General features: G+C 42.5%; 3 protein-coding genes across 5 annotated transcripts; 1 reads left to right on the top strand and 2 right to left on the bottom strand.

Moving 5' to 3' along the window:
• Positions 1-54,977: 54,977 nt before the first annotated feature.
• tfap2c (transcription factor AP-2 gamma (activating enhancer binding protein 2 gamma)) lies at positions 54,978-71,128 on the bottom strand. Of its 2 annotated transcripts, none has more exons than XM_039015277.1 (7): positions 71,093-71,128; positions 66,744-67,202; positions 66,478-66,529; positions 63,509-63,731; positions 59,532-59,650; positions 55,616-55,757; positions 54,978-55,272 (listed from the first exon to the last, which is right to left on the bottom strand). In XM_039015277.1, exons 1-7 carry the CDS (start codon positions 71,126-71,128, stop codon positions 54,978-54,980), a joined length of 1,326 nt encoding a protein of 441 aa, XP_038871205.1. The 2 variants fall into 2 exon arrangements, with proteins under 2 accessions (XP_038871205.1, XP_038871204.1); XM_039015276.1 differs by lacking the exon at positions 71,093-71,128 and adding an exon at positions 68,341-68,388.
• Positions 71,129-72,756: 1,628 nt separating this feature from the next.
• On the bottom strand, positions 72,757-125,676 carry LOC120065454 (replication termination factor 2-like). Of its 2 annotated transcripts, none has more exons than XM_039016480.1 (9): positions 125,484-125,676; positions 124,882-124,976; positions 118,800-118,893; positions 118,165-118,304; positions 117,492-117,570; positions 86,936-87,049; positions 82,314-82,368; positions 74,231-74,308; positions 72,757-73,739 (listed from the first exon to the last, which is right to left on the bottom strand). In XM_039016480.1, the coding sequence occupies exons 1-9, from the start codon at positions 125,658-125,660 to the stop codon at positions 73,528-73,530; spliced, it is 1,044 nt and encodes a 347-aa protein (XP_038872408.1). In that variant the 5' UTR covers positions 125,661-125,676; the 3' UTR covers positions 72,757-73,527. The 2 variants fall into 2 exon arrangements, with proteins under 2 accessions (XP_038872408.1, XP_038872407.1); XM_039016479.1 differs by having other exon boundaries at positions 72,758-73,742; positions 125,484-125,674.
• On the top strand, positions 89,332-98,460 carry gcnt7 (glucosaminyl (N-acetyl) transferase family member 7). Its single transcript, XM_039016478.1, has 4 exons — positions 89,332-90,026; positions 95,636-96,629; positions 97,366-97,461; positions 97,662-98,460. The coding sequence occupies exons 2-4, from the start codon at positions 95,663-95,665 to the stop codon at positions 97,898-97,900; spliced, it is 1,302 nt and encodes a 433-aa protein (XP_038872406.1). The 5' UTR covers positions 89,332-90,026; positions 95,636-95,662; the 3' UTR covers positions 97,901-98,460.
• Positions 125,677-144,179: the final 18,503 nt, after the last annotated feature.

Below are 144,179 nucleotides of genomic sequence, written 5' to 3'. Positions count from 1 at the left end.
GGATCAAAAGGAGTTCGAGATAGCACTGAAAAACAACGTTTTGCTCGTGTCTTGCGAAGCATTAAACAACTGGTCTGAGCATGTAGCTTAGTTCCTTTCACTTCACAATGTGTGTAACATTTCTCCTGTGGTTTCTAAGAATAACTAACCGGCCTAATACGGTCAGTGACATTTTCACCACTCACTGAATACAATTAATTTATCGCTGGCGTAGGGCAATAAAATGGCAAGCACATGAGATATTTTTACATAACAGGAGTCAGATCACCTTGATTAAATTCTGGATTATTTTCCTCCTCAAAAGTTGTTTTAAATATGATCAGCATCACACCAAGTAATTCGATTGGTAATACAATTGTACAATATTAGTTGGGTATTAGGCCTAATATTTGTCATTAGCCAATAATGCTATAAAACACTGAATGCTTGATTTTACTTCAGCCTTGACGTTTTGGGGGTCGCCCTCATCTTGGCAATTGCTGAAAACAATTGGGTTACATTTATGTCCTTGTTATATTTTCGTTATTATAATATTTTGGTCAATAAGAGTAGCCATATGACGTGGCATTTGGTTTGTCTAATAATCAAAGCATTTCACAGTTGAGTCTATAGACGCATGTATGTCTGTCAAGCACACACTCTTCTTTCCGGACATGTCAAAGCTTCGATATCCAACTGCTAGAGAAGAGAAAGAGCATTACGAATTAGGTTAATTTGCATTAATAATCAATGTATATTTATCGACTTAATGAGGTTGGTGATGAAGTCCTCGGTTCAAATTCAAACCAAGTGTTCTTTGTCTCAATCTAATTAGCGCCATAGGCCCATGTCTGTAGTCTATTTCTGGGAAGAAGAAAATCAAAGCAACAACGGAAATATTTAGGACAGAGGTGAATAGTTATATGAGGAAGTGCTGTCTTATTAAAACATTTTAATAAATGCATACATTATGCATACATAATAATTTTGTAAACGATACTATTTCATAGCCTATTGCAGAAGTCGTTTACAGCACTCAAATTGCGTGCCCTCCTTAATGCACTCTTCAACTGTAGGACGCTCAAGGAGGACATTTGCATTTATGCAGATGAAATGAATCGTCTGATCTCCGTGTCTCTCGTAATGAAGGCAGCGTCGTCCTGTGTGTGAATGACTGTGCGCATGAACAGGACGGGTTAATTAGTAATAGTGTGCCTGGGATTCCCTAAAAAAAAGGTCATACTTAGCCGAAGGCTTGAATACATTTCCTTTTCTTGACATGCTATAATGTGACAAGTGCAATGACCGTTTTTTTTTTTATATACATGAGAATCTCGATCTCAATCTTTCTCTTATCAGAAACGGTACGTTTTGATTGTTTGTAGGCGGCTTTGGATCAGCATCTTTCTTTCCTGCACGGTTATGTAGATGCCATTGTAGAATTGTCTGAATTGCGGTCATGTATTATTGCTAAGCCTGTGGATTATTACATTTTAAGACATTGATAGCCTACTCTGTATATTTTCATGTATTTTCATGACAAATATAATCTATCAATCAATAAACCAATGAGAATGCATGCTTCCATATTGTTGATTGGGATTGTTGTGTTAGATGGTGTTCTGCATGTTGTTCTACGTGCCCCCCCCCCCCCCCCCCCCACGTCTCAAATAACATTATCAGGAATACATCCCATTTTAGGCCTTTTATGTCACATTGCATTTTCTTCCTGACCCATACACGTTAAAGTTCAAATGTAGTTATAAGCTTTATAACTTTTCTTATTCATATCTGTTATTGACAGATATAACTTTTCTTATTAATTGACAATAAGATATTTTTTATTATTTTACTAGACAAGTCAGTTAAGAACAAATTCTTATTTACAATGACAGCCTACACCGGCCAAACACGGACGACGCTGGGCCAATTGTGCACCGCTCTATGGGACTCCCAATCACAGCCAGTTGTGATACAGCCTGGAATTGAACCAGGGTGTCTGTAGTGACACCTCAAACACTGAAATGCAGTGCCTTAGACCGCTGCGTCACTCAGGAGCCATGGGAAACATACTTCACCATTTGCATACTGATTAAGGGCTCCATTCAACCTGTAGCGCTGAAATACAGTTTATGATTGAAATTGAAAGGATTTTTTTTTTTATCACGCTTTAGTGCGCATCTTCAGCGCTACAGATTTCGTGGAGCCCTAAGTAATTATCTCAGATATGTAAGTCCCTCTCTCTCATTCTCTCTCTCATTCTCTCTCTCATGAACATGGACACACGTTTCCATCGTTTCCATGTCCTCAGAGGACCTCTCCTTTGCAGACAACACAGTTGGCCCGTGACTCTGCTAGTCGGCGACTGTCAGCCCACAAAGATAGTTTATGAACCCTCCTGACCATGTTGTTCTTACTAAGCAGGGATGATGTCACCGCCATCCTCCAACAGAGCCCTTGGTTGCTGTTTGGTCCCTGTAATACATCTTTCATTGTCTCCATTTTTATGGCCACATGACTGCTGCTAGAGACCTGTGATGGACATAAAACTTCCAAAATAAAATGTTCCAGTCTTGCTGAAATCATTTTTCTGTGCTAAAAGGTCACGTATGCTCCAGAGAATGGTTTTGTGTCATAAGAGGACATGGTATTTGGTCAGATAAGCCCTTTGCAATAGATACAGTAGAGCATTTTTCTCCATAACAACATATTTATTTATTACTTAATGTCATCCTTGCACATCCATTTCTTTGAAATATGTATGCAGCTTATTACCATTAAACATAGCAAGATAATGTAATCACTCAACAAGGTAACTCTAAGTATGGTGTCCATATGAGGTCACATATGGACGCCGTATACGAAATGATGCAATTGTACAGAGATCATGGTGACAGAACACCCATGTGACAACATACACAAAGATACCCAACCACGGCTCCAGCGCCGATGCGCAGTCATGTGTAGGCTCGTGTGAGTGATCCGAAGAGAACAGGGCTATGTTTCAGCCATGCGGGTTACAAGAGTACAATTGACAGTTTTGACAGCTGAATACTGCTGGTGGCATAAGATTAGAGTGTCACTGGGACGTTGTGGAACGGGGCAGAGGAGGGGACTGGAAGGGCTGGGGGCGTACATTAAGCTCGCTTCATTAGAACCAGATGAAGGTGACTGCATGGCAGGCATACCAGTCCTAATAGGTTTGGGGTTTGTAACGGTTTGTTTTGCTGGAATACTCACATTTAATCACGATAACAATATATCTCCTCAGGAAATGACCATCAATTTGTGTATGTGATATGTTTTGCATCAGTCAGTCCTTGGCCAATTCTTATTTTTTTTCAAATGAACAACAACGCCGTCTTCATACATAACAATAACAACTGATATGAGTTTATGAAAAAGACAGTCTGCTACTGTATGTCAGTTTGCATACTGAGTGGCATAGAGTACCATGCTTATGACAGCAGCAATTTGGCTACATCGGAGTTGAATTCAATCAATGCTATGACATTGTCTTTGGGGAAAACAATGACAATTCATCCCTTTGAGAATGTTTTCCTTCCCTGACAGCCCATCAGGAATACTAGTTACTAATCACAACACAATAGGGACATCAGTGTGCACCAAAATATGTCCAGCTAAAAAAACGACTTCAATTGTTTATCTGACAGTGAATCACCCATAGTTTATGTTTGGCAAATTGTAAAAGATTGTTTTCCTGGTCATTTTAAAGGATGCTAAAAACAGTCATTGAAAGGCTCATAATGTTAGTCTTAACAGTGCATAGCTAAGCACTTTGATCAAGTTTTATTTTGATTAGGCAGCTGCACAAAACATAAGCTGTCAACTTCACTTTCTCTTCTTTTCATTATACTTGAACATCTTTCACAAGCCAGATTTCTTCAAACGTCTATTTTAACCAGTATCTTGTGCAACTAATAATACTTGTATTTTTTCATCTTAAATCGAAAAACAAAGAGATCCTAATCATTTATTTGATGTATTTCTAGGATGAAAAACATAAACAGAGCAAAAAGATGGTTTGAGAGATAAATCAGTCTAATTGACCCTTGAGCGTAAACAGTCCACGTTAAAAGGAATGGAAGGGGGAGACATTCAAAGAGAAAAAGCCAAGTTCAACTGTAATTGATGGAAAAAGTCGAACTGATAGACAAGAAGATTAGTTACAGTAAAAATAAACCAGCTAATTTTTCTCATGTTGGTGCTGCTTCCCGAGAAGCGCTTCCCACTGGCCACAGACGTCAATTCACTGAAATGGCAACAACGTTGATTCAACCAGTGTGTGCCCAATAGGTTCATTCATTCAAGAAAACTGAATAGACTGTAATTTAAACTGTTTTTATAGTTAATATTTGAGATATTCACCTTTTAATCATGTAGAGTAATTAGCTGGTTTATTGACAACGGCTCATCGAATGACAACCCAGAACCTGGTATTAGGGGATGTAATGACGCGGACGAAGGCTGTTGCCGAAACACGGCTGTTTCCTCTGACCTCTACCGCTTCTAAAAAAAAATACATTACAACTTCAAGAATATTTCAGTGAGTGCAGGTTTTTCCTTTTCTCAAATGTATGCCCTTTGAACCCGGCACCAAAATACTTTTTAATACTACAAAAGTTTGAGTTGAGCACGCCAATTCCTCTTTCTATGCTATTGTGGTTCACCTTCATTTGGCCCAGAATCTAGTGGAAAACCGGAATACCATACTTAACCACTGGCCTTCACTTCCGCCCTCAAAAATGTTTCTGTTCACAAATCAAGAAAAGACAAAGCAAACAATGTCAATGACAAGTAGGATCCAAATGCAAACACATATGACTCAGTAAGTGGATTACATGTTCTTCTCAACAAAGCAGCTTTCCGCACATCGGGGATTTCAGTTTGCCAAGTGACGACTGCCACACCCGGCTTAGACGGATTGAGTCTCTGAAAAGGCAACGGAGCAACGGGTTATCAAACCAAATCCAATCAAATCAAATTGTATTTGTCACATGCGCCGAATACAACAGGTGTAGTAGACCTTACAGTGAAATGCTTACTTGCAAGCCCTTAACCAACACTGCAGTTTTAAGAAAATACCCACCAAAAAGTAAGAGATAAGAATAACAAATAATTAAAGAGCAGCAGTAAAATAACAGAAGAGAGCCTATATACAGGAGGTACCGATACAGAGTCAATGTGCGGGGATACAGGTTAGTTGAGGTCATACATACATGTAGGTAGAGTTAAAGTGACTATGCATAGATAATAAGCAGAGAGTAGCAGAGTAGCAGCAGTGTAAAAGAGGGGGGGGGGGGGTAGAAGCTGTTATGAAGCTTTTTGAACCTAGACTTGGCGCTCCGGTACCGCTTGCCGTGTGGTAGCAGAGAGAACAGTCTATGACAAGGATGGCTGGAGTCTGTGACAATTTTTAGGGCCTTCCTCTGACATCACCTGGTATATAGGTCCTGGTATATATGTCACGAAGCTTGGCCCCAGTGATGTACTGGGCCGTACGCACTACCCTCTGTAGTGCCTTGCGGTTGGAGGCCAAGCAGTTGCCATACCAGGCAGTGATGCAACCAGTCAGGATGCCCTCGATGGTGCAGCTGTAGAACTTTTTGAGGATCTGAGGACCCATGCAAAATCTTGTCAGTCTCCTGAGGGAGAACAGGCTTTGTCGTGCCCTCTTCACGACTGTCTTGGTGTGTTTGGACCATGATAGTTTGTTGGTGAAGTGGACACTCTCAACCTGCTCCACTACAGTCCCGTCGATGAGAATGGGGGCGTGCTCGGTCCTCCTTTTCCTGTAGTCCACAATCATCTCCTTTGTCTTGATCATGTTGAGGGAGAGGTTGTTGTCCTTGCACCACACGGTCAGGTCTCTGACCTCCTCCCTATAGGCTGTCTCCTCGTTGTCAGTGATCAGGCTTACCACTGTTGTGTCATCAACAAACTTAAGGATGGTGTTGGAGTCGTGCCTGGCCATGCTGTCATGAGTGAACAGGGAGTACAGGAGGGGACTGAGCACACACCCCAGAGTGGCCCCCATGTTGAGGATCAGCCCCTCAGGGGTGTGTGCTCAGTCCTCTGGCGTGATACCTCAAGACTTCATGTACACGTCAACTCAGCTGCTTCTATTCCTGTAGTAGCCATCAGGGGCATACTGGGACCAGAAATCGACTCTGGCATTTCTATCACACCGGACCATTATTTTCCTTGAGGCCCCCATTATTAGCCAGATTATAATAATTTTACCAAACAAAAACAAGGTTAGTCAGGTCCACTGGGCAAAAAATGGACCAGCCCATTTGGCATTTCCCCGAAATGTCAGATGGCCAGTTCACCCGTTGTAGCCATGCCAGACACTGCTTGCTGGAAATTGTAGTTGCATGGGACTTTTTGCTATCTAACCGATGTGGATGGAGATGATATCTGGGCGTGCTATGGCATGCCCCTGAGACACATACATTAGGAAGGTCTCCGTGAATTCAACAGTGTCCCATTCAGGCTCAAGGCCTTCTCCGCTTTTCCAACTGGACTCAAATGTCAACTTTGTGTAACAAATAGATTGAATCTCAGCAAAACGGATGTCTCGTTTGTCAGAGCATAAAGTTTGGTGGTGATATTTAAAAATTTGACCTGAACCTGTCACCAAAATGGAAAACTGTGTGAAGCTATTCCTTTACCATGACGACATACCTCAAACACCATATTCTCCTCATATTCTCCAACTGTTAACTGCAGTCCTTATCGTGTCTCTTTCTACACTGAACCCTCCCTCCCATCCCCTGGCCAACTTCAACCACTATCCTTTGATGTCAGGACCGGCCAGTAAATTCCTTGGGTCTTTTATACTGGCTCCCCTTTTCTATTAGCAGGGTTAACAAGCTGCTGCAATCGGATCTAATGAGACTGTACCATGTAGAGGGTACCAACCAGCCAGAGATAATGACACTGTACCATGTAGAGGGTACCAACCAGCCAGAGATAATGAGACTGTACCATGTAGAGGGTACCAACCAGCCAGAGGTAATGAGACTGTACCATGTAGATGGTACCAACCAGCCAGAGATAATGAGACTGTACCATGTAGAGGGTACCAACCAGCCAGAGATAATGAGACTGTACCATGTAGAGGGTACCAACCAGCCAGAGGTAATGAGACTGTACCATGTAGATGGTACCAACCAGCCAGAGATAATGTGACTGTACCATGTAGAGGGTACCAACCAGCCAGAGATAATGAGACTGTACCATGTAGAGGGTACCAACCAGCCAGAGATAATGAGACTGTACCATGTAGATGGTACCAACCAGCCAGAGATAATGAGACTGTATCATGTAGATGGTACCAACCAGCCAGAGATAATGAGACTGTACCATGTAGATGGTACCAACCAGCCAGAGATAATGAGACTGTACCATGTAGATGGTACCAACCAGCCAGAGATAATGAGACTGTACCATGTAGATGGTACCAACCAGCCAGAGATAATGAGACTGTACCATGTAGATGGTACCAACCAGCCAGAGATAAATGAGACTGTACCATGTAGAGGGTACCAACCAGCCAGAGATAATGAGACTGTACCATGTAGAGGGTACCAACCAGCCAGAGATAATGAGACTGTACCATGTAGAGGGTACCAACCAGCCAGAGATAATGAGACTGTACCATGTAGAGGGTACCAACCAGCCAGAGATAATGAGACTGTACCATGTAGATGGTACCAACCAGCCAGAGATAATGAGACTGTATCATGTAGAGGGTACCAACCAGCCAGAGATAATGAGACTGTATCATGTAGAGGGTACCAACCAGCCAGAGATAATGAGACTGTACCATGTAGAGGGTACCAACCAGCCAGAGATAATGAGACTGTATCATGTAGAGGGTACCAACCAGCCAGAGATAATGAGACTGTACCATGTAGAGGGTACCAACCAGCCAGAGATAATGAGACTGTACCATGTAGATGGTACCAACCAGCCAGAGATAATGAGACTGTACCATGTAGATGGTACCAACCAGCCAGAGATAATGAGACTGTACCATGTAGATGGTACCAACCAGCCAGAGATAATGAGACTGTATCATGTAGAGGGTACCAACCAGCCAGAGATAATGAGACTGTACCATGTAGAGGGTACCAACCAGCCAGAGATAATGAGACTGTACCATGTAGATGGTACCAACCAGCCAGAGATAATGAGACTGTACCATGTCGATGGTACCAACCAGCCAGAGATAATGACACTGTACCATGTAGAGGGTACCAACCAGCCAGAGATAATGAGACTGTACCATGTAGATGGTACCAACCAGCCAGAGATAATGAGACTGTACCATGTAGAGGGGGTCACCAGCCAGAGGGTGGTGCATGGGGCTATCTCAGGGGCCCCAGGAATGGATATCATACCGGCTCCTAATAATGGGCCCCAGGAATGGATATCATACCGGCTCCTAATAATGGGCCCCTGAAACCCCCTCCACCCCCCCCCCCCCCCCCCCCCCCCCCACCCCACCCAGCCAGGGATGTGCGGGCCCCGTGCGGCCCTGGTACCGCCTGTCCCGCTGGGGACAGATGGGTCAAGGGAAGAGGGGGGCCTCATTAGGGCAGGATATGCAAGGATGCAGTAAAAACTCTGTTTTCCTTTTTCTCTTTTTTTAAGACGTTTCCCAGAGTGCTCCAGGAGATCACTTGCAGATGTAACGAGATGCTGCTGCTGCTCTGTCGTTGCAACACTGTAGAGAGGAAGGAGGAATAAAGAGGAAGGAGGAATAAAGAGGAAGGAGGAATAAAGAGGAAGGAGGAGCAGAGAGAAGCGAGGAGCAGAGAGGGAGGAGAAGTAGAGAGGAGCGAGGAGCAGAGAGGAGCAGAGAGGGAGGAGAAGTAGAGAGGAGCGAGGAGCAGAGAGGAGAGAAGAGTAGAGAGGAGCATAGAGGAAGGAGGAATAGAGAGGAAGGAGGAGCAGAGAGTGAGGAGAAGTAGAGAGGGAGGAGAAGTAGAGAGGAGCGAGGAGCAGAGAGGAGCAGAGAGGGAGGAGAAGTAGAGAGGAGCAGAGAGGAGCAGAGAGGAGCAGAGAGGGAGGAGAAGTAGAGAGGAGCAGAGAGGAGGGAAGAGTAGAGAGGAGCAGAGAGGAAGGAGAAATAGAGAGGAAGGAGGAGCAGAGAGGGAGGAGGAGTAAAGAGGAGGGAAGAGTAGAGAGGGAGGAGAAGTAGAGAGGAGCAGAGAGGGAGGAGAAGCAGAGAGGAGCGAGGAGCAGAGAGGAGCAGAGAGGGAGGAGAAGTAGACAGGAGCGAGGAGCAGAGAGGAGCAGAGAGGGAGGAGAAGCAGAGAAGAGCGAGGAGCAGAGAGGAGCAAGGAGGAGAGAGAGGGAAGAGTAGATATGGAGGAGGAGTAGAGAGGAGCAAGGAGCAGAGAGGAGCAAGAGGAGAGAGGAGGGAAGAGTAGAGAGGAGTAGAGATGAAGGAGGAGCAAAGAGGAAGGAGGATCAGAGAGGGAGGAGGAGCATAGAGGAAGGAGAAGCAGAGAGGAAGGAGGAGCAGAGAGGAAGGAGGAGCAGAGAGGAAGGAGAAGCAGAGAGGAAGAAGGAGCAGAGAGGGAGGAGGAGCAGAGAGGAGCAAGGAGGAGAGAGGAGGGAAGAGTAGAGATGAAGGAGGAGCATAGAGGAGGAATAGAGAGGAGCGAGGAGCAGAGAAGAGCAAGGAGGAGAGAGGAGGGAAGAGTAGAGATGAAGGAGGAGCAGAGAGGAAGAGGAGTAGACAGGAGCTAGGAGCAGAGACGAGCAAGGAGCAGAGAGGAGCGAGGAGCAGAGAAGAGGGAAGAGTAGAGAGGAGTAGAGATGAAGGAGGAGCAGAGAGGAAGGAGGAGCGGAGAGGAGGAGGAGTAGAGAGGAGCAAGGAGCAGACAGGAAGGAGGAGTAGAGATGAAGGAGGAGCAGAGATGAAGGAAGAGCAGAGAGTAGAGAGGAGCAGAGAGGAAGGAGGAGCAGAGAGGGGGAGGAGTAGAGAGGAACGAGGAGCAGAGAGGAGGAGGAGTAGAGAGTAAGGAGTAGCAGAGAGGAAGGAGGAGCAGAGAGGAAGGAGGAGCAGAGAGGGAGGAGGAGCAGAGAGGAGCGAGGAGCAGAGAGGAGGGAAGAGTAGAGAGGAAGGAGGAGCAGAGAGGAAGGAGGAGCAGAGAGGAAGGAGGAGCAGAGAGGGGGAGGAGCAGAGAGGAGCGAGGAGCAGAGAGGAGGGAAATGCAGAGAGGAAGGAGGAGCAGAGAGGAAGGAGGAGCAGAGAGGGAGGAGGAGCAGAGAGTGAGGAGGAGCAGAGAGGAAGGAGGAGCAGAGAGGGAGGAGGAGCAGAGAGGAGCGAGGAGCAGAGAGGAGCGAGGAGCAGAGAGGAGCGAGGAGCAGAGAGGAGGGAAAAGCAGAGAGGAAGGAGGAGCAGAGAGGAGCGAGGAGCAGAGAGGAAGGAGGAGCAGAGAGGAAGGAGGAGCAGAGAGGAAGGAGGAGCAGAGAGGGAGGAGGAGCAGAGAGGAGCGAGGAGCAGAGAGGAGCGAGGAGCAGAGAGATGGGTTTATTCGTATTCCTGATCTGGAAGATGGAAGTTGTGTTCAGGCCCCCGTGGTCAGACTAATCCTTTGAGATATATGTTTTAGTGTGTTCATCTTAAAAAGGGATATTTTATGACTCATAACAACATTGTGAAGGTTATATGATGCAGACGACATTGTTGTTTTAAACAACTTCCCCCTGGGTGAAGTAGAAGGCTAGCCCACCAGTAGAGTTTCACTAATACCACTTAGTTTGTGCCCATTTTTGTCCCAGACAACTATTGCCTTCTCAGATTTGCTGTCTCAAACATTTGAACTGTTTTACTGAAATCATTTTTTTTCTCATGTTAAGAGGAGCGTCACGTTAATGTTGGCTTGAGGTACAGGCATGATAACCTAACTCGACATCAGTTAACGCCTTCATTCAGTTTTAGAAATTGTTTTTTTTGTAACAATTTCTGTGTATTTGGCAAGCTTTTGTCAGTACTAACATTCAAATGTATAATATTTTAATGTAGATCACAATTGTATAAAAAAAAGTAGCATTTTTTGACCAACATTAAGCTAATGCTAAAATCTTGCTAACTGTATAATATACTGTAAATACATACTTTACTGTAATATTGTACAACACTAGTGAAATCAAACCAAAACTAAAGAGCACTACAATAACCACACACTGCCAATACGAGTGATGACCAGATCTACATATGCATAAAACACAACACCATTCCCCTCAGTTCTCCTGGAATCAGGCTTATCGCTAAGCGCACAGCGGGGGCCCACTCTCGCACACTCAGAGGCTAAGTGGGTTCGGCCCCCAGAGGTCAGGCCCCATCATTTAGAGTGGTTATACATCTCAGCCTGCCTGCTCATAATGCACGGCCATGCAGATCAGTGATGTCACAAGTTGGCCATGCGAGCAGGGGCGACAGTGTGTGTGTGGACTCATCTTGTCTTTCTCTCCCTCTCTCCAGTCCCCCCTGCTGTCTACGGACAGTCAAAACTGACACAGAGCATACATGCCACAGTAGGCCAGAATCGCAACACCCGTCAATCTCAAGTGACTGACTGACTGGCTGGCTGGCTGGCTGGCTGGCTGGTTGGCTGGCTGGCTGACTGGCTGGCTGGCTGGTTTGCTGACTGACTGGCTGGCTGGCTGGCGGACTGGCTGGCTGACTGGCTGGCTGGCTGCCTGTCTGGTTTGCTGACTGACTGGCTGGCTGGCTGGCTGACTGGCTGACTGGCTGGCTGATTGGCTGGCTGATTGGCTGGCGGGTTGATTCAGTAAGTTCAGTGGGCGTATTAGGGCATGTCCACTGTAATGTACAGGAATATGATTATGGACCAATGTGATTATAAACTGGGGCAAAAACAAATTAATAATATCATAAACATGGAATTCTTTCAATCGCCTCTCTGTCTATATTTCTCTCTCTCTCTCTCTCTCTCTCTCTCTCTCTCCCTCTTGCTCTCTCTCTTTCTTGCTCTCTCTCTCTCCTTATCTCTCTACTATGCTTCTCTCTCTACCTCTCTCCCACCTCCACTTGACTTCTCTCTCTCCCTCTCTCTCTCCATCTCCTCTTCTTCCTGTCAGTCTGTCTCTTTTTGTCTCATGCTCTACTGTATTTCGGTTGTTTCTTTCTCTCTCTTTCCCCTGAACACACACACACGCCCAAACACCCCGCCACACACACACACACACACTCACCCTTACCCTAAAGTATCTCCTCCAAAAGAAAATGAGGTCTCCTCCCAAGGACAGATGCTGCCTATAGGTATGTAGACAGACAGTCAATCAGAGCCACCTGCAGTATGAACTATAAGCAGTGATTAAAGAAAAGAGAGAAGAAGGGAGGGGGGGTCTGCTTCCCATTTATCAGCATCACCAAGCAGCGCCGAGAGAGCTGGTGTTTCGTCTTGCCAGCATACAGGGCTAAGAGGGGGCTGCAAGACTCTGAGACAGCGATTGACATCAGGACTAATGATAATTCAATTAAAAAGGTTGCTCAAGTTCTTCCCCTTTCTCTTTCTATCTCTCTCTCTTTCTACCACATACGAAAACACACTCCCTTACTCTCTCCTCTCGCTCTCTCTCTTTTTTTCTCTCTCCCTCTATCTCCTGGGGACCCCAGCATGGCCTAATTGAGGGGCGCCCCTCAGTGTCGGGGTGATGACGAGAGGGGCACCCCTCAGTGTCGGGGTGATGACGAGAGGCTTGCCCCTCAGTGTCGGGGTGATGACGAGAGGCTTGCCCCTCAGTGTCGGGGTGATGACGAGAGGCTTGCCCCTCAGTGTCGGGGTGATGACGAGAGGGGCGCCCCTCGGTGTCGGGGTGATGACGAGAGGCTTGCCCCTCAGTGGCGGGGTGATGACGAGAGGCTTGCCCCTCAGTGTCGGGGTGATGACGAGAGGGGCGCCCCTCGGTGTCGGGGTGATGACGAGAGGCTTGCCCCTCAGTGTCGGGGTGATGACGAGAGGGGCGCCCCTCGGTGTCGGGGTGATGACGAGAGGCTTGCCCCTCAGTGTCGGGGTGATGACGAGAGGCTTGCCCCTCGGTGTCGGGGTGATGACGAGAGGCTTGCCCCTCAGTGTCAGGGTGATGACGAGAGGGGCGCCCCTCGGTGTCGGGGTGATGACGAGAGGGGCGCCCCTCGGTGTCGGGGTGATGACGAGAGGCTTGCCCCATGACGAGAGGGGTGCCCCTCGGTGTCGGGGTGATGACGAGAGGCTTGCCCCTCAGTGTCGGGGTGATGACGAGAGGCTTGCCCCTCAGTGTCGGGGTGATGACGAGAGGGGCGCCCCTCGGTGTCGGGGTGATGACGAGAGGGGCGCCCCCGCAACGTGTCCCAGAGGCAGCTCTCCTAATTGGTTAATTAATCCTCACAAAGGCTTGTCTGCAGTGCCAGAGGCGTGAGTGCTGAGAGAGGAAGTGGGCAGGTAGGAAGGGGTGTGTGATGGAGGGGAGGAGGGGGTGGCGGGGAGTGAGTACAGAGTTTGACAATGACATCAACGTTCGCCCAAGGGATAGAAGCTGGACATCTGAACGTGTAGCACAAAGTCGTATCCGATCTCCTGCAATGGGTTTTTCGTCTCTCTCGGCTGTTTTTCTAAATTCCCGTAAGGGTAGCTCACTGAGGTTGCAAGCGTACAGCTTTTTAAATGTAACAATGTTCAAACAAGGGCCTCCTGAGTGGCGCAGCGGTCTAAGTCACTGCAACGCAGTGCTAGAGGCGTCACTACTGACCCTGGTCCAGCGGTCTAAGTCACTACATCGCAGTGCTAGAGGCGTCACTACTGACCCTGGTCCAGCGGTCTAAGTCACTACATCGCAGTGCTAGAGCCGTCACTACTGACCCTGGTCCAGCGGTCTAAGTCACTACATCGCAGTGCTAGAGGCGTCACTACTGACCCTGGTCCAGCGGTCTAAGTCACTGCATCGCAGTGCTAGAGGCGTCACTACTGACCCTGGTCCAGCGGTCTAAGTCACTGCATCGCAGTGCTAGAGGCGTCACTACTGACCCTGGTCCAGCGGTCTAAGTCACTGCATCGCAGTGCTAGAGGCGTCACTACTGACCCTGGTCCAGCGGTCTAAGTCACTGCAACGCAGTGCTAGAGGCGTCACTACTGACCCTGGTCCAGCGGTCTAAGTCACTGCATCGCAGTGCTAGAGGCGTCACTACTGACCCTGGTCCAGCGGTCTAAGTCACTGCATCGCAGTGCTAGAGGCGTCACTACTGACCCTGGTCCAGCGGTCTAAGTCACTGCAACGCAGTGCTAGAGGCGTCACTACTGACCCTGGTCCAGCGGTCTAAGTCACTGCAACGCAGTGCTAGAGGCGTCACTACTGACCCTGGTCCAGCGGTCTAAGTCACTGCATCGCAGTGCTAGAGGCGTCACTACTGACCCTGGTCCAGCGGTCTAAGTCACTACATCGCAGTGCTAGAGGCGTCACTACTGACCCTGGTTCAGCGGTCTCAGTCACTGCATCGCAGTGCTAGAGGCGTCACTACTGACCCTGGTTCAGCGGTCTCAGTCACTGCATCGCAGTGCTAGAGGCGTCACTACTGACCCTGGTCCAGCGGTCTAAGTCACTACATCGCAGTGCTAGAGGCGTCACTACTGACCCTGGTTCAGCGGTCTAAGTCACTGCATCTCAGTGCTAGAGGTGTCACTACAGATCAGAGTTCGATCCCGCGGTGTGTCGCAGCCGGCTGTGCCTGGGAAACCCATAAGGCGTTGCCTAATTGGCCGACCGTCGTCCGGGTTAGGGGAGTGTTTTGCCGGCCGGGATGTCCTTGTCCCATCGTGCTCTAGCGACTCCTGTGGTGGTCTGGGCGCATGCAGGCTGACGCTGTCACCAGTTGGACGGTGTTTCTTCCGACACATTGGTGCGGCTGGCTTCCAGGTTAAGTGAGCAGTGTGTCAAGAGCAGTGGGGCTTGGCAGGGTCATGTTTCGGAGGACGCATGGATCTCGACCTTCACCTCTCCCGAGTCCATATGGGAGTTGCAGCGATGGGACAAGACCGTAAATACCAATTGGGGGGGAGGAGTAACACGTTGAAATAATAATAATAATTTAAAAAAATGTACCTCCAAAGATATTTCACTACTATATTAGCCCAAACAGCTACAAGGATGTACTTTCATGCTAGGTTTAGGACATCATATTGAAGCTTATAAAGGTAAAGGAGGTAAAGCTCCGCCTTATCTCAGCTCACTTGTCACCATAGCAACAGCCACCCGTAGCACGCGCTCCAGCAGGTATATCTCACTGGTCATCCCCAAAGCCAACACCTCCTTTGGTCGCCTTTCCTTCCAGTTCTCTGCTGCTAATGAATGGAACAAATTGCAAAAATCACTGAAGTTGGAGAATTATATCTCCCTCACTAACTTTAAGCGTCAGCTGTCAGAGCAGCTTACCGATCACTGCAGCTGTACACAGCCCATCTGTAAATAGCCCATCCAAACAACTACCTATCTCATCCCCATATTTGTTTTTGTTTTTCTGCTCTTTTGCACACCAGTATTTCTACTTGCACATCCTCATCTGAAAAATATATCACTCCAGTGTAAATTGCTCAAATATAATTACTTTGCCACTATTGGCCTATTTATTACCTTACCTCCTTACCTAATTTGCACACACTGTATACAGATTTTCTATTGTGTTATTGACTGTACGTTTGTTTATCCCATGTGTAACTCTGTGTTAATGTTTTTGTCGCACTGCTTTGCTTTATCTTTACCAGGTCGCAGTTGTAAATGAGAACTTGTTCTCAACTTGTAACGGCTTTCTTCCTGGGATGAAGGAGAGGACCAAAAGGCAGCGCAGTTAGTGTTCAACATGTTTAATCAGACGATAAACGGTGAACATTAACAAATAACAAAATAACAAAACGTGAAAGCCGAGACAGTCCTATCTGGTGCAGAACACAAACACAGAGACAGGAAACAACCACCCACAATCCCCAACACAAAACAAGCCACCTATATATGATTCTCAATCAGGGACAACGATTGACAGCTGTCTCTGATTGAGAACCATATTAGGCTGGACACAGAAACAGACGAACTAGACACACAACATAGAATTCCCACCCAGCTCACGTCCTGACCAACACTAAACAAGCAAAACACATAAGAACTCTGGTCAGGACGTTACAGTACCCCCCTCCTGAGGTGCGGACTCCGAACGCACCCCTAAAACTCAAGAGGAGGGTCTGGGTGGGCATCTGTCCGCGGTGGCGGCTCCGGCGCAGGACGAGGACACCACTCCACCACTGTCTTTGTCCCCCTCCTTAGCGTCCTTTGAGTGGCGACCCTCGCCCACGACCTTGGCCTAAGAATCCTCCCCAAGGCCCCCACATGATTTAGGAGGTAGCTCAGGACAGAGAGGTAGCTCAGGACAGAGGGGCAACTCCGGACAGAGAGGCAGCTCCGGACTAATGGCAGCTCCGGACTGAGTGGCAGCTCATGACTGTAGGGCAGCTCATGACTGTAGGGCAGCTCATGACTGTAGGGCAGCTCATGACTGTAGGGCAGCTCATGACTGTAGGGCAGCTCATGGCTGGACGGCTCTGGCGGGTCCTGGCTGGACGGCTCTGGCGGGTCCTGGCTGGACGGCTCTGGCTGGTCCTGGCTGGACGGCTCTGGCTGGTCCTGGCTGGACGGCTCTGGCTGGTCCTGGCTGGACGGCTCTGGCTGGTCCTGGCCGGACGGCTCTGGGCAGACGGATGGCTCAGATGGCGCTGGACAGACAGATGGCTCAGATGGCGCTGGGCAGACGGATGGCTCAGACGGCGCTGGGCAGACGGATGGCTCAGATGGTGCTGGGCAGGCAGGCAGCTCAGACGGCGCTGGGCAGACGAGCAGTGCAGGCGGCGTTGGGCAGACGGCCGACTCTGACCTGCTGAGGCGCACAGTAGGCCTGGTGCGTGGTGCCGGAACTGGTGGTACCGGACTGGAGACACGCACCTCAAGGCTAGTGCGGGGAGCAGGAACAGGGCACACTGGACTCTCGATGCGCACTATAGGCCTGGTGCGTGGTATAGGCACTGATGGTACTGGGCTGGGGCGGGAAGGTGGCGCCGGATATACCGGACCGTGCAGGCGTACTGGCTCCCTTGAGCACCGAGCCTGCCCAACCTTACCTGGTTGAATGGTCCCCGTAGCCCTGCCAGTGCGGCGAGGTGGAATAGCCCGCACTGGGCTATGCTGGCGAACCGGGGACACCATTTGTAAGGCTGGTGCCATGTACACCGGCCTGAGGAGACGTACTGGAGGCCAGATATGTTGAGCCGGCTTCATGGCACTTGGCTCAATGCTCACTCTAGCCCGGCTAGTGCGGGGAGGTGGAATAACCCGCACCGGGCTAAGCACACGTACAGGAGACTCCGTGCGCTCTTCCGCACAACACGGTGTCTGCCCGTACTCTCGCTCTCCACGGTAAGCCCGGGAAGTTGGCGCAGGTCTCCTACCTGACTTCGCCACACTCCCCTTTAGCCCCCCCCACCCCAAGAAATTTTTGGGTGAGCCTCTCGGGCTTCCAGCCGCTCTGCCTTGCTAGCGCCTCATAATGCCGCCTCTCCGCTTTTGATGCCTCCAGCTCCGCTTTGGGGCGGCGACACTCCTCTGGCTCTGCCCAGGGTCCTTCTCCGTCTAGAATCTCCTCCCATGTCCATTCCTCCTTGTACCACTGCTGCTGTCGCTGCTGCCCGTTTCCACGCTGCTTGGTCCGGGTTTGGTGGGTGGTTCTGTAACAGCTTTCTTCCTGGGATGAAGGAGAGGACCAAAAGGCAGCGCAGTTAGTGTTCAACATGTTTAATCAGACGATAAACGGTGAACATTAACAAATAACAAATTAACAAAACGTGAAAGCCGATACAGTCCTATCTGGTGCAGAACACAAACACAGAGACAGGAAACAACCACCCACAATCCCCAACACAAAACAAGCCACCTATATATGATTCTCAATCAGGGACAACGATTGACACCTGTCTCTGATTGAGAACCATATTAGGCTGGACACAGAAACAGACGAACTAGACACACAACATAGAATTCCCACCCAGCTCACGTCCTGACCAACACTAAACAAGCAAAACACATAAGAACTCTGGTCAGGACGTTACACAACTGGCCTACCTGGTTAAATAATGGTGAAATAAAAATTAAAAATACAAAAAATAGAGACCCCAACTGATATATAAAACAATCTTAAAATGATCTACTTAAGTTTAGATACAAGCATCATGAAACCTCTAACACAATAAATTAATTTGACTTGGTGAAAAACTTGCTTACCACTTTTTCCATGTGGTTTCTTCCTTCACAGACTCCATTAAATTATGATCTCTTCCTAAATATTTGGTCAAATTATATGTTTTGTGTATGGTTTCCTAGAAACAAGGGTGGCTCAACTTACCACTTTGGCTCAACATACCCCACTCTCCCATATAGCCATCTAGCGGAAATTGCACAGTTCTGCCTCCAGGACAAGACTCATGAAAATAAACATCAACCTGCACCAAGATGGCCGATGTCAAACAAAATGCTTGTCTTGGACACATTGGGCCTGAGGCCAAGACAAACGCAGCCACAAACAGGGACAAGGACAAACACAACCACACAACAGGAAACAGGACAAACACAGCCACACAACAGGGACGAGGACAAACACAGCCACAAACAGGGACGAGGACAAACACAGCCACAAACAGGGACGAGGACAAACACAGCCACAAACAGGGACGAGGACAAACGAAGCCACAAACAGGAAACAGGACAAACACAGCCACACAACAGGGACAAGGACAAACACAGCCACACAACAGGAAACAGGACAAACACAGCCACACAACAGGGACGAGGACAAACACAGCCACAAACAGGGACAAGGACAAACACAACCACACAACAGGAAACAGGACAAACACAGCCACACAACAGGAAACAGGACAAACACAGCCACACAACAGGGACGAGGACAAACACAGCCACAAACAGGGACGAGGACAAACACAGCCACAAACAGGGACGAGGACAAACACAGCCACAAACAGGGACAAGGACAAACGAAGCCACAAACAGGGACAAGGACAAACACAGCCACAAACAGGGACGAGGACAAACACAGCCACACAACAGGAAACAGGACAAACAGAGCCATACAACAGGAAACAGGACAAACACAGCCACACAACAGGGACAAGGACAAACACAGCCACACAACAGGAAACAGGACAAACACAGCCACACAACAGGGACAAGGACAAACACAGCCACACAACAGGGACGAGGACAAACACAGCCACACAACAGGAAACAGGACAAACACAGCCATACAACAGGAAACAGGACAAACACAGCCACACAACAGGGACAAGGACAAACACAGCCACACAACAGGAAACAGGACAAACACAGCCACACAACAGGAAACAGGACAAACACAGCCACACAACAGGAAACAGGACAAACACAGCCACATAACAGGAAATAGGACAAACACAGCCACACAACAGGAAACAGGACAAACACAGCCACACAACAGGAAACAGGACAAACACAGCCACACAACAGGAAACAGGACAAACACAGCCACACAACAGGAAACAGGACAAACACAGCCACACAACAGGAAACAGGACAAACACAGCCACACAACAGGGACAAGGACAAACACAGCCACACAACAGGAAATAGGACAAACACAGCCACACAACAGGGACGAGGACAAACACAGCCACAAACAGGGACGAGGACAAACACAGCCACAAACAGGGACAAGGACAAACACAGCCACAAACAGGGACGAGGACAAACACAGCCACAAACAGGGACGAGGACAAACACAGCCACACAACAGGGACAAGGACAAACACAGCCACACAACAGGAAACAGGACAAACACAGCCATACAACAGGAAACAGGACAAACACAGCCACACAACAGGAAACAGGACAAACACAGCCACACAACAGGAAACAGGACAAACACAGCCACACAACAGGAAATAGGACAAACACAGCCATACAACAGGAAACAGGACAAACACAGCCATACAACAGGGACAAGGACAAACACAGCCACACAACAGGAAACAGGACAAACACAGCCATACAACAGGAAACAGGACAAACACAGCCACACAACAGGGACAAGGACAAACACAGCCACACAACAGGAAACAGGACAAACACAGCCACACAACAGGAAACAGGACAAACACAGCCATACAACAGGAAACAGGACAAACACAGCCATACAACAGGAAACAGGACAAACACAGCCATACAACAGGGACAAGGACAAACACAGCCACAAACAGGGACGAGGACAAACACAGCCATACAACAGGGACAAGGACAAACACAGCCACACAACAGGAAACAGGACAAACACAGCCATACAACAGGAAACAGGACAAACACAGCCACACAACAGGAAACAGGACAAACACAGCCACACAACAGGAAACAGGACAAACACAGCCACAAATAGGGACGAGGACAAACACAGCCATACAACAGGAAACAGGACAAACACAGCCACACAACAGGAAACAGGACAAACACAGCCACAAATAGGGACGAGGACAAACACAGCCACACAACAGGGACAAGGACAAACACAGCCACACAACAGGAAACAGGACAAACACAGCCACACAACAGGAAACAGGACAAACACAGCCACAAATAGGGACGAGGACAAACACAGCCACACAACAGGGACAAGGACAAACACAGCCACACAACAGGAAACAGGACAAACACAGCCACAAACAGGGACGAGGACAAACACAGCCACACAACAGAAAACAGGACAAACACAGCCACACAACAGGAAACAGGACAAACACAGCCACACAACAGGAAACAGGACAAACACAGCCACACAACAGGGACAAGGACAAACACAGCCACACAACAGGGACAAGGACAAACACAGCGTGTGCGTGTGTGTACCTCCCCCTCAGGCCTTCTTAGTTTAGGATGAATGAAACATTAATGAAACAAACACTATGTTTCCACACACACACACACACAGACACACACACACACACACACACACACACACACACACACACACACACACACACACACACACACACACACACACACACACACACACACACACACACACACACACACACACACACACACACACACAACATGCACTAGGATGACATGAGGACTTGGTCATAAAACAGCAGGACTCTGTCCCCCATCCCCCTTGTCATAGGACCTGTATCCAGCTCTGTGCCACGCTAAAGAATATGCCCCCAAATACAGAGGGGAACTCAACTGTGCTCAACTGAAAACATGTCCCCTCTGTAACGTAACGAGTGTCACAGTGAATATAGTGATGAGAATCAAACACATTTACACTGTCATAAAACGGAGTTGAGGGGGCAAGTGTAACCCTGAAATGACTATAGATCTAGCAAGACAGAATGGAAGTAGAGAAGAAATGTAGTGGTAAATCTTGGGATCTAAAAACAATGACAAGGACTTCTAAGTGTATGTCAGTGCTCCCCAATCAAAATCATTCAAGCTTATTGCAGCCTTGTTTAGTGTGTCCAGTGACCACCGTAAATTGATTATAAACCAGTCCAGATTAAAATCCAAAGCAGTTTATTTACAAGGAGCTGTCAGAAGTGATGTAGAAGTCCGCTTCAGGTCCAAGTCACCACAGATACTGTCGTTCGTGTCCGTGTGGACGTGTGTGAAAGGGAAAGCATGTGGCATGTCATGGATGTACACCACTGAAATGCTGGCCTGTGCATCTGCCGGTGTGTGTGTACGTGTGTTTTCTACAGAGTGTTTGAGTGAGAGTGTCAGTGCCTGCTCTGTTGTGTGTCCCTATTCCCTGCCGCAAAGACATCTAAGAGAAGGCGAAGAGTGTCAAAAGGGATTTGGCCGGGATGGGGCCGCACGGCACGCTGCCATTCACATCGAATCAGACGCACGGCAAGCCCCACTCAGCCTCCGGGAACACCCAGCGCCCTCTTTACCGGTAGAAGCCCCTCCCCCACTCCCTGCACCACAACCCCCCCACCCCGGACCACATCCGTCCCCCCAAGACCACATCCGCCCCCCTTTTCCCGCCTGAGAGCCCCATCTCCACCACGCCTCAGCGCCCAGCCCCCAGTCAACCCCCTTGCTCAATCTGCACACACACACACACACACACACACACACACACACACACACACACACACACACACACACACACACACACACACACACACACACACACACACACACACACACACACACACACACACACCATGCCAGTGCTGCTGTCCACTTCCATTTATCGCCCTTTCATCCCTGGCACCCACCACTCTCTCTTTCTCTATCTTTTTCCCTGGATTTCAGAGGAAATAGCTAAGGGCCAGATTAGGGTTTGGCTGCCTCTTTGAGTTACCAGCTAAAATAAATATTCCCAGGATGACTCCTATTGCCTGGAGGACGTTTACGCTTGTACATGCTGCTGGACACACACACACACACACCACACTGCTGCGTTTCCTACATACAATGTGAGACAGTAGACGAGGCAAAGGGAGATCCCCTCCACTCATCCTGTCCCCTAAACCCTTAACCTCATCATGACCTCCCCCCATCCCCTAAACCCTTAACCTCATCATCACCTCCCCCCATCCCCTAAACCCTTAACCTCATCATCACCTCCACTCATCATGTCCCCCTAAACCCTTAACCTCATCATCACCTCCACTCATCATGTCCCCCTAAACCCTTAACCTCATCATCACCTCCACTCATCCCCTAAACCCTTTACATCACCTCCACTCATCGCCTAAACCCTTTACATCACCTCCACTCATCCCCTAAACCCTTTATCTCATCATCACCTCCACTCATCCCCTAAACCCTTTATCTCATCATCACCTCCACTCATCCCCTAAACCCTTAACCTCGTCATCACTTCCACTCATCCCCTAAACCCTTAACCTCATCATCACTTCCACTCATCATGTCCCCTAAACCCTTTACCTCATCATCACATCCCCTCATCCCCCAAACCCTTCACCTCATCATCACCTCCTCTCATCCTGTCCCCCTAAACCCTTTGCCTTGTCATCACCTCCACTCATCCCCTAAACATTTACCTCATCATCACCTCCACTCATCCCCTAAACCCTTTACTTCATCATCACCTCCACTCATCACGTCCCCCTAAACCCTTTGCCTTGTCATCACCTCCACTCATCCCTTTAACATTTACCTCATCATCACCTCCACTCATCCCCTAAACCCTTTACCTCATCATCACCTCCACTCATCACGTCCCCCTAAACCCTTTGTCTTGTCATCACCTCCACTCATCCCTTTAACATTTACCTCATTATCACCTCCACTCATCCTGTCCCCCTAAACCCTTTACATCATCATCACCTCCACTCATCCCCTAACCCTTAACCTCATTATCACCTCCACTCATCCCCTAAACCCTTAACCTTATCATCACCTCCCCTCATCCTCTAAACCCTTAACCTCATCATCACCTCCACTCATCCCCTAAACCCTTAACCTCATCATCACCTTCACTCATCATGTCCCCCTAAACCCTTAACACCATCATTACCCCCACTCATCCCCTAAAACCTTTACCTCATCATCACTTCCACTCATCCCCAAAACCCTTAACCTCATTATCACCTCCACTCATCCCCTAAACCCTTTACCTCATCATCACTTCCACTCATCCTGTCCCCCTAAACCCTTAACCTCATCATCACCTCCACTCATCCCCTAACCCTTAACCTCATCATCACCTCCACTCATCCCCTAAACCCTTAACCTCATCATCACCTCCCCGCATCCCCTAAACCCTTAACATCATCATCACCTTCACTCATCATGTCCCCTAAACCCTTAACCTCATCATCACCTTCACTCATCCCCTAAACACTTAACCTCATCATCACCTTCACTCATCATGTCCCCCTAAACCCTTAACCTCATCATCACCTCCACTCATCACGTCCCCCTAAACCCTTTGCCTTGTCATCACCTCCACTCATCCCTTTAACATTTACCTCATCATCACCTCCACTCATCATGTCCCCCTAAACTCTTAACCTCATTATCACCTCCACTCATTCCCTAAACCCTGTACCTCATCATCACCTCCACGCATCCCCTAACCCTTAACCTCATTATCACCTCCACTCATCCCCTAAACCCTTAACCTCATCATCACCCCCCCTCATCCCAAAAAACCCTTAACCTCATCATCACCTCCACTCATCCCCTAACCCTTAACCTCATCATCACCTCCACTCATCCCCTAAACTCTTAACCTCATCATCACCTCCACTCATCCCCTAACCCTTAACCTCATCATCACCTCCACTCATCCCCTAAACCCTTAACCTCATCATCACCTCCCCGCATCCCCTAAACCCTTAACCTCATCATCATCTCCACTCATCCCCTAAACCCTTAACCTCATCATCACCTTCACTCATCATGTCCCCTAAACCCTTAACCTCATCATCACCTTCACTCATCCCCTAAACCCTGAACCTCATCATCACCTTCACTCATCATGTCCCCCTAAACCCTTAACCTCATCATCACCTTCACTCATCCCCTAAACTCTTAACCTCATCATCACCTTCACTCATCATGTCCCCCTAAACCCTTAACCTCATCATCACCTTCACTCATCCTGTCCCCCTAAACCCTTTACCTCATCATCACTTCCACTCATCCCCTAAACCCTTAACCTCATTATCACCTCCACTCATCCCCTAAACCCTTTACCTCATCATCACTTCCACTCATCCTGTCCCCTAAACCCTTAACCTCATCATAACCTCCACTCATCCCCTAAACCCTTAACCTCATCATCACCTCCACTCATCCCCTAAACCCTTAACCTCATCAACACCTCCCCGCATCCCCTAAACCCTTAACCTCATCATCACCTCCACTCATCCCCTAAACCCTTAACCTCATCATCACCTTCACTCATCATGTCCCCTAAACCCTTAACCTCATCATCACCTTCACTCATCCCCTAAACCCTTAACCTCATCATCACCTTCACTCATCATGTCCCCCTAAACCCTTAATCTCATCATCACCTTCACTCATCCCCTAAACTCTTAACCTCATCATCACCTTCACTCATCATGTCCACCTTAACCCTTAACCTCATCATCACCTTCACTCATCCTGTCCCCCTAAACCCTTTACCTCATCATCACTTCCACTCATCCCCTAAACCCTTAACCTCATTATCACCTCCACTCATCCCCTAATCCCTTTACCTCATCATCACTTCCACTCATCCTGTCCCCCTAAACCCTTAACCTCATCATCACCTCCACTCATCCCCTAACCCTTAACCTCATCATCACCTCCACTCATCCACTAAACCCTTAACCTCATCATCACCTCCCCGCATCCCCTAAACCCTTAACCTCATCATCACCTCCACTCATCCCCTAAACTCTTAACCTCATCATCACCTTCACTCATCATGTCCCCCTAAACCCTTAACCTCATCATCACCTTCACTCATCCTGTCCCCCTAAACCCTTTACCTCATCATCACTTCCACTCATCCCCTAAACCCTCAACCTCGTTATCACCTCCACTCATCCCCTAATCCATTTACCTCATCATCCCTTCCACTCATCCTGCCCCCCTAAACCCTTAACCTCATCATCACCTCCACTCATCCCCCAAACCCTTCACCTCATCATCACATCCTCTCATCCTGTCCCCCTAAACCCTTAACCTCATCATCACCTCCCCTCATCCCCTAAACCCTTAACCTCATCATCACCTCCACTCATCCCCTAAACCCTTAGCCTCATCATCACCTTCACTCATCATGTCCCCTAAACCCTTAACCTCATCATCACCTTCACTCATCCCCTAAACCCTTAACCTCATCATCACCTTCACTCATCATGTCCCCCTAAACCCTTAACCTCATCATCACCTTCACTCATCCCCTAAACTCTTAACCTCATCATCACCTTCACTCATCATGTCCCCCTAAACCCTTAACCTCATCATCACCTTCACTCATCCTGTCCCCCTAAACCCTTTACCTCATCATCACTTCCACTCATCCCCTAAACCCTTAACCTCATTATCACCTCCACTCATCCCCTAATCCCTTTACCTCATCATCACTTCCACTCATCCTGCCCCCCTGAACCCTTAACCTCATCATCACCTCCACTCATCCCCCAAACCCTTCACCTCATCATCACCTCCTTTCATCCTGTCCCCCTAAACCCTTAACCTCATCATCACCTCCCCTCATCCCCTAAACCCTTAACCTCATCATCACCTCCACTCATCCCCTAAACCCTTAACCTCATCATCACCTTCACTCATCATGTCCCCCTAAACCCTTAACCTCATCATCACCTTCACTCATCCCCTAAACCCTTAACCTCATCATCACCTTCACTCATCCTGTCCCCCTAAACCCCTCACCTCATCATCACCTCCACTCATCCTGTCCCCCTAAACCCTTAACCTCATTATCACCTCCACTCATCCCCTAAACCCTTAACCTCATCATCACCTTCACTCATCCTGTCCCCCTAAACCCTTAACCTCATCATCACATTCACTCATCCCCTAAACCCTTAACCTCATCATCACCTTCACTCATCCTGTTCCCCTAAACCCTTAACCTCATCATCACCTTCACTCATCCTGTCCCCCTAAACCCCTCACCTCATCATCACCTTCAATCATCCTGTCCCCCTAAACCCTTAACCTCATCATCACCTTCACTCATCCCCTAAACCCTTAACCTCATCATCACCTCCACTCATCCCCTAACCCTTAACCTCATCATCACCTCCCCTCATCCCCTAAACCCTTAACCTCATCATCACCTTCACTCATCCCCTAAACCCTTAATCTCATCATCACCTTCACTCATCATGTCCCCCTAAACCCTTAACCTCATCATCACCTTCACTCATCCTGTCCCCCTAAACCCTTAACCTCATCATCACCTCCACTCATCCCCTAAACCCTTTACCTCATCATCACTTCCACTCATCCCCTAAACCCTTAACCTCATCATCACCTCCACTCATCCCCCAAACCCTTCACCTCATCATCATCTCCTCTCATCCTGTCCCCCTAAACCCTTAACCTCATCATCACCTTCACTCATCCTGTCCCCCTAAACCCTTAACCTCATCATCACATTCACTCATCCCCTAAACCCTTAACCTCATCATCACCTTCACTCATCCTGTTCCCCTAAACCCTTAACCTCATCATCACCTTCACTCATCCTGTCCCCCTAAACCCCTCACCTCATCATCACCTTCAATCATCCTGTCCCCCTAAACCCTTAACCTCATCATCACCTTCACTCATCCCCTAAACCCTTAATCTCATCATCACCTTCACTCATCATGTCCCCCTAACCCTTAACCTCATCATCACCTCCACTCATCCACTAAACCCTTAACCTCATCATCACCTCCACTCATCCCCCAAACCCTTCACCTCATCATCATCTCCTCTCATCCTGTCCCCCTAAACCCTTAACCTCATCATCACCTCCCCTCATCCCCTAAACCCTTAACCTCATCATCACCTAAACCCTTAACCTCATCATCACCTTCACTCATCATGTCCCCCTAAACCCTTAACCTCATCATCACCTTCACTCATCCCCTAAACCCTTAACCTCATCATCACCTTCACTCATCCTGTTCCCCTAAACCCTTTACCTCATCATCCCTTCCACTCATCCTGTTCCCCTAAGTTTTGTGAGACAAAAATAAGAACACAATAGAAACACATAAAAAAAACAGCAAACCAGCTCCAAGGGATTTAAATTGGAAAAGTCTGTTCCAAAGTTTTCCCACGCATAATAGAGAGATATATGTGATTGTATACAAATATAAGCAAGATTTGAAATGATCATGTTTCATGCAAATATTACATCTGTTTGGGCTACAAATTATAGCATAAAATAAAACTTACTAGTAGCATCACAAAGGTCATAAGGTGATGGATTAAACAGCCCTGTATAATGTAAAATGTTTTCAATTAAACCTAGTGAAATGCCCTCTATAAATGCAAACCATTAAATAAATACGGGGACGGGGGCGAACGGGGGTTAGGGGATGGGGGTTAGGGGACGGGGGCGAACGGGGGTTAGGGGACGGGGGTTAGGGGACGGGGGTTAGGGGACGGGGGCGAACGGGGGTTAGGGAACGGGGGTTAGGGGACGGGGGTTAGGGGACGGGGGCGATCGGGGGTTATACGCATTGCGGATGCATATGTAAACGCTGCATACGTCGAATCAATTTAAATAGCTTTTTAAAGCTGCAATGTTTATAACCTCCAATCAGATTATATCCCGGCCATAATCTAATGAGACCATGTTAGTATAACCTCACAAGGCAGCTGCTGCATATGACAGGAAGAGGAACACCCCTGCTAGGTTATCCACCGTTACAGACACTAAATACAGTATTTCACCTTTAAAAACAAACACTACCAACTCTTGCTTCTGTGACAGCTGTCGACTGTCTGACTTCCGAGCAAACTTACCAAGGCTTGGAAGTCAGATAACATGAGCACCTAATAATCAAGTATTCCTTGTATGTCCATTCAGTTTGTCGGCTAGATTCTAAAGACACGTGTCCCAAATGGCACTCTATTCCCCATGGGCCCTGGTCAAAAGTAGTGCACTAAATAGGGAATAGGGTGCCATTTAGGATGTATGCCATGTTTCCAGTGCATTAGTCAGCTACTGATTTGTGTTTCTTCTCTTTGCTTTGACGTGTTTACTGTATATACCCTTTAGAAGTGAAGAGGAGAGGTTGTAGAGGGAAGCGCTAGGCTGTAGCTCAGAGCACAAATGACCTGTGACCAGCAGATGTGGCATCCTGGTTTTGTGAGGTGAACATTACTAACAGATCTGGGTAAAAAAATAAAATAATAATAATGTCAAATGCTCTAACTGGGCTTGATTGAGTTTGGCTGTTACAGTATAACTAATAGAACAATCCCAGTGCAAACCCTGTCCACCCAGCACAGGCTAAAGCAAACTCTCAACACAATTTAAAGTTCTTCGAATAGTATTTGAACCCAGGTCTGATTCCTAGTGAGCCAATTAAATGTTAACGATTTTGTGAGGTCAGCATTTCTAGGGGAGCTAATTCGTACGTCAACTAAGTATTTCAGACATGGATTTCACCTCTGAAAGTGTGTAAATAAGAACTAGGACGGTCAGGATGTGCAACGCTTCCAAATGTCACTTTACAATTTGGCCTCATCCCATGTTGCTCTAGTGTCTACCTTCTCCAAAGGTTTAGCAGACTTGCTCAATGTGGTTAAAAACGTTTGAACGTGTCCGAACAGGACGATTGTTCACAGGCTGCATATTTTCCCTTCTCAAGGGATTGCTGTTGACTGGCCTGCTATGGGGAGGAGGTGCAGCTGTAAACGTACTTGTATGTACTGTATACGTAAAGTGTGTATTTACAGGGCCTTCAGAAAGTATTCACACCACATTAATTATTCCACATTTTGTTGTTTTACAGCCTGTATTCAAAATGGATTAAACATATGTTTTTCTCTCTCACCCATCTTACACACAATACACCATAATGACAACGTTTAAATGTGTTTTTAGAAATGTTGGCAAATGTATTGAAAATGAAATACAGAAATATCTAATTTACATAATTATTCACACCCCTGAGTCAATACATGTTATTTTTCACTTTTGGCAGTGATTACAGCTGTGAGTCTTTCTGGGTAAGTCTCTAAGAGCTTTGCACTCATGGATTGTACAATGCTTGCACATTATTCTGTTCAATTAAGTTGTTCTGCACATTAAGTTGTTCAAGCTCTCAAGTTGGTTGTTGATCATTGCTAGACAGCCATTTTCAAGTCTTGCCAAAGATATTTAAGCCGATTAAAGTCAAAACTGTAACTAGGCCACTCAGGAACATTCCGTGTTGTCTTGGTAAGCAACTCCAGTGAATATTTGGGCCTTGTGTTTAAGGTTATTGTCCTGCTGAAAGGTAAATTAGTCTCCCAGTGTCTGTTGGAAAGCAGACTGAGCAAGGTTTTCCTCTAGGATTTTGCCTGTGCTTAGCGCTATGCCCTTTCTTTTCATCCTAAAAAACTCCCTAGTCCTTGCCGATGACAAGCATACCCATAATATCATGCAGCCACCACCATGTTTGAAAATATGAAGAGTGTGATGTGTTGTGTTGGATTTTCCCCAAACATAACGCTTTGTATTCAGGACAAACAGTTAATTTCTTTGTCACATTTTTTACAGTTTTACTTTAGTGCCTTTTTGCAAACAGGATCCATGTTTTGGAATATTCTGTACATTTCACTCTGTCATTTAGGTAAGTGTTGCGTAGCAACTACAATGTTGTTGATCAATCAGTTTTCTCCTATCATAGCCTTTAAACTCTGTAACTGGCAACTGAGTTAGGAAGGATGCCAGTATCTTTGTAGTGACTGGGTGTATTGATACACCATCCAAAGTGTCATTAATAACTTCACAATGCTGAAAGGGATATTCAACGTCTGTTTTTTTTTAGGTGCCTTTCTTTGTGAGGCATTGGAAAACCTCCCTGGTCTTTGTGGATGAATCTGTGTTTGAAATTTACTGCTCGATTAAGGGACCTTTCAGACAATTGTATGTGTGGGGTACAGAGATGAGGAAGTCATTCAAAAATAATGTTAATCACTATTACTGCACACAGAGTGAGTCCATGCAACTTATTATGTGACTTGTGAAGCAACTATTTACAACTGAACATATTTAGGCTTGTCATAACAAAGGGGTTGAATACTAATTGACAAGACATTTCAGATTTTAATTTTTAATTGATTTGTAAAAATGTCTAAAAACAGAATTCCACTTTGACATTATGGGGTACTGTGTGTAGGCCAGTGACACAAAATCTTTGTGACACAACAAAATGTGGAAAAAGTCAAGGGGTGTTTATGTGTGCTGTAGGTTTGTATTAGTACAGTAGTTATATGTATAGTACAGTAGCTATATGATTAGTACAGTAGCTATATGTATAGTACAGTACCTGTATGTATAGTACAGTAAATGTACGTACAGTACAGTAGCTATATGTATAGTACAGTACCTGTATGTATAGTACAGTAAATATACGTACAGTACAGTAGTTATATGTATAGTACAGTAGTTAAGTGTATAGCACAGTAGCTATATGTATAGTACTGTAGCTATATGTATAGTACAGTAGCTATATGTATAGTACTGTAGTTAATTGTATAGTACAGTAGTCATATTTATAGTATTATAGTTATATGTATAGTACAGTAGCTATATGTATAGGACATAAGCTGTATCCAAGATGGCGTAGCAGTCTTAGAATCCAAGATGGCTAAAATCCAAGATGGTCAGACGTCTTTGTCTTTGTCCTGTCATGTCCCTTGTATATAGCTTTTTATATATTTTTAAAATATTTTCCTAAACCTCAACTTCTAAATACTCTGCTGCAACCCGCCTCACCCAATGTGGCGTGGATCTGTTTTTTTTCTCAAGTATTTCTATTTCCTTCGGATCTGGAATCCCTCAACTGAAGCTAGCCAGCTAACTACCTACCAGCTATCAGTCAGCAAACCACTGCTAGCGGTCATCAGCTAACCTTTAGCTCGGAAAGCTCTCGTCAGTTCGTACAATGTGACTCAAACCAGAGTATAACGGACCTATTTCTTTCTCTCCATATCCCAGGATTCCTACCGTAAACTCTGAACATTTTCATCTGGATCTTCGCAACTAGCTAACCGCAATCACGGGTGACTACTCCTGGCTAGTGTTTCCATCCCGGAGCAAGCACCAATTAGCCTGAAGCTAGCCCGGCTAGGGCTCCTGGGCTACCACCGAAGTCCACTCCTGGGCTACAATATCCGGACCCCTTCTACTGCCGATACGGGGAACGGAACCCCGCCGACCCTCTACGACTGGAATACCGACATAATCTGCCCGAGGATTCCAACAGGCCCCTCAGGCGCGACGTCCGCTGAAGGCCCATTCTAATAACCGCGGCCTGCTAGCTAGAGCTACTTGGAACCCTACTAATCCACGACTGGTCTATCGACGTCACCGCAAGAAGAGGCAAAAACAGACTTACCTCCATCACGACGTCCCCCAAAGGCCCTTCTGCTAACTTGCTAGCCCCGGTCTACTAACTGCTAGCTTGCTAGCCCCGGTCTGCTAACTGCTAGCTTGCTTGCCCCGGTGGGCTAACTGCTAGCTTGCTTGCCCCGGTCTGCTAACTGCTTGCTTGCTAACCCTGTCTGCTAACTGCTAGCTTGTTAGCCCCGGACTGCTACCTGCTAGCTTGTTAGCACCGGCCTACTAACTGCTAGCTTGTTAGCACCGGCCTGCGAACTGTCTGAATCGCCGTGTCCCCAGCCAGCCCAACCACTCACTGGACCCATATGTTCCCTTGGCTACGCATGCCTCTCTCTAATATCAATATACCTCGTCCATCACTGTCCTGGTTAGTGATTACTGTCTTATTTCACTGTAGAGCCTCTAGCCCTGCTCAATATGCCTTAACCAACCATGTTGTTCCACCTCCTACATATGGATGACATCACCTGGTTTAAACATCTCTAGAGACTATATCTCTCTCATCATTATTCAATGCCTAGGTTTACCTCCAATGTACTCACATCCTACCATACATTAGTCTGTACACTATGCCTTGAATCTATGCTATCGTTCCCAGAAACCTGTTCCTTTTACTATCTGTTCCGAACGTGCTAGACGGCCAGTTGGTATAGCCTTTAGCCGTACCCTTATTCTACTTCTCCTCTGTTCCTCTGGTGATGTAGAGGTTAATCCAGGTCCTGCAGTGCCTAGCTCCACTCCTACTCCCCGGTGCTCTCATTTGTTGGCTTCTGTAACCATAAAAGCCTTGGTTTCATGCATGTTAACATTAGAAGCCTACTCCCTAAGTTTGTTTTACTCACTGCTTTAGCACACTCTGCCAGTTCGGATGTCTTAGCCGTGTCTGAATCCTGGCTTAGGAAAACCACCAAAAACCCTGAAATCTCCATCCCTAACTATAACATTTTCCGCCAAGATAGAACTGCCAAAGGGGGCGGTGTTGCAATCTACTGCAAAGATAGCCTGCAGAGTTCTGTCTTACTATCCAGGTCTTTACCCAAACAATTCGAGCTTCTACTTCTAAAAATGTATCTTTCCAGACAAGTTGCCGCTTGCTATAGAGCACCCTCTGCCCCCAGCTGTGCCCTTGACACCATATGTGAATTGATTGCCCCCCATCTATCTTCTGAGCTCGTGCTACTAGGTGACCTAAACTGGGACATCCTACAATCTAAGCTTGATGCCCTCAATCTCACACAAATTATCAATGACCCTACCAGGTACAACCCCAAATCCGTAAACACGGGCACCCTCATATATATCATCCTAACTAACTCGCCCTCCAAATGCACCTCTGCTGTTTTCAATCAAGATCTCAGCGATCACTGCCTAATTGCCTGCATCCGTAATGGGTCTGCGACCAAACGACCACCCCTCATCACTGTCAAACGCTCCCTAAAACACTTCTGCGAGCAGGCCTTTCTAATCGACCTGGCCGGGGTATCCTGGAATGACATTGACCTCATCCCGTCAGTAGAGGATGCCTGGTTATTCTTTAAAAGTGCCTTCCTCACCATCTTAAATAAGCATGCCCATTCAATTTTTTTAAAACTAGGAATAAATATAGTCCTTGGTTCACTCCAGACCTGTCTGCCCTTGACCAGCACAAAACCCTCCTGTGGCGTTCTGCATTATCATCGAATAGCCCCCATGATATGCAACTTTTCAGGGAAGTTAGGAAAAAATATACACTGGCAGTTAGGAAAGCTAAGGCTAGCTTTTTCAAACAGAAATTTGCATCCTGTAGTACAAACTCAAAAACGTTCTGGGACACTGTAAAGTCCATGGAGAATAAGAGCACCTCCTCCCAGCTGCCCACTGCGCTGAGGCTAGGAAACACTATTACCACCGATAAACCCACTATAATTGAGAATTTCAATAAGCATTTCTCTAGGGCTGGCCATGGTTTCCACCTGGCTACCCCTACCCCGGTCAACTGCCCGGCACCCCCCACAGCAACCCGCCAAAGCCCCCATCATTTCTCCTTCACCCAAATCCAGATAGCTGATGTTCAGAAAGAGCTGCAAAATCTGGACCCCTACAAATCAGCTGGGCTAGACAATCTGGACCCTCTCTTTCTAAAATTATCTGCCGAAATTGTTGCAACCCCTATTACTAGCCTGTTCAACCTCTCTTTCGTATCGTCTGAGATTCCCAAAGATTGGAAAGCTGCCGTGGTCATCCCCCTCTTCAAAGGGGGTGACACTCTAGATCCAAACTGCTACAGACCTATATCTATTCTACCCTGTCTTTCTAAGGTCTTCGAAAGCCAAGTTAACAAACAGATTACCGACCATTTCGAATCCCACCGTACCTTCTCCGCTATGCAATCTGGTTTCAGAACTGGTCATGGGTACACCTCAGCCACGCTCAAGGTCCTAAACAACATCATAACCGCCATCGATAAGAGACAATACTGTGCAGCCGTATTCATCGACCTGGCCAAGGCTTTCGACTCTGTCAATCACCACATTCTCATTGGCAGACTCGACAGCCTTGGCTTCTCAAATGATTGCCTCGCCTGGTTTACCAACTACTTCTCTGATACTATTGTCCGGACCTCTGGCAGTCTCCATGGGGGTGCAACAGGGTTCAATTCTCGGGCCGACTCTCTTCTCTGTATACATCAATGATGTCGCTCTTGCTGCTGGTGATTCTCTGATTCACATCTACGCAGACGACACCATTCTGTATACTTCTGGCCCCTCTTTGGACACTGTGTTAACTAACCTCCAGACAAGCTTCAATGCCATACAACTCTCCTTCCGTGGCCTCCAACTGCTCTTAAATGCAAGTAAAACTAAATGCATGCTATTCAATCGATCACTGCCCGCACCTGCCCGCCCATCCAGCATCACTACTCTGGACGGTTCTGACTTAGAATATGTGGGACAACTACAAATACCTAGCTGTCTGGTTAGACTGTACACTCTCCTTCCAGACTCACATTAAGCATCTCCAATCCAAAATTAAATCTAGAATTGGCTTCCTATATCGCAACAAAGCATCCTTCACTCATGCTGCCAAACATACCCTCATAAAACTGACCATCCTACCGATCCTCGACTTTGGCGATGTCATCTATAAAATAGCCTCCAACACTCTACTCAACAAACTGGATGCATTCTATCACAGTGCCATCCGTTTTGTCACCAAAGCCCCATATACTACCCACCACTGCGACCTGTACGCTCTCGTTGGTTGGCCCTCGCTTCATACTCGTCGCCAAACCTACTGGCTACAGGTTATCTACAAGTCTCTGCTAGGTAAAGCCCCACCTTATCTCAGCTCACTGGTCACCATAGCAGCACCCACTCGTAGCACGCACTCCAGCAGGTATATCTCACTGGTCACCCACAAAGCCAATTCCTCCTTTGGTCGCCTATCCTTCCAGTTCTCTGCTGCCAATGACTGGAACAAACTGCAAAAATCACTGAAGCTGGAGACTCATATCTCACTCACTAGCTTTAAGCACCAGCTGTCAGAGCAGCTCACAGATCACTGCACCTATACATAGCCCATCTGTAAACAGCCCATCTATCTACCTCATCCCCATACTGTATTTATGTATTTATCTTGCTCCTTTGCACCCCAGTATCTCTACTTGCACATTCATCTTCTGCACATCTACCATTCCAGTGTTTAATTGCTATATTGTAATTACTTCGCCACCATGGCCTATTTATTGCCTTAACTCCCTTATCTTACCTCATTTGCGCTCACTGTATATAGGCTTTTTTGTTTTCTTTTCTCTACTGTATTATTGACTGTATGTTTTGTTTATTCCATGTGTTATTCTGTGTTGTTGTATGTGTCGAATTGCTATGCTTTATCTTGGCCAGGTCGCAGTTGCAAATGAGAACTTGTTCTCAACTAGCCTACCTGGTTAAATAAAGGTGAAATAAAAAAAAATAAAAAGTATGTATAGTACAGTAGATCTATGTATAGTACAGTAGCTATATGTATAGTACAGTAGCTATATGTATAGTACTGTAGTTAAATGTATAGGACATTAGCTGTATGTATGGTACAGTCGATATATGTATAGTACAGGAGCTGTATAGTACAAGAGTTACATGTATAGTGCAGTAGTTATACATATAGTACAGTAGATATATGTATAGTACAGTAGTTATGCATAGTACAGTAGTTATGCATAGTACAGTAGTTATGTATAGTACAGTAGTTATGCATAGTACAGTAGTTATGCATAGTACAGTAGTTATGTATAGTACAGTAGTTATGCATAGTACAGTAGTTATGCATAGTACAGTAGTTATGCATAGTACAGTAGCTGTATGTTATTGATTTATTTAACTAGGCAAGTCAGTTAAGGACAAATTCTTATTTACAATGACGGCCTACCTCAGCCACACCCGGATGACGCTCTGCCAATTGTGCGCCGCCCTATGGGAATCCCAATCACGGCCAGGTGTGATAAAGCCTGGATTCAAACCAGGGACTGCAGTGAAGGCTCTTGCACTGAGATGCAGTGACTTAGACTGTTGCGCCACTCGGGAGCACATATAGCATATAGCTAGTACAGCAGTAATATGTATAGTACAGTAGCTAAAGTACATGTACAGTACAGTAGCTATATGTATAGTATAGTAGCTATATGTATAGTACAGTAGCTATATGTATAGTACAGTAGCTACAGTACATGTACAGTAACTATATGTATAGTATAGTAGCTATATGTATAGTACAGTAGCTAAAGTACATGTACAGTAACTATATGTATAGTATAGTAGCTATATGTATAGTATAGTAGCTAAAGTACATGTACAGTAACTATATGTATAGTATAGTAGCTATATGTATAGTATAGTAGCTAAAGTACATGTACAGTACAGTAGCTATATGTATAGTATAGTAGCTATATGTATAGTATAGTAGCTATATGTATAGTACAGTAGCTAAAGTACATGTACAGTAACTATATGTATAGTATAGTAGCTATATGTATAGTATAGTAGCTAAAGTACATGTACAGTAACTATATGTATAGTATAGTAGCTATATGTATAGTATAGTAGCTAAAGTACATGTACAGTAACTACATGTATAGTATAGTAGCTATATGTATAGTATAGTAGCTATATGTATAGTACAGTAGCTAAAGTACATGTACAGTAACTATATGTATAGTATAGTAGCTATATGTATAGTATAGTAGCTAAAGTACATGTACAGTAACTATATGTATAGTATAGTAGCTATATGTATAGTATAGTAGCTAAAGTACATGTACAGTAACTATATGTATAGTATAGTAGCTATATGTATAGTATAGTAGCTATATGTATAGTACAGTAGCTACAGTACATGTACAGTACTGTAGCTATATGTAAAGTATAGTAGCTTTATGTATAGTATAGTAGCTATATGTACATTACAGCAGTTATATGTATAGTATAGTAGCTAAATGTATAGTACAGTAGCTATATGTATAGTACTGTAGTTATATGTATAGTACAGTAGTTATATGTAGATTACAGTAGCCATATGTATAGTACAGTAGTTATATGTAGATTACAGTAGCCATATGTATAGTACAGTAGCTAAAGTACATTTACAGTACAGTAGCTATATGTATAGTATAGTAATTATATGTATAGTACAGTAGCTACATGTATAGTACAGTAGTTATATGTAGATTACAGTAGCCATATGTATAGTATAGTAGCTATATGTATAGTACTGTAGTTATATGTATAGTACAGTAGTTATATGTAGATTACAGTAGCCATATGTATAGTACAGTAGCTAAAGTACATTTACAGTACAGTAGCTATATGTATAGTATAGTAGCTATATGTATAGTACAGTAGTTATATGTAGATTACAGCAGTTATATGTATAGTACAGTAGTTATATGTAGATTACAGTAGCCATATGTATAGTATAGTAGCTATATGTATAGTACTGTAGTTATATGTATAGTACAGTAGTTATATGTATAGTACAGTAGTTATATGTAGATTACAGTAGCCATATGTATAGTACAGTAGCTAGAGTACATTTACAGTACAGTAGCTATATGTATAGTATAGTAGCTATATGTATAGTATAGTAGCTATATGTATAGTATAGTAGCTATATGTACAGTACAGTAGTTATATGTATAGTACAGCAGCTATATGTATAGTACAGTAGCTACATGTACAGTACAGTAGCTACATGTATAGTACAGTAGTTATATGTAGATTACAGTAGCCATATGTATAGTATAGTAGCTATATGTATAGTACTGTAGTTATATGTATAGTACAGTAGTTATATGTAGATTATAGTAGCTGTATGTATAGTATAGTAGCTATATGTACAGTACAGTAGCTATATGTACAGTAGAGTAGCTATATGTATAGTAGCTGTATGTACAGTATAGTAGCTATATGTATAGTACAGTAGCTATATGTACAGTACAGTAGCTATATGTATAGTATAATAGCTGTATGTACAGCTATTATACTATACATATAGCTACTGTACTGTACATATAGCTACTGTACAGTAGCTACATGTATAGTACAGTAGTTATATGTAGATTACAGTAGCCATATGTATAGTATAGTAGCTATATGTATAGTACTGTAGTTATATGTATAGTACAGTAGTTATATGTAGATTATAGTAGCTGTATGTATAGTATAGTAGCTATATGTACAGTACAGTAGCTATATGTACAGTAGAGTAGCTATATGTATAGTAGCTGTATGTACAGTATAGTAGCTATATGTATAGTACAGTAGCTATATGTACAGTACAGTAGCTATATGTATAGTATAATAGCTGTATGTACAGTATAGTAGCTATATGTGTAGTACAGTAGCTATATGTACAGTACAGTAGCCATATGTATAGTATAGTAGCTATATGTATAGTACAGTAGCTATATGTATAGTATAGTAGCTGTATGTATAGTATAGTAGCTATATGTATAGTACAGTAGCTCTATGTACAGTACAGTATCTATATGTACAGTACAGTAGCTGTATGTATAGTATAGTAGCTGTATGTACAGTACAATAATGTTATTTATAGTACAGTAACAATGTGTATAGTACAGCAGTTATATGTATAGGTTTATATTTTAGCTCAGCTAATATGTATGCATATGTATAGGCTTTAGATCAGTGGGCAGTTTTGTGGTGTACCGGAGGCCAGGTTTCGAACCCCATTTAGTCACATATACAGTATGTTACATTAAAATAACAGAGGAATTGCTTAATAAATGTCTGTGCGTGTTGGTACTTGCGTGTGCGTGCGTGTGCCTGTGTGCAGCATGTCAATAAAACTTTCCAACGGCAGGTTAGCTGACAACATCACGAAAATGATGTGGGTGCTTCAAAGGGGCAGAAGGCCCTGTGTTGTTATGGTTCTGGATGTCCAGATAGCTATTAACAATGACAAGAAACTGCCATGTGGTAAATCGTAAGTGGCTTGTTTCAGCTTGTTTGATCTTGTTTTTGATACCATGTCTTGTTTTGAGATGATTTGACTGATGTCACATCTATGCTAGTATGGCTAAAATGTGCTAGCTACTGTAGCTAGCTAACCAACAACTGTAACAATGTATTTGAGAGACAATAGCTCATTGTGCAACTTTATTTATGTTTTCAATGAACATTGGAGACTAAATATAGTTTACATATTGTTAACAGTCTAAGCCAACCCAGTCTATTTTGCCCCATAGCTGCGCATGTGTCGGTTTGGTTGCTAAACAACCAACCAATATATAGGGCGTTGCAATACGCCACAAGACTCATTTGTGTTATGATACACAATGAGGTGGTTGCTAGATTTCCACAATGTCATTTAGTACAAGCTCCCTCGTGCCCAGACAAAAACTTTTGCAATAAACCCAAAGTGATATCATGACGTGGTATCATTCCCAATCTGTATTATTAATGTTATGTCACAATAACCTTTACCCCTCGACACATCTCTATGGTGACAACCGTCCGATACACACCCAACCCTCACACCTGCTGTGACAATACCCCAGCCATCTGATACCACTGCAGATATCAACACAAATACAGACAAGCACAGGGATGCCAAACAAAACAGCCACTAACACACATGCATGAACATACACACAACGTTGAATAGCTGCACTGATGTCTTGTGAGAATGTTTATTAACTGGATACTCTGAAATGAGCTCTGGGCACGCTGTTTATCAATGTTATGAGCCAGTAGTCGAATGATTGATTTATTATTATATATATATATTTTAAAAAAATATATATATTTTTTTTTTTCAGCAACACACAATAATTGGTGCCCAAAGGTTTTGTATGATATCAGCCAGTAGTTTTGAAAGTAGCGCTCAAGAGCCAAAATGGGTTCCCCGAAAATTGTGCCCAATTGTGTACTACAGTACGTCATCCATTTTGTATGATATGTAAAACATATATATATATATGCATTTCGTATGATATGTTACAAATTCCAATTAGTACAATATGCTACGAATTTTCAGTTGCTTAAGATTCCTGACAAGGACTATTTCTTTAAGTAGGTGTGCACAATTTTTTAAATAAATAATAATTTAACAAATGAAATGCATAATTCATAATCAAAACAAAGTACAGCTATCAATCACATTATACAAAAAATACACTTGTCATTTTCCTTGTAATGTAATTGTGTTCAGTTAAAATGCACATGACTCCTATTGTCAGATTGGGTGGTAAGAAACTACTATCAGATAATGCAGACATAAAACCTTTAATCTGTTTGTTTTCTTTGAATACACCTTTGAGATACAATTTTTATATGGAAAATATAGAGTGGAGTGCTTTGATGCTGAATCTTTATTTTGATGCTGATAATGAATATTTATACTGATAGAAAGCTGCAGTTAGACCACAGCGTAATCAGACAATACTGTGTGCAGCATCTCTCATTGTGAAAACATGCTGAGATAAGACGTTTATCAGCCTCACTGTCTCTGCCATCTGGGATCCATCTACTGCTATCTCGCTCTTTATCCTCCGCTAGCCTTTCTCTCTCTCCTTATCTCTCTACTATGCTTCTCTCTCTCTACCTCTCTCCCCCCTCCACTTGACTTCTCTCCCTCTCTCTCTCCATCTCCTCTTCTTCCTGTCAGCCCCTCTCTCTTTCTCTCAGTGCCCTCCCTCTCTTTTTCTCTCATGCTCTACTGTATTTTGGTAGTTTTTTCTCTCTGACATACCCATTTCTCCTGAAGTGGGGACGTCAGCAGAACCGTTGTCTGTGGTAGTCACGCTCATTTAGTCTCTCTTTACCCAGGACAGACAGGTGCATGGGCGGAGTGCTCTCTCTCTCTCTCACACATACACGCACGCACGCATGCACGCATGCACGCACGCACGCACGCATGCACTCACACACACACACACACACACACACACACACACACACACACACACACACACACACACACACACACACACACACACACACACACACACACACACACACACACACACACACACACAGACATATTGCAAGCACAATCACCCGCACACACGCACAGCCCTCAGACACGAGAGAGAGATTTCTGCATTTGTTCTGTGGTTTGACATTTCAGGCCATCTAAGTGTACCCTGCTGTTCATATCTAGCCATTGATGTGAAGTCTCCTCTCCCTCCCTCCCTCCCTCTGTTTCACTTTCTCTCTCACACAAGGTTTAATATTCAAAGGCATTGGAAGCCTACCACTTTAATCCATGAAAGCTGGTCTACCACAATTTGTTGCAGCAAAGTAAGCCAATTTAATGCCGTGCACATTACAACCATATATCTCTTTGAAGTTGGTTAACTTGCCAGTGAAGCGACTCTAAAGCAAATCTAACGTGATAATATTCCTAAGCCATCGAGAGCCAGAGTTTCAAAGTAAACAGTTGTACCAGTTGTACCACCAAAAGTGGAAAAATGTTCACCAAACGCTTTGCGCTATTCTGTGTTATTTCAGAAAATGCATATGTTCTATTAAGTTAAGTCAAGTTTTACCTCAAAGTAACATGATGTTTTTACCTCAAAGTAACATGATGTTTTGTACCTCAAAGTAACATGATGTTTTTACCTCAAAGTAACATGATGTTTTTACATCAAAGTAACATGATGATTTTACCTCAAAGTAACATGATGAAGTTACCTCAAAGTAACATGATGTTTTTACCTCAAAGTAACATGATGTTTTTACCTCAAAGTAACATAAACATTTCACTTAGCTTTACTGAGCTTTAAGAGCTGGGCATGTCGTGTGTGTGAACTAGAATGGACAGCAATACGCTATCATACCATATCAGACCTCTTTACACCTCTCAAGTCTCTTGACTTAATGGAACGATGGGTAGAGAACATCCTGATTCAGGTAGAGAGATCAGCAAGGCTTTTCTTCCTCCCTCCCCTGTTGTTTCAAGATGGGGGAAGCCAATTTGACAGGGCGGCATTGACACTTTTCGTCACCACCTTCCCTCTTTTGGCAGACATCTGTACTCTGGCCGGATGCCAGAGTATACTGTAAGCACTAGTCTCTCTCCAACACATGAATAAGTGGGTGTGGTGGTGAGTATGGAATCTGTTACGAAACAGTATTGTCACCGGTTATAGAATGATGAATAACTCATTTCTTAATCAATGTACAGGGGGGTGCGGAATTATTGGATTCCTTGATAAAGATTAACAAAAAAAGACTGAATAAATCTAATTATACAGATACTGAGCTCAGTATTTGTATTTTATTTTATACAGTCTTTTTTTTAATCAAGAGAATTCCGGACCCCCCTGTACATACTGCATCCAGCACTACTCTACCAGGTTGCTTCCCATAACAATCCAAGAGTCTATCATACATCAATTGTTTACTTGAGACTAAAACATTTTGCTAGCTCAAATCAGCCATTTCTTTGGAGATATCCAATGTCAATCAAATAAGATTTTTTTTAAAAACATCCCTCTCATCGCTCTTAGAAGATGTCCTAACTTTTTCTCTTTTGGTGTTGTCTATCTTGACTAGTCCCTAAACTATTGTCATACGGTACATTTAAAGCACAGCCATGGCCCTACCCTGGATAATATGGTCCTCTCTGTCAGCTAATCTTTTCTCCCTCGATCCTGCACATTGCAAACAAGTCGGGACAGCTTGTATCGCATCTCTGCTGAATAAACACATGCAGGAAATGAATGTGGTTTCCAGTGATTCACTCCATACTGGAAGCATTTATTGTAAGAAAGCCCATTCAACACAGCTTTGGTCTCACATGTTCACTATTGCCTCTTTATCAGATACATATCTCATTTTTTACAAATATATATTGTAAGCTTCTGACTTATTAATAGTTTATAAAGGGAATTTTTTTATTTAATATTGTATTAATCTTTGGTAAATCTTTTATGTAAATGTCTGTTTCTATCTCACTGTAACGATTGACTTCCCTCAATGTTTCAATGTAACCAGAACTGCTTTCTTGGTGAAATTGACAGTGTACTCACATATTATTTTTTGGGGGGGTTCTCCCTTGCTCTCCTCTGCTCTTCTATCTTTATAGTACAGCTGGTTAGGGACTGTCGGAGGGCATGTTACCTTTAGCTGAACCATAAAGGCTGGTGTGTCCCTGTGGGCATTCCCCCCACCTGTATTCTATCCCTGCCTCCCCTTACAGGACAGACATTTTCCACACATCCTACTGTGCCACAGCAACAACGATCAACACAAACAATCAAACAACACAAACACTGAAAACAAACATGAAAGTGGTCAAGTCAAGACGTATCACAGAATAGCACAGAATATCTCATCCAGATTTGTTTTGAATTATTGCTGGTTGTAGTAGTTACATGAACTGTATGGTATTACTGTTCAGAACCTTCAAGAGTTGCTACAATTATCCTGTTGAAGTAAATTCAAATTACAATGATAACAAATGTATTTTATTAAACAACTGTCACGTTCCTGACCTGTTTTCTGTTGTTTTGTATGTGTTTAATTGGTCAGGGCGTGAGTTGGGGTGGGTAGTCTATGTTATGTGTTTTCTATGTTGGGTTAATGGTTTGCCTGGTATGGTTCTCAATTAGAGGCAGGTGTGTGTCGTTTCCTCTGATTGAGAGCCATATTAAGGTAGGTTGTTCTCACTGTTTGTTTGTGGGTGATTGTTCCTGTGTCTGTGTTTACCACATGGGACTGTTTCGTTTGTTCGTTCGTTTTAGGTAGTCTGTTCCTGTTCGTGCGTTCTTCGTCTATATGTAAGTTCGTTTGTTTCAGGTCTGTTGCCTTCGTTTATTGTTTTGTAGTTTGTTCTAGTGTTTTGTCAGTGTTTTCGTCTTTCCTTCAATAAATTAGTATGTATTCCTCACCTGCTGCGCCTTGGTCCGTTCATTCACCACAAGACGAACGTTACAACAACAGTACTGATAAACTTGACTTCCTTACAAGGGTCAACCAGTACACCGTCTACGTGTCATCAAGGCCAAGGTTTCACAGGGAGAAAACAATATTCAGTATGGGTTATCCCTTTAAAGGCATAACTTAAAGATGACAGTTAAGATAATATCCTGTGAAAAGTGTGTATGATGCAATGGCATGCTACACCTAGAAGTATGACAGCGTATAACATAGACAGGACATGAAGCCAAGGGTTGGGTAGGTTACTTTCTAAATGTAATCCGTTACAGTTACTACTTAACTGTCCAAAACTGGAATCAGTAATGTAATTCTTGGATTATGTATCTGATTAATTTTTAATTACTTTCCTCCTAAGAGCCATTAGACAAAGACAAAAAGGATCCATCAAACGCATTTGGTGTGTCATCATAGGGGTCTATGACTTGTGGTCAGACTCACTCAGGTGGAACAAACTTGAATTTGCACCTTTTTTCAATTATGAATGTAATGTCATTGAGAAAACAGAATGGTGTCATAATGTATTTTTTTGGAAACTGAAGTCTGAATTTAAGTAATCGTATAGTTTTTAAAAGTATCTATTGTCTGATTACAATAGTTTTGCTGGTAACGTAACTGATTACATGTCACAGATTTTTTTGTAAACAGATTACATGTAACTGATTACATACTGTGCATTTGGAAAGTATTCAGACTTCTTGACTTTTTACACATCTTGTTACGTTACAACCTTGTTCTAAAATTGATTAAATTGTTTTTTCCCCTTCATCAATCTACACAGAATACCTCATAATGACAATGCAAAAAAACATTTTTTTAAATGTTAGATAATTTACTAAAGAAAAAAAACTGAAATATCACATTTACATATGTAACTATTCAGACCCTTTAATCAGTACTTGTTGAAGCACCTATGGCAGTGATTACAACCTCAAGTCTTCTTAGGTATGACGCTACAAGGTTGACACACCTGTATTTGGGAAGTTTCTCCCATTCTTCTCTGCAGATCTTCTCAAGCTCTGTCAGGTTGGATGGGGTGCGTCACTGCACAGCTTTTTTCATGTCTCTCCAAAGATGTTTGATCGGGTTCAAGTCCGGGCTCTGACTGGGCCAATCAGAGACTTGTCCCGAAGCAACTTCTGCATTGTCTTGGCTGTGTTCTTAGGTTCGTTGTCTTGTTGGAAGGTGAACCGTTGTCCACTCTGAGGTCCTGAGCACTCTGGAGCATATTTTTATCAAGGATCTCTCTGTACTTTGCTCCATTCATCTTTCCCTCGATCCTGACTAGTCTCCCAGTCCCTGCCGCTGAAAAACATCCCCACAGCATGATGCTGCCACCACCATGCTTCACCATAGGGATGGTGCCAGGTTTCCTCCAGATGTGACACTTGGCATTCAGGCCAAAGAATTCAATCTTGGGTTCATCAGACCAGAACATTTTGTTTCTCATTGTTTGAGAGTCCTTTAGGTGCCTTTTTGCAAATTCCATGCAGGCTTTCATGTGCCTTTTACTGAGGAGTGGCTTACTCTACCATAAAGGCCTGATTGGTGGAGTGCTGCAGAGATGGTTGTCCTTCTGGAAGGTTTCCTCATCTCCACAGAGGAACTCTGGAGATCTGTCAGAGTAACAATCAGGAGTCTTGGTGGTTCCAAACATCTTCACTTTTGATAATGGTGTTTTCCCACTAATGGAACATTCGGGCTTATAGCCTACTGTCATGTGCGCACTGCTACGCTTATAATGTGAATAAATAGCCTCATAGTTGATCAACATTTTAAGCTAAACGTTCTGATCTGTTGCGTTCATTTGGGATCTATCGCATCCCACAACTGTCTCAGACTATGTTTGGAGTATGACGGCCACAGCCCTAGAATTGATGCCTTCACAGACCATTCACATTAATTTGAGACAGGATGTGACTCCTTCACAGACCATGCACATTAGTTTGAGACAGGACATGACTCCTTCACAGACCATGCACAATAGTCATGACATTCAATCTATCCTTGGATGTAACATTTATTACTTGAACTAGTCTAACTATCCTTAGAGACAGACTGGTTATAGGGCAGTTCTGGCAAATACAAGACGGGCTGGTCCATCTTTAGCCCAGCGGGCCGGTCTAAATTGGGGGTTTTGCGCAGAATAATCCCAATTTGGCTGATAATAGGTGCCTCGATGGGAAAAAAATTGCCAGTTTAATAGCACCAAATGGGCGCGTGTGTTAGAATTGCCTGGGCCAATTTCTGGTCCCAGTCCATCCCTGAAGATTGTTAATCTCAAGTGTTCACTCTACAGTCACAAACATTACCATACTTTGAAACCAAGGAGGTTAACTCTCTCGAGGTTCATTTGAAGGCATGATTTGTGGTAAACAGACCAGAGAGGTTAATTTGAAGGCGTGATTGATGGTGAACAGACCAGAGAGGTTAATTTGAAGGCGTGATTGATGGTAAACAGACCAGAGATGTTAATTTGAAGGCTGTATCTACTTTGTTTCATGGGACATTTGAATTCTGCTACAGCATACAGTATCCTTCGCCACAACGTGCTCTTGGTTATCTTTACTCTTCCTGAAATCTTTGTTGAGTAAGACATTGCCTGGACTTAATTAGATGGTTCAGTGGTCTGTAAAGAAGTTGAATTACAATATACTAAGAGGTTGAATTACAATATACAGTTGAAGTCGGAAGTTTACATACTCTTAGGTTGGAATCATTAAAACTCATTTTTTAACCACTCCCCAAACTTCGTGTTAACTAACTATAGTTTTGGCAAGTCGGTTAGGACATCTAATTTGTGCATGTCACAAGTAATTTTTCCACCTGGAAAATTTCAGAAAATTATGTCATGGCTTTAGAAGATTCTGATAGGCTAATTGACATCATTTGAGTCAATTGGAGGAGTACCTGTGGATGAATTTCAAGGCCTTCCTTCAAACTCAGTGCCTCTTTGCTTGACATCATGGGAAAATCAAAAGAAAGCAGCCAAGACCTCAGAAAAAAAATTGTAGACCTCCACAAGTCTGGTTCATCCTTGGGAGCAATTTACAAATGTCTGAAGATACCACGTTCATCTGTACAAACAATAGAATGCAAGTATAAACACCATGGGACCATGCATCCGTCATCCCGCTCAGGAAGGAGACGCGTTCTGTCTCCTAGAGATGAACGTACTTTGGTGCGAAAAGTGCAAATCAATCCCAGAACAACAGCAAAGGACCTTGTGAAGATGCTGGAGGAAACAGGTACAAAAGTATCTATATCCACAGTAAAACGAGTCCTATATCGACAAAACCTGATAGGCCACTCAGCAAGGAAGAGGCCACTGCTCCAAAACCGCCATAAAAAAAGCCAGACTACGGTTTGCAACTGCACATGGGGACAAAGAACATACTATTTGGAGAAATGTCCTCTGGTCTGATGAAACAAAAATAGAACTGTTTGGCCATAATGACCATCGTTATGTTTGGAGGAAAAAGGGGGAAGCTTGCAAGCCGAAGAACACCATCCCAACCGTGAAGCACGGGGGTGGCAGCATCATGTTGTGGGGGTGCATTGCTGCAGAAGGGATGTTAAAGCTTGGTCACAAATGGGTCTTCCAAATGGACAATGACCCCACGAATACTTCCAAAGTTGTGGCAAAATGGCTTAAGGACATGAAAGTCAAGGTATTGGAGTGGCCATCACAAAGCCCTGACCTCAATCCTATGGAAAATGTGTTGGCAGAACTGAAAAAGCGTGTGCGAGCAAGGAGGCCTACAAACCTGACTCAGTTACACCAGCTCTGTCAGGAGGAATGGGCCAAAATTCACCCAGCTTATTGTGGGAAGCTTGTGGAAGGCTACCCGAAATGTTTCACCCAAGTTAAACAATTTAAAGGCAATGCTACCAAACACTAATTGAGTGTATGTAAACTTCTGACCCACTGGGAATGTGATGAAAGAAATTAAAGCTGAAATAAATAATTATTTCTACTGTTATTCTGAAATTTCACATTCTTAAAATAAAGTGGTGATCCTAACTGACCTAAGACAGGGCATTTTTACTGTGATTAAATGTCAGGAATTGTGAAAAACTGAGTTTAAATGTATTTGGCTAAGGTGCATGTAAACTTCCAAATTCAACTGTACTTTGTAAAGAGAGAAATCTGAGAAATCTCATCTATAACATTGCTACAAAGTCACAACCAGAATTCCTGCTTCATGATTCACTGCTACAATCTCCACTGTTGGTTTTAAAAGGTTTTTATTCCATTGGAAATAGCAACACTATAACTGAGAAACAATGACGGTATATGCTTTATGTTCTGTGTGTGTCAATAGGCCATCACATAGATCAGGATTTGTCCCAAGTGACTTTTCTGATGCATAGAAATTAGCTGTGTCATGCACCTCAGTAATTTCCCTTCATTTTATTTTATTTTCTGTAATTTTCCGCTTTTGCAATAACAGAATGTACAACAGAATTTCATAAGGTGCTTCGTTTGGCTACATTTGAGTTGTATTCCAGAAAACCTTTGTTTTTTGAAAATATGTGTTTGTAATTCTATCAGCCTAAATTCTTACATTTATAATATGTGGGTGTCACACACTGATTGGCAGTTGGCATCACCAAGCCTTCCCATGATGCATTGGACTGGGCTAGCTAACAGGTGGCTCCTGGGTGACTCCTGTCCCTCTCCCCCACAGAGTCCTCCCACTCAGTGCTAACAGCTAGCACATTACAGCAGCATTAGGAGTCTGCTAACAATCATTAACACCGTAGGCTTGGGAATCAGCCATGTGGTCAGCAATGAGAAGGAGACAAATAGAGAGAGAGGGAGACCTAGAGGAGAGAAGTGGAAGAGAAATCAATAATCTCTTCATAATCCATAAGGACCATAATCGATAGAATTGAAGACAATACTGGACAAATGTCAAAGGATAATACTTATGCGAACAGACATTTCAACTCCATTGTTATGAAGGCTGTGTTTGTCAAGCCATTTGGGCTGTACAGTACCACATCTGTGCACATGTAGTTTGTTGACCAAACAGCTTGTTCCAATTACTGTTGCTGCTCAGTGCTAGATAGGTGGACAGGGCTGCCTGTGTGTTTGTTCGGGAGACGACAGACGCTTTTAATTTGGCTAGAGATGCTGTGTCGGCCATCTTGTAATTTATCTGTTTTTCTGTTGTTGTGCTAAATAGAAAGAGGGAGGAAGAGGAGGCCCTGGCGAATGGGGGGAATCTTGTCCTCGATAAAAGTGACCTCTTTCACAAGCGGCAGAGTCCCAGTTAGTTAGCAGTTCCAGGAAGAGGGAAAAATCCTTATTTTGGTTCCTAGTGGAGGTAGCTAGCAAAGCTAGTTCCCTGAGAAATCTAGACATCTGTTGTCTATGAGGGTAGTAAAGGGATAGAAGGGTCGCTGTGGCCCCGGCGACACTGCAGCCTGGACTGCAGCCTAATTGGTAGAATTTGTGAGGAGCAGGGAAGGGAGGGGTGTTGGGTCGGCGGCCGAGGAGGAAGAGGGACAGGCCACCATGTTCCCACAGAATGAGTCCAAAATAAAATAACAAAAAGCAGAGAAGAGGAGTCACTTAGGCAGTGAGTGCAACCTCCTCCCTCCCCCTTCCCCACTTCCCTGGGTCTATGCACCCCTCCTCTCCACCCTAGCTAAACCCATCCTTCCCTGGGTCTATGCACCCCTCCTCTCCAGCCTAGCTAAACCCATCCTTCCCTGGGTCTATGCACCCCTCCTCTCCAGCCTAGCTAAACCCATCCTTCCCTGGGTCTATGCACCCCTCCTCTCCAGCCTAGCTAAACCCATCCTTCCCTGGGTCTATGCACCCCTCCTCTCCAGCCTAGCTAAACCCATCCTTCCCTGGGTCTATGCACCCCTCCTCTCCACCCTAGCTAAACCCATCCTTCCCTGGGTCTATGCACCCCTCCTCTCCACCCTAGCTAAACCCATCCTTCCCTGGGTCTATGCACCCCTCCTCTCCACCCTAGCTAAACCCATCCTTCCCTGGGTCTATGCACCCCTCCTCTCCACCCTAGCTAAACCCATCCTTCCCTGGGTCTATGCACTCCTCCTCTCCACCCTAGCTAAACCCATCCTTCCCTGGGTCTATGCGCCCCTCCGCCCCACCCTAGCTAAACCCATTCTCGTCTGTAATTTAGATGAATTTCTTCCACATTTTCTCCCCACATTTAGTTGTTTATCATCCCTGCTGTAGTTCGATGTCCTTGTTATTTAACTGACACCCCACTGACCGCCCATGTTTTCAACCTTGTGCTATTAAGTGGTTTCAGTGGTCAAGAGGTTCAGTACCGATTAGAGCGACTGCAAATTCCTCTTAATGTAGAGCAGCAGAATTAAAAGGCGGTTAGGTTGCGTCTGTTAGAAAACGGTTAAGAATTGAGTGGATAAAAGAAGTGATGAGCTTCTAATTGACGTTGACATTTCTTCTATGAAACTGACATTGACATTTTGGAATGCAGTCAATCATACATGAACACATTCCCACTGAGGGGCTGTCAACTGAACCCATTTGTTTAAATCAAGACAGGATAGTTAATTTGCCAAAAGAATGACACACAACTTGGGTAACAGTTGAGGATTCTTGTCATCTTTGAAGCCAGTGAGTGTTTCATGATCTGTCCTCCTCTATCTTGAAACAACAGTGTCATGTTACTTCTCGTGACCTAAATAGAAAGGTCATCGAGTCACGGCTTACATAAAATAAGTTTATGGCCCGATGAATTGAGAGTTGATAACTAACTCCGGGCATCGAAATGAGATCAAACAATTATTATATATTAGCTCGTCAATTATGTTTCGGAGAACAGACGTAAATTAGAATCAGTTACAGGTACGCGTAACAGGTCCAAACTTGCTTCACATATAAACCACCCTGTGTTGATTGAAAATGTGTGAGTGGGTGCAGCAGTTTGACCATATAGTGATACAACAAAAAAACATAGTTTTATACTACTGAACTGACATGCTCCCTTTGCTATCAACAAAGCACCATCAAAACAAATAACATGTCTATGAAAAAGGGGAAGGAGGAAAGGGGGTTTCCATAACCCTTACTACCATGTTATGAGTGGAATATTGCCAATGCAAATGAGTATCTAGTTGTGATGAATGTGGGGAAGTGGCAGGGGAAAAACACTTTCCAAGTTCATCAACAGGCACAAATACAGGATCATTCAGCTTTTATTGAATATTGTACATGTAAAGGAGTGAAACGTGTCAATCTAAACCCTAGCTACATAGAAGGCCAAGCTATCTCTGATATCATTACATTCTGAGCGTATGACAGTAAACTAACGAAACTATGACATCCACTGGAGGCTTTCAAAAGGCCAAACAGTGACGGTGAGAACTGTAAACGGTTACTTAGCTAATAACTAGTTTGTGGCTTAAGCTAACAGCAAAAAGCAACACCTGTGAGTAGACAAACATTAACAAGAGTTTGATAGTGGAAAGAAAATAAATAAAAGCTCCTCTGGTCGAAGAGGAAGGAAGTGTTGCCGTAACCGTGCTAGACCAGTCATCAAAGACAATTGAAGCAGTTCCTTGTCTCAGCTTTCAACCCCTCTGGAGAAATAAATAAATGTAACTGAAGGCAGTTACGGACAACCGCTAGCAGAGTGCTCAGCTACAGCGGGGTGACAGGTCTGGTCAAACAGGTTCTAAGGGAGACGTTCCTACTTGTTGGGCTGCTAGACATGACATGAGTCAAACAGCAAACTATTTGTCCAACTAGGCGGTGCCTGTGTCCGAATACCCATACTAGCGTACTACATACTTAAACTGCATACTCATTTCGGCGTTTGATCTACTGTGGTAGAATTCGCTTGTCTTTTCCGATTCACGTGTTTGACAACAGCTGATAATCAGGTAAATTGACGCGCTGTACCAAAATGAACGAATGGCGGGGGTCAACGCAGTTGCACATTAGATGGCGTATTTGGAGTACTAGTTTAGACATTTCACATACTATAAAAAACATTTTCGCATACTATTTAGTACGCTAGTATGGGTATTCGGGATACAGACAATGGTTTCTTAGTGAACAACACCGCAGGACACAGGGTAGTAAAATAGGGATGTCAGTAGTAACACATTTCAATGAGGCGTTGGATAGCCCAGATAAGAGGTATGTTGTAGGCTTCCTACATACCTTCGGTGTCACTTAAGTGAAAGCTACTCTGAAATCCCGCTGTAATCTTGAGTCAAGTGTCTAACATGGATAATGGTATGATACCTTTGTTTCACATGGGGGCAGGGATTTGTGTTGTGAGAGTTGATGTGATCCATGTAAATAGACTTGCTGCATGAATCAGTGGAAGATTATTAAGCTGCCTTGCTCAAGAGTCAACACATTGAGCACCACAGCACCTTAGTTCAATCGTTGTTTTCCTCACAGATCAAAATGGGGTTCCCCCTGTTGTGAAACATCCAACTCACACATTTGTCAGTGTGTCATATGATAAAGTAGAGATCAGTTTAGATTAGGCAACACATGAAAACACCTGTTCCCCAGATGGGCATATGAATGTGAAAAGGGGAGAACTTCCTAAAAAATAAAGTCCACAAAATGAACCACAGTTTTAGGGGGACAAACAGGTATGTGTGCTGTGCACCAAATGGTTAACTAAGTGAAAACATAAACTAGCAATGTTTGGCTCGGACCTGAGTGCATGACCCTCAAATGAGGCCTTTTTCTACCATTTTCATGCACCAAGCCACATTCCTTATTTGTGTAGCTAAATTACTACAGATAATGATGCCCAATGTTCCCATTATTTGTGGGACATTTACTGTTTATTAATAGGAAAATCTTCACACACATGACTTGTCCATCATTTATTATACACAAAGCTGAAAAAACAGGGGCTGTTGTACTTTGTGTGTGTGTGTGCATGAGTGTGTGTGTGTGTGGTTGCGAGAAAGAGAGACACGGCGAGAGGGACAGAAGTCCTTTTCTGATAGCTCATGAATGTCTATGCAAGGCTCTCGCCCAGAGAGGAGAAAATCAACAAAGTCCTTATAACAGGGTTGTCTTTTTATTACTTTTCCTAGGACTTTAAAACAGTTTTACACATATTCAAAAAGCATATCATACCCACTGACTAACCTCTACATTATAAAAACTAACCCATTTAGAAAAGTTTAACACATTGTAAAAAGTGAAGCCATACACCAGAATGATACCATTATTTACATATCCCATTAAATTACAACATCAATTAGAAAATATTTACATTCAGGGTAAAGGTAACGGACAAAAAAAAAAAAAATCTTTCTCGAAAGAAATATAAACATTTTGCATACACAGACACACACAAACAATGAAACACATACACTCTTGCTGGCATACTGGATAGAGTTCAGATGAAAATGTCTTATTAGGATTGGATACATTTAACATCAATATTGAATAGTTTTTGTACTGAAGGTGAGGGATATCTAATCTGGTCCAGGACTGATTCCTTTTACATTGCAAAGTTTACAAATACTAAAGGAACCAATGGGCAATATGTGTACTTAAAGACAGGGTTCAAAGTAGCAAAGAGCCCATTGCCTTTTGTCACAGCCCACAAGTAACCATCCGGTATCAAACACTGAGTAACCATCCCTGATCCAACACTGAATGGCTGCTATTGCAAATCGCCTTTAAGGTTTCTGGGGAAAACAGACAAACAGGCTTTTTTCCAGACCTACTAAAAAAACTCCCATGAAAAAAACACAATAACACTGTACCCATTGAAGTCATTTTGAAAATTCAAGCAACGAATAAAAAACAAATGAAGTGGATTTTCTTCTCTTCCGTAGAAAAAAAGTGTCCTTTGGTAAGTCCAATGGGAACTGAGCACCGCGGAAGAGACACAGGAAATCAGAGGCTTTGCCTCCAGACAGAAGAGGGGAAAAAAGCTGAAAAGAATTCACAGCCACAGCAACCCATCTTGAAATGATGTCCTCTAGGGAAACAACAAAGTCTGCTTTCTGTTCCTTGCCCCATGTCAACTAAGTCCAGACCCTTTGGCTGTGCACAGTTTAAGCACCCACTACTACAGTAGGCACCAAGGTAGGTCGATCTCGCATTGAAAGCAGCCCAAAGGTGGTAGCCGGGCAAAAGCAGTGTTATTTGAGAAACTAAACTTGTAAACATTGGCCATAACGGGGTAAAATGTTCAATTCAACTGGGTGGATACACAAAAAAATCTAGAATCGTAATCATACAGATCATTTTCGCTTCTAAATATCGATGTCAAAGAAGTCCAAAGGGGAAAGGGGGGGGCTGTACAGTCCAACAGGATAGTATTTCCTCATTTCCTGTGCTTCTCCATTTTGTCAGAGGCTTTGCTACCGTTGTCGGAGGAGCCCTGCGTGTCGCTGCCCGAGCTCAGGTACATTTTGTCCACCTGTTTGAGGGCCTCATTCAGGTAGTTCTGGAGGGAGGTCATGGCGGCGCAGATGGCTGGCGAGCCGAAGCCGTGGGTGATGAGGCTGAAGTGGGTCAGGCAGCCCTGGATGCCCTGATCCAGGATGGGCGCCGGCCGCGTGTTCCCCAGAGGCGAACGGTCCTGAGTCAGCAGATCGGTGAACTCTTTACAGATTTGCCTGGTGAAAAAAAGATGACAGAAATGTTGATAGCGAAATGTACATGGCCCAGACATGGACCACTGGATTTATATCTAGTTGACAATGATCCAATCAGAGAAGTACACGGTTTCATGTTGACACTATGAAATTGGGAGGTCTCAAAGGTAGCATAGTTATCAAGATGTTTTATAAGTCAAGAGCAGATTGAAAACTACAGAAATATTTTTTGAAAAACGTTGAAAACCGAGTCAAAACTTCACATACCTGCAAAACCCTGCAGGGCTTTTATGTAAATTACATCCCTTAATTTGGAGGAGAGAGAGAGAGATAGAGAGAGACAGAAAGACAGAGAGACACTCACTTAGCAGCAAGGAGCATGTTCTTGCGGGAGTTGACCTCATTACGTTCCACGTGTGGTCGACCAAGGTATTCAGCGATGGCCTTTGCCGGGAACTCTGTCTCACACGAGTAGCCAAAATCCCTTGCTAAGTGAACGGCTTCTCCTATAAAGACAAAGACACAGTTTGAAAATTCCACAAACAGATGCAAAATAAGACACCAAAACTCTTATCTAGGAGACCGAAATGCAAATGTGGTCTTGCTGACATACCACAGCCCACAGGGGCACTATATGTAGATAGTGGAACAGTACAAGGAACAATAATCAGTCGTGCTCAGTCTCTTAGCTCGGGGGAAGACAAGCCACTGAGGGTGAATGTATCCCATCTTCAGGGGGGACTTCCTGCATGGTCTTTAATGGGCTGATGTGGCTAACTGCACCCGGACGGCCTGTAGCACCAAACAGAGTCACTTATTGATAAACATGCACATCACATGTGGAATGTAGCAATTCAGAAACGCTAGGCTTTAAGGCCAGTTGGCCCTCCTGGCAAGTGGAACACGTGATAACCAGCCTTGATTCAGACTTTGAAGGTCTCTAAATAACACCGGCCCCGAGTCATTCTCCTGCACCCATTTATAGGGATTAGGGATAAGAGGGGAAAATGAAATCACACGTGGCTATGAGCGGTTAGACGTGATTAAATTAATACTGGGCACACAACTATGCGTCATTGTTTAGACATTGTCTAGCCAAGGTATGACTGATGAGGGCGTCAAAGATGGGATTCATAAATAAACGGAGGTGACTATTCTGCCTCAAAACAACGAACGAATCTAGACAAGAGACATCTTCATGAAATACTTCATGAGAGGAGATGGGCAGGGCCGTTGCTACATACAGTTGAAGTCGGAAGTTTACATACACTTAGGTTGGAGTCATTAAAACTCGTTTTTCAACCACTCCACAAATTTCATGTTAACAAACTATAGTTTTGGCAAGTCAGTTAGGATATCTAATTTGTGCATGACACAAGTAATTTTTCCAACAATTGTTTACAGACAGAATATTTCACTTATAATTCACTGTACCACAATTCCAGTGGGTCAGAAATGTACATACACTAAGTTGACTGTGCCTTTAAACAGCTTGTAAAATTCCATAAAATGATGTAATGGCTTTAGAAGCTTCTGATAGGCTAATTGACATAATTTGAGTCAATTGGAGGTGTACCTGTGGAAGGAATTTCAAGGCCTACCTTCAAATTCAGTGCCTCTTTGCTTGGCATCATGGAAAAATCAAAAGAAATAGACCTGTTTGCCCTTAATGACCGTCGTTATGTTTGGAGGGAAAAGGGGGAGGCTTGCAAGCCGAAGACCACCATCCCAACCGTGAAGCACGGGGGTGGCAGCATCATGTTGTGGGGGTGCTTTGCTGCAGGAGGGACTGGTGCACTTCCCACAATAGATGGCATCATGAGGAGGGAAATTATGTGGATATATTGAAGCAACATCTCAAGACATCAGTCAGGAAGTTAAAGCTTGGTCGCAAATGCTCACAGAACGGGACCGTCGAGTGCTGAAGCGCGTAGCGTGTAAAAATCGTCTGTCCTCAATTGCAAAAATAGAACTGTTTGGCCATAATGACCATCGTTATGTTTGGAGGAGAAAGGGGGAAGCTTGCAAGCCAAAGAACACCATCCAAACTGTGAAGCACAGGGGTGGCAGCATCATGTTGTGGAGGTGCTTTGCTGCAGGAGGGACTGGTGCACTTCACAAAATAGATGGCTTCATGAGGCAGGAAAATTATGTGGATATATTGAAGCAACATCTCAAGACATCAGTCAGGAAGTTAAAGCTTGGTCGCAAATGCTCACAGAACGGGACCGTCGAGTGCTGAAGCGCGTAGCGTGTAAAAATCGTCTGTCCTCAGTTGCAACACAATACCGAGATCCAAAATTCCTCTGGAAGCAACGTCAGCACAAGAACTGATTGTCGGGAGCTTCATGAAATGGGTTTCCATGGCCGAGCAGCCGCACACAAACATAAGATCAAAATGCGCAATGTCAAGCGTCGGCTGGAGTGGTATAAAGCTCACCGCTATTGGACTCTGGAGCAGTGGAAACGTGTTCCCTGGAGTGATGAATCACGCTTCACCATCTGGCAGTCCGACGGACAAATCTGTGCTTGGCGGATGCCAGGAGGATGCTACCTGCCCCAATGCATAGTGCCAACTGTCAAGTTTGGTGGTGGAGGAATAGTGGTCTGGGGCTGTTTTTCATGGTTCGGGCTAGGCCCCTTAGTTCCAGTGAAGGGAAATCTTAACGCAACAGCATACAATGAAATGCTAGACGATTCTGTGCTTCCAACTTTGTGGCAACAGTTTGGGGAAGGCCCTTTCCTGTTTCAACATGACAATGCCCCCGTACAAAGCGAGGTCCATACAGAAATGGTTTGTCGAGATCGGTGTGGAAGAACTTGACTGGCCTGTATAGAGCCCTGACCTCAACCCCATAGAACACCTTTGGGATGAATTGGAACACCGACTGCGAGCCAGGCCTAATCACCCAACATCAGTGCCCGAACTCACTAATGCTCTTGTGGCTGAATGGAAGCATGTCCCCTCAGCAATGTTCCAACATCTAGTGGAAAGCCTTCCCAGAAGAGGGGAGGCTGTTATAGCATGATTTTGGAATGAGATGTTTGACGAGCACGTGTCCACATACTTTTGGCCATGTATTGTATCATATTAACATGGCATAAGTCATGGCAAAATGTGTAGAATTGCAGGAAATGTGCTTTTAAAACTGAAAACATTTATCCCGACCCTATGGCAAAATGTGTAGAATTGCAGGAAATTAGCTGTGAAACGGCAACGTTTTTCCCCCTCTGTAAAGCATTTGTTTACCTATTGTTAATACAATACTTTTTCTGATAACAGATCCCTCTGTTATATTTTTTAATTCCAGTGCTGAGTTAACGTGAATTAATGTGTATCGGCTAATTGTATAGCTAATAGACTATGTGTTTGTAGATCGACTGAGGTGAATGACGCTACAGTACCCAATGTGATAATGGCTTGGCTAATTTGAGTTTTTTTGCCATTCTCCAAATAGCATTTTAGAGTTATTCAATTGTATAGAAAACCCCACCCACACCAACACACACTCACACACATTAAAACTCACACCCTGGCTACAGCTCTGGAGATGTGTACTGTGTGGTGATTTCACATGTTCCCTTTACATCTTTGAAGAGTTTGTGTGATCTGTAAGACAGGAAGGTTACAAGCTACACATTTCTTTGGTCATGTGTGTCGTATTAGATAGTGTCACAGCCGTAAAAGACAGGCCTGGACTCGATAAAGTTTCAGGGCTATTCTCGTGCTCTTCGGTCGTGCCAGCTTCTTGATAACCTCAAAATATCACCAAGACAGTCAGTGTGGATAACGTCAACGCTGCCTTGATATTCAAAGACAGAGGAATACCAGCAAGAACTCAAACATCAGATTGGTCACAGCCATTTTGACCAAAAAGGAAGAAATTACAAGAAAAGTACTAGCCACTGTTACTATATACTATATACAGCCAGTATTATAGTAATACTGTCACAGTAGCTTAGGGATCTCAACTTTTCTGTTTATCATAGTAATACTGTATAATGAATAGATAGATGGTAGAAACAACCATGGGTGTAAGCAACGGTGTCTCATCACCATCTCAGACAACTTAATCAGATATTGCTGATCACATCTCTCCGTGCATAATATGTGCAATAATCAATTCAATTGACAGACCATTTTTTGACGAGCCAGCTTGTTCAAAGAGTAAAGATGGAGATGAATTCTATGCATTGTATTTCTATGGTGTTATATGTTGTGACCACTCTGGGGCACATTTACCACAGTTTAAGTTTGAAGAGGAAATTGAGCGGCGTACCTTCTACCAGTGCAGTTAACAGGGTGACATTAGCAGCCTTTCTCCTTCCAGCGGGCAGGTTGAGCCCAATCTTGTCCAGCTTCTCTCTCAATGACCGGCCACCATTTTTAGACTTGGCTCTGTAGGAAAAATAGCGTCATCATTAATTGACAATATGTAAGCTTTCTTATAATCTCTCTCTCTCTCTTTTCTCTCTCAGAAATGTCCTTGTTTTTAAAAGAAAAGCAAACATGTTTGTCCATTAAAATAACATAAAAACAATCAGAAATGCACTGTAGACATTGTTAATGTTGTAAATGACTATTGTAGCTGGAAATGGCAGATTTTTAATGGAATATCTACATAGGTGTACAGAGGCCCATTATCAGCAACCATCACTCCTGTGTTGAAAATCTGTTTCCAGCTACAATATTCAGTTACAACATTAACAATGTCTACACTGTATTTCTGATCAATTTGATGTTATTTTACTGGACAAAAAAGTGCTTTTCTTTCAAAACCAAGGACATTTCTAAGTGACCCTAAACTTTTGAACGGTAGTGTATATACAGTTAAAGTCGGAAGTTTACATACACTTAGGTTGGAGTCATTAAAACTCGTTCTTCCACCACTCCCCAAATTTCTTGTTAACAAACTATAGTTTTGGCAAGCCGGTTAGGACATCTACTTTGTGCATGACACAAGTAATTTTCCCAACAATTGTTTAGAGACTAGATTATTTCACTTATAATTCACTGTCTCACAATTCCAGTGGGTCAGAAGTTTGCATACACTAAGTTGACTGTGCACTTCACAAAATAGATGGCATCATGAGGCAGGAAAATGTGTGGATACATTGAAGCAACATCTCAAGACATCAGTCAGGAAGTTAAAGCTTGGTCGCAAATGGGTCTTCCAAATGGACAATGACCCCCAAGCATACTTCCAAAGTTGTGGCAAAATGGCTTAAGGACAACAAAGTCAAGGTATTGGAGTGGCCATCACAAAGCCCTGACCTCCATCCTATAGAAAATGTGTGGACAGAACTGAAAAAGCGTGTGCGAGCAAGGAGGCCTACAAACTGACTCAGTTACACCAGCTCTGTCAGGAGGAATGGACCAAAATTCACCCAACTTATTGTGGGAAGCTTGTGGAAGGCTACACGAAACGTTTGACCCAAGTTAAACAATTTAAAGGAAATGCTACCAAACACTAATTGAGTGTATGTAAACTTCTGACCCACTGGGAATGTGATGAAAGAAATAAAAGCTGAAATAAATCATTCTCTCTACTATTATTCTGACATTTCACATTCTTACAATAAAGTGGTGATCCTAACTGACCTAAGACATGGAATTTTTACTGGGATTAAATGTCAGGAATTGTGAAAACTGAGTTCAAATGTATTTGGCTCAGGTGTATGTAAACTTCTGACTTCAACTGTATGTATATGTATATATACATATATTATGTATATTATTATGTATATTATCTTTTTGGGGGAGCAAACTTAATATACTTTAAAATGACTGAAACCAAATAGAAACTGTGTAGAAATGATAATGGACCTACATTCATACAGTTTCTTGACTGTGTCCAGCTCGCCAAATAATCACTAATATGAAATCTAGACAGTCAGGGAACATTTTTAGTGCGGCCCTCCGGGCATCTTTGAAGACCGAATGTGGCCCCCAGGGCAAAATGAGTTTGACAAATCTACTCTGAATTTAGAATTTAGCATGTTCCATTCTATAGGCTATTTGTGGTGGAATGGTTTTTCTATAAAGCACAGAGACAGCAACTCCAGACTTCCTGTCACCCTAAATCTAGACTTCCTGTCACCCTAACTCCAGACTTCCTGTCACCCTAAATCTAGACTTCCTGTCACCCTAAATCTAGACTTCCTGTCACCCTAACTCCAGACTTCCTGTCACCCTAAATCTAGACTTCCTGTCACCCTAACTCCAGACTTCCTGTCACCCTAACTCCAGACTTCCTATCACCCTAACTCCAGACTTCCTGTCACCCTAACTCCAGACTTCCTGTCACCCTAAATCTAGACTTCCTGTCACCCTAACTCCAGAATTCCTGTCACCCTAACTCCAGACTTCCTGTCACCCTAAATCTAGACTTCCTGTCACCCTAACTCCAGACTTCCTGTCACCCTAACTCCAGACTTCCTGTCACCCTAACTCCAGACTTCCTGTCACCCTAACTCCAGACTTCCTGTCACCCTAAATCTAGACTTCCTGTCACCCTAACTCCAGACTTCCTGTCACCCTAACTCCAGACTTCCTGTCACCCTAACTCCAGGCTTCCTGTCACTTTGAGAGAGCATAGCAGTGAAAGGCCCATCCCTGAAGGAGGCCTCATCATACACTTTTGAAAACAAATAAATCAAACGAAAAAGAGCCTCCAATACCCTTCCTGACCTAAAAATAAATAAAACACTGACACAAATTATGCTTTTCCCGCCTTAAGCACATAGCAGGGAAATCACACACACACACACGATTAATTTTTCCGCATGACTGATTGGCAGGCTTCGCTCCCTCTTTGGTGGGTGAGAGAGACAGCGTCTTTGGGGAGGCATGTGTGTGACTGCCTCCCTCTCTCCACAGCCCCCACTCTATCCTATCGCTTCATGACCTACTTAACCGTGTCTCAGTGTGTGTGTGTGTGTATGTGTGTGAGAGAGGCGTTTAACGTCTGTGGCACTGGCAGGGGCACATGGGAAGTGAGAAACATGCCTTCCCAGCAGAAACAGGCAGGGGCCCTGGTCAGAATCCCATAGTCCCTCAACAGACTGCCTGCTGACATATGGGGCACAAGGTCAACTACTCAGCAGCAATTAAAATAGCCCTGCAACCCCCCTGAACACACACTCTGTCTCTCTCGCGCTCTCTTATACTGGTGCTAACTACTCTGATGTAACCTTTCCCCAAAGCAAAGTAGCAGGAATTGCAGAGTATACAAAAAGGTAGTCAAGATGCTTTCAACCACACAATTACTGAAGAGGAACAGCTGCTTTTAGAGAACCCCTTTTTTACGTATCCGTCAACGTTGCTTTACTGACCTACTGTCTGTCTATGAACCAGGTCGCAACTTTTCTTCACACTACAGACCTGCAACTGATACCAAGCTTTCATTAGTTTAGTATCCAGCAGCACCCTGAAGCACTGTGCCTTCAATACCCCTTCACTTATTCCAAATTTTGTTGTGTTACAGCCTGAATTCAAAATGGACAAAAATAGATTTTTTTGTATCACCCGTCTATACAAAATGCCCCTTAATGACAACGTGAAAACATGCTTTTAGAAATGTTAGTAAATGTATTGAAAATACATAAATATGTCATTTAATCTAGCATGCACACCCCTGAGTCAACACATCTGAAGTAGCTCACTATTTAAAAAAATATTTTTATATTCTAAAAACCTGTTTTTGCTTTGTCATTATGGGGTATTGTGTGTAGATTGATGAGTTGTATTTTTTTTTAAATCCATTTTAGAATAAGGCCGCATGGTAACAAAATGTGGAAAAAGTCAAGGGGTCTGAATACTTTTCGATTGCACTGTACATCTGTAGCTCACTAACTATAGAACAGCAGCATTATCCAACTTACCAGGGACATCTCTCGGAGACATGCATGTAATGTTTTGTATGGACATCTCTCCATGATTTCCTAAATATACCAAATCAGCTAGACCAAAATCAGTGATCCTTTGAGCTTCTGTCAACCATATTTTAACAGACTAGATGTTGGCCATTGTTCACAATTGCATCCAATGAAAAAACAGTAACACCTGCCATTATAATGCATTATGATGCAGTTATAATGCATTTGTTTATTTAAACCTTTGGGGTAACACTTTACCAGGTATAGCACATTATGATTGATGTTATATTGCTTTGCAAGACCTGTCATAAGCATGTTTAACACCCCTAAAATGTCTTATAACCATCTCATTATGGAATCATATTGTGTGGATACTGACCTACGTAGGACTCCCCCCAGCAAAGAGGCGTTGAGGCATTCGGGAGGAGACAGACGCCGCTGCACCTCTGCCACAGTCACCTTGTACTTGGAGGTGGAGCTGAGAAGCGAGAGACGTCCAGGCACTGAGCAGAACACCTCGGTGGGGTTGGACACCATGCCTAACAGGGACTCCTTCTGGAAGGGCAGGCCCAATGAGTTGCCCTTGGGGAGGGACACGGGGCCTGGGGACGGGGTGGAGAGAGAGGAGAGGTTAGTATGAGTGTTGGTTAATAATCTTAATAATGTTAAGAGAAATGATAATGAAAGGAAAAGTACGAGGAAAAGTTGGAGTATCAAGGTTAATGTAGAGTATCTTTACTGTCCCATTGGAAATGATGGTTTGCAGAGAGGATAGACAGACATTAGACAACATTATTGGACTTTATGGAGGCTGTGCTGCATTGTAAACATGTTATGGGTGAAGAGACTGTTTCTTTGACAAATTCCTAGAAAATGTTTAGTTTTTTAAAAGGATTTGATTCATCAAGACTGGCTGCATTTGCCGACAGTTGTAAAAATCCCTCTCCACTGTCTGTTGCCGCCCCACAGTGCAGCTTGGATTCCAACTTTAACATGCTTTCTCTTATAATAAACTGTGAAATGTAACATCATCATAATGATTTGTAAAAAAATCTATATAACTCATAATTATTACATGTAAAGAACAAACCTGTTTCCTTTGCGGAAGCCAAGATACACACCATAAGTGGCCATTCACTAGATAACTATGATGAACTAGTGTGTTTTTCACCAACAGTCATTCCTGAGGTTTCACAGCTAAAAGTCCCCTCATTCCTACCACCCACTGACATGACATCCATACGCATACACAACTCTTCCATGCTACTTCACAGAGAGTCCCTTCTCCCCTGCCTTGCCGTAGACCAACCCTGTCGCTACTTCTAATTGAGTGACTAAAATAAAGACTTGTTTTACAGAAACATGGCCCAAATTGGATGACCATTTTGGATCAAACGTTCAATGGTCTGTAGCTTCTAATCGAGTGAATAATAAGAACCTAACCTAAAAACTTCTGTTGTACTGCAACAGGGCCCAAACTGGCAAACTGGGTGGTCATTTTAGATCAAAACTTCAAGGGTCAAACCACACAAGTCACACCCAGACAAACATACAAGTACACTACATATACCTTCGTCCTCACCCGCAAGAATGCCCCCCTCATAATAAGTCCTCTGTAAGCGATCAAGGTTTCTGCCCCCTCGTAGTCCTAGTACTGAGACAAGAATCACAAAGGGGGACAAAATTACAATTTAGAGCTCATCTATAGGGTACAAGGCTAAGAGTGAGGTATTGCTGCCGCCGTTTACAAGAATGTAGGCTACCCACAGTCTGACCTTGAGTGGAAGATCAATAAAGTGAGCCAGCACACACTGTAACGAAGACTATATGTCCTTTATCGTGCTGTACAACTTGCTACCTCCTTAATATTGTATGTTTTTTATTGGATTGTCGAATTGATTTAAAACGAATCATCAAAAATGTCCAACAATTTAATACAATCCAAAATGGCTGCCATTAAAAAAAATATGCAAAACAAAGCATTAATACCATTTAGGTAGCTTTAACACAAATGCTTATACTGTAGCTGAATTTAATATTTTATTCAAGCTTTCAACTGCCTAAAAAAAATGGCCATCAAAAATCCGGCAGATTTTTGTACTAATTTTGTTTATTTGTGCTAAAAATACAAATAAATATGTGTGCATGCACGTTAGGCTATTCATTCTAAATAATGTTTACTATACATTTTTTGCACTGTATCAGTCTCATAATTCATCCTGTGAAGCAAGCAGTTTAGCATTATACATGTAGGCTTTATTACAGAAAATACATTAACTATTCTTTACCGTTCTTGCCAATGTTGCAAAGGACATACCATTCACACAAACTCTCACATGTGTCACCCACCACATCACAATAATGTTATCTACCGTCACAGTTCCTGAACATGTATGTTCACAGTGATGTTGTTTTAACAAATCTCACTAACATCTATTATCAATTTACTACTAATATGATAACCATGAATTCACTATCTACAATTCATTAATCTATACATTCATTCGGTTACAAAGGTGGTGCAGAATTTCAAATCAACGCACAAAATGACTGAATGAAAGACTGCTGAGGGTAGGGCCTACTAGATAACACTGAATCCTCCTCATTCAAAATATTTCATGTCCCAACAAATTACTGAATTGTCCTTCACATGCAAGGAGGATGCCACACCCCAGCTAAAGCTGGTTCTGCAGAAAGTCAGCCAGCGAGTCTCAAGAAGAGCAACGACCCATTGGACTGCTTTCAACTGGAATTCAAAAGGAGTCGAATGCACCAGCTTAGACCTCTAAAGACTTTCCAAAGCGCTCCCTCTCCCTCTCTCTCAATGCAGTATTTCAACGGTTGCACAATGTCCTCAGTCCCATCTTGTCAGCTATAGGCTGCCATTTTGAAAAGGTTATTTTTCTGATGTTCTATTCAAACAACCTCAGCACAGGAATCCACAGAGGACCAAACTAGGTTTAGCTAAGTGAACCTCATGACTACTGGGATTATCAACGTATGTACCAACAAGTACAACTATCATCCTTTCCTACTAAGATTTTCTATCATCAAATGCAAAGACATGTCACTGTACAAATAATTGCTAAATATTTGTAGAAGTAGAATTTTCCAGGTATGTACTTAGTAACACGCAATCTCAGCTATGGAGTAAATGTAAACAGCTCTCAATGTTTCTCTATTGCATTCTTGTTACCTGTTGCACACCAATTTCTGGCACTGTGCCCTTATACATCAAGCATGTGTAACTCACAAACCAGGAAGGGAATATTGTCTTGAAATTGTGAAAGCATTTCTCATATGTCAATATATTGTAGGCTACATATTTGGAAAGTAAAATAAACCCACCTTTTTTGATGACTGTCTGATCTGCCATTATAATACTGTGGTCATCTACATGCTGAAAAATAAGTAAAAAAAGCAATATGTAATACTTATTCTTAGAATAATAATTAAGGGAGTTAGTTATGAAATATGACATTTCCATTCCATTCATGACAATAAAAGCATGCCTTTCCTTTGCAAGTCTATTTAGTTTTAGCCTGACCATTGTTTTAGACAGCATGCCTCATTCAATTTCACTCAGACAACAAAGTCACAATCAAATCACTCACTTGAACATCATCCAGGCCATGGCCCATTTCATGCAGTCCTATGTTATCACCAATGATGGTTGACTCAATGCTATGGGCGTGAGGCGGTAACAGCTCTGGCCGACGGAAGCCTTCTCTCCTCAAGCCGGACGAGCCGCCGTCCAGGCCCAGAATCTGGCTCGCGAGTCCGCTTCGCGAATGAGGTCCCAGTCCTTCTTGACCATGTCGCCCCGGCCATGACTGCTGTTGGTTAGAGGACGACTGGTGTATGGAGTTGATGTTGAAAGGGTCGCCGAGGTGTGAGTAGGGGTCACTAGACTGGGGGTATGATATAGGCTGGTATGGAGGCGGGAAGTACGGGGGTTGGAAGTCTGAGTTGGCGGAGTGGGAGAGGGACGGTGACGGGCTGTAAATGTGCTGGCTCACTGCGGGGAGGTGAGGTAACCGGGGGTTCCCATTGCTACTCCCGTCGTGCCTTTCCTGGGGACAGAAGAGATACCTTAGTTTAGGTTGATAATGATATAGGGATAAATTATAATATATTGTGCCCCATGTCAATTAGACAAATCCGTAGTGAATCAACAGTCCTCAACAGAATTTATTGGAAAGACAACTATGTTGACAGCTAAGCCTGATGCAGACGTCAATATTTATTTTTCACCATCGATTAGGAAAACATTTGGTGAAAGGTTTTACACATTCATGCATAATATGTCGAGGCCGAAATGTTATTTCAGTACACAATTATCAGACGAAGGCTGCTTAGAACAGCCTTGAAAAGGAAGATATGGTTTCACAATTCAAAGTAAAAATGCATATTTTGTTGCACAGAAAAATAACTAAAATAATCTTCTTATTTCTGATAGCATGCAATCTATGTGGACTGTTGTGATATTGCTGTTACCACATCACCTCTCAAAAGACAGTCTGGAGGGGACTATTTTACTACCCTTATGGCCTATATTATTATGAATAATAATAACAATAATAACAACAATACTTTGGTAATTGTAATGATTTACAATAACCTGACTCAGCTCAGAACAATAGGCCTGCCTAAGTAAATCAAAATGCTTTATACTATCACCTAAATCCAACTCAAGTAACACAAAATATACTTTATTTAACACAAAATGAAATGTTATTTATTGAAATCAAACCACATGTCGTCAGTAGCCAATGCACTGGTCGAGATACTGGGGAAAGAGTAACCCATCTAGAATAGCCTATATACAACTTATAATGTTACATTAAGAAACATATTTAGGCTACTATTCAAAGAAGAAAGAAAAAACATTTATGCTAATGCGCTTGAACTTACACTCGACAATAAAAATAGCATCAGATAACCACTGATCTTTCTTATTCAAAATATGCTTCATAGTTATAACCATTTCCCATGAAAATAATTTTCTTTCCGTCAAGCTTTTATCAAGTAGTGTGTCTAAAAGGGATTGCCGCGCAACAAAGATATATAAACAAAAAGTCTACCCATTAAACACGCGATAAAGCGATGGGGCGCATGAGGGCCACAATATTTTTTATGAAATAATGTTCTTTCTGTTTTTCTAACCTTGTTGAAACGTAATGCCGTGCGGTTTGTGCAGCTAAAACTCACCTCACAGTCATCCTCGTACTTCACGTTATCTGCTAGTTTCCACAGCATAGTTTCTGACAGACAAAAGCTTAAACCAAGAAGGTTGACCAGGTAAATTGGTGGTCGTCTCCGAGTTAATCCAGGTGGGAAACAAAGTAAGACTGTAGACCACTTCCTAGAAATCACGAATAGACTTATTCAACTCGAGTGGGGCTGCGGTTCCTTGAAGCGCACTGACTTTGGAGCGTAGCTTACTGACGTTTGAGCGTGATTCGGGCGGATATCAACATAAGTCTTAACAGCAACTATGAGTGAAAACAGTTTTTCAAGCAAGATCCCTTCCAGTCCGACGCGGTAAGGAGTTACGCAGTGACTATGGGACGCAGCGCTGAATATATGAAACTCGACTCCCTCTGACGGACAAAGTGATGATATTCAAACCTTTGCTCTTTACAGAATCCGCTTGAAAGTATATGTACTATATTTCATAGGTTAGATATTTTTAGGGGGCGTGCCTTTGTCGTGATGTCATCTTGAATATGGCAGAAGCCAACGTTTGCTGATTGGTTATTATTGGAATAAGGAGCCAATCATATTGCTGTCCGTCTGCAGTTGCTCTCTTGACAAAAACATTATAGGCATATACTTTCGATAATAATATTTTATTATTATTATGCTATTATTGGTCATTGTGGCCGAATAACTGAATGCAGAATATTGCATAGCCTATAATAATATCATAGTTAGAAACCTTGATTTAAAAATCCTGTAAGTGATAACAATAGCCTATGAATGTACTCGAGAAAATTGATATTTTTTAGCCATGTTAAGTTGACAATAAGATCTTCAATAGAAATTTGCAAAACAATAGCCTACGAAAAGGCTTTAAACATGCATTAGCCAATTTCGCTAAAAGCTAGACTCCTTAGTTGAAACAATAACGCCCCCCCCCCCCCCTCCATGATATAAGAATTATAGTTTTAACCATGTTTTGAGGCTATACCGTGTTTGTTTACATTTACGTTGTTTACAAACACTGGAGAAAAAAAGCGTATATTTGTGGTTCTGATGGGTTCTGACAGTTGAACTAAGCTCGCGATGCATTTATAGGTTATATTCTTCAAGAATCAATGGGTCAAAAATGGATCTAGGATTCCAGCTTTAATTTAATAAAGCAAGAGTCAACGCGCTCATTTAAAATATTCCGATTTCCATCCTAAACATTTTAAATAATTGACACCTAGACTACTTATACGTACTTAAAAAGGAATAGCTGCATTTCGGGGCTTTACCTTGACGTTTGGTACCTTCAAAACCTTAAAGCCCCAAGGCTTAAAAGCATAGTTCTTCTTCAAACCACTAAGCACCAGGCATCTTAACGAAAATCTCCCCCTTAGAGCTTCATTAACATTTTTGGTGGAGCATTGCAATGTCCAAAATAAAGGTGCCCTTGATGTTTATATATGCATAACTTCACGCAAAACAGGAGTTATAGCCTATTTTAAAGACCATATTTGTGTTTTTCTTTTTGTTGTTTCCAATATCATTGTGAAATATGATGTACCCTATAGATACAGCAGCTAGTTAAGCTAAGGGTTTGAATAATTTTCTGTCTGATAATTGTTAATATGCATGGAGAAACAATACACGTGTCTTTATCGTTGTTTTGGGAATGCTTAATAATGATTCGACGCCTGGGAAACAATAACGATTGGGGAAGATCAGCTCATCCATGAACGACGCAGTGGCTTTAAGCTGCGTGTGCTTCTTCTGAGCGTGTTAAGATATGAACCAGAAATGAATGCTCACTAATTAAGGGATCTTTACATCGCGGTGGCAGAGAGTAAATGAGGTTAGACACGCAAGAATTGCCTAGCCGTTGTGTTTTGAACAGGGTTTTTTTATCATGTCAATGACAATCATGGCAATGCCAATTCGTTTAAACAAGAACTCTTGACAGAATATCCCTTTTTAAAGTAGGCCTAAATTGTTATCCATAAAGGCAATTAGTTACAAATGTTAGGCTTCACGTGGGCCGTGTGGTTTAGCGTAAATATGAAATCCTCTTTCAAAATAGAACAAACACGTAGGTGAATTCTGCAAAAATTCTGTCACACTGAAGAAGCTAAACTCATGTAGTATATATAGTCTATGTTTGACTATATTCAGAGACAAATTACCAATTTTGATGGACATGCAATATCAATGTAACAGATTTTCTATTAATAGTCTAATATTATTTAGGCTACTAATTTATTAGTGTAGCCTATATATTATTATTTGAAAAGGTGCACATTTGGTCTAGGCTATAGGCTACTGAGTATTGTGAGACATAATGTTCTTGAAACGAATATTGTTTATCAGAAAACCAGTTGCCAGTATGAACTTCCAATCTGAGTTGACGTTGGTTCTATATTTTTAAATCATACACGATATGTAATGACCAAGGTGTATGGCAAATGTAGGCCTATGACTATCTCTTCTGCACGGCTTTAACCTCCGAAGTCGTGAGCACCCGAGTATTTCAATAGATCAACGTTATAGGGTCTATTATCATAATTATTGGTTTAATAATAATAATTCATTGAAATGGTATATTTAGCAATAGTAAAGCCACTATCAAGGGCCGCGCAGTAGCCTAGTACAAACGACCACAAGGTCCTAAAAACCTGTAACCTACAATTAATGTAACGTGCTGACTTATTAGGTCGAAAGATAGATAAGTAATAGTCATAATCATTTTAAATAAAAAGCAAAACATGCATTTGCTTACCCGCCAGTCTGATTCGAGCCTCTCGAGTAAAGACATCTGTGAGGATCGCGGTATAATTCCAGTGGAGAGGCTATGAAAGAGGGAATTCGCAAGTCTATATTACTGACTTCACCTGTTCTCTTGGAATGCGCATGCGCCCTGCATGGTAATGCACCTGAGTGAAACCCTATGCACATTCCTGTGATAGGCCTAGTCTAAGGTTGTTCGACTTCCCTACATATCTCTGCAATTACATTGCAGTTGAATCTACACATTCGAGGGTAGCCAAAACGACGCTTATGGAAGTGTATCTTCATAGAATAAACGCATTTAAACCATCAGAGGAGCTTCTGAATAGCCAATAGGTTTATTTATTTTAGTTTCTTTCCATTTCAATTAACTACAGTTACATTTTCTTTTCCAATGTGTTTTGTGGATTCCTTAGGCCTAAAATACTAGACACTCAATTGATCCAGTCTCATATAAACGTTAAACGTATTTTAGCCTATCGTAAACTTGTGTAGGGTAGGCCTAATTATTAACACAATACAGAAAGGTCGCTGGTTGGAATACCCTCGCCGACTAGGTGAGAAATCTGTCGATGTGCCCATGAGCAATACACTTAACCATAATTGCTCGTAAATCACTCTGGATACGAGTCTGCGAAATGACTAAAATGTCAAATGTACAGAGATTCAAATATGTATCCTGAAATAGTGGCAACTCCAAAGCCTAGTGCCAGAGGATAACCAAAACTCTTCATTACACAGGATAGCTTGCAGCGAAATACCGAGCATTTCCGCCTACAACATCAAGAGAGGTGCATTGATGCGTTCCAAGTCTCGTTCAACGAACGACTGAAGGCTTATACGGCTAGCCTTTACATCCACTGTGACAAAGTAATGACTTAGGGGAATAAATGCATGGTCGCTCTATTTTATTTGATCCATCTTTAAGGAATACATGAAGATGCGTATGAACATACAGTAACTGTAAAAAAAAACAAAAAAAAAACGGGATAATTAACAAAACATTTACAAGATAGAAATGACAAGGGCAAAGACTATCTAATTTATTTACTTGAACGGGAAACAATTTCCCCAATGTGACTTTTTCTAGAGGTCATAGGTGGCATTTGCACAATCGTTGGCAAAAGAGCTGATATGATTGGTCAAGACCAATTAGTGAAAAAAAAGATCAGAATTGGTCTACCTGCGTAAACGCAGCTGCATATCCTAAATTAGTTGACTCTAGCCATCTGCAGAGTAGAATTCCAGAGGTCTGTCTACTCTACACTAAGTAGATTCTAAAGGCAAAGTTAAACCTCTGCTGCCATCTTGTGGCTTGACTCAATTATTAAAGTCAAGCACATCTTCTTCTGCGCTATCAATGTTTCCTTCACACTTTTGTGTGACCCTAAAATACATATTTGCACTCCATTTTGGGTACATTTCACACTTTAATGGTGTGTCCTAGAATAAAAAATAATGTAATATTATTTTAATATGAATTGAAATATAAAGCAAAAGCTTTAACTCCAACACAAACCTGAAAACACAGAACATGAGACACGGCAGTAATTTGGGGATATAACTAAAATACCAGCAGAAGGGAACACATTGATTGTTTAATTTGACTTAATGCACCTTAACTTGTACACAGTACTATATGTTGTCCTATAATAAAAAGGAATAACCATTTTTAAGGAAAAAATACTTTATTTTGACATTGTTTGGGTTGAGGGTTGAACAAACATGCATGGGAAAAGTATTTAAAGGGTATCCGTTTAAATAAAAATCAAATATGAACATTAAAATGTTTATATCAATCTATATTTTGATTGCTGACAAGTTATTTGGAGGAGATGTCAATAGAGTATAAACACTGTTTACTTACATAAGCAATAAGATGTTTTGAATAAACACTCACTATTCCACTTTCTATAAACTAAGTCCTTGTAATATAATTTCTAAACATTTTTATAATATATTGCATAGCAAACCATAATCTAAAGATGAATCATAGTGATCCACATCTATAAAAAAAAAAACTAGATAGATAACCTAGATAAGACCAACATATAATACAGCCAATTCATAGAAAAAGGAAAAGGAGAATTAGTAACCCTAACCTATAGCACATGTATTGATTCACCAGCCTGAGCCAAGGATACCTACAAGAAAAAGTAATCTGTCTAATTCAGTAACACTTTATTAAAATGACACCACCACAAGGGCTCCACCTACATACAACACATTCATAAGCAGTAGCAAGTTGATATTCCCTTTGTCACAGAAATGTGCACTTATACTGCATATTTCAACTTGCCGTTGTTGACATAAGAATTTATGAAACGGTCATGTGCTCATGAATGCATTAAGTATAGATTATAATATATATATTTTTTTTTAGGTACCCTTCAAATAAAGGGTTATTTAAAGGGGTGGTGGGGTCATTTAGAAGTGGTAGGGGGTGTGGGTAACCCAGTTGGATGTCTGGGCTTTGGTGCGCTTGGCTGAACTGTGGCTGGTGAAGAGAGATTTGTACGTCTCCGACTTCTCTTCCATGGACTGGATGGACCTCTTGCTCCCGGATTCCGCCAAGCTTCCGGATGCCGCCAAGGGTTTGATCACCTTGGAGGAGCTGGAAGAACCAGAGGGCCCAGGGACTGCTAGGGTGAGAAGACAAAATGACCTATCATGACCACTATTGTGTAGCATAAAATAGAATACTTTGCCACTTTTGTGAAAAACAGAAATTGGTCTCCTGTCTATCTCAATGCCTTCAAATGAGCACGCGCACACACACACACACACACACACACACACACACACACACACACACACACACACACACACACACACACACACACACACACACACACACACACACACACACACACACACACACACACACACACACAGGGATCCGGTCCAGGATGGAGAACACTTTAGGGGTTATGTGCCTTGCTCAAGGGCACAGTGACAGTTTTAGGGTTAAGACATCATGCTGCTGAGATATGAACTGTAAGGGGAGTATAGTGTCGGAAAGGCAATAAAAATGAGTGCAAGCTACACACTATGGTGCACTGCATTGAATGATTGTTTGTTCAACGTGTTAATATATATCTCCCTAGAAAAATAATCCACAAATAAACACCTGGCTGGCTGCGGTCTTCGCCATTTTCTGTTGAAGTTTTGCCCTCTGCAAAAACGGTTTCGCTGGAGTCTGGATTTTCTACATAGGAACAAAACAGGTGAATGTGAACAAGAAATACATAAAAAGTTTGAACAATCCATAACATCAATCATTATCTGTAAAGTCCCTCAATCGAGCAGTGAATTTGAAGCACAGATTCTACCACAAAGACCTTTCAATGCCCTGTTGGGCCTACCTCTCAAGGGAGAACAGATCCTAGTGCCTTGTTCATTTGTTGTGATGTACGGTTAGATGTTGTGATGTATGGTTTGTTTGTGTGAATCGTATCGACAACCGGTTTACAAGGTCATAAAATGAAGATAAGATCAAGCTAAGTTAAGACCAAGTTAATTTATAACTAATGTTTAATGTATTCAAAGCATTTGGGAATTTCCATGAATAGCTACACTTCCTTTACAGCGTACAAACACGTTTTGGGTAAAAAAATGTATGCCGTATGATTTCCATAAACAAGCCGTTAATAATATCATATGTTAAATCAATTGTGTTTAAAACATTTGAAAATGGGTTGATGTCAAAGTGGAAGTTGAATAACATAACAGTCTCTTCCTAATTTCCATTTGTTGGACCATGTTCTCTTAAATTGAGAACATAGACAATGTAACAATATTCCATGGTGGTGCAAATGTTTAGGCCTTGTTATAGTTTTGACTTAAATCAGCTTGAAAAGCTATGGCAAGATTTGAAAACGGTTTTAAACAATGATCAACAACCAACCTGACAGAGATGGAAGAATTTTAAAAATAACTATTAAAAAAAAGTACTATTGTACAATCCAGGTGTGCAAAGCTCTTAGAAACATATCCCAAAAGACTCACAGCTGTAATTGTTGCCAAAGGTGTATTGTCCCAGGGGGGTTAATACTTATGGGGTATTGTTTGTAGGCCAGAGACACAAAATGTCAATTTAATCAATTTTGAATTCAGGCTGTAACAAAAAAAAAGTGGAAAAAGTCAAGGGATGTGAATAGTTACAGCTGAAGTCGGAAGTTTACATACACCTTAGACAAATACATTTAAACTCAGTTTTTCACAATTCCTGACATTTAATCACAGTAAAAATTCCCTGTCTTAGGTCAGTTAGGATCCCCACTTTATTTTAAGAATGTGAAATGTCAGAATATTAGTAGAGAGAATTATTTATTTCAGCTTTTATTTCTTTCATCACATTCCCAGTGGGTCAGAAGTTTACATACACTCAATTAGTATTTGGTAGCATTGCCTTTAAATTGTTTAACTTGGATCAAACATTTCGGGTCGTCTTCCACAAGCTTCCCACAATAAGTTGGGTGAATTTTGGCCCATTCCTCCTGAAAGAGCTGGTGTAACTGAGTCAGGTTTGTAGGCCTCCTTGCTCGCACACGCCTTTTCAGTTCTGCCCACAGATTTTCTATAGGATTGAGGTCAGGGCTTTGTGATGGCCACTCCAATACCTTGACTTTGTTGTCCTTAAGCCATTTTGCCACAACTTTGGAAGTATGCGTGGGGTCATTGTCCATTTGGAAGACCCATTTGTGACCAAGCTTTAACTTCCTGACTGATGTCTTGAGATGTTGCTTCAATATATCCACATAATTTTCATGATGCCATCTATTTTGGGAAGTGCACCACCTGCACCACCTGCAGCAAAGCACCCCCACAACATGATGCTGCCGCCCCCGTGCTTCACGGTTGGGATGGTGTTCTTCGGCTTGCAAGCCTCCCCCTTTTTCCTCCGAAAACAAAACGATGGACATTATGGCCAAACAGTTCTATTTTTGTTTCATCAGACCAGAGGACATTTCTACAAAAAGTACGATCTTTGTCCCCATGTGCAGTTGCAAAACGTAGTCTGGCTTTTTAAATCGCGGTTTTGGAGCAGTGGCTTCTTCCTTGCTGAGCGGCCTTTCAGGTTATGTCGATATAGGACTTGTTTTACTATGGATACAGATACTTTTGTATCTGTTTCCTCCAGCATCTTCACACGGTCCTTTGCTGTTGTTCTGGGATTGATTTGCACTTTTCGCACCAAAGTAGGTTCATCTCTAGGAGACAGAACACGTCTCCTTCCTGAGCGGCATGACGGCTGCATGGTCCCATGGTGTTTATACTTGCGTACTATTGTTTGTACAGATGAACGTGGTACCTTGAGGCATTTGGAAATTGCTCCCAAGGATGAACCAGACTTGTGGAGGTCTACACATTTTTTTCTGAGGTCTTGGCTGATTTCTTTTGATTTTCCCATGATGTCAAGCAAAGAGGCACTTAGTTTGAAGTTAGGCCTTGAAATACATCCACAGGTTCTCCTCCAATTGACTCCATGTCAATCAGCCTATCAGAAGCTTCTAAAGCCATGACATCATTTTCTGGAATTTTCCAAGCTGTTTAAAACCTCTCTAGGGTACGTGGGACGGTAGCGTCCCACCTGGCCAACATCCAGTGAAATTGCAGAGCGCCAAATTCAAAAACAGAAATACTCATAAAAATTCATGAAGCATACAAGTGTTATACATGGGTTTAAATATAAACGTCTTGTTAATCCAACCACGGTGTCAGATTTCAAAAAGGCTTTACGGCGAAAGCATACCATGCGATTATCTGAGAACAGCGCCCAGCAGACAAATCATTACAAACAGTAACCAGCCAAGTAGAAGAGTTACACAAGTCAGAAAGAGATACAATGAATCCCTTACATTTGATGATCTTCATATGGTTGCACTCAGAAGACATTCATTTACTCAATAAATGTTGGTTTTGTTCGATAAAGTCTCTCTTTATATCCAAAAACCTCCGTTTTGTTCGTGCGTTTTCTTCAGTAATCCACAGGCTCAAACGCCGTCACAACAGGCAGACGAAAAATCCAAATTGTATCCGTAAAGTTATTAGAAACATGTCAAACGATATTTAGAATCAATCCTAAGGTTGTTTTTAGCCTAAATAATCGATAATATTTAAACCGGACAATAACGTCGTCAATATAAAAGGTAAACAAGAAAGGCGCGCTCTCGGTCGAGCGCATGAAAAAGCTCTGTGACACTGTAGGGTCCAGTCATTCAGACTGGTCTTACTAACTCAATTTTCATAATACAAGCCTGAAACAATTTCTAAAGACTGTTGACATCTAGTGGAAGGCATAGGAAGTGCAATTTGAGTCCTAAGTCAATGGCATTGAATAAAAAACTACAAAAATAAAAAAAATCCTACTTACTGGATGGATGTTTCTCAGGTTTTCGCCTGCCAAATCAGTTCTGTTATACTCAAAGACATTATTTTAACAGTTTTGGAAACTTTAGAGTGTTTTCTATCCAAATTCTATCCAAATATGCATATCCTAGCTTCTGGGCCTGAGTAGCAGGCAGTTTACTTTGGGCACGCTTTTCATCCGGAGGTGAAAATAGTGCCCCCTACCCTAGAGAAGTTAAAAGCACAGTCAACTTAGTGTATGTAAACTTCTGCCCCACTGGAATTGTGATACAGTGAATTATATGTGAAATAATCTGTCTGTAAACAATTGTTTGAAAAATTACTTGTGTCATGCACAAAGTAGATGTCCTAACCGACTTGCCAAAACTATAGTTTGTTTACAAGAAATTTGGGGAGTGGTTGAAGAACGAGTTTTAATGACTCCAACCTAAGTGTATGTAAACTTCAACTGTACGTTCCCCAGCAAGAATGATGTCGCCCAAACAGAAAGGGAAACTAACAAAGAGTTACTGACAACAATCAAAACATAACAGGTGTGGTTTTAGGAGGGGTTCTGAAAGACACTCATGGGTGTGTCCACTGACTAGCAACAACTGGAACCTAAAAGACACCCACAACGTGTGCCCACTAAATTTTCAGAAGAAGAAAAACCTACAAAAGAAAAACCTACACAAAACAGGAAGCAGACCAAAAAGTGGAGCAAAATTTAAAAACAGGGAAGATCAGATAGAGGATTGTTTGTCTAGAAATCAAAATAGGGATCATCCACATCTATCAAGACAACTGAAGCACTGGGCCAGCCACTTTAATTTAATATAACTAGGCAAGTCAGTTAAGAACAAATTCTTATTTACAATGGCGGCATACCCCGGCCAAACCCGGACGACGCTGGGCCAATTGGGCGACGCCCTATAAGACTCCCAATCACGGCCAGATGTGATACAGCCTGGATCCGAACCAGGGACTGTAGTGACACCTCTTGCACTGAGATGCAGTGCCTCAGACCGCTGCCAACAGCACTTGGGCCAGCACAGGTGAAACACCTTCCTATTAACGAGATGGCAACCAGTACAGGTGTAACACATACCGACGAGGTGAAACAAATCAGTACGTCCTACGTGCTAAAGTCAAACCTCAAAACATAAATGGAAAAAAAACTTGTTTTTCAGCAAACGCCTTGTTCACTCGTCAAGTAGTGCATTGTTTCATCATTTTAGGCTAAAACAGGAAACCACAGAGAGAAAGAGAGCTGAGCAGGGAGTCTTGCCTCTCTCCAAGCCAGACCGCAGAAGTACCTGCTCAAAATATGACTGTCTGAACCAAGTTCACACAGTGTTTGTACAGTGGTGGGTAATATGGCGTATACTACTTTTTTCAGTGGGCATTGCATATTCTCACTTCTTAATCCCCACTGATGCGAATCAAAGTAGTGTAGTGGAGGTATAAGCTGTATCAATTAATAAGGCTGATGGAACAGATCATGAATGTTTATCTTAAAATTGATCAATCATTTTTTATTCACATTTTAAGCGCAGCAATATACACACGGCGGTAAGCCTACGCGCAAATGATCCAAAATGCAATTTATGGGGGGGAAAAACAGTTCTAAAATGCACATGTGACGGGTTTCATGGACAGAGATGGAAATATACATTAGAAATGTACAAACGGGAGATCTAAAGATGTAACAACTATCATGGGTTTCTAATATGACTAGGATAATGCCTTTGACTGCTAAACAATGAAATGTTTTAAAAATATTTCCCTTAGTTATTTCTATGGTCGGATTTTGGCTGTGTATGCCTCCATAATATGAAGTAAAACGTCCAGGTTTCAAACAATTAAGGAACAGGAAAAATATAGATGCTAATGATAGACCTAACTGTCTTCTGGTATATGGAAAGGCTTTCCCAAAAATCTCAATTTAATGTCAACTAGCTACAAATTAGCCTTCCTGGTAGGATAATATCATGATTATTTGCATCAATCCAGTGGCCATTTGTTTTGCAAACTCCATCTAATGTGCAGTACAGAAACACCGGACATTTTCAGCTTCCAGGAATTGTGTACAGAGATCCTTGCGACATGGGGCTGTGAATTATCATACTGAAACATGAGATGATGGAGAGGATGAATGGCACACCAATGGGCCTCAGGATCTTGTCAGTGTACATTTGCATTCAAATTTCCATAGAGAAAATTGTGTTCATTGTCCGTAGCTTATGCCTGCCCATACAAAAACCCCACAGCCATCCTGGGGCACCCTGTTCACAACGTTGACATCAGCAAACCGCCGGAGTAGGCTTATGGTAGAGAAATTAACATGAAATCCTCCGGCAACAGCTCTGGTGGACATTATTGCAGTCAACATGCCAATTGCACGCTTCATAAAAACTTAAGACATCTGTGGCATTGTGTTGTGTGACAAAACTGCACATTTGAGTGGTAATTAATTGTCCCCAGCACAAGGTGCACCTGTGTAATGATCATACTGTGTAATCAGCTTCTTTATATGCCACACCAGTCTCGTGGATGGATTATCTTGGCAAAGATAAAATGCTCACTAACAGGATATAAACAAATTTGTGCACAAAATTTAAGAGAAATAAGCTTTTATTTCAGCTCATGAAACATGGGACGAACACGTTTACATGTTGCGTTTATATTCAGTGTATGTCTTTACCTTAATTATTTTTGCACTGAACCCCTTGCTGGCTCTATGCACACTCACTAGACTCTGCCCACACACACTTTACGTACACTGCAGCTACACTGATTATTATATATCATGATTGCCTGGTCACTTTTACCCCTACCTACATGTACATACTGTTACTTCGACTACCCGGAAGGCTGTACATTGACTCAGTACTGGTACTCCTTGTATATAGCCTCATTACTAACTTTACATCCTTTTTTAATTAAAATGTTGTGTTACACAGTAGTCTACACCGGTTGTATTCGGTGCAGGTGACCAATACAATTTGATTTGACTATGTCCACATGGCCCATTTGAGTTTTGTAGATTAATAACGTATGTATAAAACAAAAATAAGATATGTCCTCCACACTTCCTACTAGGAATGCACAATATATCGGTGAACATATCGGTGTCGGCCTCGATGTCTATTTTAACGCCGATGTGAAAAAACGATGTCAAAGCTGACGTGCATACCTATATAACCGTAGGTACATGACGTAATGAAGCCACGTAAAATTTAGCGCTACACGTGCAACACAGCATTCCTAACCCAGCCCACAATGTCTGCTGTGTGGATCGAGCAGTCAACAAGTCAAGCAGTCACTTGAAAGAGTAAGAACATTTCAGCGAGACAACTCAAAGGCGAAATCTATTAACGCCAAGATAACATAATTCACTGCCCTCGACAATCAACGAGGGCAGTGTCGTGGGTGTCGTGGGTGATGTTGGCTTTCGTGACTGGTCGAGCACCGGTACACACTAACGTTACCAAGTGCGCAATTGTTCAGATGTTGCCCTACCGGAGTTACACAGTAATACCGTCACTACTATTAACTTCACAACATACTATGGAACGTGGTTTGGGTCTTTGCCTGTCAAAAAAGATACACGTCAAATAACACTATTTGACAATAACACTATTTGACGCGTTAAATAAGCTTTTAATTTTACACGTCAAATATCACCGTTCTATTATAAAATGTGTGTTCTGAATTTGCACGTGCAAGCCAAGCGCCATCACTACCATCAGTAGCACTGTCAAAGCTGTACAAAAAAGTGTGCAAATAAGCAAACACCGGTCACGAACGATGTGTTTACAATACCATGTTGGTAATAAAGCATTATTTGTTTGACCGCAACTTCTGGGGTAGTTTGCTAGCTTTATCTTGGTACCTAGCTAGCAGTAATACAACCAGCCTGAAAACAATGGCAAGTAGAAACTGCAGTCATTTTCACAATTCTTAGCAATGATTTATGAATCCTTGTGATTAAGTATTAGCTACGTAGCCACTTGTTGTTCGCCTATTGAAATTGAACTTCAGTTCATGAAAATAAATAGCTAGCCAGCTACTTAACCCTTTTATGACCAGCACTGTAGGTGCGCGAGACAACTATACGAGCATCATAGCATACATATCGATGAATCGTGGTGACATATGAAATACGAGTGAGTGTAATTAATGTGCAAAAACTATGTAAAAAATGTATGAACGTGTTAAATTATTGTGTGAAGTACAGTCATATTCAGGTCTTGATTGGTCAACAAGCTTATTTGACATGTCAAATAGTGTTATTTGATGTGTATCTTTTTTGACATGCAAAGACCCAAACGGTGTTCCATAGAAATCTTGGTTGAGAATGAAACGACTGAACAAATGAACCACGAAACAGCACAGCAAGTAAGTGAAAGAAACAGGTTTTGATTATGTTTTACTGGTAATGGGGACATACGTAAATGCCAACAAAAACACTTTTTTGGTCAGTGTGGTGAATGTGTGTGTGTGTGTGTGTGTAACCTTTATTTAACTAGGCAAGTCAGTTAAGAACAAATTCATATTTAAAATGACGGCCTACCCCGGCCAAACCCGGACGAGGCTGGGCCAATTGTGCGCCGCCCTATGGGACTCCCAATCACGGCCGGATGTGATACAGCCTGGATTCGAACCAGGAACTGTAGTGACGCCTCTCGCACTGAGATGCAGTGCCTTAGACCGCTGTGTCCATGTGTGTGTTAACTATTTAACTGTAATAGAATGCTTAAAAGGCTGCTAAAATGTTAAATATCGTTTTTTTTGGCAAGGAAAATATTGGATATCGGTATCGGCCAAAAATGTCATATCGGTGCATCACTACTTCCTACCTTTTGACTCTGATGGCTTGGAAACAGCCTCAGCAAATTTGCTCTTCTTTGATTTCTAAAAAAAACAACACATTTTACCGTAAATTCCAGGCAACTCACATAACTAGTGGAGAATCCTAACTTCTACCTATGGTGAGTCAAATCTACACGTTGACATCAATGCATCATGCAAGCATCATGAATAGGTGGAAAATTGACTGAAAGAGATAGTTCACCGAAATTACAAATTGGTTTCCTTACCCTGTCAACCAGATGTGTCAAACTCATTCCACGGACGACCAAGTGTCTGCAGGTTTTCGCTCCACCCTTCTACTTCATTGATGAATTAAGTTCACTAATTAGTAAGGAACTCCCATCACCTGGTTGTCTAGGTCTGAATTGAATTGAAATCCCAGAAAGCCGCAAACACTCGGCCCTCCACGGAAAGATTTTTGACGCCACTGCTGTAAAGAGTCTACGGACAAAGTTTCAAATGCTAACTTTTTAGCATTTGTGGCACAAATCCATTGCAAGCCAATGGTACCTATATTACAATTTTCGCGCTTCATCTCCAAATCATCCTAAAGTACCTTAAAATTGATTGTGTAACTCAATTAAGCTACCTAAATATGATTTGGACATGAAGCGCAAAAATGCTAATATACAGTGGCAAGAAAAAGTGTGTGAACCCTTTGGAATTACCTGTACTTCAGATAACATTTTATTACCAATTTATGCAGATCTTCATCTAAGTCACAACAATAGACAAACACAGTCTGCTTAAACTAACAACACAAATAATTATATGTTTTCATGTCTTTATTGAACACACCGTGTAAACATTCACAGTTCAGGGTGGGAAAAGTATGTGAACCCTTGGATTTAATAAATGGTTGACCCTCCTTTGGCAGCAATAACCTCAACCAAACATTTTCTGTAGTTGCGGATCAGACCTACACAATGGTCAGGAGGAATTTTGGACCATTCCTCTTCACAAAACTGTTTCAGTTCAGCAATATTCTTGGGATGTCTGGTGTGAACCGCTCTCGAGGTCATGCCACAGCATCCCAATCAGGTTGAGGTCAGGACTCTGACTGGGCCACTCCAGAAGTCGTATTTTCTTCTGTTGTTGATTGACTGCATCACCCAATTTCTGTTGAGCTTCAACTGGCGGACAGAAAGCCTTACATTCTCCTGCAAAATGTCTTGATAAACTTGGGAATTCGTTTTTCCGTCGATGATAGTAAGCTATCTAGGCTCCGAGGCAGCAAAGCAGCCCCAAACCATGATACTCCCTCCACCATACTTTACATTTGGGATGAGGTTTTGATGTTGGTGTGCTGTGCCTTTTTCTCTTCACACATAGTGTTGAGTTCCTTCCAAACAACTCAACTCTAGTTTCATCTGTCCACATAATATTTCGCCAGTAGCACTGTGGAACATCCAGATGCTCTTTTGTGAACTTCAGATGTGCAGCAATGTTTTTTTTGGACAGCAGTTACTTCTTCCGTGGTATCCTCCCCTGAACATCATTCTTGTTTAGTGTTTTATGTATCGTAGATTCATCAACAGAGATGTTAGCATGTTCCAGAGATTTCTGGAAGTCTTTAGCTGACACACTAGGATTCTTCTTAACCTCATTGAGCATTCTGCGCTGTGCTTTTGCATTCATCTTTGCAGGACGGTCACACCTAGGGAGAGTAGCAACAGTGCTGAATTTTCTCCATTTATAGACAATTTGTCTTACCGTGGACTAATGAACATCAAGGCTTTTAGAGATACTTTTGTAACCCTTTCCAGCATTATGGAAGTCAACATTTCTTAATCTTGGGTCTTCTGATATATCTTTTGGTCGTGGCATGGTTCACATCAGGCAATGCTTCTTATGAATAGCAAACTCAAATTTTGTGAGTGTTTTTTCTAGGACAGGGTAGCTCTAACCAACAGCCTTTGATACCATCGATCACCACATTCTTTTGGAGAGATTGGAAACCCAAATTGGTCTACACGGACAAGTTCTGGCCTGGTTTAGATCTTATCTGTCGGAAAGATATCAGTTTGTCTCTGTGAATGGTTTGTCCTCTGACAAATCAACTGTACATTTCGGTGTTCCTCAAGGTTCCGTTTTAGGACCACTATTGTTTTCACTATATATTTTACCTCTTGGGGATGTTATTCGAAAACATAATGTTAACTTTCACTGCTATGCGGATGACACACAGCTGTACATTTTAATGACACATGGTGAAGCCCCAAAATTGCCCTTGCTAGAAGCCTGTGTTTCAGACATAAGAAAGTGGATGGCTGAAAACCTTCTACTTGTAAACTCGGACAAAGCAGAGATGCTTGTTCTAGGTCCCAAGAAACAAAGAGATCTTCTGTTGAATCTGACAATTAATCTTGATGGTTGTAAAGTCGTCTCAAATAAAACTGTGAAGGACCTTGGCGTTACTCTGGACCCTGATCTCTCTTTTGACGAACATATCAAGACTGTTTCAAGGACAGCTTTTTTCCATCTACGTAACATTGCAAAAATCAGACATTTTCTGTCCAAAAATGATGCAGAAAAATGTATCCATGCTTTTGTTACTTCTAGGTTAGACAACTGCAATGCTCTACTTTCCGGCTACCCGGAAAAAGCACTAAATAAACTTCAGTTAGTGCTAAATACGGCTGCTAGAATCCTGACTAGAACCAAAAAATGTGATCATATTACTCCAGTGCTAGCCTCCCTACACTGGCTTCCTGTTAAGGCAAGGGCTGATTTCAAGGTTTTACTGTTAACCTACAAAGCGTTACATGGGCTTGCTCCTCTACCTATCTTTCCGAGTTGGTCCTGCCGTACATACCTACACGTACACTACGGTCACAAGACGCAGGCCTCCTAATTGTCCCTAGAATTTCTAAGCAAACAGCTGGAGGCAGGGCTTTCTCCTATAGATCTCAATTTTTATGGAATGGTCTGCCTACCCATGTGAGAGACGCAGACTCGGTCTCAACCTTTAAGTCTTTACTGAAGACTTATCTCTTCAGTGGGTCATTTGATTGAGTGTAGTCTGGCCCAGGAGTGTGAAGGTGAACGGAAAGGCTCTGGAGCAACGAACCGCCCTTGCTGTCTCTACCTGGCCGGTTCCCCTCTCTCCACTGGGATTCTCTGCCTCTAACCCTATTACAGGGGCTGAGTCACTGGCTTACTGGTGCTCTTTCATGCCGTCCCTATGAGGGGTGCGTCACTTGAGTGGGTTGAGTCACTGACGTGATCTTCCTGTCTGGGTTGGCACCCCCCCTTGGGTTGTGCCGTGGCGGAGATCTTTGTGGGCTATACTCTGCCTTGTCTCAGGATGGTAAGTTGGTGGTTGAAGATATCCCTCTAGTGGTGTGGGGGCTGTGCTTTGGCAAAGTGGGTGGGGTTATATCCTTCCTGTTTGGCCCTGTCCGGGGGTATCATCGGATGGGGCCACAGTGTCTCCTGACCCCTCCTGTCTCAGCCTCCAGTATTTATGCTGCAGTAGTTTATGTGTCGGGGGGCTAGGGTCAGTTTGTTATATCTGGAGTACTTCTCCTGTCTTATCCGGTGTCCTGTGTGAATTTAAGTATGCTCTCTCTAATTCTCTCTTTCTCTCTCTCGGAGGACCTGAGCCCTAGGACCATGCCTCAGGACGACCTGGCATGATGACTCCTTGCTGTCCCCAGTCCACCTGGCCGTGCTGCTGCTCCAGTTTCAACTGTTCTGCCTGCGGCTATGAAACCCTGACCTGTTCACCGGACGTGCTACCTGTCCCAGACCTGCTGTTTTCAACTCTCTAGAGACAGCAGGAGCGGTAGAGATACTCTCAATGATCGGCTATGAAAAGCCAACTGACATTTACTCCTGAGGTGCTGACTTGTTGGACCCTCGACAACTCCTGTGATTATTATTATTTGACCATGCTGGTCATTTATGAACATTTGAACATCTTGGCCATGTTCTGTTATAATCTCCACCCGGCACAGCCAGAAGAGGACTGGCCACCCCTCATAGAGAGGAACCAGGCTAGGTTTCTTCCTAGGTTTTGGCCTTTCTAGGGAGTTTTTCCTAGCCACTGTGCTTCTACACCTGCATTGCTTGCTCTTTGGGGTTTTAGGCTGGGTTTCTGTACAGCACTTTGAGATATCAGCTGAGGTACGAAGGGCTATATAAATACATTTGATTTGATCTCCAATCTTGTCTCATTGATTGGACTCCTCATTAGCTGACTCCTGACTCCAATTAGCTTTTGGAGAAGTCATTAGCCTAGGGGTTCACATACTTCTTCCAACCTACACTGTGAATGTTTAAATGATATATTCAATATAGACAAGAAAAATACAATAATTTGTGTGTTATTAGTTTAAGCAGACTGTGTTTGTCTGTTGTTGTGATTTAGATGAAGATCAGATCTAAATGTATAACCAATTTATGAAGAAATCCAGATTATTCCAAAGGGTTCACATACTTGTTCTTGCCACTGTAGGTACCATTCTTGCATTGGAATTGTAGTGTACCAAAAATGCTAACAAGTTAGCAACCAACATGTCATTTTGTAATTTGGATGAACGATCCCTTTAAGTGGAAGTTAGGATTACCCCTTAAAATTTGATTTGAAAACTCTAGGAACACAAACCTTTGTTGCCTTGGCCTTGGCTCTCTTCTCCTCCATTATCTTCCTCAGTTTCTCCACCTCCTCCTTGGTCCCGTTGAGGACGACGAGGTCTTCTTCTTTGAACGGGTCGCCACACTACAACCAAGAGAAGGTTTAGCTAAGCCCTGACATTTTTCTACATTATTTTTATGACATATATGCTTTTCAGTATCTTATTTTAATTCATGAATTTAACATGACATTGATGGCTTAATGAAAAGCTTCATTTAGGGCTTCTCACCTACAGTATGTCAATTTTATGCACAATGTTTAAAAAACAAAAAACAAGTTAAACATATGAAATACATTTGGTGTACTTTAGAGCAGCAACAACAAAGACATGAAGAAAAGGTCATAGTTCAGTCAGTGTACTGCGGATCAATAATACAATCCAAATGTCAGTGGTACATAGTTACAATCACAAAACAATAAATAGTGGAATAGCCTAAGTCTAGTACTAAGATCTCTCCTTCCAGTTCTCTGCTGCCAATGACTGGAACGAACTGCAAAAATCACTGAAGCTGGAGACTCATATCTCCCTCACTAGCTTTAAGCAACAGCTGTCAGAGCAGCTCACATATCACTGCACCTGTACATAGCCCATCTGTAAATAGCCCATCCAACTACCTCATCCCCATACTGTATTTATTTATTTATCTTTCTCCTTTGCACCCCAGTATCCCTACTTGTACATTCATCTTCTGCACATCTACCATTTCAGTGTTTAATTGCTATATTGTAATTACTTCACCACCATGGCCTATTTATTGCCTTAACTCCCTTCTTACCTCATTTGCACACAATGTATATAGACTTTTCCCCCAACTGTATTATTGACTGTATGTTTGTTTATTCCATGTGTAACTCTGTGTTGTTGTATGTGTCGAACTGCTTTGCTTTATCTTGGCCAGGTCGCAGTTGTAAATGAGAACTAGTTCTCAACTAGCCTACCTGGTTAAATAAAGGTGAAATAAATTAAATAAAAAATAAATATAGCTGCAACAAAACTGAAGTGATTTTATACAGTATGGAAGCAAATAGGGCTGTGAGGGTCATGGAATTTTGGATGACGGTAATTGGCCAGCCTAGCCACAGAAAAAGACAGGAACCTTCCCGCTAGACATGATTGGCTGAGATAATGGATGGGCTGGACATGCCGAGAGATTCGTTTGGATTGGTCTGACGTGTAGCGTGCTTCTGTCTATAACATGAGCTGCTCAGTATGTGTAGATCATTTTTGCAACTGTGGCTTTTTAAAAAGATATCATGGAGAACTGCAAAAGTGTTGCTACTGCTCTCAACATTATTGCTGCCCTGAATTTAGCTGGCGCTATTGACAAAGATCGGTGGGAAAAATGTGTGATTGACTGACTACTTTCTGGAGGACGATCATGCCATGCTGACTTTCTCTGGTTCAGAAAATGAATTAGACGGTGAGGAAATCCCTGATTTAGGTAAACAAAATAAAAAATAACATTGAACCAGACATTGTAGTCTTCTGGTGACAGCGATGGGGAAGAAATAGCAATCAACAGTGTTGTTGTCACAGAAGTTGACAAGTTTTGAAATCACTGCAATGCCCGGTGGAAGCAGAGTATGATGGCTAAGCAGATTGATAAAGTTCTGGCATTTGATTACAAATGCGGAGGGAGTCGAAAAGAGAACAAAGATGGCTGTTGTATAAAACACCTGTCTTTCAGGATTATATCTTCAAACTAAGGGCAACCATGGCATCCGTGACAGAGAGGGAGAAGCGTTCATCCATGTATGCGAACATAGTTATCTAATACTGCCTGTGTACCAGTGCTGGTGTAGGTCTTGGTAAGCATGTTTCCATTATATTTCCATGATTCCAACAGTTCACATATTAACTAGACCTATATTTTTTGCCCAAATGCTGCATGGACCAGTGTGGAAATGATAATAAAAGTGCAGAAATATTTTTTTTCATTGAACCTTTATTTAACTAGGCAAGTCAGTTAAGAACAAATTCTTATTTACAATGACGGCCTACCCAAACCCGGACGACTCTGGGCCAATTGTACGCCACCCTATGGGACTCCCTATCACGATTTTTCCATAAAAACAAAACACTGACCTATGTGGATCACTACTGAATGTTTAATTCATTAATAAAACGAGAGGTTAGACACATGCAGACTAATAACGTCACACTCAGCCAAAGGAAGACAAAAGGCAACCAGCAGGGGGGACCTATTGTGTCCTGGTGGCAGCTCAATGTGACCTCTGAACATGTGGCCCTGTTAACACAACGATGGCTAATCTCAGTCGCTGATCAGGCAGCAAACAAACCTTGGCTGGGGCTGTCGTCGCTGCTGGCCTCCCTCTACTCAGTACTAAACAAACCACAGGCAGCATAACCACCAGAGAGGTCTCAAAGAAAATAAAGAAACACAGACAGATAGAAACAGAGACAGAAAGAGAAAGGCAAACAGAGGCAAGGAAATGATACTCCATGCTGTGACTGCTGCACATCTGAAAACGGAAGAAAGGAGATTGGGGTGGCTTTGTTATTTTTTGTTTTAATCAGAAATAGGTAAATGAAAGGGAGGGAGATGGGGTGAGAGGATGAGAGAGCGAGAAAGAGAGGGGAAGAGAGAAAAAGGGAAGTCATGAGTAGTTTGAATGGGGGAGGAGACTGTTGGTTGCCGGTGCTTGTGTATGAGTGTGTGTGTGTGTGTGTGCCAAATGAGAGAGAAGCCGCATGTTACCAGGCAGGGCCGGCCAACGTCTCAGGGGAAATGCAGAGGGAGTGCCTCAAAAACAGACGCGAGGGCAAGATATGACAGACGCACACACAAAACAAAAAAAACTGTGAAACACCCGGAGCACAGCGACCTTGCGAGCCACGTGCTGCCCAGAAACAACTACAACAAAAGCAGCGTGCAGTAACAGCTTCAGCTCCACCCGCCCATTGCTTGCCGACCAATGGTTCCAGCTCCCTGTGTACCTGGCTTGACTCCCTGCTGGTTCTGGCTCGCCATGTTTTGGTCAGGGGCTTAATGTTTAAGATCTTCTTCAGCAAAAGGACCCGGGCTCAACTGCAATTAAGGTAACTGGTTAGCCTTAACTGAGGCTCTTTCTCTGTGTGTGTGTTTCATTAACTCTTGGAGGTGATGAAAGATTGTATTTATCGAAATGGTGGTGGTAACACACATTGCCCCGATCAGCTTTTAATTACAAACACCTAAGAGTGTTTGAATATTGGGTTCATTAACTGGAGATAAAAATAAACGTATGTCTCCATGAGAACTAGCAGTGTTTAGTCTAATAATGGCAACAGGTGGTGGTAAAGTCAGCTCTTTTTGGCAATCATGACTTCCTATACTGATCTATAGTGACCTACCGGATAAACGGCTCTATAGTAACATACTGATCTATACTGATCTATAGTAACATACTGATCTATAGTAACATACTGATCTATACTGATCTATTGTAACATACTGATCTATAGTAACATATTGATCTATACTGATATATGGTAACATACTGATCTATAGTAACATACTGATCTATACTGATCTATAGTAACATACTGATCTATACTGATCTATAGTAACATACTGATCTATAGCAACATACTGGATGAACTATAGATCAGTTAATGCAATATGTTACTACAGATCAGTTTATTCAGCATGTCAGTACAGACTGGTTTATCCAGTACGTCAGTTACATACTGGATAAATTGCATTCTACACAATGTTTTGAGTTGTCGAAATTAAACAACTCCAGTCGACGATTTAACTTCCAGTTAAAACGTTTCCTATTAACTGTTACTGCAACAATGAATCAATGGCAGTTAAAACGTTTGTCATAAGCAAACAAGACAGCTACTCTACTTCACGAGTCAGTATGCCTAGACAGCTTTCTCTGTCTGTTGACGTAGTTACTGCAGAGATCAAATTTGTTTGTTCTTTTCCTAATGTCACAATGGCCTGTGTCCTTTCTGTGGGAGACCCTTGTGATCTCATTACACTCTCACACGTTTCCATAACAAGCCCGATGTCCAAATCTCTGCGACGGGTTGCCACCGATTACAGGGTTTCAGCAAGTCTCAGGTGAATACGTCTCTCTAGTGTGCTGTTAGGCGACTCTAGAGGGTGTTAAAGAGCAAAACGTCTCCCTTTTCTAGACCATTCTTATTGACTCTCGGTGAACGAAGCAAAGCAGTGTAGCTCACTTCTTAGGGAGATAATTCATCTGTTAGCAGGATCAACTGGTAGACCGACGTGATGATTAAGCTGTGTCCACTTATTATTGAAAATGTTTAATGAATGAAGGTAATGACGGCCATGTGCTCCTATTTAGGGAAGGGATATTGTATTTAGGAGCTAGAGTTTGTCAGTGTTTCCGCTGCAGTCATTTACATATGGCGTGGCTCCATGGCAAAATCATTGCTAGATCCTAAAAAAAAAAAAAAAAACGAGGAAGAAAAAACACTTTGAAGATGCTAGAACAGTCAGCATTTACTTTTCTTCTGCAAACAAAACAAGTTATGAATATAAAAATCCGACTATCCCATAGTAGAATAGTTCATCTAGTTACAGTGCCTTCAGAAACTATTCACACCCCTCGACATTTTCCACATGCTGTTGTGTTACAGCCTGATGTTAAAATTTATAAACATTTTGTGACACTGGCCTACACACAATACCCCATAATGTCAAAGTGGAATTACAAAATAATTAATTATAATTATATATAGCGAGCATTTGTCCATTGCCAAGATAATCCATCCACCTGACAGGAGTGGAATATCAAGAAGCTGATTAAACAGCATGATCATTACACAGGTGCACCTTGTGCTGGGGGAAAATAAAAGGCCACTCTAAAATGTGCAGTTTTGTCACACAACACAATGCCACAGATGTCTGAAGTTTTGAGGGAGCGTGCAATTGGTATGCTGACTGCAGGAATGTCCACCAGAGCTGTTGCCAGAGAATTGAACTTACATTTCTCTACCATAAGCCTATCATTTTAGAGAATTTGGCAGTACGTCCAAACGGCCTCACAACCGCAGACTATGTGTAACCACGTCAGCCCAGGACTTCCACATTCGGCTTCTTCACCTGCGGGATCTGGATAGCTTATGAAACTGTGGGTTTGCACAACCAAATTTCTGCACAAACTGTCAGAAACCGTCTCAGGGATGCTCACCTTCGATGGCCACTGGCACGCTGGAAAAGTGTGCTCTTCACGGATGAATCCCGGTTTCAACTGTACCGGGCAGATGGCAGATAGCGTGTATGGTGTCGAGTGGGCAAGCGGAGTGCCCAATGGTGGCGGTGGGGTTATGGTATGAGCAGGCATAAGCAACGAACACAATTGCATTTTATCAATGGCAATTCAAATGTACAGAGATACCCTGACGAGATCCTGAGGCCCATTGTCATGTCATTCATCCGCCGCCACACCTCATGTTGCAGCATGATAATGTACAGCCCCATGTATCTGTACACAATTCCTGGAAGCTGAAAATGTCGCAGTTATGTCATGGCCTGCATGCTCAATGTCACCCATTCAGCATGTTTGGGATGCTCTGGATCAACGTGTACGACAGCGCATTCCAGTTCCCGCCAATATCCAGCAACTTTGCACAGCCATTGAAGAGGAGTGGGACAACATTCCACAGACCACAATCAACAGCCTGATCAACTCTATAGGAAGATGTGTCATGCTGCATGAGGCAAATGGTGGTCACACAGGATACCGACTGGTTTTCTTCTCCACGTCCCTACCATTTTTTCTAAGGTATCTGGGACCAACATATGCCTATATGTATTCCCAGTCATGTGAAATCCATAGATTAGGGCCTAATTTATTTATTTTAAAATTGACTGATTTCCTCATATGAAACTGCAACTCGGTATAAATCGTAGAAATTTTGGCATGTTGCGTTTATTTTTGTCTAGTAAATGTCGTGAGTCAATAAGTATTCAATCCCTTTCATGGGAGTAAAAATGTGCTTAACAAGTCACATAAAAAGTTGCATGGACTCACTCTGTGCAATAATAGTGTTTAACATCATTTTTCTTATGACTACCTCATCTCTGTACCCCACACAAACAATTATCTGTAAGGTCTCTGTCGAGCAGTGATTTTCAAATACAACCACAAAGACCAGGGAGGTTTTTCTAATGTCTCGCATTGAAGATCCCCCATTGGTAGACAAAAAATAATAATAAAAGAAGTAGACATTGAATATCCCTTTGAGCATGGTGAAGTTATTAATTATACTTTGAATGGTTTATCAATACACCCAGTCACTACAAAGATACAGGCGTCCTTCCTAACTCAGTTGCCTCAAGAGGAAGGAAACCGTTCAACGATTTCACCATGAGGCCAATGGTGACTTTTAAACAGTTACAGAGTTGAATGGCTGTGATAGGAGAAAACTGAGGATGGATCACCAGCATTGTAGTTACTCCACAATACTAACCTAAATTACTCAGTGAAAAGAAGGAAGCCTGTACAGAATACAAATACTCCAAAACATGCATCCTGTTTGCAATAAGGCACTAATGTAAAACTGCAAAAAATATGGCAATGACATTCACTTTATGTCCTGAATACAAAGCATTATGTTTGGGGCATATCCAACAACACGTCACTGAGTAACCTGGTTCAGTCTGCTTTCCAACAGACACTGGGAGACAAATTCACCTTTCAAATTTCACAATGTTCCAGAGTGGTACAGTTTTGACTTAAATTGTCTTGAAAATCTATGGCAAGACTTGAAAATGGCTGTCTAGCAATGATCAACAACCAACTTGACAGATTTTGAAGTTTTTTTAAAGAATAATGTGCAAATATTGTACAATCCTGGCGTGCAAAGCTCTTAGAGACTTACCCAGAAAGACTCATAGCTGTAATCGCTGCCAAAGGTGATTCTAACATCTATTAACTCAGGGTTGTGAATACTTATGTAAATTAGATATTTCTGTATTTAATTTTCATTTAACATGAAAAAATGTCTAAAAACATTTTCACTTTTTCATTATGGGATATTGTGTGTAGATAGGTGAAAAGAAAAATCGATTTAATCAATTTTGAATTCAGGCTGTAACACAACAAAATGTGGAATAAGTAAAGGGGTATGAATACTTTCTTGAAGGCACTGTACCTAGTCGGCTTTTTGTTGTGTGTTCTATACAAGATAACTATTCCTCTACAGGTGCATTCATGTGCCATAGGGAGGGAAACATGCATTCTGACAAGCAGTCAATGCACAAGTTTTGCAATCGCGGGGAAAACAGCAGTTCTGATGGCCATTGTTAAAAATAGGGGGATCCTAGTTTTCCATTCCTACTTTATTTATTTCTCAACGCCTAAATATGCAGAGCCATGGTTAAGCATGTTACCGCTCCACAATTTGCTATGAGTGCATAGAGGAGAGTGGGGCTAGAGGTAACAAGGCTCAATTGCAGGGTAACTTGGTGTAAAACACCACCCCACCTAAAAATATGTTTATGTGAGAAGTAGAGTTACCCCGGGTAGCAGTTTACCAAGTTACCCTAAAAGGTGGTGCTACATTACATTCACTGTGTTTATGTATGTTTTTTGGGACATAAAATTCATCAATAGGATGCTAACTAGTTAAAAGATCACATTTGGTATCTAGAAAATGATTAGCCAAACAGGGTACAGTGGGTAAATGCAGATAGGCAACCCCATGCTTTAGCCTATTTATTTATTGCCAAAATACTGCATCAGTTGGGCAACAGGTGATAATGCTCATTGCTAAAAGCATACCTGATAATATGGAACATGCATTTGCTATATGCATGCTCCAATATGTTAAAAATAATTTAAACAAATAATTTTGCCAATATGGTGTCAACATAATTTAAACAAAAATCCTTTTGGACTAGAATGTCCTTTTAAAAAGTAACCAGAACTGAGCTTCTCGGTCCTTCTTCATACATATTATTTTTAAATGTTTTATTTAACCAGGAAGAAATACCTCTTTTGCAATGTAGACCTGACCAAGAAAGCAGCAGCAGTCAATACAACATTAAAACATTTCGACATACAATACAAACACGTCATTAAGAGTGGATTAGGCCTACAGGAAACACTTACACACCTCTTCAACAGAATTTTGGGCCAGAGTTTTAAACTCACTAAGGAGCACTAGTACATTTATGTGAAACGTAGTTTGCAGACTGTTCCATGCCTCTGTTGCACAAAAGGAAAAGGCAATCTTGCCTCACTTGGTAACGGCCCTGGGGACCTGGGAAGCAATTACCTAGTAGACCGCATCTGGTAACTGCTAGTGGTAAAGGAGAGCAAGCTACCTGTACTGCTTAGTGATTCATTTCTTCAACTTCCTGAGCCAGGTTCCTAAGTCCATCTAGCTGCACTGGCTATGTATTTCTCTCTACACACTTGTTTCATGAGTCATCTGTTATTATCGGACTACTACGAGCTCCATAGAAAGCTGCTCTTTCTTGCTGTATGCTGGATCATTAAACACCTCTAGAACCCCAAACTAAGCAGCAACAAGGAAACAAAACGGAGTCTCAGATTGTACAACATTGCTAAGAATAATTTTGGTTCTTCTGTATGGAAGGGTCAGAGTCTTAGAGACTTGTAATGTCTCGAGTCGGGCTTTGTTGTTTCAAAGCACAGCCTAACCTTGGTCTTTTGTTGCAGGTGGTGTCCGTCCGGTGCTGGACTATTATGCTCCAGCTGGAAGGCACCAAGTGCAGTTTCCTGTTCTGCCTGGGGATCTGCATGTTCATCTGCTCTGTGATCTACCTGAGTACCAAGGCTCCTACAGATCCCCAGGCTCAGCACGGGCCCTTGGGCTGCAGGCCCTTCTCCCAGTACTGCCAAGCCTTCCTCCCCAGCACTGAGGGCTCTCCAGCATGGCAACACCGCGACTGCCAGGTGGAGAGCTATCTTCTGGGTATGGGGGGTGGAGGTGGGGACCTGGACTGCTCCCGCCTGGTGAGGGAGCTCCACTTCATCACCAGCCCGCTGAGTCGTGAGGAGGAAGACTACCCTCTGGCCTTCATCCTTACCGTCCACAAGGAGCTGGAGCTGCTTGTGCGCCTGCTGAGGGCCATCTACGCACCCCAGAATGTCTACTGTATCCATGTGGACGTCAAGGCTCCGCAGGAGTACAGGGAAGCCGTGGAAAGCCTGGTGGGCTGCTTCCCCAACGTGTTCCTGGCCAGCCGCAGCGAGATGGTGACCTACGCCGGCTTCTCGCGGCTACAGGCTGACATCAACTGTATGGGGGACCTGGCGGCATCTCCGGTGCCCTGGAGGAAGGTGGTCAACCTGTGCGGCCAGGACTTCCCCGTCAAGAGCAACCTGGAGCTGGTGCGCTACATGCAGAGCAAGGAGTGGAGGGACAGGAACATGACCCCGGGCATCAAGCAGCCGGCGTCCATGAGGCACCGGACTCAGCTGAGGTACAGGGAGATCAGGGGCTCCCACGTGGCCCCCAAGCGAGGTGCACCAAAGAAGGGTGCTCCACCCCATGAGGTGCAGATTTACTTTGGAACAGCCTACTACGCGCTAACAAGGACATTTGTGGAGTTTGTACTGAGAAGTCAGGTGTCCAGGGACTTGCTGGAGTGGTCCAAAGACACATTCAGCCCAGATGAGCACTACTGGGTGACACTCAATCACATCAAAGGTAAAGGCCAGGCTTTAGAACCGCTCATAAAAAGCTACTTTGTAATACAGTGGCCAATAGAAGTTAATCTCCACAACACAATTGGTACTGAGCTTATGGCAATATATAGGGACATTTAGAACTGTTACATCCGTGAGGAAAACAGATGAGACTTCTACAACCCTAGACCTTTCCATATGCTACACACAACCTTTCCAATTTGAAATGCATTCCAAAACCAAACACCTAGGAGATGAAAAAGCTATGCGAAGTCAATAAATCCTGGCGGCCCAGTACCTGTGAGTTCATGTAATTTCATGAAAGGAAAACAAATTTATTTGGGATGTTCACTGTTCAAAGATTACCTTTAGCCTTTATAAAGCTTGAAACTTAAAGGAATGGGTTCAACATCCCCACATTGTTTCAAGTACAGTAGGCCAGCCTAGCTCAATCAATTTTATAAAGCCATTTTTACATGAGCAGTTGTCACAAAGTGCTTTACAGATACTCAGCCTAAATCCCCAAAGAGCAAGTAATGCAGATGCACAGTGGCTAGGAAAAACTCCCTAGAAGGACTTAAAATTAAGTTTGGGGGAATTCATTCATACTGTAGGCTCTGATTTATTTGCAGCTTGCTTTATCTACAGTATATGAGTAGATCAGTGTCCCATAAATCATTGATGACAATCAAAAGGCTATGAATAATGAAATGTGAGAATGAGATTTAATCTGTTTTGGATCGGTTATCTGCTCCTAGAAGCGCCAGGAAGTCATGTAGACGGAGGATGGAGCGGCGAGATCCGGGCGATAAAATGGAGGGACCAAGAGGGGACGGAACACAATGGATGCAAAGGTACAACAACTCCTGATCCCAGTCATTGTCAGTTTACAGTCTTGACCTCACTTGTCTAGGGCATGTTTTGCTCTTTGGTTCCAGATTAGATTAGCCTTCTGATTAGGAAGTAAACAGTTTACACAACAGCAGTTGATAGATTTTGACACTGATCTGATCTCATCTTGATGGCCTTTCTGCTGCTGCTCGTCTTTTCGCAGGTCGTTATGTCAGGGACATCTGCATCTACGGTCTGGAGGATTTGCAGTGGATCATCAACAGAAACAGCATGTTTGCCAACAAGTTTGAGAGCAAGACCTTCCCAGATGCTTTGGACTGCCTGGAGCAGTGGCACAGGGAAAAGGTCCTGCAGCAAGCCACGGTTCCCATTCAGTCATGGTGGCAACTTGCCACGCAAGGCAACAAAACCGGTCTTTTCAACGCCACAGTGGGACTTTGACGAGGCCGTGGGGTTCCTCCTGACCGGAATGTACATCTCCAATAGACTTGTTGGTTACTGTATCGCTTTAGAGGGCTGTACTAAAGTGTGCTGCTAGGGTGTGCTGCTTGGTGCGTTAAGCCAAAATCTCGAGAATGTCACTGCATGGATACGTAATTAAAAGCTGAATTCCTCTCCAATCGTAGGAAACCGAATGCGAGGTGACCAGAGAAGACTTGTTATTGACATATCTCGGTTGTCCTGAAACACTTTGTGATAAAAATAGACTTGGTGTATCACTAAAGCCGCATGCCTGCCAGTCGAAATAGTTTCTGCATATATTATGACAACATTGTGAACATTTTGTTAGTTTTTTCAGCTGTTTGAGCACACAACATTTTTTATTGAGACAAATCAAAGTTCAGTAGCCCAAGTCTACGCCCGTTCATCAGTGATTGGTCTACAGTACTACTCCTACTAGGAGTGGGAATAGGGCTGGGCGATATGGACAAAATATCATATTACAATATTTTTTACGGTATTTTATGTTTTTGAATAAAAGTTCTAAATATGCCTTATGAGTAGTTCTAGGATGGCAACACATTTCAGTGGGGGTTCTCTCTATTTATACCACGTATCAAACTCATTCCACGGAGGGCCGAGTGTCTGTTGGTTTTTGCTCCTCCCTTGTACTTGATTGAGGAATTAAGGTCACTGATTAGTAAAGACCTCCCCTCATCTGGTTGTCTAGGTCTTAATTGAAAGGAAAAAACTAAAAACCCTTATTTATACTGTTCTATCCAACTCCAAACAATAATAATTTTCAGCATTTTCATACATTTCGTCAAGTAGCCTAGTGGTTGGAGCATTTGGCCAGTAACCAAACGGTTGCTAGATCGAGTCCCCGAGCTGACAAGGTAAAAATCTGTCGTTCTGCCCCTGAACAAGGCAGTTAACCCACTGTTCCTAGGCCGTCATTGTAAATAAGAATTTGTTCTTAACTGACTTGCCTAGTTAAATAAAGGTTAAATTTAAAAAAAATATTCCTGCACTTTTATTATAATTTCCACACTGGTCCATGCAGCATTTGGGCAAAGAAATATAGGCCTAGTTAATATGTGAAGTGTTGGAATCATGGAAATATAATGGAAACATGCTTACCAAGACCTACACCAGCACTGGTACACAGGGAGTATTAGATAACTATGTTGTACATTTAGCAAGCTAGCTAGCCAGCTAACTAGTAATTAGCATTAGCGATTAAGAAAAGACAAACTGGCAGATAGTTGTTTGCAGATAGTAAGACACACAAAACTAATAATGTATAGAACGCTTGTGGAAAGCAACATGTCACCAACATTTGAACATCCAGAGTGAACGGCAAGAAAATGCTTGTGGTCGAGCAACTGCTCTCTCCTTGAGTGACAGTAGGCAGGCAGGGCTTGGTGTGGTTAGCAACATGCAGCAGCAGGAGGAGAGGGAGAGAGAGGACTCAAGTAGCAAACAGAGTAAACTATAAAAAAACAACATTATACGCGCCAGAGTTTGGTATCACATTTAACAAACCAAACATTGAAATACTGTCATAGAAGGTAAAGTATCAATCCGTGCATCAATACTGGAACTGTAAATAGGGTATACCGCCCAGCCCTAAGTGAGAAGTATGGACGTGTTTGTTGTCATTCAACGAGAGATGACCAGTTATCATGCACATTTTTTCCCTTGAGAAATACTGCACCAAACATCTTAGATGTAAAATTGCATGACTAAGACAACCTCTGCAAAAATGTCAACATTTATTACAGATTTCATGATTAATCTTACATTAATTTGGGATATTTTGAGGAAGTGTACTGGCTATGTTGTTGCTAGGGTGGCTTAAGAGGGACAAATATTCATTTTTGTAATATTGCCACTTTGTTTCTAGACAAGTTCTGCTTGGAGCAAACCAAACCTCGAACTATGCATGCGGACACCTTAAGGGGCACATTGGTTGAGAGGATGACGCAACCATAATCAGTAAGGAATTCATAAGTCCCCCCCGCTGCACCACACAAGGCCCTTCAGAGACATGTGGTGCACTTTGACAACAGACCCAAATAGGCCACTGTACCAAAGGGATTCAGTAAACTTTACAGGTGAGACCAATACACAACTCTCTGAACATGGCGGCTTAGATGTGTGGCAACAACTTGAATATTTATTGCCATTTCAAAAACTAAAATAAATAGATGTTTTTTGTTACACTGGATTACATGTTAAGAACAATCTATTTAAAGTAAACTATTATATTTGTCCTTGTGTTCTGGATTATTGTCCTGCTTAAAAAAAGGTGAATGTCTCCCAGTGTCTGTTGGAAAGCAGACTGAATCAAGTTTTCCTCTAGGATTTTGCCTGTGCTTAGCTCTATTCTGTTTCTCCCCCCCCCCCCCCCCCCCCCCAAGAACCTCCCTAGTCCTTGCCAAGCATACCCATAACATGATGCAGCCACCACCATGCTTGAAAATATGAAGCGTGGTACTCAGTGATGTGTTGTGTTTGCCCCAAACATAACATTTTGTATTCAGGACAGAAATGTTCATTTCTTTACCACATTTTTTGTAGTTTTATTTGAGTGCCTTATTGTAAACAAGATGTATATTTTTTCATATTTTTATTCTGTACAGTCTTACCTATTTTCGCTATGTCATTTCAGTTAGTATTGTGGAGTAACTACGTTGTTGATCAGTCCTCAGTTTTCTCCTTTCACAGCCATTAAACTATGTTAATGTCACCATTGGCCTCATGGTTTCCTTCCTCTCCGGCAACGTCTCTAGCAAAGCATGTATCTTTGTAGTGACTGGGTATATTGATACACCATCCAAAGTGTAATTAATAACTTCACCATGCTCAAAAGGGATATTCAATGTCTGATTTTTTTTCTTCATTTTTACAAATCTACCAATATGTGCCCTCCCTTATCTTTGTGGTTGACTCAGTGTTTGAAATTCACTGCTCGACTTGGGGACATTGTAGATAATTGTATGTGTGGGGTACGGAGATGAGGTAGTCATTCAAAATATCATGTTAAACACTATGGCACACAGAGTGACTCCATTTGACTTATGTGACTTGTTAAAATAAAATTTAAAAAAATAACATATTTAGGCTTGCCATAAGAAAGGGGTTGAATACGTATTGACTCGACATTTGTTTTTATTTGTAACAATTTCTAAAAACATAATTCCACTTTGAAATGATGGGATACTACGTGTAGGCCAGCGACAGCCCTATGTGTAAAGCTGTCATCAAGGAGAAGGGTGGCTACTTTGAAGGATATCAAATATCTGGATTTGTTTAATACCTTTTTGGGTACTACATGATTCCATGTGTGTTACTTCATAGTTTTGATATCTTCACTATTATTCTACATTTGCACCACCAAATGAAGAGAACAGGTTCCAACAAATGGAAATTAGGAAGAGGCTGTTATGTTATTCAACTTCTACATCAAACCATTTTCAAATGTTGTAAAGACAATTGATTTAACATATGATATTATTAAGGGCTTTGTTTATGGAAATCATACAGCATACATTTTTTACCCAAAATGTGTTGTTTGTTCACTGTAAAGGAAGTGTAGCTATTCATTGAAATTCCCAAATGTTTTGAATAAATTAAACATTGGAGTCAGAGAGGTGACCTGTTGTGTTGCTCCCTCTGCTTATACCACAGCAGCATCTGTTTCCCATCATCTGGCAGCTTCCTCATATAGGCTGGCTCAGCCTCCGCTCAGCTGGCAGGAGGCATCATGGGAATAATGACAGGCACAGATCTGGGGGTTATCTGGTTTCCATGACACCGAGGGGCGCTCAGCATTAAAGCACCGCTAGCGTGGTAGATGGCTAGGAGGTGGTTGTTACTGTCGTACGTTCACAGCACATAGATTTTCGAAGGCCATCTGTTGTTTCTCAATAGGACTCCCTGTGTATTGTATGTCCTATTTCTCTTATCACATTCTTACCGTAAATAGAACATGTCGTCAATGAAAGGCGAGAACACAGTGGGGCAAGCATGGCGTATGGGGCAGGCATGGCGGATGGCGTGGTGGATGGGGCAGGTGTGGGGGATGGGGCAAGTGTGGGGGATGGGGCAGACGTGGCGGAAGGCATGGCAGATCGGGAAAGCATGGCGTATGGGGCAGGCGGAAGGCGTGGTGGATGGGGCAGGCATGGTGGATGGGGCAGGCATGGTGGATGGAGAAGTAGAACTGGGCGATATAAACAAAATACATATAGCGATAAATGTACCCATTTCTTGCGGTAACGATAAAATCAGCGATAAATTATGAAAAATTATTTTGGGGGAAGTGCTAAAGCTGGGTGATATGGACAAAAAGTAATATCGTGACAAATGTAACTATTTTGCTCGACAACAATAAATACAAAGATTTGAAGAAAGTTTTAATGAATGGCGTCAAATCAGCCTCTAAAGTCCATTGCGTGCAAGATGGCACTGTCGAGCAAGATGACACATCATTGAGCAAGCGAACACTGTGTTGTAAGTGCAGAAGATAGGTCACGTGAGCAGAGGATGGGTCCCGCCAGCACACAGACCGGCCAAGAGCGCAGAATGTGGTCGAGCGAGCAGAGGATGGGTCCCAGGAGCACACAGGCCGGTCGAGAGCTCAGAATGTTGTCGAGCAAGAAGAGGATGGGTCCCGCCAGCACACAGACCGGTCGAGAGCTCAGAATGTGGTCGAGCAAGAAGAGGATGGGTCCCGCCAGCACACAGACCGGCCAAGAGCGCAGAATGTGGTCGAGCGAGCAGAGGATGGGTCCCAGGAGCACACAGGCCGGTCGAGAGCTCAGAATGTTGTCGAGCAAGAAGAGGATGGGTCCCGCGAGCACACAGACCGGCCAAGAGCGCAGAATGTGGTCGAGCGAGCAGAGGATGGGTCCCAGGAGCACACAGGCCGGTCGAGAGCTCAGAATGTTGTCGAGCAAGAAGAGGATGGGTCCCGCGAGCACACAGACCGGCCAAGAGCGCAGAATGTGGTCGAGCGAGCAGAGGATGGGTCCCAGGAGCACATAGGCCGGTCGAGAGCTCAGAATGTTGTCCAGCAAGAAGAGGATGGGTCCCGCCAGCACACAGACCGGTCGAGAGCTCAGAATGTGGTTGAGCGAGCAGAGGATGAGTCCCGCCAGCACACAGACCAGTCGAGATTGCAGAATGTGCAGAGGATGAGTTGAAGCTGGGTTTTCCAAGTCATTCAGTGCTTACTATTCAAGCTGGCTAGCAAGCTAAACATACAACTCTGAAGCGCATCTGTTTGACATCATGCACCCAAGAGGACTCAACCAATCACATGACAACACTGGACTGAAAAATGGCAAGCATTTGTTAGTTTGTCCATCACTCCAATGAAAGTGACCAATTTAAGGTGTTCAATCGAGAGAAAAAAGAGAAATTGAAACCCAAAAGGTGTCAAGACTTGAAAAAGCAACATCAGAAATGTAAAGTTAAAACGAAGACAGTACAGTATGGTTTAGAAACTCTGTGGTGAAAACTTGACAAAGACATGTGACTATTGTTGGACAATTTGATGCTTTTAAATAAAAAAAATGACACATTTGAATCATGTTTCTTTGCTTACGGTTCTATATTTTTTGATTCAAACATACTTCTTTTTGATCTGCGGCAATGATGTTCTGCTTGCCCAAACTCACACTTGCCAGCTCTCAAGTTCGGCATGTCCACTCGAGGAACATCTGCTCTCTCCAACAAATTTCTGCGCTCTCGACCAATATCCCCTCTAAGCTGTGCGCGCGGGTACGCAGCTCCCCCAGGACTACAGAACAGAAGAAATATTAGCTCGCACAGAGAAGCACGAGATTGAACTTCACTCAACTTTCTAGAGTTTTCCCCCTTAGTTAACACTAATCAACCTTTCTCTTCTGTGGGAATTGTGATCGAATCATCGCAATATTAGCCACTTTCAACAGAACATACTGAAACACAACAAATTATGCAAGACTTATTAGAATGCAAGATTTTGTTGTCGGCAGAACGCATCAAAGTATGATTCTATTGCATTGACATACACGACTCAGCCAGGACTCTACACAGACCATAACGAATCAGAGCTGCAGTAGACCTATATGCAAATAACTATTGCCATATATGGATCGGTGCCATTCGCTTTGAACTGGATTGTGTTTATAGCATGAGCGGTTGTGAGTATTCTCTGTAATAATGGTATGGGAATATTAATGCATTTTATTTTGTAAAGTGGTTTCTTGCATCAAACACAACAACATTTTCAGTCACCTCCTTGTCTGAAGGACAAACGTCTCATGCAATGTAGGCCTACATTGAACACCACACATGATGACGGCACACGGTAAACACGCACTGGAAGTTGCACCGAATTTTCCAAATGTTCAAGTTTGCGCTCAGCAGACCTGAAATTTGCTGAGTGACGAATTTTTTTTGAGGGAACATTGCTCTGGACTGGTCTATGCGCTTGCGGAACTCATTCTCTGCTTGAGGGACCCATCCTCTGCGCGTCGACTCAGTGTTTGGTTGTTCAATGAGGTTATCTTGCTCGACAGCGCCATCTTTCGTGCAATGGACTTTAGATGCTGATTTGACACGATATTAATGGACGGTTACTTTACAACTGAGATGGCCTACTTTTGAATAATACCATTTCATCTAACATATCCAGGGAATGCATGAATGATATTTTGGATGTGCAACCTGTCAAAATAGGATACAGAAGGAAAAAAAGAAAAAAAAAAATGTTGCTCTACAGAGAAATTTGCCAGCATCTATTGTGTATATTGGCCTATAGGCTATATTGTTCACCACCAGGAAGTGGGAACTCAAAACACTTAGGTAGATTGCTAACTCCAAATATGATAGTGTGGCTATATAACCATGTAGGATAATTGCTTAACCTAATCAGTAAATGTTGGCTAATGTCCTACAAAAACCTTTTTCCCAGGCATTTTTTTTTTACCCCCTACACCATTAACAAACATACGCATACGAAAAACGACTTACAGACGCCAACAAACTACATCTACCTCTCCTCTGCCCAGACCCACATGCTTACAACCCCATCCCTAGTGCATGCATTATTGTTTGCCACATGGCCTTAAATTGTACCAATTTGTTTTTCCTCGGTCGTCCATGCTATTTCAATAATAAAGTCATTCGATTTTTCCATTTTGGTAACGATGGCGGATTGACTTTTTCAGCGCTAGGCCTAGGCTACTTGATGTAGGCCTATTCACTGCAAATGGTGCGCTCTACTCCGCGGGCACATCAAAGCCATACTTACAGCCTACCACTTGTAAAGTGATGCCATGAACTCAATATTAAGGTGAGAAATACATTATATACTCACAGAAAGCTGTGAGACTCCTTTATAACTATAACACTAGTTGCTTTGAAAACTGTATTTTTCACACAATTGCATTTTGAGCAATGGTCATATGCTTTTTCTTCTCAGAATGCATCCCTCCCTCCTCCATGAACATAGTGGGGAGAGGGAGTAAGAGTGGCTCGCTCACACAGCAGACGACTGAGAAACAGGGACAGGCAGACGCTTTCATAGCAGGAATCAACGTAATGCATAGGCTATTACTGTGGACCAAATAATGGTTTAAGAACCACCTACAGGAACATTGTGTAGAAGAGAAAAAAAATGCAGGAAATTACAGAAGTACACAAAATAAGAGGAAGGCAACGTCGGTGTCGGTAACTTTGGGTTCATGGTCACAGCTTTATGGGGAAGGCATGGTGGATGACACACCATGGTACTTTTCTATGTGCACCATGGTATACAGAAACGGTAGCTCCTACCTTTTATTTGCTTATTTGGCTAAACAACACGTTGTATCATTACGTTAACTCAAAAAAGGGAGAGTTGTATGTTCATATCAAGGCAAATGATTGATGCATTAGCAACAGAAATGTGGCCAACTCAATGGAATCAAACAAGTCAAAAACAGTTAATCATTCACAAATGAGCACAAACAGCTAAATGGATCACAGATAGAACCCCCCCCCCCCACCTCCATCTGACAGAAATTCCGCAGGGCACGGCACAGAACAAGCTGTACTAAAGGTTGAGTAATCTACAGTAGAAGAGTCACGCAAACAGCACCACTCTCCATTAGCAAACTACCTGAAGTGGATAACTGACTATAACCGCAGGTTTTGTGTAACAAAGAAAGTGGGTAGTGTAAGTGAGGGGTAGGCTTGGGCAGTACACTGGGGTATTTGGAAATAGCCACGGGTAGAGCTTTGGCGGTCACAAATTTCGTCAGCCGGTGATTGTCAAGCAAATAACTGTCGGTCACTGATGCAGACCTCTGAAGCATCTACATTTTAAAAAGTCAAATAAATCCATGTGATAGAGCCTACACCTTCACAATAATTCCATGTAATATAGTCTACACCTTCACAATAAATCCATGTAATATAGCCTACACCTTCACAATAAATCCATGTAATATAGTCTACACCTTCACAATAAATCCATGTCATAGAGCCTACACCTTCACAATAAATCCATGTAATATAGCCTACAACACAATAAATCCATGATTTATTTTAGACAGGTCTAAAGAAACATGATATGAAGAAAATGTAGTCTATTCCAGAAGAACATACTCTGAGTTGTCCTTATGTTAGTTCCTTATCTGGCTATGCCATATGGCTGTGGCATATACTAGCTCATTTAGCAGACAAGATTTGCTTAGAATTCTGTGACATTATTTTATAGTATGAAGAATACAATTGAACACAGCGATATTTTCTCTAAGCGATTTGAGGGAATGCGCACATGCAGCTATTCTGTGTTGAGCAGTTAACAATGAAATAGGTACTCCATATGCTTAAATTTAGAGTTATTAATTTAACTTCTTTCACGTCCGGATGAAATGCATGCCCAGAGTAAACAGCCTGCTACAAAGCCATAAAAGCTAGAATATGCATACTATTAGATTTGGATAGAAAACACTCTGAAGTTTCTAAAACTGTTTGAATGATGTCTGTGAGTATAACAGAACTCATATGGCAGGCAAAAACCTGAGAAAAATCCAACCAGGAAGTGGGAAATCTGAGGTTGGTCGATTTTCAACTCAGCTCCTATTGAAGATACAGTGGGATATTGGTAATGTTGCACTTCCTAAGGCTTCCACTAGATGTCAACAGTCTTTAGAACCTTGGCTGATGCCTCTACTGTGAAGTGGGGCCGAAGGAGACAGGAATTAGTCAGAGGTCTGCCAGCAGCCACGAGCTGACCATGCGCGTTCACATGAGAGTTTGCTCCCGTTCCATTTGCTTTTCTGAAGACAAAGGAATTCTCCAGTTGGAACATTATTGAAGAATTATGTTAAAAACATCCTAAAGATTGATTCAATACATCGTTTGACATGTTTCTACTGACTGTTACGGAACTATTTGACATTCCGTCTGCTTTTAGTGAACGCGCTTCGTGACTTTGGATTTGTTTACCAAACGCGCTAACAAAAGTAACTATTTGGACATAAATGATGGACATTACCGAACAAAACGAACATTTCTCGTGGAAGTGGGAGTCCTGGGAGTGGATTCCGACGAAGATCAGCAAAGGTAAGTGAAGATTTATAATGCTTTTATGACTTTTGTTGACTGCATAATATGGCGGCTATATTTATGTCTTGATTGGGCTCTGAGCGCCGACCTCAGATTATTGCATGGTTTTGCTTTTTCCGCAAAGCTTTTTTGAAATCTGACAGCGGTTGCATTAAGGAGAAGTGCATCTAAAATCCCATGCATAACAGTTGTATCTCTTAGCAATGTTTATTATGAATATTCCTGTAAATTGATGTGGCTCTCTGCAAAATCAAAGGATGTTTCGGAACTTCTGAACGTAAGGCGCCAATGTAAACTCAGATTTTTGGATATAAATATTAACTTTACCGAACAAAACATACATGTATTGTGTAACATGAAGTCCTATGAGTGTCATCTGATGAAGATCATCAAAGGTTAGTGATTAATTATATCTATATTTCTGCTTTTTGTGAATCCTCTCTTTGGCTGAAAAAATGGCTGTGTTATTCTGTGAATAGGCACTCACCTAACATAATCGTTTGGTTTGCTTTCGTCGTAAAGCCTTTTTGAAATCGGACACGGTGGCTGGATTTACAACAAGTGTATCCCTAAAATGGTGTAAAATACATGTATGTTTGAGGAATTTTAATTATGGGATTTCTGTTGTTTTGAATTTGGCGCCCTGCAGTTTCACTGGCTGTTGAAGAGGTGGGACGCTAACGTCTCACGTACCCTAGAGAGGTTAACTTAATGTTGTTCTACAAATGTTGGGCTATACGTTTTGATTTTTAATACATTGTAAGGCTTCATGATGCGACTAATGATGATTTGAAAAAAGTTGATTGAAAGGCATGAGCTCTGCTTTGTTTTTTGCGCAGGCTGTACACACTTCGTCAGTCTCTCATTCACAATATGAGAAGCACTTGATAATGCCTCAGATTTCCCGGTGGCATTCACTTTGTGTGGCCATAATACACCCTAGAAAAATCCATGCCTGCCTGCCCCGAAGCACCTCTCATCTCACTCACATGGCTCTCCATCACGTGATCGGGTCTTTCTCACAGGCTTCAAGTGAAGACAGACACATCCGGGACGCAACTGCGCACGTCCTTATCCAATTCCGAGGTGCATATTGAAGATATTGGAAGAACTGTCCACATTTACTTTGTCAGCCAACAAGATGAGTAGGCGTAACGAACAACAAAAGCACTAGCCTATGTCAATCAACTATCCCCCACAGTACAAAAGTCAACCTACTCTATTCTGTGTGAGAAATACATTTTCCAAACATAGTCTGGGACAGTTGTGGGATGCAATAGATCCCAAATTAATACAACCACTAGCATCAAACAAACGTTTTTAAGCAATGAGGCTGACACAGCAGATCACAACATTTAGCTTAAAATGTTTAAACTATTAGGCTATTTCTTCACATTATAAGCACAGCAATGCGCACATGGCTAAGCACAAATGTTCCATTAGCAGGAAAACATCATTATCAAAAGTGACCAAAAATGCAATTACGCATATAATGCTTTTATTAAAAAGGTGCATTTTTATGGTGAAAATGATCTTCCCCAAACTTGAAACTCACGCGCTGCTTATGTATGCCAGTTAGGCTCTACACCCCTTGTAAAGTGGATTAATGTGCTTAATTTTAAGAAGTTATTTGGCCACTTTAGTTGTGATACAAACCTTATCAAAACATATAGGCCTATGGGCTAGGCTACATGAGGTGTGCGACTATGCTTAGAAAAACATATAGGCCTATGGGCTAGGCTACATGAGGTGTGCGACTATGCTTAGAAAAACATATAGGCCTATGGGCTAGGCTACATGAGGTGTGCGACTATGCTTAGAAAAAGTCGCAAAAAAAGGCATTATTTCTTCCGTTTAGCTGGGCATCATTCACAAGTGATAATATATCATTCACAAGTGTTAGGCTAATATTGTCACCCATTAGAATATTCTTGATTTAATCTTGTCTTTACATATACTAAATAATATGTGTGAAATTCATTTTGATGTAGAATGGACCATTATCATGCACCTGTCTCGAAACAGGATCAGGGGGGGAAAAAAGTCATCTCTGCATCTGTCATAGCGAAGAGAGGACACTTTTTCTGTGGTTCATTTTCATGCCAGCCAGGTAGGCTATACTCCTGTTGTAAAGATAAGCAATGTGCTTAATATTTGCTTAGTATTAGGAAAGTTAAGAAATAAATATAGTAAGCCTAGCCTATAGAAAACTGAAGAGATCCTCTTTTTAATATAGGCCATCACATCAGGCCATTTTCTCACGAAATTGCATAGCCTATAGAAATGTGGCGAAACGTTGAGCTCATGGGCTCTCATGAAGCGTTTGATTTTCAAACACATTTGCATTGATGTCAGAGTGGTTAGAGGGACAATAGAGTGCTGAGTACCAGGCAGTTAGCAAGTTTGGTAGGCTACTATTGACCAGCAGCATCAGAACTTGGAGAAGCCTAATTACCGTAACTAAACGGTCACATGAAAATTTGACTGCCTTCATGACTCGTGACCGCCGGTGTGGCAGTAATACGGTCGCTGCAGCCACGGGATGGTTTTTCAATTCCGTTGAAACTATTTACTTTAAGTTTTTTTATTTATAAATTGGAATATTAGTATCTACTTTTTAAGTACAGTGCCTTCAGAAACTATTCATAGCCCTTGATTTTTTTCTCTCACCCATCTACACACAATAACCCATCATGACAAGGTGAAAACATGTTTACAGAAATGTTAGCAAATGTATTGAAAATACAGAAATCTCATTTACACAAGTATTCATGTCACACCCCTTTGCTCTGACACACCAAATTGAGATTAGGTGCATCCAATTTCCTTTGATCATCCTTGAGATGTCACTACAACTAGAGCTCTGGTACCCAACATAAGCCAGACTGACCCCGACTGACTTCATCAGGAAATGCTTCGCCGACATTGTACCCTCAGTGATGATTCACTGCTTCCCCAATCAAAAGCCCTGGATTAACACAGAGGTTGGCGCTAAGGTAAAGGACAGGGGCACCCACACACAGAGCTATTACAGCCAACTCCAATGCTACGGCTGAGGACACAAACAAGTACAAGAAGTCTTGCTACGACCTCTGCAGAGCCATCAAACAAGAAAAAGGACAGTATAGGCTCAAAGTGGAATCCTATTACACAGGCTCCGATGCCTGCTGCATGTGGCAGGTGCTACAGTCAATTACGGATTACAAAGGAAGACACAGCTGGGATCTGCCCAACAATGCCTCTCACCCAGACAAACTTAATGCACATTATGCACGCTTTGACAAAAACAACACCAAGCCTTGCATGAGGGCCCCCACCAACCCAGAGGACTGGGTGATCTCGCTCTCCGAGGCTGACGTGAGTAAGGTTTTCAATTAAGTTAACACTCGCAAGGCCACAGGGCTGGACGGTTTTCCAGGGCACATCCTCAGAGCATGCGCAGAAGAGCTGGCAACCTGGTCATTTTCAACCTCTCCTTGTCCCAGTCTGTAATCCCCAAGTCTCAAGCTAAACACCATCATTCCTATTCCCAAGAACTCTAACATGCTGACCACACCCCCCGCGTTGTATGCATGAGCGTTGCAAAATAAATGTACACATACATGTTATTCAATCATTGCACCCACACTGCTCGCACGTGTCTGCGTAGCCATGCGCTAAAATAGAACTTGGTTCTATTTGTGACACTTGACACTCTGCAAGTCCCACCTCTCTCATCTCCTCATAGTTTTTTAGGAGCAAATACCCACGTGGGTGATTGAAAGATGAACTGAGCTCCACACTCCAGTCCAGTTGGTGGTGGTAATGCACATTAAAGTTATAAAACCAACATATAAAGTCCAAAGAAGAAGAAGAAGCCTGAAGGAGGAGAGATTACTAGAATCAAACTTAGTTTAACCTTTTATCTGTGGATTAATTGTCAGAGTAGAGGACCTTGTGCATTTCATGTAAAATAACAACCCAATGCATATATCCCAGGACAAATTAGCTAGCAACAGTAAGCTAGCTAGCTAAATTGCCAAAAATGTTTAATGCTTTTCGACCTGTCCCCAAATTAATATAGTTTCTTCAGAGTTCTTTTTGATATTTCAACCTGTGTCCTGATCATGTCTGGTGTGGGTGGAAAAAAATCAACATGCGCACGAGCGGTGTGGTCAGCACGTAAGGCTACCTGCCACAATGACTACCGCCCTGTAGCACTCACGTGTGTAATCAGGAATCACTGTTGCTTCCTAAGTGGACAGTTTGATTTCACAGAAGTGTGATTGACTTGGAGTTACATTGTGTTGTTTAAGTGTTCCCTTTATTTTTTTGAGCAGTGTAGTTCCTTAACACTTAGATAAAGTTAAATAAGTAGAATTTAATTCCTGGTTTAATGTTGGTAGATGTTATTTACAATAATATTTAAAAATGCCATTAATTGTGAAACTTGATTTGGAGGACCTTGATTTTTAATTAAATCAATAAATGATTTTGGTGGTTTCCAACATTAATAAAGTACAGTATTTTTCACATTTTGGTATTTTGAGTTTCTCTCTATAGTTATATTGTTTATATTTTTTAGTATTTTTTGTGCATTGCCAGTCAGGGGTGCCAGTAATTTTGCACTGTAGCTAACAAAACAGTTACACAGACTGTCTATGCACACAAACAGGATTCTACACACTGGTGTGTCCGAATACCCATACTAGCGTACTACATACCTTAACTGCATACTATGTACTCATCATCGCATACTATTTAGCACATAACGTTTAGTAAAAAGTATGTAGTATGCCACGGCAGCAACACAGTAGCGTCTCCTGACTGGCTGAGTAGATGGGGCTGGGTGGATTTTTCCAAATTCAACAGACATGCATCGCATTAACCAGCCTGATAATAGCTCATTTCAATTAATTTCTCCAAACTCTGAATAGAATAGGAATGGAGTTATAGGCCTACTCAGGCTGGTTATAGGCAGATTATCGCCGGACAGCAACATAATAAATTAAAGCACGGATCACTGGGAGCAAGATCAGAATGACTGCAAATGCTTGATCCATGAATTAAATAATTAAACAGGAAGCCTAACATCCATATGTTTAAATCAAAAGGCATGATTAACATGACGTCAAAAACACAGCCAGATCCCGAGTCCCCGATGCCGACACGTTCAGAAAAAAAAATATGGTTAAATATTTCGTTTAAAAGCTCTGACAACGGCCAAGAAACACTTTATGAGAAAAAATGTATCCAGTATGGGTAAAAAATAATATGCTTATGATGAAATACTTGTTATTTTAAGCAGACCAAAAATGCCTTAGCCTACAGTACCAGTCAAAAGTTTGGAAACGCCTACTCATTCAAGGGTTTTTCTTAATTTTCCTATTTTCTACATTGTAGAATAATAGTGAAGACAATGAAATAATACATATGGATTCATGTAGTAACCAAAGTGTTAAGCAAATCAAAATATATTTCATATTTGAAATTCTTCAAAGTAGCCACAGTTTTCCTTGATGACAGCTTTGCTCACTCTTGGCATGAGCTGGATTTGCCTGTCTTAGCAATTAGTTTATGTTAGTGAAATGCTGATGAGTGAAAACTATATGATTTCACAATTAATTTGTACAATTTGTTTTAGCATTCTGGTAATAGAGACCCAATGGGCTTTTCTTGCGTTTTTAGTGCCCCCTTGTTTGCTATGCTGCTAATACTGTAAATCCTGGGATAAGAGAAGGACAGTATGACAATGTGAAAATCTGGATACCGCCCAAGTCTAATTTAAAGTACAATCGATTTTCTAAACGCCGTATACATCGTGGCCAAAAGTTTTGAGAATGACACAAATATTATTTTTCACAAAGTCTGCTGCCTCAGTTTATATGATGTCAATTTGCATATACTCCAGAATGTTATGAAGATTTATCAGATGAATTTCAATTAATTGCAAAGTCCCTCTTTGCCATGCAAATGAACTGAATCCCCCCCAAAATACATTTCCACTGCATTTCAGCCCTGCCACAAAAGGACCAGCTGACATCATGTCAGTGATTCTCTCGTTAACACAGGTGTGAGTGTTGACAAGGACAGGGCTGGAGATCACTTTGTCATTCTGATTGAGTTCGAATAACAGACTGGAAGCTCCAAAAGGAACGTGGTGCTTGGAATCATTGTTCTTCCTCTGTCAACCATGGTTACCTGCAAGGAAACATGTGCCGTCATCATTGTTTTGCACAAAAAGGGATTCACATGCAAGGATATTGCTTCCAGTAAGATTGCACCTAAATCAACCATTTATCGGATCATCAAGAACTTCAAGGAGAGCGGTTCAATTGTTGTGAAGAAGGCTTCAGGGCGCCCAAGAAAGTCCAGCAAGAACCAGGACCGTCTCCTAAAGTTGATTCAGCTGCGGGATCGGGGCACCACCAGTACAGAGCTTGCTCAGGAATGGCAACAGGCAGGTGTGAGTGCATCTGCACGCACAGTGAGGTGAAGACTTTTGGAGGATGGCCTGGTGTCAAGAAGAGCAGCAAAGAAGCCACTTCTCTCCAGGAAAAACATCAGGGACAGACTGATATTCTGCAAAAGGTACAGGGATTGGACTGTAAAGTCATTTTCTCTGATGAATCCCCTTTCCGATTGTTTGGGGCATCCGGAAAAAAAGCTTGTCCGGAGAAGACAAGGTGAGCACTACCATCAGTCCTGTTTCATGCCAACAGTAAAGCATCCTGAGACCATTCATGTGTGGGGTTGCTTCTCAGCCAAGGGAGTGCGCTAATTCACAATTTTGCCAGAGAACACAGCCATGAATAAAGAATGGTACCAACACATCCTCCGAGAGCAACTTCTCCCAACCATCCAGGAACAGTTTGGTGACGAACAATGCCTTTTCCAGCATGATGGAGCACCTTGTCATAAGGCAAAAGTGATAACTAAGTGGCTCGGGGAACAAAACATTGTTTTTTTGGGTCCATGGCCAGGAAATTCCCCAGACCTTAATCCCATTGAGAACTTGTGGTCAATCCTCAAGAAGCGGGTGGACAAACAAAAACCCACAAATTCTGACAAACTCCAAGCATTGATTATGCAAGAATGGGCTGCCATCAGTCAGGATGTGGCCCAGAAGTTAATTGACAGCATGCCAGGGCGGATTGCAGAGGTCCTGAAAAAGAAGGGTCAACACTGCAAATATTGACTCTTTGCATCAACTTCATGTAATTGTCAATAAAAGCCTTTGACACATGAAATGCTTGTAATTATACTTCAGCATTCCATAGTAACATCTGACAAAAATATCTAAAGTCACTGAAGCAGCAAACTTTGTGAAAATTAATATTTGTGTCATTCTCAAAACTTTTGGCCACGACTGTACTATTCATCTTTCTTTTGTCACATACTCAAGCGGGACACAAACAAGCAGGCAGCAGAGTCCTGTTTTACCACCTGAGTAAGTACTATTTAGGACGCAAGTATGGGTAATCGGACAAGGCCACTCACTCACTCACACACACACACTTCATTCTGACTCTACACAAACAGACTCATATACAATCATCAAACACACTGCTGCTAGTCTGTTTATCATATTTCCTGGTGCCTATTCATACAAGTGCCTTCAGAAAGTATTCACATCCCTTCCAAATTTTGTTGTGTTACAAAGTGGGATTAAAATGGATTTGTCAACAATCTACACAAAATACTCTAGTGTTAAAGTGGAAGACAAATTTAAAATATATGTATGAAAAATAAAACACAAAAATATCTTGATTAGACAAGTATTCAATACATGTTAGAATCCCCTTTGGCAGCGATTACAGCTGTGAGTCTGCCTGGGTAAGTCTAAAAGCATTCCACACCTGGATTGTACAATATTTGCACATTATTCTTTTCATGTCAAATATATTGTTGATTTGTCCATTGCTGGACAACCATTTTCAGGTCTTGCCATAGATTTTCATGCAGATTTAAGTCAAAACTGTAACTCAGCCACTCAGGAACATTCACTGTCTTCTTGGTAAGCAACTCCAGTATAGATTTGGCCTTGTGTTTTAGGTTATTGTCCTGCTAAATGGTGAATTAATACCCCAGTGTCTGGTGGAAAACAGACTGAACCAGGTATTCCTCTAGGATTTTGCATGTGCTTAGCTCCATTTGTTTCGCTGAATAACTCCCCAGTCCTTAACGATTACAAGCATACCCATAACATGATGCAGCCACCACTATGCTTGAAAATATGGAAAGTGGTACTCCATAATGTGTTCTATTGGATTTGTCCCAAACAAAACACTTTGTATTCAGGACAAAAAGTTAATTGTTTTGCCACATTTCTTGCAGTATTACTTTAGTGCCTTGTTGCAAACAGGATGCATTTTTTTTTATTATTCTGTACAGACTTCCTTCTTTTCACTCTGTCAATAAGGTTAGTAAGTATTGTGGAGTATCTACAATGTTGTTTATCCTTCCTCAGTTTTCTCCTATCACAGCCATTAAACTCTATAACTGTTTTAAAGTCACAACTGGATTCATTGTCAAATCCCTGAGTGGTTTCCTTCCTCTCCGGCAACTGAGACTAGGCATATTGACACACCATCTAAAGTGTAATTAATGACTTCACCTTGCTCAAAAGGATATTCAATGTCTGTTTTTTTTGTTTTTTTACCCATCTACCAATAGGTGCCCTTCTTTGCAAGGCATTGGAAAACCTCCCTGGTCTTTGTGGTTGAATCTGTATTTGAAAATCACTGCTCGACTGAGGGACCTCACAGATAGTTGTATGTGTGGGGTACAGTGATGAGGTAGTCATTCAAAAATCACTATTATTGTAGATAAAAAACAATGACATACATTATTGTTTCATTAAATTTCACATAATATATAATGAGCATCATCAAATTATTATTAAGGTTGAACCAAAAGATTATATGTAACAAAAATTAAATGAAATACGAAATGATTATGTGAATTGAATGAAACAATAATGTATGTTGATGCACAATATTCCATTATGTTTCTATATGATAACAATAGCGTAATATATTTAATATGCCATATACTATTTTTTAACAGTTCCCCTAATTCATTTTTATTAACTTAATCATTATGACACACCCCTCACTACTGTCATTGGTTACACTAATTGCACCTAACCTGGTTCAAGTATTCATGACATTACCCTGAGGAAGGCACAGTGATGCTGAAACGTTGGTAAATACCCATTCATTTGCTGGGAGAATATTATACATAGTGTGCGACTTTCTTTATTTTGATAGTAAACACTATTATTGCACACAGAGTGAGTCCATGCAACTTATTGTGTGACTTCTTAAAGGAAAACTCCACCCAAAAACAATATTTTGGTATTTGTTTGTCCATTATCCATTGTTGACATAGTCCTAAATGTTTTGAAAGATATGTAACTTTCAAAATATAGGAAGTATCCCCGTATGATGCATTTTAATTATATGCAACTTATTATGTGACATGTTAAGCACATTTTTACTCCTGAACTTATTTAGGCTTGTCAAAACAAAGGGGTTGAATACTTATTGACTCAAAACATTTCAGCTTTACATTTTTTATTAAATTGTAAATATTTCAAAAAACATAATTCCACTTTGAAATTATGGGGTATAGTGGGTAGGCCAGTGACAAAAAATAAATCACAATTGAATCCATTTTAAATTCAGGCTGTAACAACAAAATGTGGAAAAAGTCAAGGGGTGTGAATACTTTCTGAAGGCACTCTATCTAACCCTACCACTCCAGTATACCTGCACATTGTAAATAAGGTATAGTTACTGACCCTGGAACTGACTCTGTATATAGCTTATCTACTTCCTCGTGTTCTTCTTACTTCTACTTTTCATGTGTACTATGGAAATGAGTTACTGCATTGTTGGGCGAGAGCTTGCAAGAAACTGTACAATAAAACTTGAACGTCGACCAACTGCAGAACAGCAGATAGCTTGTTGGAGAGGATGCTACATAAAGTCTGACCAACCTTGTGACATATCTCAGTCTTGACTTCCTTCAGGGCCCGGTCGGAAAACACACAACCACAGGTACGCAGAAAACAGAACCTGAGAGACAAGATCACACACAAGGGTTAAGGTTGTGATGCAACAAACCTCTATTGTCCCCTTTTACTCTGTCTACCTGCCCGTCTCCTTCCTCCTATCCAGAAGGAGTTCAGAATTATATTCTCCTTAAAAAAAATATTAAAGAAAGTGACAATGCTCAAATAGTGGAGTGGCTCACGTTATCACTCAATCTCATCTCTACAGTTTAGCGCTGAGTCCTACTGCACAGACCCTGGTCCCAGATCTGTGTGCGCTCTTGCCAACTCCGTTACTGTCATTGTGAAGTCAGGCTGACACTCCGGCTAGAGGCAACTGCATTAGATTCAGTGCCAGTACTCCGTTAGATGCCGACATTGTGAGATGACACTGAGACCAAACTGCACCCATCTATGCTCCTCATTGAAACCCATTGATAAGATGGTGAGACGTTGACGAGATGCTAGTATCTAGGGTCCTATACATTAGTTCACACCGTAGCAAAACATTTTGCAAAGGAGAACAAGCCTTACTAATTGGACAAATTTAGGTAGGTCCCTCAGAGTGATGAAGAAATCCATGAGGAATGACATGCACGCACACGCACGCACACAGTACCTATGTTTGCCATTCATCTCCAGGCCCACCACAGGACAGATGAACATGGCACAGTGCATGTCCTCATAGCGGTCCCCTTTGGTGTTCCTCCTCTCGCCTTCCCAGGCTGGGTTGTCAGTCAGGTTCAGCTCCTTTATGTCCTGTGGAATGACACACACACCATAATATTATGGGTTATTATTTCATTTGATTCCCTTTAGATAATGCAATGATATTAGGGCTGGAAATTGCCAGGGACCTCACAATAAGATATTATCACGATACTTAAGTGACGATACGATATGTATTGCGATTCTCACGATTCTATATGTATTGTAATTTGGTACTGAGATTTTATTGCAATGTGATGTTCCAAACATATTGCTCACTATATATCTGCTCCGGAAATACAAGAGAGCACGAGAAAACGAGTTCTGATCAATCAGGGAAATAAAAGTATAGGAAAGATGTTGGCTCGCTATTTCAAAAGATGTAGAACAAGATATAGGATAAAAAACTATTTTTTACAAATCAATACTTAAGAGTCAATTAACAATATAATATCATCAAAAAATAATATTGCGATAACTGTATAGATTTTTTCCCCCATCACTAAATGATATGTGTGGCCGTGAGACCACGGATAATTACCATACCTTAATGCCACGAAGGTGTGATACAACCTCGCTGTTGGGTCTATCTGCGGATTTATCCAGAAGGAATTCTATCACGGCATCTTTGTTATAAAGTCTGTAAACAAGAATAACATTTTGATTACGGAATACATGTGTGATAGTTCTATCTAATAGACCTGTTTTGACAAAAATTTGAGAACTGTTAAATGTTGAATCTTGGCCCCTGACCATTTACTGTTGCATGGGGAAAGATTTTTTATTTTATTTAACCTTTATTTAACTAGGCAAGTCAGTTAAGAACAAATTCTTATTTACAATGACGGCCTACCCCGGCCAAACCCTAACCCGGACGACGCTGGGCCAATTGTGCGCCGCCCTATGGGGTAACCCAATCACGGCCGGTTGTGATACAGCCTAGAGTCAAACCAGGGTCTGTAGTGCCGCCTCTTGCACTGAGATGCAGTGCCTTAGAACGCTGCACCACTCGGGAGCCCCTTAGTAACTAAAACTAGTGAGCGCCATCAACAAGTTGCAGCTAGCTCCCCTTAGCCAATCCCATATTTATGTGTCCCAAATCTGTAATTCGCACTCCGACCTGTGAAAGGCAGCAATATGCCACAAAGCATCTAGTCTGAAGGAAAGCTACAACAAGAAGTTGTTTAGCTAACTAGCTAGCTAGCCAGTAGCTAACTAGCTAGCTTTAGCTACTAAGTGTAGCTAAGGATCGAGTGCTGTGTTGTTGAGGTTCGTTGAAACAACAGAACAACGTGTGTGGATCACTGCTATGAAGATCTGGCTACATTTCACTTCAGGTAACGTTAATGTGTTATTTGTCAAACTAATCTGCTTGCTAGCTAGTTAGCTGTTTTCCACTCAGTGTCTGAAGGCCTAGCAAAAGCTATTTATTCTGTTAAAAGCTGTCTTTGCCACCCAAAAAGCTAACTTTTTATGTTACAGGAAAATAAATCTGATTGTGGGTTGCTGTAACATCTCTAGCTAGCTAACTAGCCAGCCAGCCAGCCAGTAGCTAACTAGCTAGCTAGCCAGACAGCCTGTAGCTAACTAGCGAGCTAGCCAGCAACTTGCTAGCTAGCCAGCCAGTAGCTAGCTTGCAGTAGCAAACTAGCCAGTAGCTAGCTTGCCAGTAGCTAACTAGCCAGTAGCTAACTAGCCAATAGCTAGCTTGCCAGTAGCTAACTAGGTAGCAAGCCAGCCAGCCAGCCAGTAGCTAACTAGCGAGCTAGCCAGTAACTAGCTAGCCAGCCAGTAGCTAGCTTGCCAGACAGTAGCTAGCTTGCCAGCCAGTAGCTAACTAGCCAGTAGCTAACTAGCCAGTAGCTAACTAGCCAGTAGCTAACTAGCCAGTAGCTAACTAGCCAGTAGCTAGCTTGCTAGTAGCTAACTAGCCAGTAGCTAACTAGCCAGTAACTAACTAGCTAGCTTGCCAGTAGATGGGGAGCAAGTCTGGGGGGTTTGATGCCTTGCTCATGGGCACAATGGTAGCAGATGATACATGGTATCAATGACGAGCAGCCTTCCAGTTGCTAGTTCAGTTCCATTCCCATATTTGTGTTGCCCCAATCCGGGTCTTAAACCATCAACCTTCCAGTTGCTGGTCTTTCTCGCCAACCTCTGTTTCTCAATCCTGGTCCTGGGGACCCAAATGTGTGCATATTCTTATTTTTGTCCTAAGACTGCACAACTGATTCAAATTATCAATGTATCAAGCTTTGATCATTTGAATCAGGTGTGTAGTGCTATTGCAAAAGTAAAATGTGCAACCATTTGCGACTCTAGTACCAGGAAACACTGCTCTATAGGACCAATAAATGAGTGTGGTGCATAACTACAATGGTTTCTGCCCAGGATGACTCTATGACCACAATTTTTCTCCACCCAGGGGTGCTGCACTGCAGGCAGTTGGGAAAAGCAGAAGACATATTTCCGTTCTAACCAACAGACAATAAAGTATCTATTCTCTCCATGACGATGTCACAAGATGACTCGTTGCACATCTCTACACCCACAACACTGTTGCGAATGTCTATTACTATAACTACTTTGAGTATTATTGTGAATTACTTGTTTATTGTGAAAGACTAATATTGTGAGAGACTAATATATTGCATTATAACATGTTTACTTTGCCAACAAATGAGAGAGTTGAAATGAGAGAGCTAAAATGACACCTTTGAACTTGAGATGGGTTAATGGAATACTAACTGAAATCTGGACACTGACAGGGCTAGAACATCTTACATGTAGCCAAATATGAAATGAACTACTGCAGAATTAAGTATTTCTTCCAGGATAATGATACACCAAATGTTATTTTTGTCTCGGGAAAAGTGGAGCAATATGGAAAGATGTATTTCGTATCTCAAGCAAAAGCGAATATGCATTCATTCAGTCAGCTCTATACGGAAATAAGAAAGAGGAAACGGCTCACCCAGAGGCGGCCTCCTTGTGTCTGGGGACTTTAATGCAGGGAAACTTAAATCAGTTTTACCTTATTTCTATCAGCATGTTAAATGTTCAACCAGAGGGGGGAAAAAATTCTAGATCCCCTTTACTCCACACACAGAGACGCGTACAAAGCTCTCCCTCACCCTCCATTTGGCAAATCTGACCATAATGATATCCTCCTGATTCCTGCTTACAAGCAAAAAGTAAAGCAGGAAGCACCAGTGACTCGGTCTATAAAAAAAGTGGTCAGATTAAACAGATGCTAAACTACACGACTATTCTGCTAGCACAGACTGGAATATATTACGGGATTCTACCGATGGCATTGAGGAGTACACCACATCAGTCACTGGCTTTATCAATAAGTGCATCGAGGATGTCGTCCCCACAGTGACTGTACATACATACCCCAACCAGAAGCCATAGATTACAGGCAACATTCATACTGAGCTAAAGGGTAGAGCTGCTGCTTTCAATGTGCAGGACTCTAACCCGGAAGCTTATAAGAAATCCTGCTATGCCCTCCGACAAACCATCAAACAGGCAAAGTGCCAATACAGGACTAATATTGAATCATACTACACTGGCTCCGATGCTCGTTGAATGTGGCAGGGCCTGCAAACTATTACAGACTACAAAGGGAAGCACAGCCGCGAGCTGCCCAGTGACATGCGCCTACCAGACGAGCTAAATTACTTCTATGCTCACTTCGAAACAAGCAAAATTGAGGCATGCATGAGAGCATCAGCTGTTCTGGATGACAGTGTGATCACGCTCTCCGTAGCCGACGTGAGTAACACCTTTAAACAGGTCAACATTCACAAGGCCGCTGGGACAGACAGATTACCAGGACGTGTGCTCCGGGCATGTGCTGACCAACTGGCAGGTGTTTTCACTGACATTTTCAACATTCCTGACAGGCCTCCCCCAGGTGGTGAGTGTAGGTAGTAGAGGTCGACCGATTAATTAGGGCCGATTTCAAGTTTTCATAACAATCGGAAATCGGTAATTTTGGACACCGATTTTGCCGATAAAAAAAAAAAATGTACACCTTTATTTAACTAGGCAAGTCATTTTCAATGACGGCCTAGAAACGGTGGGTTAACTGCCTTGTTCAGGGGCAGAACGACAGATTTTTACCTTGTCAGCTCAGGGATTCAATCTTGCAACCTTACGGTTAACTAGTCCAACGCTCTAACCACCTGCCTTACGAGGAACCTGCCTGTTACGCGAATGCAGTAAGAAGCCAAGGTAAGTTGCTAGCTAGCATTAAACTTATCTTATAAAAAACAATCAATCATAATCACTAGTTATAAATACACATGGTTGATGATATTACTAGTTTATATAGCGTGTCCTGCGTTGCATATAATCGATGCAGTGCGCATTCGCGAAAAAGGACTGCCGTTGCTCCAATGTGTACCTAACCATAAACATCAATGCCTTTCTTAAAATCAATACAGAGAAGTATATATTTTTAAACCTGCATATTTAGCTAAAAGAAATCCAGGTTAGCAGGCAATATTAACCAGGTGAAATTGTGTCACTTCTCTTGCGTTCATTGCACGCAGAGTCAGGGTATATGCAACAGTTTGGTCCGCCTGGCTCATTGCGAACTAATTTGCCAGAATTTTACGTAATTATGACATAACATTGAAGGTTGTGCAATGTAACAGGAATATTTAGACTGATGGATGCCACCCGTTAGATAAAATACGGAACGGTTCCGTATTTCACTGAAAGAATAAATGTTTTGTTTTCGAGATGATAGTTTCCGGATTCGACCATATTAATGACCTAAGGCTCGTATTTCTGTCTGTTATTATGTTATAATTAAGTCTATGATTTGATAGAGCAGTCTGACTGAGCGATGGTGGGCACCAGCAGGCTAGTAAGCATTCATTCAAACAGCACTTTCGTGCATTTTGCCAGCAGCTCTGCTGTTTATGAATTCAAGCCTATCAACTCCCGAGATTAGGCTGTTGTAACCGATGTGAAATGGCTAGCTAGTTAGCGGGGTGCACGCTAATAGTGTTTCAAACGTCACTCGCTCTGAGACTTGGAGTAGTTGTTCCCCTTGCTCTGCATGGGTAACACTGCTTCGAGGGTGGCTGTTGTCGATGTGTTCCTGGTTCGAGCCCAGGTAAGAGCGAGGAGAGGGACAGAAGCTATACTGTTACACTGGCAAAACTAAAGTGCCTATAAGAACATCCAATAGTCAAAGGTATATGAAATACAAATGGTATAGAGAGAAATAGTCCTATAATTCATATAATAACTACAACCTAAAACTTCTTACCTGGGAATATTGAAGACTCATGTTAAAAGGAACCACCAGCTTTCATATGTTCTCATGTTCAGAGTAAGGAACTTGCTTTAGCAAGCGGCATGCTGACTGCAGGAATGTCCACCAGAGCTGTTGCCAGAAAATGGAATGTTCATATCTCTACCATATGCCACCTCCAATGTTGTTTTAGAGAATTTGGCAGTACGTCCAATCTGCCTCTCAACCGCAGACCACGCGTAACAACACCAGCCAAGGACCTCCACATCTGGCTTCTTCACCTGCAGGATCATCTGAGACCAGCTGATGAAAACTGAGAAGTATTTATGTCTGCAATAAAGCCCTTTTGTGGGGAAAAACTAATTCTGATTGGCTGGGCCTGGCTCCCCAGTGGGTGTGCCTGGCTCTGAAGTGGATGGGCCTATGCCCCATCAGGCCCACCCAGTTATGTAAAATCTATAGATTAGGGCCTCGTGAATTTATTTCATTTGACTGATTTCCTTATATATCTGTAACTCAGTAAAATTGTTGAAATTGTGTTTATATTTTTGTTCAGTGTAAATACATAAGTGTCACACCAGCTATATGAATAGTACACAACAACGGAGATGTAATTTATAGATCGGCAGGTAAGGGTGCTCTCAAGCGGCTAAATGTCCTTAACCATTCGGCCATCAGATTTACCACCAATGCTCCTTATAGGACACATCACTACACTCTATACTCCTCTATAAACTGGTCATCTCTGTATACCTGTCGCAAGACCCAGTGGTTGATGCTTATTTATTAAACCCTCTTAGGCCTCTATCTGAGATATCTACTGCAGCCCTCAACTTCCACATACACCCATTCTCCCAGTCACATTCTGTTAAAGGTCCTCAAAGCACACACATCCCTGGGTCGCTCGTCTTTTCAGTTCGCTGCAACTAGCGACTGGAACGAGCTGCAACAAACACTCAAACTGGACAGTTTTATCTCAGTCTCTTCATTCAAAGACTCAATCATGGACACTCTTACTGACAGTTGTGGCTGCTTTGCGTGATGTATTGTTGTCTACATTCTTGCCCTTCGTGCTGTTGTCTGTGCCCAATAATGTTTGTACGATGTTTTGTGCTGCTACCATGTTGTTGTCATGTGTTGCTGCCATGCTATGTTGTTGTCTTGGGTCTCTCTTTATGTAGTGTTGACTCTTGTCGTGATGTGTGTTTTTTCCTATATATATATTTTTTTTTTTCCATCCCTGTCCCCGCAGGAGGCCATCATTGTAAATAAGAATTTGTTAACTGACTTTCCTAGTTAAACAAAGGTAAAATAAATAAAGTAAAAAAACAAACTGATTAAAATAATCCTCACCTTCCCAGATCACAAGTAACAATTGGGCTCCGGAGTTTCTCCGTGCTGAGAGCACAATACTTCCACCGAGCAGCAAGCGCTGCATTTTTGTCAACCTTGAGTGGAGAGATTAACACTTTCAACTTAGTTCATGCCCACTGCTGTTCCGTTGCATTTGGTTATATCTTAAATACTTCGTCGCTAGCTAAATACCATTAGTGATAGGAGACAACCAAGGAAGGAATTGTTACAGTAACTCTGATTGAGATGCAGGACCACTGCACTACCTACCACCTGTCACATAATGCTCCGTATTAACTAGCTAATTACACAGCCATGGCAAAGTATCTCATCAACTATGATGAATGTTGATGGTTTGTTATTTCTGAAACTAGCATAACAGGCTAGCTAGCTAGGGGACTTTACGTGGGCATGGCGAGTTAGTAAGCGAACTAACTGATGAATAAAAGCAAGCTAAATGTTTACATGCATGTATCTAACATTAAGGTCGTTTGAGTGGACTATAGCTTCTCTGTTTTCTTTAACAAAACCTCCATAACGTTAGCTAGCTCAAAAACGTTAACTAACGTTAGCTAGTTTAAGCTAGCTAGCTATAAGGTTACCTTCTCAACTTTCTTTGGGCCTTTCACCAACTCATGCCTTTTAGGAATAGTTCCACCATCACATCCCATTTTGACAAAGAGCACAAAAGGTGATTTCTTGGAATGGCCTGATAATTTTGCTCGGAGAAAATCCAAACAGGCTGGTTGTAAAATAAACAAAGAATATTCAAAGAACATCTCTCAATGTTCCACAAATTTTGATGTCGCTCTCTAGTGTTCAGAAATAGGTTTGCCTGTTAAAATATTTTCCAGTAATGACCACCAGGGAGCAGCATATAGGTTTTTACTACGACTTCAACCTTGTCAAGAGTAAATTATACCAAAACAAGATGAATAGCTATGCTATTGTTAAAAAACGGCATTTAAGTTTACATTCTTTTTCAAAATATGTTGTAAGAATTGGTCATTTTTTGTAAGCTTCTTTCTTGCACTTAAACTACAAGACGTGTTCCCAAATAAACAAATTAATATTAATATTTCATCAGGTCAGGTCTAACGCAATACAGATCTCCAGCATTCGATGGTAACTAGAAAAATTACCTTTCCTGAAAAAAATGTGGTTTGCTTGCTCCTTTTGAGGTGTTTTCATGGTAATTAAAGAAGTGGTAGTGGTAGGGACGGCGTTAGAAATTGTAGTAATAGGGTTGTCATAGTGACCTATCTTGGGATGGTTTGTAGGTGTGGAGGTATTATATTGGGTTATAGTGGGCTAGTAGTAATGGTTTTGGTACTATAGTAGTTGTTACTGTCGCAATAGTGGTGGTGGTGGTGGTGGTGGTAGTAGTAATAGTAGTAGTAGTTACTTCAATAGTTGTGGTATTAGTAGCAACTGTGGTAAATTGTAGCATAAAGCTTTATTGAAGCAATCTTAGTTGAGTCAGTCTGTACACCCTGGACCAGAGCTAGTTATTGAGGACCAGAGCTAGATCAATGCTACTAGCTACAGGCTGGACTAGAGCAGGACCAGAGCTAGTACCGACCACCGCTAGATAGCTACTAGCTACGTCCTGGACCAGAGCTAGTTAGTGCTTACCAGAGCTAGTGCGGACCAGCGATAGCTAGGTACTAGCTACACCCTGGACCAGAGCTAGTGGTAGTGGTAGTCACAGCAGTAGTAATGGTAGTAGTAGTAATTGTAGTAACAGGGTTGTCATAGGCTATGGATTAGTTATAGTGAGTTATTTTGGGGTGGTTTGTAGGTGTGGAGTTATTATAGCAGGTTATACAGTAGTTGATTAGTATAGTAGGCTAGAGTGAGTACTACAGAATGTGTTTTTAAGCTTTATAATTGTTTTAGTTTGAACATTCTGAAAGTTCTGTGGCAGGGATTTCAGTTTGTAATGTTGAAGCCTGCATTCCACCATTGAAATGAATGGGGATACAACAAGCTATATAGTTTATGAAATATGAATGGTAGCGAAAAGCTTTGTTGAAGCTATGTTGAGTCCGTCTGCACATTGGAACTTTGGGTTGGTGTTTGTAACAGAAACGGTTCAACATCAGTGGCAAATCCACATTTGCCTTTGAAGTCTATGGAGCTTTTATGCCCACATTCCGTCATTGAAATTAATGGGGATTCAAAAAAGGTCAATCGTTTATAAAGTATAAATAGTATCAACCAGAATGCGAATTATACTGTGACATTCAAGGGCGGGGGGTCTCTAACTTTCCACGGGCTTGCGTCATAACATAACCACGTTAATTTTGTAACATTTCATTGGGAATCAAACCCAATTCACTAATTTGGCAGTTTTTCCCGCCATTTTCAAAACACAATGGCCACGAGTCACAAAAGAGCAAGCCTCTTGGGCTCACCGGACACTGACATGGATTCTGACCCCCAATTTAGCCAAGATAATGGTGGCTATCAATAAGTCTGAACAGACTATGCTGGCTAAGGTGGAGTCACTATCCACTGACCTATCCGCACAAATAGCCACTCTCGCCACTGAGGTCAACACAAAGATTGACTCCGTTAAAGAAGACTTGGCGAAACAGGACACCCGATCATAGTCTGCTGATGGAAAAACGTATGTGCTATGGCTTTACACCCCCTGTTATATTGTGGATAAAGAGTTACCTGTCTAACAGAACACAGATGGTGTTCTTTAAAGGAAGCCTCTCCAACATAATCCACGTAGAATAAGGAATTCCCCAAGACAGCTGTCTAGGCCCCCTACTTTTTTCAATCTTTACTAACGACTTGACACTGGTTTTGAGTAACACCAGTGTGTCTATGTATGCGGATGACTCAACACTATACATATCAGCTACCACAGCAAGTGAAATCACTGCAACACTTAACAAAGAGCTGCCGTTAGTTTCAGAATGGGTGGCAAGGAATACATTTGTCCTAAATATTTATAAAACTAAAAGCATTGTATTTGACAAACCATTCACTAAACCCTAAACCTCAACTACATCTTGTAATAAATAATGTGGAAATTCAGGAAGTTGAGGTGACTAAACTGCTTGGAGTAACCCTGTATTGTAAACTGTCATAGTCAAAACATGCTAATACAACAGTAGCTAAGATGGGGAGAAGTCTGTCCATAATAAAGCACTGCTCTAAACAGCAGGTCCTACAGGCCCTAGTTTTGTCTCACCTGGACTACTGTTTAGTCATGTGGTCATGTGCCACAAAGAGGGACCTCGGAAAATTACAATTGGCTCAGAACAGGGCAGCACGGCTGGCCCTTAAATGTACACGGAAAGCTAACATTAATAATATCCATGTAAATCTCTTATAGCTCAAAGTGGAGGAGAGATTGACCTAATCACTATTTGTTTTTGTAAGAAGTGTTGACATGCTGAATGTACCGAGGTGTCTGTTTAAACTACTAGCACACAGCTCGGACACCCATGCATTCCCCACAAGACATGCCACCAAATGTCTCTTCACAATCCCCAAGTCAAGAACAGACTATGGGAGGTGCACAGTACTACATAGAGCCATGACTACATGGAATTCTATTCCACATCAGGTAACTGATGCAAGCAGTAGAATCAGATTTAAAAACAGACAAAACTACACCTTATGGAACAGCGGTGTCACGCCCTGGCCTTAGTATTCTTTGTTTTCTTTATTATTTTAGTTAGGTCAGGGTGTGACATGGGGTATGTTTGTGTTTTGTCGTTTTGGGTGGTTATATGGTAAAGGGGGTGTTGGGTGTAGTGTATGAGTTTGTGTTGAGTGAATGTTTCTAGGTATGTCTATGTGTAGTGTTTGTGTCAGCACTATTTTGTTATTATAGCTTCACGGTCGTCAGTTTGTTAGTTTGTGTATAGTGTTCGTTTCGTGTTTTTTCCCTCTTCTAAATAAAAGAAGATGTATTTCTCACACGCTGCATTTTGGTCCTCACTCTCTTCGCAAGACGATCGTGACAGAATTACTCACCAATGCGGGATCAAGCAGCATGATAAGCGGCAACAGGAGCAGCGCAAGGAGGAATGACAATGGGAGCGTAATCTGGACTACACTACGTGGGAGGAGATCGACAGGTGGGCGATCGACCCAGGGCGAGTGCCGGAGCCCGCCTGGGATTCTCTGGCGCAGTGCGAGGAGGGATACTGGCGAATGGAGGCAGCACGACGACGCGGTAGGAAGCCTGTGAGTCAGCCCAAAAAAATTATTGGGGGGGGGCTTAGAGGTAGTGGGCCGAGGGCAGGTAGGAGACCTGCGCCCATTTCCCAGGCTAACCGTGGAGAGCGGGAGTACGGGCGAACACCGTGTTACGCAGTAGAGCGCACGGTGTCTCCTGTACGTGTTCATAGCCCGGTGCGGGTTATTCCACCTCCCCGCACTGGTAGGGCTAGATTGGGCATTGAGCCAGGTGCCATGAAGCCGGCTCAACGCGTCTGGTCTCCAGTGCGTCTCCTCGGGCCATGAGCAGCCAGATCCGTCAGCCAGCCATGAGCAGCCAGATCCGTCAGCCAGCCATGAGCAGCCAGATCCGTCAGCCAGCCATGAGCAGCCAGATCCGTCAGCCAGCCATGAGCAGCCAGATCCGTCAGCCAGCCATGAGCAGCCAGATCCGTCAGCCAGCCATGAGCCGTCCAGCCAGGATCCGCCAGAGCCGTCCAGCCAGGATCCGCCAGAGCCGTCATCCAGCCAGGATCCGTCCCTCAGTCCGGAGCTGCCGTCCCTCAGTCCGGAGCTGCCCCTTATCCTGGTGCTGCCCCTTATCCTGGTGCTGCCCCTGATCCTGGTGCTGCCCCTGATCCTGGTGCTGCCCCTGATCCTGGTGCTGCCCCTGATCCTGGTGCTGCCCCTTAGTCCGGTGCTGCCCCTTAGTCCGGTGCTGCCCCTTAGTCCGGTGATGCCCCTTAGTCCGGTGATGCCCCTTAATCCAGTGGGGTTAATGTGGAGGGTGGCCATTTGGAGGAGGCTACGAAAGCGGGTAGTGACTATGGTGGGGTGGGGACCACGACCAGTGCCAGAGCCGCCACCGTGGACAGACGCCCACCCAGACCCTCCCTTAGACTTTATGCTGGTGCGCCCGGAGTTCGCACCTTAAGGGGGGGGTTATGTCACGCCCTGGCCTTAGTATTCTTTGTTTTCTTTATTATTTTAGTTAGGTCAGGGTGTGACATGGGGTATGTTTGTGTTTTGTCGTTTTGGGTGGTTATATGGTAAAGGGGGTGTTGGGTGTAGTGTATGAGTTTGTGTTGAGTGAATGTTTCTAGGTATGTCTATGTGTAGTGTTTGTGTCAGCACTATTTTGTTATTATAGCTTCACGGTCGTCAGTTTGTTATTTTGTTAGTTTGTGTATAGTGTTCGTTTTGTGTTTTTTCCCTCTTCTAAATAAAAGAAGATGTATTTCTCACACGCTGCATTTTGGTCCTCACTCTCTTCGCAAGACGATCGTGACAAGCGGGGACTGTGAAGAGACACACACACAGGCACAGACACACATACACATGATAACACGCTCACTCTACACACACATGGATTTTGTATTGTAGATACAGTGCATTCGAAAAGTATTCAGACTCCTTCCGTTTCTCCACATTTTGTTTCGTTACAGCCTTAATATAAAATCTATTAAATAAAACATTTCCCTCATCAATCTACACACAATACCCCACAATGACAAAGCGATAACAGGTTTTAAGAAATTCTTGCAAATGTATTACAAATAAAAAACACAAATACCTTATTTACATAAATATTCAGACCCTTTGCAATGAGACTCAAAATTGAGCTCAGGTACATCCTGTTTCCATTGATCATCCTTGAGATGTTTCTACAACTTGATTGGAGTCCACCTGTGATAAATTCAATTGATTGGACATAATTTGGAAAGGCACATGTGTCTATATAAGATCCCACAGTTGACAGAACATGTCCGAGCAAAAACCATGCCATTAGGTCATAAGAATTGTCGGTAGAGCTCTGAGACAGGGTTGTGTCAAGGTACAGATCTGGGGAAGGCTACCAAAACATTTCTGCAGCATTGAAGGTCCCCAAGAACACAGTGGCCTCCAGAATTCTTAAATGGAAGAAGTTTGAAACTGCCAAGACTCTTCCTAGAGCTGTCCGCCCGGCCAAACTGAGCAATCGGAGGAGAAGGGCCTTGGTCTGGGAGGTGACCAAGAACCCGATGGTCACACTGACAAAGCTCTAGAGTTCCTCTGTGGAGATAGGAAAACCTTCCAGAATGACAACCATCTCTGCAGCACTCCACCAATCAGGCCTTTGAGGCCAGACGGAAGCCACTCCTCAGTAAAAGGCACATGACTGCCCACTTGCAGTTTGCCAAAATGCACCTAAAGACTCTCAGACCATGAGAAACAAGATTATCTAGTCTGATGAAACCAAGATTGAACTCTTTGGCCTGAATGCCAAGCGTCACATCTGGAGGAAACCTGGCACCATCCCTACGGTGAAGCATGGTGGTGGCAGCATCATGCTGTGGGGATGTTTTTCAGCGGCAAGGACTGGGAGACTAGTCAGAATCGAGGGAAAGATGAACGGAGCAAAGTACAGAGAGATCCTTCCTGCTCCAGAGTGCTCAGGACCTTAGACTGGGGTGAAGGTTCACCTTCCAACAGGACAATGACCCTAAGCACACAGCCAAGACAGCGCAGGAGTGGCTTCGGGACAAGCCTCTGAATGTCCTTTAGTGGCCCAGCCAGAGCCCGCACTTGAACCCGATCAACCATCTCTGGAGAAACCTGAAAATAGCTGTTCAGCGACACTCCCCATCCAATCTGACAGAGCTTGAGAGGATCTGCAGAGAAGAATGGGAGAAACTCCCCAAATAGAGGTTTGCGAAGCTTGTAGCGTCATGCCCAAGAAGACGCAAGATTGTAATCGCTGCCAAAGTTTCTTCAACAAAGTACTGAGTAAAGTGTCTGAATACTAAAGTAATTGTTATATTTCAGTTTATATATTTTTTATAAATTGGCAAACATTTCTAAAAACCTGTTTTTGCTTTGTCATTATGGGGTATTGTGTGTAGATTGATGAGAAAAAAAAACTATTTAATCCACTTTAGAATAAGGCTGTAACGTAACAAAATGTAGAAAAAGTCAAGGGGTCTGAATACTTTACGAAGGCACTGTATAAATGCGCTGTATGTACTTTACCAACAATGACGAGACAGCCTACAGAGAAGAGGGGAGGGCCCTGGCGGAATGGGGCCAGGAAAATAACTTCTCCCTCAATGTCAACGAAACTAAGGAGCTGATTCCGGACTTCAGTAGAGAGCAGAGGGAGCATGCCAACATCTACATCGACGGGACCACAGTGGAGAATGTGAAAAGCTTCAAGTTCCTCGGCATACACATCGCTGACAATCTGAAATGGTCCACCCACATACACAGTGTGGTGAAGAAGGCGCAACAGCTCCTCTTCAAACTCAGGAGACTGAAGAAATTCGGCGTGGCCCCTAAGACCCTCACAAACTTTTACAGATGCACCATTGAGAGCATCCTGTCGGGCTGTATCCTCGCCTGTTACTGCAACTGCACCGCCCGCAACCACAGGTTTCTCCAGAGGGTGGTGTGGTCTGCCCAAAGCATTAACGGAGGCACACTGCCTGCCTCCTCGACACCTACAGCACTCGAATAACAGCCTGTTCACCCACTATCATCCAGAAGGCGAGGTCAGTACAAGTGCATCAAAGCTGGGACCGAGAGACTGAAAAACACCCTCTATCTCTAGGCCATCAGACTGTTAAATAGCCATCCAGCCAGCCATCCTCCACCCAGCACTCTGCCCTGAACTTAGTGACTTTCACTAGCCGACTACAACCCGGTTACTCAACCCTACACCTTAGAGGCTGCTGTCCTATGTACATAGACATGGAATCACTGGTCACTTTAATAATGTTTACATACTGTTTTATTCATTTCATATGTATATACTGTATTCTACTGTATTTTAGTCAATGCCACTGACATTGCTCATCCTAATATTTATATATTTCTTAATCCCATTCTTTTACTTTTAGATTTGTGTGTATTGTTGTGAATTGTTAGATACTACTGAACTGTTGGATTTTGATCACACAGAATTCATTCACAGAATTCTCAAGATACCAAACAATAAAGACACCACTTTATTCAGTTTCAATATCTTTAATATCACAATCTTCTCAAACAAAACACAAATATGGGGAAAACATTTACATTACGTGAGACAAATTCAATAATTCTAATTCAACATTTTAAAGGAAGAAATGTATTGGAAAACAATGTTTTGAAGTAAGTTACTGTATATCAAGGTAGACCTATTTGTTGAATTAGACCTGTTGTCTGTGTTTGTGGTTTAATAACTATAGGATAGCCTACCAAATACAGATGCCCTAATGTTAGAGAGATTTGTGATTGACCTTATTAATAATGTCAATATTTTCTTGAATCTATGACAACCATGGATAAGAATGAGAAAATAATGTTATTGCTGAAATCATTTATTTGCCTTGTGGTGCTATGGTGTATCTTTCAGCATGGACTCCGAATGACACGGTCATATGTCAATGATTTCATTGGCTTGGAACAAGACTACATTCTAAGTCTGTGTGCCATGTGGAGATATTCAGTGATAAATACCCATATTCTCCAGCATCTAATAGCATCTCTCTATGGGTTGATGAGATAGATGTGTGGGAGCCAATCGGCAGTATTGGATCACCCTCCGCCATACAGTTGCTCCTAAAGGACCTGAAAGACGAGGTCGTCAAGCCCAGTGCTGAAACAGCTTCAAGTGGCCTGATTCAGGATCTAAACATGGTGTCAGAAGGTGAGTGTAGCTGGTGTATGAAGTCAGGCGCAGGAGAGCAAAATGAGTGAGCAACGTACTTTACTCAAAAAATAAAGGCACAAGGTAAACAAATACACTTACCAATAACTAACGGTAAATAATACGAGGGTGAACACAGCACCCGTCGAAAAACCAGCCATCATGAACCGAACTGAACATAGAAATAATCACGCACAACAAACATGGGGGAAACAGAGGGTTAAATACATGAACATGTAATTGGATAATGAAAACCAGGTGTGTAGAAAATAAAGACAAAACCAATGGAAAATGAAAGATGGATCAGCGATTGCTAGAAGACAGGTGACGTCGACCGCCGAACGCCGCCCGAACAAGGAGAGGAACCGACCTCGGCGGAAGTCATGACATATGGGCTGTGATGCCCATTGTCGTGTCTTTACTATCATTAAATGTGAAGACTGTTATTTTATTAAATCAATTCTCTATGTGTAATTATTATTACGTGATTAAACTAATCATGTAAACTTAATTAACTAAGAAGTCGGGGCACCACGGGAAAATGTTGATTTACAGAGCTATAATTTTCCAAATATAGCTCTTCAGATATTTTAATATCTAATAGATTAGTCATTCTCATTAATGTATTATTATTACCTTGTTAGACTCATTCCAAACGTTGTAAAATTCTTGGTTATCTGCACGAACCTTAGCATAAATTATGAATCAGTGATATACAAATTGTCTTAAATATTTATTTACTAACTAATCAAAACACAGAAATACATAAAAACACACACAATTAGTTCATACATTGGGTTGCTATATGATACAAAGAAAAGTCCCTGGCGGACAATACTGATATGACGGCTTGGTAGACAAAGAAAAGGGGTGTGGCAGTTCAAGAGCGAGAAACTCATAGAGGCTTACTACACTCATAGAAATTGCTAATACTTTACACGAATGACCGCTCATTCGAAAATACATTGCAATTTACATATTTACGAGTGTATTTCTTGCTGTCTCTCTCTGTGGTCACCAGTCCATCTGCTGGAGAAAAGTCTCTGGTTGCGTTTACCTGATGATCAAAGTCATAGCTGGTTGTAGGTGGTTAGAAGGTGGTTTGTTGGATACTTCAGAATATCATCCGGAAATGTTCTAATAGAATTGATGCTTCGGCGGTTGTTGGTATTCTCGTTCTAGGTTTACGTCATTTCTAGCTGCAGACTAGTAATTTGTGTCATCTAGAATTTGCTCCTTCTGTAGTGAATCAATAGTCTCAGAGTTTAACCATACTCCACGTGGGATGGTTTTCTAGTCTTACTGTTTGTAGATTTCTTAACCATTCGAGACGTCCATCTTACCGTGGGTCTCTTTGGCTTGTTGTAGTTTAAACCACTTCACACACCAGCGTCACCCGGCATGTTTTGGTCTGGTGTGAATTTCTTCAGGAGTGGTTTTATCCTCTGTCGAAGAAGGGGCAGTTCTATGATGCCTAATGTGATGTCTGGGCTCACGGGGGTGTGGCCACTGACTAGTTCATCTTGATATGAAAATCCATACTCTCATTAAGAAGGTTAATAGCACATTACATCTTTTCACGAATAGTTTCATGTTTAATCACATACGTTTCACAATCTTTTGATGTAAACCTGACAGCTGGGAAATGTACACTTTAAGAGATACCGTTATGTGTGTTTCCTGTCCTTCATGAGATCACCAAATGAAATACACTCGTCATAACTGTCCCCTAAGTGTCCACGGACCATTCCCACATTCTCAAAAGTATAAATATTGTTTAATTCTCCCATTTTGGGGATTCAGGAGTTTGGCCAAGTTAAGTCCTTTGTTCTCTCTCTGTGCCCTCTATTCCTGCATGACCTGGGGGAGAGAGTCTCTGCTGGGAATTTATGACCTGAGATAATAAAACCTGGTTTAGGAGAGAGAGGGGGGGGGGGTGGGGAGGGGGGAGCCACGATCTACACCCAGAAAGAGCTACATCATGACATCATAATGACTGCTGTTTCCACCCTGCTCTGAGCTGGTAAGGATTTTTCATCAGTTCATTTTGTGTAGAAAGAGATAGCAAGGTGCTAAATCAGGCCTATAGACATAGGATGACGTAGGATGTCATTACTTAGCAATTTAACCATAGGCTGCCAAATACAAAAAGCCTAAATATTAAAACATTTTGTTATTGTTTGAGCTATATGACAATTGTGCATCAGCTGAGCCCCATCCATCTCCTCTGCAGATTGGGAGCCCAGTTTAGATTAGCTAGACCTAAGTTTTTATCTATTTTCAATAAACCTTTTTAAACAGGAGAAGTACCTTCCAGGATTTAAAACATTCAAACCCAAGGATGAGCTGAGCGATGATACCTGCAAGAAGAAGTCCAAGGAGGCAGAGGGGAATGTAGACGTCCTCAGCCAAGGGGGAAATGGCCTTTCTTTCAACAGCATCTGATCACCACTCATGGTTCAGCCCTGTTTAGACAGCCTCACCTTGCTGGTGTGTGTGGGTGTGTGTGTGTGTGTGTGTGTGTGTGTGTGTGTGTGTGTGTGTGTGTGTGTGTGTGTGTGTGTGTGTGTGTGTGTGTGTGTGTGTGTGTGTGTGTGTGTGTGTGTGTGTGTGTGTGTGTACAAGGTGTCAAAAACATTCAACAGGAATGCTGGCCCATTTTGACTCCAATGCTTGGCTGGATGTCCTTTTGGTGGTGAACCATTCTTGATACACACAGGAAACTGTTGAACATAAAAAACCCAGCAGCGTTGCAGTTCTTGACACACTCAAACCGGTGTGTCTGGCACCTACTACCATACCCCATTCAAAGGCACTTCAATCTTTTGTCTTGCCCATTCACCCTCTGAGTGGCACACATACACAATCCATTTCTCAATTGCCTGAAGGCTTAACAATTCTTCTTTAACCTGTCTCCTCCCCTTCATCGACACTCATTGGATATACCGGTGACATCATTCAGGGATCATAGATTTCACCTGTTCAGGCTATGTCATGTACCGTTCCTAATGTTTTGTACACTCAATGTATATCATATTACATATTTGTGTATTATTTATCATCAATTAATTTATCTGTAACAATGTGCACAATAACCTTGTAAGAGGTTAGTTACGTTTTTCACTGAACTGTTTTGATCATGGATACCAAAAATGACTCTGACAAAAACAGACCTTTATTACGGCAATCATTAGTTAGGCATGAACGATAATTCACTTTTGCTTTTTACAGCTACTATATACAGCACCAGTCAAAAGTTTGGACACACCTACTCATTCAAGGGTCTTTATTTTTACTATTTTCTACATTTTAGAATAATAGTAAAGACATCAAAACTATGAAATAACACATATGGAATCATGTAGTAACCAAAAAAGTGTAAAACAAATAAAAATAAAAATATATTTTCTACTTGAGATTCTTCAAAGTAGCCACCCTTCGCATTGATGACAGCTTTGCACACTCTTGGCATTCTCTCAACCACCTTCATGAGGTAGTCTCCTGGAATGGATTTCAATTAACAGATGTGCCTTGTTAAAAGTTCATTTGTGGGATTTCTTTCCTTCTTAATGTGTTTAACCAAATCAGTTGTGTTGTGTTTTGGTACAGACAGGCTATCTCTACAGTAGATTGCAACACCGCCCCCTTTGGCAGTTCTATCTTGGCGGAAAATGTTACAGTTAGGGATGGAAATTTCAGGGTTTTTGGTGGTTTTCCTAAGCCAGGATTCAGACACGGCTAAGACATCCGGGTTGGCAGAATGTGCTAAAGCAGTGAATAAAGCAAACTTATGGAGTAGGCTTCTAATGTTAACATGCATGAAACCAAGGCTTTTACGGTTACAGAAGTCAACAAATGAGAGCACCAGGGGAGTAGGAGTGGAGCTAGGCACTGCAGGTCCTGGATTAACTTCTACATCACCAGAGGAACAGAGGTGAAGTAGGATAAGGGTGCCGCTAAAGGCTATAAGAACTGGCCGTCTAGCACGTTCGGAACAGAGAGGTAAAGGAGCAGGTTTCTGGGCACGATAGCATAGATTCAACGCTTAATGTACAGACAAAGGTATGGTAGGAAGAGAGTACATTGGAGACACTCGAGACCCAAACTGCTACAGACCTATATCTATTCTACCCTGCCTTTCTAAGGTCTTTGAAAGCCAAGTTAACAAACAGATTACCGACCATTTCGAATCTCACCGTACCTTCTCCGCTATGCAATCTGGTTTCAGAGCTGGTCATGAGTGCACCTCAGCCACGCTCAATGTCCTAAACGATATCATAACCGCCATCGATAAGAGACATTACTGAGCAGCTGTATTCATTGACCTGGCTTAGGCTTTCGACTCTGTCAATCACAACATTCTTATTGGCAGACTCAACAGCCTTGGTTTCTCAAATGATTGCCTCGCTTTGTTCACCAACTACTTCTCCGATAGAGTTCAGTGTGTCAAATCGGAGGGCCTGTTGTCCGGACCTCTGGAAGTCTCTATGGGGGTGCCACAGGGTTCAATTCTCGGGCCGACTCTCTTCTCTGTATACATCAATGATGTCGCTCTCGCTGCTGGTGATTCTCTGATCCACCTCTATGCAGACGACACCATTCTGTATACCTCTGGCCCTTCTTTGAACACTGTGTTAACTAACCTCCAGATGAGCTTCAATGCCATACAACTCTACTTCCGTGGCCTCCAACTGCTCTTAAATGCAAGTAAAACGAAATGCATGCTCTTCAACCGTTCGCTGCCCGCACCTGCCCGTCCAGCATCAATACTCTGGACGGTTCTGACTTAGAATATGTGGGACAACTACAAATACCTAGGTGTCTGGTTAGACTGTAAACTCTCCTTCCAGACTCACATTAAACATCTCCAATCCAAAATTAAATCTAGAATCGGATTCCTATTTCGCAACAAAGCATCCTTCACTCATGTTGCCAAACATACCCTCATAAAACTGACCATCCTACCGATCCTCGACTTCGGCGATGTCATTTACAAAATAGCCTCCAACACTCTACTCAACAAATTGGATGCAGTCTATCACAGTGCCATCCGTTTTGTCACCAAAGCCCCATATACTACCCACCACTGCGACCTGTACACTCTCGTTGGCTGGCCCTCACTTCATACTCGTCGCCAAACCCATTGGCTCCAGGTCATCTACAAGTCTCTGCTAGGTAAAGCCCCGCCTCATCTCAGCTCACTGGTCATCATAGCAGCACCCACCCGTAGCACGTGCTCCAGCAGGTATATCTCACTGGTCACCCCCAAAACCAATTCTTCCTTTGGCCGCGTCTCCTTCCAGTTCTCTGCTGCCAATGACTGGAACGAACTGCAAAAATATCTGAAGCTGGAGACTCTTACCTCCCTCACAGATCTCTGCACCTGTACATAGCTCATCTGTAAGTAGCCCATCCAATCTACCTCATCCCCATACTGTATTTATTTACTTATCTTGCTCCTTTGCACCCCAGTATCTCTACTTGCACATTCATCGTCTGCACACCCTACTATTCCAGTATTTAATTGCTATACTGTAATTACTTTGCCACCATGGCCTATTTATTGCCTTACCTGTCTTATCCTACCTCATTTGCACACACTGTATATAGATTGTTCTACTGTATGTTTGTTTATTCCATGTGTAACTCTGTGTTGTTGTATGTGTCGAACTGCTTTGTTTTATCTTGGCCAGGTTGCAGTTGTAAATGAGAACTTGTTCTCAACAAGCCTACCTGGTTAAATAAAGGTGAAATAAGAATAAAAATAAAAGGGGTGGTATACAGAAGATAGCCCTATTTGTAAAAAGACCAAGTCCATATTATGTCAAGAACAGCTCAAATAAGCAAAGAGAAATGACAGTCAATCATTACTTTAAGTTTAACGTTCGTCGTCGGAATGAGAAGGATCGGACCAAAGCACAGCGTGGTAAGTGTTCATGATTATTTATTTAAACTGAACACTGAGACAAAATAACAAAATGGAACAACACGAAACAGTTCTGTCCGGTGCAGACACAAAACAGAAAACAAATACCCACAAAACACAGGTGGGAAAAAGCTACCTAAGTATGATTCTCAATCAGAGACAACGATAGACAGCTGCCTCTGATTGAGAACCACACCCAGCCAAACACAAAGAAATACAAAACATAGAAAATTAACATAGAATGCCCATCCAAATCACACCCTGACCAAACCAAAATAGAGACATAAAAAGCTCTCTACGGTCAGGGCGTGACATTAAGACCAAGAAGGAGCGTGATGGAGTGCTGCATCAGATGACCTGGCTTCCACAATCACCCGACCTCAACCCAATTGAGATGGTTTGGGATGAGTTGGACCTCAGAGTGAAGGAAAAGCACCCAACAGGTGCTCAGCATATGTGGGAACTCCTTCAAGACTGTTGGAAAAGCTGGTTGAGAGAATGCCAAGAGTGAGCAAAGCTGTCATCAAGGCAAACGGTGGCTACTTTGAAGAATCTAAAATATATTTTGATTTGTTTAACACTTTTTGATTACTACATGATTCCATATGTGTTATTTCATATTTTTATGTCTTCACTATTATTCTACAATGTAGAAAATCATTAAAAAAAATAAAAGCCCTTGAATGAGTAGGTGTGTCCAAACTTTTGACTAGGACTGTGTATATGCGAGTTCTCAAAGTATTAGAATTTCAATGTATCATTATTTAGTGAGCAACTTCTACATTGGCTATGGGGAGGCTGAGAGGACAATATTCCTTTCTGTTCTCATGAATTGTTTCAATGCCACAAATTGGTGATGAAGTTATTATAAAGAGTACCAAACGTCTCCAGAATGGACACAACCGGTAATTACTGGACACCTGATGATGAGGGATAAACCTAAGACAGAAACGGCTCTGGATAACCTCTTTCCTAATGTGCAAGTTATAACAGTCTAAGCTGTTGGGGGGGGGGGGGGGGGGGGGGTCTACCAATTGAACATATGGAATTGTTTTAAGATGGTCCTATCATGGTTCATTTAGCTATTTGATTATGAATTTTAGAACCCATTTAGGTATAACAAATATATATTTGAACATTATTTGATAAAATATTGAACTTGGCCTTTACTACACATAGAAACGCATTGAATAACATATTCATAAATGGCCAAAAAAATACATAAATAAGTCATTAGGAATAAGGTTTTGAAGTGTCTGTCCTATATCTAGGCGATATAAGAAAGCTCAGGAAATATTTTTGTTTTTTGGGACACATATTTAACTCCTTATTTTTGTTGGCACAAAACTACCTCCATACTTCCATTCATTTGTATGGGTTACCTTCAGATGAAGGTTTAATATCTATACATATCTCCATACTTCCATTCATTTGTATGGGTTACCTTCAGATGAAGGTTTAATATCTATATATATCTCCATACTTCCATTCATTTGTATGGGTTAACTTCAGATGAAGGTTTAATATCTATATATATCTCCATACTTCCATTCATTTGTATGGGTTAACTTCAGATGAAGGTTTAATATCTATATATATCTCCATACTTCTATTCATTTGTCTGGGTTACCTTCAGATGAAGGTTTAATGTCTATATATATCTCCATACTTCTATTCATTTGTATGGGTTACCTTCAGATGAGGTTTAATATCTATATATATATCCCCATACTTCCATTCATTTGTATGAGTTACCTTCAGACGGGTCCCATGAGTCCCATGGGACTCCACAGACATTTTCGTGAGAAGACTTTTGGGATGTCTCATGGTCTGACAAACACGACTGTAGCGCGGCTACCTTCCACCGCAGATGCGAAAGGCTGACATAGGCTGATGCACAACAACTGATATCTCTATCTTAAACTGACAGATTTTGATGGGAATTCTTAATTATGTTACTTAGATTGACACACAGGTGCATCAATAGACTCTTAATTAAGTTGAGTAAAAGTGAAAGTCCCCATAATAGTTTTAAGCAACAACACCTTAATTCAAAATAACTAATCCTTTTTTTATAGTTCAGAGGTTTCCAAACTGGTTCCCCACTTTAAATAATAGTTTGGATTTATTTCACGAAAATGGCAGGCCAAAAAGACAATGATGCACGAAAATCACATATCAATCACAAAATCGATATTATAACCTACTTTTACCATGCCATGTCACCAACAAAGGTGCAATGTGTAGCCTACTCTCATGTTAATCAATGTTTATATTTTCATGTGCAATTGATCTGACAATAGCTACCACTAGCTACATTAACTACCACTAGCTACATTAACTACCACTAGATACATTAACTAATAGGACAAATATAAGCACTCACCAAATTATTATTATACCCTTTGTGTTTAGGCCTAATATTCTATTGGGGGTCTACCGAGACCCTTTATCTATTTTTGTTTGGGGCCATGGGAGAAAACAACGGTTTGGAGCCTCTGCGCTGCTTGACAATGTCTTCAGCCTGTTATTGACCGACTCATCCGTAAGTATAGTCGGTCTCAACACAGAAGTGGTAAGTGACATTAGACTTGCTCTTAGGCTTTTTGTCAGGGTGGTTCGAAGATAAAAGTTTCCTTGGAAGATAGCTCATTGAGTGCTAACAAGATCGGCTTCCTGTGCCTTCCAGCGTTAAGATTAGTTTACCATCGACGTCCTCGTTGGAGAGTGACCATTAGTTTGTGGAATGGTACCTTTGTGTAGACGTCTGCGGCCACATGATTGATTTGCTGTTTGGAAATGCAGGTCGGAGAAAAAAACTGATTTGAACTTAATACGGGGCAAGAAATAGATTTCTGGGGATTTCCTAGGTCACCATCGTAATACAGTCATTTTTTGTTACGCAAAAATACAAAATAAAGGAATAGACAAACAAAGACATATGCTCCTCCATTATGCTGGCTGGTTCGATTAGGCCTTCCTGTAATTCAGAAATTGTGTTATGTGTCTTATTACATTTCCTTCTCTCACACACAGCTAAATGTTTTGAGGTATGGATTTTCATTAGGCTATGGAGTGCTCTCACTGTTAGTAAACTCTCTTTCGAAATACTGAAACTCCCTAGGCTGAAGCAAACCAAGCCTCCAAGCTTCATCCTGGTGTTCTACCACTGTGTTATTTACCCAATTACTTAGCTCTCAACCCACTGGGCAAAGACGTCAGATAAACCATACAATTTTGGTTGATATTTGATTGAGCAGTCAACAAACTTGAATTCAACCTGAGACTTGTTGATTTCTGGTTGAAATCTGGGTTTAAATTGACAGAAAACTATGCAGGTTGATGACTTTTTGAAAATCCAACCAATTAGCTGCATTCATGCAACAGGTATATGTTAATACATTGAACTGTACATACTGTAATAACAACGAAACTATCTTGAACCATGTTTTGCCCAGTGGGAAGCCGCAATGTGACAGCGATGTACCAAATATTGATGTAAACAAAATGTAGCATATTTACAGTAGCACGTTAACATTATTACGAGTCATTCACCTGAAAATCAAGTGACATTTTCACATTGTTGTGACAGTACATCCCTGTGTAATGGTACAGTTATCAATGTTTCTATAGTCCATCCTCTGTGGCGATGTAATGTCATCATCAACTGCCCTGCAGTACTTCCCCTCAAACCCTGCAGTACTTCCCCTCAAACCCTGCAGTACTTCCCCTCAAACCCTGCAGTACTTCCCCTCAAACCCTGCAGTACTTCCCCTCAAACCATGCAGTACTTCCCCTCAAACCCTGCAGTACTTCCCCTCAAACCCTGCAAAACCTCCCCTCAAACCCTGCAGTACTTCCCCTCAAACCCTGCAGTACTTCCCCTCAAACCCTGCAGTACTTCCCCTCAAACCATGCAGTACTTCCCCTCAAACCCTGCAGTACTTCCCCTCAAACCCTGCAGTACTTCCCCTCAAACCCTGCAGTACTTCCCCTCAAACCCTGCAGTACTTCCCCTCAAACCCTGCAGTACTTCCCCTCAAACCCTGCAGTACTTCCCCTCAAACACTGCAGTACTCCCCCTCAAACCCTGCAGAACCTCCCCTCAAACCCTGCAGTACTTCCCCTCAAACCCTGCAGTACTTCCCCTCCAACCCTGCAGTACTTCCCCTCAAACCCTGCAGTACTTCCCCTCAAACCCTGCAGAACCTCCCCTCAAACCCTGCAGTACTTCCCCTCAAACCCTGCAGTACTTCCCCTCAAACCCTGCAGTACTTCCCCTCAAACCCTGCAGTACTTCCCCTCAAACCCTGCAGAACCTCCCCTCTAAATGTAAATGTAAGCCCTGATGGCTACAACAATAGATAACTGTGTGCTGCTATTAAGGTCACACACGGCAGCCACAGCCCCTGAACGTCCACGTCACTTCTGACCCCCCCGCTGGCCTTGAACTGTGACTGTATCCATCTGAACCAGCCAGTGGAGTTTTAGACTGGGCAGGGCACCGAGTCAAATGCATTT

The sequence above is a fragment of the Salvelinus namaycush genome, chromosome 20, assembly GCF_016432855.1.
Source record: "Salvelinus namaycush isolate Seneca chromosome 20, SaNama_1.0, whole genome shotgun sequence".
In the NCBI taxonomy this organism is placed as follows: Eukaryota; Metazoa; Chordata; class Actinopteri; order Salmoniformes; family Salmonidae; genus Salvelinus; species Salvelinus namaycush.
This window is presented reverse-complemented; position numbering and strand designations above follow the sequence as displayed.

Bases quoted from the DNA above. Each gene is read 5' to 3' on its own strand.
- tfap2c (XM_039015276.1), bottom strand. From the start codon at position 68,388: ATGCTGTGGAAACTAGCAGATAACGTGAAGTACGAGGATGACTGTGAG. The intron at 63,732-66,477 runs GTGGGTTTATTT...CCCCGTCCCCAG, and splicing joins TCAGACAGTCATCAAAAAAG to GCCCCGTGTCCCTCCCCAAG. The intron at 55,758-59,531 runs GTACGCCGCTCA...TTGTCTTTATAG, and splicing joins GTTAACTGCACTGGTAGAAG to GAGAAGCCGTTCACTTAGCA.
- gcnt7 (XM_039016478.1), top strand. From the start codon at position 95,663: ATGCTCCAGCTGGAAGGCACCAAGTGCAGTTTCCTGTTCTGCCTGGGG. The intron at 96,630-97,365 runs GTAAAGGCCAGG...ATCTGCTCCTAG, and splicing joins GACACTCAATCACATCAAAG to AAGCGCCAGGAAGTCATGTA. The intron at 97,462-97,661 runs GTACAACAACTC...GTCTTTTCGCAG, and splicing joins GGAACACAATGGATGCAAAG to GTCGTTATGTCAGGGACATC.
- LOC120065454 (XM_039016479.1), bottom strand. From the start codon at position 125,660: ATGTTCTTTGAATATTCTTTGTTTATTTTACAACCAGCCTGTTTGGAT. The intron at 118,305-118,799 runs GTATGGTAATTA...GTCATTCCACAG, and splicing joins CACACCTTCGTGGCATTAAG to GACATAAAGGAGCTGAACCT. The intron at 74,309-82,313 runs GTAGGAAGTAGT...GTTCCTATGTAG, and splicing joins CAAGCCATCAGAGTCAAAAG to AAAATCCAGACTCCAGCGAA.